Consider the following 144,179-nt stretch of genomic DNA (forward strand, 5'->3'; position numbering starts at 1 on the left):
TGGACTTCCTACTACAGATTGACATTTTTAAAAAGGAACAAACATTAAAACAAATCTACTGATTGCCTAGTGACTGTAAGTACAATAGGGCCGCCTTAGACTTTTTAAAAGCCAATGGTTTCACAATATGCTTAAGATAAAGATAAAAGAAGTTCTTATAAAATTTACAAAATAAAATAAAAAGCATTTGTGACTGTAGTGCCATTCCATCACAGGGACAAGGGGGCAGCTTAGAGTCCCTCACTTTGGCCCTCTCAGGGAAGCACAGAATGCCACCCTGTGCCTGATCTTAAGCGGAAGAGGAACGGCATCTCCCAGCTAGTGAGCTCCAAATTCAAATAAGGGGCAGGAACTCTAAGCGATAGAGTAACTAAAGAATCGGATACAGATTTCTGTTGTAGAGCAGCATCAATTCTATGAGTGAGAGCCAATTCTTCAAAACCGGACTTAACCCGCCTCTTATTAGACTTACAGATAGACTCTGGGGCAAGAATCAGATCTATGAATCAGATGCCAGCAAGGGACTTGTTAATGTAGCTTAACCACGGAAAGGACAAGCCTTTGTCCTATCCAAGACAGTCACATAACCTCTTTATTAAAAGCAGCATTGCTGTTAGACCATACACTCGCCCACAACAAGAGAGGGGCCAGCTTAATAAGGTCAGAAAAATAGTCCAAATGAAGCCTGGAGTGCAAAATAAAATTAGAGCTGTAGGGTGGAAGGTTCAGTAATCTCCTACTGATCCTGTATTCCTCTACCTGTATAGAGGAGGGATTATGATAACCCCACTCCCCTACCCATACGTGGCATAGGGACACATTCCAGGCTATAGATCTTTAAATATGGGGAGATGGTGCTCTTACCACCCTTCCGGGAAAGGTTCAACAGAGAACTTGCCACCATCCCTAGTTTCACATGTGCAGCATTCACATGCAGTTGCCAGGAATTGTTTGCATAAACATAATACGAAGCTAACAAAAATTGTGCACCAAGCCTAAATATTGCTCTTAAATCCCTAGGGAGGGCAAACACTTATGCCCCGGCCTACAGGCCATTATATGGGATTTCCCAAAGTTGATCTTCATATCAAGATTACCCATAAATGTGACAAATGAGTCAACCAAGGAGCGCAAAGCACAGGGTGCCCTGGCCATTAATACAGCATCATCGGCATATAATAATACCGGGACAGTGTAATTTGCAATCATAAGAACATCCTTGGTTGAAACAGATAACTGGGTGGAAAGCTCATTAATGTAAATAATGAATGACAAAGCAGTCAAAATGCATCTTTGGCGCACCCAACTAGCTAAAGAGAAAACATCCAAAAACTCTCCTGGTTGGCTGTACCGCACCCTAGCACTCAGAATTTCATGCTACGAGTGCAAAAAATTGATGATGGAAGTCCATAAACACCAGGTACAGTGGGCAGTGCCTCACAATTGTATACTTGCTCACTATTAGTCATGCATTGCTGCACTGTACCAGGCCCAGGACTAAAGCCATACTGATAGGGGGACACAATGCTATTATCAGTGACCCACTTCTTAAGATGATCGAACATAACCCTTCCTAGGATCTTTACAGAGCTGTCAATAAGAGAGATACGCCTGTAACATGTGGGGGAACCTCTGTCTCTTTTTATAAAAACTGGCACTGTGGTAGAAAGGGTCCACGAATCCAGAATGCCGGTACACAGTGTGTTAATAAAAATGTTTACTAGCAAGGGAGCCCATAATTCAGAGTTGCATTTGAAGAAGCCCATGGAGATACCGTCAGTACTGGAGCTTTCCCATTTGGGCTGGATTTAAGAGAATCCACAATTTCCTGAAGAGAGACCTGAAAAACTCGGGAGTCCGCTAACAGTTCTCATATGCTGTGCTTGCTATATCTCCAGACATATGGTAGATCACAGTAAAATGCTTGACCTAGCCCTGACCAGAGAATGTTGCCAATCAGAAGTGGATTTGGAGAAGTGTCCCACTGTCAAAGGCAGTTGATTATATCCCAGAACACTTTCTGCAATTGCGGGCAGCCTCAGGCTCAAGAGTATCCCAGTCACTTGCAAACAGGGCATACTTCCTTTCCTTTAGAGCTAGCTTGTAAACTATCCTTGCATCTCTTAGAGCCCCAACATCTCTAGTCATTCTGGACAGCGCCTACCTCAACTAAGGTCAGATGTATCAAAGGGATTTACCCATTCTATGTCCATGGGAAAATGTGTTGGTACATATGGCCCCTGGTGATTAGCCGCAGAACAACTTTCATCAAACCACTGTGCCTGCTCAGACACAGGTAGAGCAGGCTTTGAGAAGTGACCCCTGATGTTATCAACAAGAGAAAATATGCTATCACATAATAACTGAAAACAATCTGCAAGAGTTTCCCCTGATGAACAACTTAGGCAACCTATTAAAACTGACTGAAACTTTCGAAGATGTACACTCCTGTACCTGTAGATACTACAGAAGAAGGACACCCTACTGCTCTGCTACTTGAGGCCTGCCCTCTTGTTGAGATGGAAGGCTAAACCTGCGCCCTTCATCCCAGGCTGAAGTGACACCAAGGGTCAGCTGACTGGCCTGCTGTTCTGAGTTACAGGGACATAACAAGCTCCAGAGTCCTCCCTGCATTTGTCCAGCTGCCCTGCTGCCTGGACCTGCGACTGGAACTGCCTAGGCCCTGCTGGCCACTGCTAGAGTGAGTGTCTGATCACCAAGAGGTGCCCCTCAGGTCCTGGACCCCAGGTTTACCATCATCTGAGCTCTCCCTCCAAGAAAAGGAGAAATCCTGAAGTTTGGGCTCTTTGTGACCGTGAAATGACCTGTTCGCACCAAGATCTTGTTGCCTGCGCTGACCACCAATATGAAGTTCCAGAGAAGCTGGCTCTCCACACTACAGTGACCATTGGTGAGAATCAGCAACACAAAATCTGCACTTTTTGCTACAGCATCAACAGCCCACAGTGACCACCTAAGCGAAGCTCCAGCAAAGACCGTTTATGCACCCATCAGAATCTTTGTGTCACAGTGACAACCACTTGTGATGCCTGGCCTGCTTTTTGAGCAATGACCATCCGTAACACTCTCCCTGCTCCTCTCTAACTCATCCACCTTGATCGAAACTCTTTACTTCCTACATGCAGGGAATTACACACAACGATTTCTTGTTAATTTAGTATAACAAACGTATTCATGAAGCACATATATTGGTTTGATAACATTCTGGAAAGAAATGAGGTTAATAGATGTTAAGAAGCAATAGTTTTGTAAGAAAGATGGCTTCCACTAGCAGAAATTCTGCTAAACGTCCATGGAAAATGTATAAATTAATTACACATTTTAGGAAATTACAAAACACAATTCTATCTAGTTTACTGCAAAGACAAAAATGAATAGTAGCTGTCTAATATCCTGTGCTTGTACTTTCCTTTCCCCACTCCACCTGGGTTTCCTGCAAAGCTTTTATTGTGCAGGATCCCATCCATCGTTTCCTCCCAAGGCAAGAGGTTCACAGGCCTGGGAGAACCCCCACCAGTCTGCTGGGCCCTTAAGTGGCCTTTGGAAGTCAGAGATCTTACACAAAGTGCTTCCTGATTGCCTCCTGTGAATGCCTTCTGTTAAACACAGCATTTACTTATCAGACAATTGTATCCCGCATTTACCTTTTCTGGGTACTAGTTGTACTTTGGGCATAGTGACAAAAAAGGCCTACCTGCTGCTGCTTGCTTCTGAGAAACACAAAGGATCATGGTATGGTGTAGGGTCTGTTTTATAATGTGCTCTTCAGGTGTGATTACTTAGAACATTACTATCAGGTGCGCAACTTAAGCGTCTGTCTTTAGGACCCAAGGCTATACCATGGCAAAACTGGTCTATGACCTATTTACTCTTAACAGAACACTCCTGTGAGTCAACCCTGATGACGACATATATAAATTTGGCAGACAGAATACCACCACACCAACACCGTAAGAGTGGTATCTGATGGCAGAAGTTGGATCGCCATCTGCATGGTGGAACCGCCACTATGATGGACCTACCTCTGCCATGAATGACGGCGTTTTTCCCTGTTCAATATATAAATCGAGCAGGAGTTACTATGCCATGCCGATGGACAGATTTAAACCTCAGTAGCTGTGAAAAGATGGCCTGATTGCCAGTATATGAATTGGGATCAGAGTGTCTAACATCGTGTCCTGGCAAGATGTCCAGGCTCAGACCTTCTGGGGTCTTTATCACCTCTACTTAAAAAGTTTACAGTTTTTGCTTTAAGTGTTGGAGTTAATGCAGCTTTATCTGTAATGTTCAGCCTAGAGCACTCTGCCCTTATCTTAACCCTGGTGGCTTGGGCAATAGGATTTCGAATCATGGCTTTCACTTGATCACCTACAAACAGTGGAGGAAACCATTCCACAAAATAAAAAGCATGGTTATTGCATAGAACTGAGAAGACTATTGATTGTAGGTTAGGGAAATGTATATGTGCGTATGCTAAAGAATAAACCATGGGGCATATTTATACTCCGTTTGCGCCGAATTTGCGTCGTTTTTTTCGACGCAAATTCGACGCAAAACTAACTCCATATTTATACTTTGGCATTAGAAGCGTCTAGCGCCAAAGTTCATGGAGTTAGCGTCATTTTTTTGCGTGGACACCTTCCTTGCGTTAATGATATGCAAGGTAGGCGTTCCCGTCTTAAAAAATTACTCCGATGCAGATGCGTGGGATTTATACTCCCGGGCAAAAATCACGCCCGGGAGTGGGCGGGTCTAAAAAACCCGCATTTGCGCCGGATTTTAACGCCTGGGTCAGGGCAGGCGTTAAGGGACCTGTGGGCTCAGAATGAGCCCAGAGGTGCCCCCCATGCCCCCAGGGACAACCCCTGTCACCCATGCCCACCCCAGGAGGACACCCAAGGCAGGAGTGACCCATCCCAGGGACATTAAGGTAAGTTCAGGTAAGTATTTTTTTTTTTTTTTTGTGGCATAGGGGGGCCTGATTTGTGCCCCCCTACATGCCACTATGCCAAATGACAGAAGTCCCCTGGGCATGGCCATTGGGCAAGGGGGCATGACTCCTGTCTTTGCTAAGACAGGAGTCATGTTAATGGCGTCTGGGCGCCCAAAAAAAATGGCGCAAATCGGGTTAAGACAATTTTTTTGCCTTAGCCTGACTTGCCCCATTTTTGGACGCCCAAACGCCATTTTTCCCTACGCCGGCGCTGCCTGGTGTACGTGGTTTTTTTTCACGCACACCAGGCAGCGCCGGTCGGCTAACGCCGGCTAACGCCATTCAATAAATACGGCGCCCGCATGGCGCTTCAGAATGGCGTTAGCCGGCGCTAATTTTTTTGGCGCAAATCTGCGTTAGCGCAGTTTTGCGTCAAAAAGTATAAATATGGCCCCATATTTATACTTTTTTAGCGCTGCATTTGCGCCGCTTTTTGATGCAAAAACGGCGCAAACTTGCAAAATCCAATTGTATTTTGCTAGTTTGCGCCGTTTTTGCGTCAAAAAGCGGCGCTAAAAAAGTATAAATATGGGCCAAAGTGCTTTGAAGTAAGATTCCTGCTGATCATAGCCACACTGTAATGGCATTTGAATGACTGCTTCAAGTGATAACTTTCTGAACAAGGTGATTCAAGTAGGCCTAGAGGGATGCTTCTGTAGTTGGATACATCATTATATTGATGTTTTAATACTGACTTGAAAGAACATCAACTCAACAATACCACTTTGCACTATAGTCTCATGGTAAGTAGATATCGGGTTAGAATAGTAAATCTACACGTTGTGTAGTCAGTTTTGTGACATAAAAGCCTCTGCATCATTTAAGGCTGGATTTTGTTATACCACAGAACAGAAGTTAAACAAACGATGTAGGTTGAAGCGTGTTTTATTAAGATCTAGTCCCTACAACCAGAGCGTGGCTGTCCCTCAGTCAGTCAGCTGCCAACTCACATCCCTGGAATGCTGGCTCTGCTGCTGCAGCTTAGAACACTGTAGTGCTCTAGGTTCCAGGTAGATGCAGCATATAAAGCTAGTAAGCGTATAACAATTTCTAATGGACAGGATTCTGATGTTAATGCAGGGAGGGAGAAGGATTGTGGTTAAAATTGCAGTAAAGTCTTTATCAAGCGATATTTCTGACTGTTCTCTGATGTATGTTAAAATGATGTAGCTGGCCAAGGAGTGGGACACTGATATAGTGTTAAGCATCTCAATTAAACTACTTTACATTTCAGTGTAAGCTTGAATTTATAAATAAATTAAGTGAATTGGGGAAAAATAAGAAAAGAAAAAACAAGATTGACTAGTCTGGTAATCCAGCCAACCACAATGCCACACATTTAGGTGTTTTGAGTCTACCCGTGACGCCATTCCTTGGGTCAGCTATGTTCACTCAGGTTATATTGCATTATAGTATATTTATTTGCAAACACATGCACACGGATTCTTGGCACTATCGCTGAACATAATAGGAATGAAGAATTAAGCTGAGCTTTCAAATTCATGTGTTAAAAAGAAATACCTTAAATTTCTTCTGGAATGTAAGAAGAGGGGTGGGAGCACAGAGATCAAGGTGAAGGCACAAACAACGGAGAATGATGTATCTCCAAATTTAGAGCTTCTGCTGTTGAACAGGAATTTGTACGCTGAACGGGGTATACGATTGGGGGTGTAAAGTTGAAATTTACCTTTCCAAAATAAATGGGAAGTTGAATGAATAATATGATGTTCAACTGCCATAGCTTTAAAAATTCTTCTTTTACTGATTGGAAGTCAATGTAGGATCCTCTATAGTAGGGTGATATGTGTGTGGCACTGAGAGCCCATATTAAGTCTACTGGGTCCAGATGTAGCAAAGTATTTGCACGTCGCAAACAGCGAAAATCGCCGTTTGCGAGGTGCAAATGCCTCTTTGCTATGCAGAAATGCATATTGCGAGTCGGTACCGACTCGCAATATGCATTTCCGACTCGCAAATAGGAAGGGGTGTTCCCTTCCTATTTGCGAGTCTGAGTGGTATGCAATACCATTTGCGACCGCGTACGCGGTCGCAAATGGCATCGCAGTTACCATCCACTTCAAGTGGATGGTAACCCACTCGCAAATTGGAAGGGGTCCCCATGGGACCCCTTCCAGTTTGTGACTGGACCCACAAATATTTTTTCAGGGCAGGGAGTGGTCCAAGGGACCACTCCCTGCCCTGAAAAAATACCGAAACTAAAGGTTTCGTTTTTTTTTTAAGTGCAGCTCGTTTTCCTGTAAGGAAAACGGGCTACACTTAAAAAAAAAAAAATGCTTTATTTAAAAGCAGTCACGAACATGGAGGTCTGCTGACGACAGCAGGCCTCCATGTTTGCGAGTGCCTATACTCGCTATGGGGCCGCAATTTGCGACCCACCTCATGAATATTCATGAGGTGGGTCATTGCGACCCCATAGCGAGTTGCAGTCGGTGTCTGAGACACCGTACTGCATACCAATTTGCGAGGTGCAAAGTGCGAGTCGCATGGACTCGCACTTTGCACCTTGCAAATTTTAAATTTGCTACATCTGGCCCCTAGTCTCGTGATGCAGAAGGTGCAAACGCTGAAGTAGCTTGTTGGGTAGATATATATACAGGGTGTTTCCAGCATCAGAGGTGACAGTGGTGAAGTTTAGTCATTAGATGTGGACAGTACTTCGGGCCTGACTTACGTTTGACGGACAGGGTACTCTGTTGCAAATATAAAGAAGTGCCTTGCCCACCAAACCTTAGGTCTGCCTGCTTCATTTAGAGATGGGAAGACCAGAAGTTTTCCGTCGCCGGAGCACCGTTGGCGCCGTCAACAAAAAGCTCCTGTAATGTTAATGTTTTCCCGTCCATCACTGCTAGGTTTGACCAAAAAAAAAATATATCTGCTCATCCTAGGAGAAATCTCCCAAGGTGTGGCAGTCATTAGTTTTTCATTTTCAAAAACAAACTCCTTCAAACTTTGGGAGTTTTTTTAAAAAAACTATAGAAATGTTAAGTTTGTTGATGACTGTTAAACCAGATAAAGGCCCTCCACCAAACATTTTGTACCCTGAAGGGACCTGCTTAACGGTGGTTCTCTACAAGGTATAGAAATGACCGCTGGGCTGACAGTCATTTTTACATTTGGCAAACGGTAGTCCAACATGATGGTGGACGTAATGTTCTCCACCACTCTGACGGACAGAGCATCATCCTCCAAAGTTAAATCAGGCTCTTAGTAAGATCTCTTACTTTAGCTCATCATTGCAGATCACCTGAAATTAACTGCTTTGTGAATGCAACAACTGACCACACACTGACACTTCAAATGTGTTGGTATTTGATTTGCACAAGGACATTTTTCCGTAGAGGACAGCTTTCCTTTTGGAAATCGTGTTGGACAGCATTGAGGGGCAGTGGACAGCGGTCAAGGGGACCTCTGTCTGTTCTTTCCCAAGTCTACCAAAACGGGTAACGTTTCTTTTAAAGCAATGGATATAAGATGCTTTAAAAAATGTTTCCTTCTTTGCACGCCACCGTCCTTGAGTTTGCAGCCATTCACAAGAGTTCTCAGTTGTGACCTACTTAATTAATATTCATTAGGCAGGTGATTTTGAGTCCCTCTCTGACAAGTCTTTTTAGCACATAAGTTTGCATCGCAAAATGACTGTCAGGGCACGGAAAGTCGGCTACTCACTACTTGCTACCTGCATGCGCATACATTAGGCTCTAAGGGTATGTAGAGAACTTAATTAATGTGTTTTAATGAGGACCACACACGTGTTCAGTTGTAGAAGTCGGGGGTCGTACGAGGTGTCTTTTTAGACACCTAATAACTCAACATCAAAATGTGCCACTTAGACACTTTACCAACGCTCCACAAGGTCTAGATGAGATCCCCAGACCTCTCCGGGAGGCAGTCATTTCTAATAAGCCGCTTCGTGGCGCCAGGAATCCTTTGCTGTGCAGCGACTGACCAAGCGCTTGGTGTCTCTGGCCCTTCCTCCTTTCTCTTTGTCGGCCCAGATGGGGAACATTCTGCCAATTGCAAGATATTTTACTCGAGCCGGGGTCAGGGTCGGCGCTTCATAGGAACTGATGAGGAAGAGGAAGTGTGCATTACAAGGAAGCGTTGCAGCAACCGTGCGGGTCTGTGGCTGAGGAAGTGGAATGGCCCCCGGATACTTCAAATGCTTACCCCAGAACAGCATTCTCTATCTGATGAGTGCCCTAATGAAACAACTATTCCGTGTCTCTGTCTCTGAATATATATATCCATATATCTATCTACATATATATATATCTATAGCTACATATATATATATATATATATATATATATATATATATATATATATATATATATATATATATATATATAAGCTGTGTCTCTAACTACATTAGCATGGTTATTTACAACAGTGTCTCTACATTAATCAAGTAATCCATGCAATCGTATTTAACTATTTAAGACACTTCGGGATACAAACCTTTGGTGTATCAGATGCTTACATAAAATAAAATATTCAATGAGCACATAAATATGAGCAGCGCATATAAAATAATTGATTCCTATATATCATGCAGGAAATCAGCATGGATTTATATACATTGGGTGATATCCGACTTTCTGGGTAAGGGTACTCTAAGTAAAATCTTACTGGGCACAAAAGATAACAAGAATAGGCAAAGCCAATAGGTCTCACCCATGACATATAATGGATGTGCCAGTGTTTTGTTTTGTTCCTGGATGGAATGTTTTTTTCTTTTTTCCATGACAAATGTTTAAAGATAGCCATTGCAGCTGGGCATGCATGAAGGTTAAATAAATAATTTCAAGACATGTTGCATGTGTGCACGCATGTGCCTTGGCCAACTGGTGGAGGTTTTTCTTTTGTTTTAAGTAAAAGCATTTAAAGATGGCCAGTTGCATGCATGTGAGTCATGCACTTGTGGTCATCCTCAAATTTGTTTTGACACTGATGGCATTAAAATGCTGGGGGGTCATGATGGAGCTGTATACATACATGCATACAAATTCTTACCTAGGTAAAGTTGATATATCACAATGTTTTTGTAGTCCATATTCTTGTAACTTACATTGCAAGTATTAAATATTGCTATTTTGTACCTCGAGGACAATCACTGGCATTTGGGGCCACAACTGGCTTCTGGTCTCACACTTGGCATATGCAAGTCATCTCTGGAACTATGATAGCAACCCCTGCCATAATGGTGGTCCTTCTTGATATGTTTCGAGAATCAGGGCCATCCATGATAAAGTGTGAACATCGATGGCCGAACCTTGGTCACTCCTGTCATAATGGTCATCACCTCTGGCATAATGATAGCGATCATTGCTAGTTTGTGGGCATTATCTCCCGTTTACCCAGCCCTGGCATAATGGTGGTCATTCTTTACATTTGGTGGTCATATTCTTATACGTCTTGCAAAAAAGTGCCAGTTCTTTGCATATTGTGGGTGCCATTGTCTTAACTGTGGCCACTTCTGGAATATTGGCAGCAGGTCTTGATTTTTGGTTGTGTGGTCCTGCCTGTGCACAGTGGTGGTCTGGCTAACATTTGGACACATCGAACATTATGGGCATATTCAGCATCATGATGTGCAATCCTGTTATAATAGTGTTCCTGTCATAATTGTGACCATCCTTCGCATTATTTGACCATCCCTGGAATGTGACGACAATATGTGGAGATGCAAGGCAAAATATATTAATATGAGGCTACTGCCATGACTATTGTTTCATTACTCATGTGAAGACATTTCATATTAATACAATAGTTTGCATCCCTACCTAATGGTCTGGTGTAATCACTACAGGTAATCCTACTTTGGGTGGTCATTACTATATACGTCTCTGATGTGCTCATAATAGAAAAGGTAGGAGACCCCTGCTCTAGCCCACTGTTGGGGGCACAGCATCGGAAATGGGACTTGATACCCTGACACAGTGAAGAATTAAGAGGCTCATTGCCCGTGTGTACACTACCGGTCTGAGCCTTAGATCTGAACAGTAAAGTGTGCTGCACCCCAGTTACAGCAGATTTTAACTACCAAACCAGGGGTTAAGGGCCCTTGTCTTGTTTGTACAAGGACCCATGACACTCTTGCTGCGCCAACGGTACTGAGGATGACATTTGATACCGTAATGAAGCCCAAAGCATTTGTGATGCTTTGGTTTTGCGTATGTGTAAGGAAATGCCTCCTGACTTTTTGCCTTTTGTTGATGCCAGTTATGATTGAAAGTGTGCTGGGACCCTTCTAACCGGGCCCCAGCACCAGTGTTCTTTCCCTAAACTGTACCTTTGTTCCCACAATTGTCACAGCCCTGGCACCCAGATAAGTACCCTTGTAAATGGTACCCTTTGTACCATGGGCCCTGATGCCAGGGAAGGTCTCTAAGGGCTGCAGAATGTCTTATGCCACCCTGGGGACCCCTCACTCAGCACATGCACACTTCCTTGCAGCTTCTGTGTGCTGGTGGGGAGAATATGACTAAGTTGACATGGCACTTCCCTCAGAGTGCCATGCCCACCTCACACTGCCTGTGGCATAGGTAAGTCACCCTTCTAGCAGGCTTTACAGCCCTAAGGCAGGGTGCACTATACCACAGATGGGGGCATATGTGCATGAGCACTATGCCCCTGCAGTGTCTAAGCAAAACCTTAGACATTGTAAGTGCAGGGTAGCCATAAAGAGTATATGGTCTGGGAGTTTGTCAAACACAAACTCCACAGTTCCATAATGGCTACACTGAAATCTGGGAAGTTTGATATCAAACTTCTCAGCACAATAAATGCACACTGATGCCAGTGTGAAATTTATTGTAAAATGCACCCAGAGGGCATCTTTGAGATGCCCCCTGAATACCAGTCCGACTCCTAGTGCTAGGCTGACCAGTTCCTGCCAGCCTGGCACAACCAGACGAGTTTCTGGCCACATGGGGAGAGGGCCTTTGTCACTTGGTGGCCAGTAACAAAGCCTGTACTGGGTGGAGGTGCTTCTCACCTCCCCCTCTAGGAACTGTAACACCTGGCAGTGAGCCTCAAAGGCTCATGCCTTTTGTTACAGCACCCCAGGGCATCCCAGCTAGTGGAGATGTCTGCCCCTCCGGCCACTGCCCCCACTTTTGGCGGTGAGGCTGGAGGAGATAATGAGAAAAACAAGGAGGAATCATCCACCAGTCAGGACAGCCCCTAAGGTTTCCGGAGCTAAGGTGACCCCTGCCTTTAGAAATACTCCATCTTGAGTTTGGAGGAGTCCCCCAATAGGAAAAGGGATGTTCCCCCCTCCCCTCAGGGAGGAGGGACAAAGAGGGTGTAGCCACCCTCCAGAACAGTAGCCATTGGCTACTGCCCTCCTGACCTAAACACACCCCTAAATTTAGTAGTTAGGGGTGACCCAGAACCCAGGAAATCAGATTCCTGCAACCTACACAAAGAAGAAGGACTGCTGACCTGAAAGCCCAGCAGAGATGATGGAGGCAACAACTGACTTCGCCCCAGCCCTACCGGCCTGTGTCCAGACTCAAAGAACCTGCACAGCGACACATCCAACAGGGACCAGCGCTCTCTGAAGCTTCAGAGGGCTGCCCTGAACCCGAAGGACCAAGAAACTCCAGAGAACAGCGGCACTGTTCAAAAACAGCAACAACTTTGCAACTTTTTAGCAACTTCCAAACAACTCTCCCTTTCCACCTGAAGCGTCAGACTTCCCACGCTCGAGCTCCAGAGAACCAACACTGCAGAGAGGACTCCCAGGCGACTGCAACCTCGTGAGTAACTTGAGACGACCCCCCTGCACCCCTACAGCGACGCATGCAGAGAGGATCCAGAGGCTCCCCCTGACTGCAACTGCCTGTAACAAAGAACCCGACGCCTGGACCAAGCACTGCACCCGCAGCCCCCAGGACCAAAAGGAACCGAACTCCAGTGCAGGAGTGACCATCAGGAACTGTTGATTTTGTGCGGTGTCCACTTTTAAAACAGCTTATTGCCATTTTATCCTATACTGTGTACGTTACTGCTCTAATTCAAAGTTCCTTACTTACCTATGTGGAGTACCTTGCATTTTCTGTATTTACTTCAAATCTTGAATCTTGTGATTCTAAAATAAACTAAGAAAATATATTTTTCTATATAAAAACTATCGCCCTGGAGTTAAGTCTTTGAATGTGTGTTTCTCATTTATTGCCTGTGTGTGTACAACAAATGCTTAACACTACCCTCTGATAAGCCTACTGCTCGACCAGACTACCACAAAATAGAGCATTAGAATTATCTAATTTTGCCACTATCAACCTCTAAAGGGAACCCTTGGACTCTGTGCACACTATCTCTCACTTTGAGATAGTATATACAGAACCAACTTCCTACAATATGGAATGGGAGATGATACCCCAGACCATGTACATGATTCTAGGGAGAGGATCCAATGATATAGTACTGGCAGTGCCCATCAATTGTTAATATGAAACTGATATACATGCTTAAAGTAGATGATGATGATTGCCAAGGGGATCTACTCTGGTCGTCCAAAAAATACTATAAGGCACAAACAGGATTGAGCATGGTACCGTTTGCGTCTCAAACAAGGACCACATCCATTGAACAATGAGATGTTGTGTGGTTAACCTGGATGAATAGCTTGCGATATTATGTTATCTAGCATTTATAAAATGCACAAGATCCACTTATGTGACATCATAGAAATCTAACTGTCCGCAGTAATTGAAGAAGGGCCTGTATATTTGGTTGGAGAGGTGTGTAGTTGTTGTATGACTTATGGAGGAAGAATTGGGTGTAGTGTGTGAGCTCCTGGCACTGGGTTTGTTTGTGTTGCAGCAAACCTGATGTTGCCGGTATGTTTTCAAATGCATATTGAATAAAATGAAGGTACTAGAACGTGTTCCATGCAGAACATATTCTACATACCTGATTGAAGGATAGTCTGTGATGAGTCATCTCTTTGTTAGCGGTGGCGGTTTGACCCCGGGGGATCAAACAAATGCCACAGTATGTGGGCCTATGGTTCACCAAGATGCATAAAGGTGAAACCCAGTGAATTAAGAGACTTGACATTACGGACTTAGTATGAATCTAGTAGGTGTACCAGGAAGTGGAAAATCACAACCCAGGGAAATCCACAAAAATACCAGCTATTGGGACTTTAAGGTCCACCTAAAAATAGAAAATGGAGCAAGTCAAGGAAGTCCAGAGACAACATCTTGAATGGGTCGATGGGGACCACCCAGAAGGAGAAGGGGGCAACCCAGTGTTGTGGGTGAGATTAAAAAACTAAAGCAAATGGGTGTCCTTAGTGATCCTGTGTGTGAAATGTAGTTAGATTACCAAAGATGAGAAGAAGGCATTTAAGGAAAGAATGAAGGGGGCAGGTTTACTCAAGGTCGGTATACTGGTTCAAGGCCTTGCCTAGTCCAAACAGGTCCAAACACGGAAGACATCCTTAAAATCTTGGCCGTTTACCTGGCTGCTTGGAAAGGGGAGGTTTAATAGAAATAGTGTTGTCCCCAGTAAATGTGATAAATAGGGAGGTACTAGTCGTGTGACTTTCGGTATAAAAGCAAGTCTGCCCAGGTATCTGACTGTGTGTTTTAAATTGTGGTGGGAGCTTGCCTGTTTATACTTCCCTCAGTGGACTGAACATTCTGTGGACCCACTGGAGATAGTTCACATTTTTATGGATCAAATCTGTTTATTGGCTTTTCAGTTATAGAACATCGCATACGCAACACAACAGAATAGTACAATTACATTGATAGGAAGCTTACTCCATGCGCAGCGATAGAAAACCTTAATACAAAATACAACTTTGTTTCCCCGGAGCTGGCATACAATACAAAAATCAAACGGTCCCAGGCCCGTTACAGTACAATCATGGCCCTATATATACATCTCTAATGCAGGTTCACCCCATTCACTCAATTCAAGTTCAGAACCCTCAAATATGTCAATTCTGAGAACTCTCCATACAGAATTTGTAAGAATGGTTGCCAAAGTTCCTTAAAGTCCCCACCCGCTGTCGTGAAGTCAGAGTAAGCTTTTCCATAGCGAGGATAAACCAGAGCTTATGTAGCCATGAAATTACTGTTGGAATCTGGTCGGTCCCCCACCCGGATAGCAACAGCTGTATTGCCGCGTTTAAAGCTAGGGCCATCTGCCGTCCCTTCAATGATCTCAGGGGGAAAGTGAGAGGGTTGGGAAGACCCAGCAAAATAGACGCAGGGAGTCTAGGAATCTGAGTGTCAAATGCTGTGTCGATAATGTCTATTGTGTTCTCCCAGTACCGATGAAGTTTGGGGCAGTGCCATAGTAAATGGACAAGCGACCCCTCTCCCCCATACCCCCTTCAGCAGAGGCTAGATTTAGCGGGATCCCAAGTATGAATCCTTGCTGGGGTGTAGTACCAGGAGGAGGCCACTTTATAGGCTGTCTCTGTACCTGCTGCATTGTGAGCTGTGTGGTGCGCCCTGTAAAAAATACTCTCCCAGTCCTCGTCTGAGAGGTCTCTCCCCAGTTCCCTCTCCCACCTCAGTTGTCCTTTAGTCTTAGGCGAACGGGCCTCCCCCGCAGGAGAGCGTAGAGCTCAGAGATCACGCGCTTGTCGCCCTTTTTCATTAGAATCCATTTTTCAAACGGTGTTAACGGCCTATCTATTAATGTTCTATTGGCAGGCAGCAGGGCCCAGTGTCGTATTTGATAATACATCATCCTGTCAGCCTCGGTCAGGCCATATGTCTCCCTCAGTTGATCAAAGGGAATCACCCCCTGCTCATCGAATAGATATCCCACCCTTTTACAGCCCCCCTCATACCATCGATGCAATGCCTCCGACTGAAGACCCAGACCAAAATCAGGGTTCGCACCCAAGGGAGTCATTGGGGACGGGAAGGTTGTCAAGCCCACCCTGCTGGCCACCCGATCCCACAACCTCATCGAGACCTCCGTGAACGGGAATACATACAACCCCCGCTCTCTATGATGACGCCTAAGCCAGGGTTCCTTCCATATGTGAGAGCCAACCACGGCCTGGTCCATAAAGCACCAATGCTTCTCGGAAGACGGGCGGCTCCATTCCAAGAGGAAACGCAGTTGTGCTGCTTGAAAGTATCGCAGGAGGCAAGGGACCGCCAGCCCGCCCTCCTGCTTAGGGTGGTACAGCACCCGTTGCGGTAGCCGCATTGCTTTCCCTTCCCATATAAATCTTAGAACCGCTGTTTGGAGGGTTGCTATCGTTCGCGGCGGGGGCTCCAGCGGAAGTGCCTGAAACATATAAAGTATACGCGGTAGGATGGTCATCTTCACTGCCTCCACCCTGCCCAGCCAAGACAGTTTAAGTCTCCCCCATGTCTCTAGATCACGCTGCACCTCCCGAGTTAGTTTCGTGTAATTCAACGACGCCGTTCTGGCGACCGTGGAGCCCAACTCGATCCCCAAGTACAGGAGCCCCGAGGAAGACCATATAAAATGAAATCGGGCCTTCAAATCCCTTTCATGCTCAGCACTGATAAACTTGCCCATAGCCTGCGACTTTAACATGTTCATCCGGAATCCCGAGACCCACCCAAATTCCTCTAATACGCCCATTAGAGTTCACATTTTTAGTAGTATTAGTCGTAGTTCTTTATTTCCAAGAAACACATCTTATTGAAATATAAGCATATTAATATAGTTACAAACATGTAAACAATCATACATTGAAACTGTTAAAACTCGTCTTAGGATAAATGAATATTCAAGAGATAAACATGGTTCAACTTCTTTCCACAAAACCGTAAGCCTGAAGTTTTTGACAAAACTAAAAACGTGTCTTCTGGGTTAACTTGATATGATTTTCAAGTGCAATCAAAATGTCGAAAGATTTAATTGAAAATAAAGTGTTTTGTGCACCATTTCTAGTTCTTATACTGTATTTCTTAGAAATCGCTCAGGATTTTTTCCCTCTAATTCAAAAAGTATACCGTTGAAGGAGAAATGAATTACACAATATCTTGCTTACAGATCGCAAATACAGCAACCAGTATTGGAAAAAGTCTACTTCTGAGACCAGGGATTCGCTAACTAGAGTGGCTTCCACAATGAATTTGTAATAACAGATTCAGGACTCTCTTAAGAATTCGATACAGAAAAGGGAAAACCTCTCCTCGTGTAGATACTGGAATGAGCTACATACCTATTTAGGAGCAGATAGGCCCTATCTCTGCTTCGACTAACACCGCTTTACAGAGAAGGCACTTTTCTTTGGGAAAGGGAATAGAATTAACTAACTTGAAAATGTCAGTCAAGCTCAGAATGACTTACAACATTTGAAATTTAGGCGTGACAATGCATTGATTGGAGATACAATGTCCTGTAATTAAAACTGTGAGAAATTGGGTTGCTGGTTGATAGGGAGGGGACTGTGGGCCCTTCTCAAGCAACAGCCACAATCCTTGTCAGATTCTACCACAAAAGTCACTAAATGAACCTGTGCTTAACCCTCTGGTAGCCTGGCAGTCAGGCTTACGTTTAAGACAATGTGTAAAGTACTTTTGCAGTACACCAACAGTAATAAGCTGAAAACACAACACAAGAAAAATCTCACACCACTTTAGAGTACATTTTAATGAGTTATTTGTGAGCAAAACAACAAAAATATAATCAGTAGAGCTGGAAATATGTATTTTTAAAGATTTATTTAAAAGTAGTGCCAAAAGGTACAAAGCACCAACTGAGTGTAATGGATCACACTGGGTGGGGACAAAGTCACAAGTTCAGGCTGACCCCAATGAAGTGTAGGCAAGGCACAGGATCAAGTTTGGCCCACAGAGGATTGTAGCTTGTGTCCTTGGTGTACAATCTGCATGGCATTGGTATGCGGAGCTATGCATCACTTAGCCCTGGATTTGGTTGAACCCTTGGTTAGGCTGGTACAACACCTTTAACCCCACTTCCAATGGTTCAGGACTTGAAGGGAACCACTTGGAGGGGCCAAAACTCACCTAGACTGGGTCCTGGTGCAGGTTCAAGATAGTTGGAGTCTTTTCTGTTGCCAAGGTTCTGATTAGGAAGCCAGCCAACTAGTCATTCGAGTCACTGTGGTAGTCCTGGATGGAAGCAGAAAAGCAGGTCTCAAGCATCAGGGCAGTCCACTGAGGGCACAAGGCAGGCTTCAGGCAGCAGGGCCGTCTGCAATTTCCTTCTTCCCTGCCCTGGTCCTAGCTTGTCTGGGGGAACAATGGCCTAGTGTGAAGTCTTTTGTGTTTATGCTGTGGCAGCCCCTTTGAAGTGCAAATGTGTCAGGGAACAGCTCCTGCTTAGATGGTCCACCCTGTCACCAGCCAGCCTTTCTCTATTGTGTGGCTGCCTGGAAGGAGTACACAAACACCAACTGCCATTCACACCTAGTCATGTGACCCAGGAGCAGGTTGCAGGCAATAAATGGTGAGGACAAGAAAATGCAAACTTTCTAAAAGTGGCATTTTACAAATTGTGACTTAAAATCAGAGTACAATTCTTAAGAGACCAAACTCGAGATTCCTACCGACTCCCAATCAAACATTAACATTAATTAAATGCAATAGGGTATCAATGTAATCCTATGGGAGAGGTAGGCCTTTCAGTAGTGAAAAATTAATTTAAGAGTTAGTCACTACCAGGAATTCTAAAGCTTAAATGTGCATGTCCAGTCTTATAAATACATTGCACCCTGCCCTATGGGCTGTTTAGGGCCTACCCTCAGGGACTTATATGTATTAAAAGGGAAGGTTTGGGCCTGGCATAGGGTTGGTTTTCCCAGGTCGAAATGGCAGTTTATAACTGCATACATAGGCTGGAGTGGGAGACTGAAGAACTGTTTTAAAATGCTACTTAAGTGGGTGGCACAATCCCTGCTTCAGGCCCATTAATAGCATTTAATTTACAGGCCCTGGGTACCTGGAATACCACTTTATTAGGGACTTACAAGTAAATTAAATGTGCTACTTGGGTTCAAAACAATGCCACCATGTTTGAAGGAGTGAGCACAAACACTTAAGCACTGGTTAGCAGTTAAAGTGCACAGGACCCTAAAAGCCAACAAAAATGGGTTCAGAAAATAGGAGAGGTGAAGGCAAATTGTTTGCTAATGACCCTGCAGAAAGGGCCAAGTCCAACATCCATGAACTGATATTTACCCTTGTGAGAAGAAGTTGTCAATGACATTTTGATATAAATCATTCTACTCTTCCTCACCACTGTCATCTTCAAGTTAGTAGGAACTGGGAAGAGATGTTTTAGACACTGGGGGCCTGATTCATGAAAAGTTAGCACCGCCTTTGCATAATTTGTTGACACAAAAGTGGCGCAAACGTACAAAATATAACTATATTTTGTACGTTTGCACTGCTTTTGCGTAAAAAAATGGTGCAAAGGCGCCGCTAACTTTTCATAATTCAGGCCCTGGCTTTCTAAACACTGCCTCCTGGTCAAGAGTCAACAGCTCAACCCCGTATAGAGCTTGAGGTACTAATTTACCTAAGGTCGCTATTTTGAATGGCTCATGCGAATAACCTCCAAGTGCATTGACAGTGGAAAGAAGAGGTGCTTTAATACAGTTAAATGGTGATCCCATTTCAAGGTCTCAGCAAAGTATTTGCAAAACCCCACCTGTTGCATTACAAAATTATTAAGAAACTAAGTACACTTCTTCGCTTGTTTGGAAACAATCAGTGTCTTGGTCTTCTCCACATTGACAACAATACTACAGGAATCACAATATTTACTAAGGGCCTGAAGTTTGCATTGTAAGTCTAGCGGAGTAAAGTTCATTAAAACTAGATCATGTGCATACATGGAACACAGACTATGGACTTCTCCAATTGTCTGGAAAAAGGAGTTTGTCTTTGACAATACAGCAGGAAGACTCTTGCCTCAGACCATTCCTAACTGGAATTTCTTATCAGTCAGACTTTATGACTATTCAAATCCACCTGGAACCAGTTACAAGAATGCAAATTTTGGATTATAAACAGCAAATACTGTTGAATACTATAGTTCAATAATTTATTCCATAGCCTACCACAGTTGACCCGATAGAAAGCAGCATGGAAATCAACAAAACAGCAATGTAGTTTGCTCGTTTTTGCAATGTATCTCCTCACCTGTGTCCAGAGGACCATACAGCGGTCCACAGTGGAATGTTTTCCTAGATAGGCACTGTACACTAGGGATAATGCGGAGCCAGGTTCTCTATATGTTTCAACAATGTTTTAACATAGATCTTAGACACTGTGTTCAGCAGTATGATTAATCTGTTTTTGGGGAACTCCCCTTTGCTCCCTTTTTTATGAATACTTTTGGTAATTGCATCCCGCTATGAATTTGCTATCATCCTTGTGGAGAAAGGACCTTAAACTTCAGCCCACCAGAGAGGGTCTGCCTTAAGAAGGAAAGCTCTGCTGACTAGGGTGTGGCCCTAAAGTGTACTTCATCTATAATTAAGGGTAGCTACTGCCCTATCTTACTAGGCTGTGGCGACTCACAATTGGTGGCAGACTAAACTAGTTCAGGAGCACAAGCAGGTAGTCCCCAATCCGCCCCACCTATAAATTGTTACTAGTTTGCCATTAGGGTTGGTGAAAGACATGGCATATGTGCTGCTGGCTGGGGTTGGGGGGGTATCAAACCATTGACCAGAAAGACAAAGACCAAGGCCCAGTATATGGAAGTCTCTGTGAGTGTTGCATGGCAGAAGTTTTCTGTCCAGGAGCCACAATGATCTTCAACCTCGCTTAACAGACCAGTCCCGAGGACAACTTAATTGCAAAAGGTTCAAAAACTTGCAGGAAACATTCCAGGTTTCTGTGTGATGAGACTATTGCCCCCGACCAATTCTGTAAATTATGGCAGCTCATATTGCCTCCTTTTAGGCCAGAGGGAGACATGAAGGTTGTTCTCCTCACTCTTAGTATTTCAACAGAGACCTGATGACTGAGTTTGGATGTCCTGCTTCTGGAAGCATTTGAACCATGCCTGTACTGCTTACAGTTCCATAGATATTTCAATTTTGCATTCACAGTGGGACGCTCTTCCTAAATCCCAATGGATCTGGTGGTTGCCCAAGTTCATATTGGTATCCAACTGCCCACAAATCTCACCTTTGTTCTTTTTTGAAATACTAGCCAATAATGTTTGGTACCTTAAAGTATATTCATTGTGGTGTTAGCCCAATTCCAGCACCAGTAGTCCCTGTCCAGAATACTGATGCCAGAGACTAGTTGAGACAGTACCTAGCCTGCCCCTAAACTGTGTCCAGAAGGGCAGACACCAGTTAGGTGAACCCCAGTAGCTCTGTTAGCTAGACTTGAAGACTTTGTAAAACAATCCCTTAGCACCCTCAAAGCATTCTTTGTTATTCTGGGAAAGGTCACCTGTTTACTGTTTTTTGGTTTGTGGCTTTTAAGGTAACTTGATTTTTGAGACAGTTTCTAGATTCCAAGCCACCTACATTTATGGCCAATAAGTTGTCTACTGCAGTTTCCTGGACTGCTGAGAAACTAGCAAAGGGCTAACTATTAAACTAAACATTATGGGTGTCATTAAAACCCTGGTGGTAAATCGCGCCTACATATATACAGATATATATCTCCAGCTCGGCGACTGTTACCGCCGTGGTGGTCTGTGGGGTACATTGGCAGTATGGTTTCAGCCAAACCGCCAATGTCATAGTATGGCGGTAAGTACCGCCAGCCTGTTGGCGGTACTACCACCATACTAGCACCGACCGCTGGGGTCATAATGACCCCCTACATGTTGTTTCTTAGCAAACTAGAGGCCTGATTTATGGAAAGTTAGCACCGCCTTTGTGTCATTTTGTGATGCAAAAGCGGGGTAAACTTACAAAATATAATTATATTTTGTACGTTTTTGCCGCTTTTATGTAAAAAAACTACGCAAAGGCGGCGCTAACTTTCCATAAATCAGGCCATAGGTGCCTCTGACCATTTAAATTATAAACAAAGCATGGTCTCAAGCTAAAGATTTCAACGGGTGGAGGAAGTTCGATGGTTCAACCCATGGACTTCTAAAACAGTGTGTATGACATAGAGTAGTTTACACAGTGGTTACTCGTGCCGAGGGTCTGTAATGAGTTTCAGATGGTATGTCTGCCATAGATGATGCTAGGACTTTTTGACTTTCTATAGTGTTTTTTTATTTGGGATTGACAGTTTTTATCAAATGACTCAGGACAGTTGTCCAAATATCATACACATACTATTAACAGAATGCCTATCAGTTCCAGGCGTTATCAGTCCACTTCCCGCACTCTCGCTCTCTCCTTCACTTCAGATGGTGGGAGGATTTCCGTCTTTATCAGTTATTTGCCACCAAATCTTAGGAGTCTCATTTGGACCAGACACGAGCCTGTAAGTCTTTTCTGGAGTAAACATCTGCAATGTCCTGAGAGTGGTGAACCTATCAGTCCATGGTGAGTCTTGGCTATATGCTCCGGGAAGGTATGGCCCCAGAACATTGCCAGAATGTCAACTCATAAATATTGTTCTCCGTTGAAGTTAATAAAAAGAAAATCCACACCCAATGGAATATGTTAGTAAAAGATATTAAGGACACAATCTTCCATTATAGGGTATTCTGAAATACCACGTCCGAGACGAAACCACCACATGTGACTGAATGGCTCCAAGTTTTTCTATAAAGTGCGCCTGATGTTCTCTAGTGGGAGAATATTCTACATTTTCACTGGCCACCTTGTTTTGGCAGGAGGTATCTCTCTCTTCTGCTTCTCCCCCAGGATAATGCAATAGGGCCATAAATAAACCGTAAGTGTGTGATACTAAGGCCCACAATTATATGACGCAAAAGCTGCGCAAACTTGCAAAATACTATTGTATTTTGTCAGTTTGCGCCATTTATGCGTCAAAAAGAGGCACAAATGCACTGCTCAAAAGTATAAATATGTGCCTAAGAGTATTACACTTCTTGCAAAAAAGATTTTATTTTGGGGCACCGCAACCGCAGCCTCTCCACTTCAGGCAGATAAAAGTCGTGTTTACATGTTTGAAATGTTGGCCACACGCCCATCAGCAGCAGGGGGAAAGGCAGACTTCATATGTATCTGAGAAGAGGGTGCTGGGAAGGAGGTAAGTGATGTGAGAAGGGTTAATTTTCTCAGTATTTTTGGAATGTGGTCATTAGCAGATGAATGTAGCGTGGCTAGGTCTGTGTTTAGGCGACAGCCATAGATTCTCCCATAATGGCTGAAAATCTAACTGCCACTTTCCAGAATCACCCCGGGCAGGGACATGCTGCGGTCCCCTACTGAGAGGAGAATTGCTCTGCAGAATGGCTGAAGTTGAAATCTTCATCTCCCATTCCCTTTATTAGCAACCATTTAGTATTATAATGGTAATAATTATCATTATTATTAGTAGTAGCAGTAGTAGCAGCAATAGTAGCAGTAAATATTTATTAATTACATATTATATGACGGATGTCAGGATTTTTTAACCATGAGAACCCAATGAGATTTCAGCGCCCTATATATTCTTCGAAACATCTTTCACCTTGGTCATGGATGTACAACCCACAAAAGACACTTCATGCCATCTTGAGTAATAGTCCACTACCGCAATTCCATACTTCACTCGGCTTGCCATATTTAAAGGTCCTATTATATCAAAATGGCGACTATGCAGGAAGAAATATCCGCTTTACATCGTAGGGTGGAAGATGCGGAAGGACGCTCGCGGCGTAATAACATTCGGTTTATTGGCTTTCCCGAAAGATCAGAACTCCCTTGTGCTGAACTCTTTTTGGAGGAGTGGTTCCTGCACACAGTGCTGAAAGACAAGATACCTCCTTGGTTGTCAGTGAAAAGAGTCCACCACACCCCTGGACATCCGCCTAAGCTGGAGTGCCACAGCACACTCTCATCGCTCGATTATTACATTTCCGAGACCGCAACCTTATTCTTCAGCTGTTCCGCACTAGGGGTCCCTGGCATTTCGACAATACCAAGATCTCAGCCTACCCAGACTATACTATGGAAGTACAGCGTAGGCATAGGTCCTACACAAAAGTTAAACAAGAATTGCAGATTAAATATGCTCTCCTCTTCCCAGCAAAACTTAAAGTTATAGATGATGATAAAATGCACGTTTTCCAAATGCCGGAGGATGTGTGGCCCTGGCTGCACGCCAAGGGTTTTGTATGAAACTTGGAATGGAGGAGGATGCAGACACATGGGTGATGCCTAAACCTAGGTGCCATAGAAGGAAGCCCCCATGGACCGACCTGATCGGGATCAGGCAGCTGCGGAAAAGGCTCAGGCAGTCGATGTGGTGGCGCAGCACCAAACCAATTCATTTACACCCCTCTGCTCCAATATCATGAAGGACTCCGGGTCCGAGACTTGTGAATCGGAGGCTTCTTTGATCTGCAGCACTGGGGTCCCCCAGGTCACCCATGGTTCTGTAGATGACCTTATATAACTTCCCACCTCCCATATGATGCTCACTGATGAACCACTGCTGCTGCCTTGCTCCTGTGCATCCCTGGCGCTGACAGGGACTATTTGTTGATGATGACTATATGGAACTCTTCACACTAAGATCTGGGCCCAGGCAAGATGCCCTGGAACGTACTTGCAAGTCACGTCCCAACGCTATGCTAACTTGGACATGCAATCGTTACTGTGCGAATGTTGATAAATATTGGGCGGCATACCACAAGGTTTCGGTCCCGGGGGGATTGTTACTGCATTTGGGGTGTTTCACAATTTGCATGCTTGTTTTATATCGTTTTGCAATGTCTTGTTGGACACAGAGTTGTTGCTTTACATGTGGGGCACTCACGCTGTGGGAGACTATGGGAGGTTTTTCTTGTGCGGGATGGAGGGGTCGAAGGGGTCAGGAAGCAACTAGTTGCTCAGTAGGTTCCTACCTCATACACTACATTAGACATGATACCTAACACCCTACAATCGGAGTATACTCCACAATACAGAATTATGATATGGAACGTGCAGGGCATGGCATCCCTCATTAAACGCCATAGGGCGTACTTATATCTTAAACGCAGACAGGTGCACATTGCAATGCTTCAGGAGACCCATTTTACGGCCACTGAGCTATATCGTTTACGGGCCAGATGGTGGGGACAAACGTATGGCACTATTACATCCACCTACGCGAGGGGTGTTCTTATTTGGGTGGCTCCTGGAGTCCCCTTTGCACTGATCGCCCAGAAGACAGACATGAAAGGACATTATGTTATACTGGAGGGCCGGATGGATGGGGCCTCTCTTAATTTAGCAGCAATGTAGGAAAATGGCTTCTTGTTGCAGTTACCCCCCACTTTTTGCCTGATATTGATGCTAACTTCACTGAGAGTGTGCTGGGACCCTGCTAACCAGGCCCCAGCAACAGTGTTCTTTCACTAAAAATGTACCATTGTTTCCACAATTGGCACACCCCTGGCACACAGATAAGTCCCTTGTGAAAGGTACCAGTGGTACCAAGGGCCCTGTGACCAGGGAAGGTCCCTAAGGGCTGCAGCATGTGTTGTGCCACCCTAAGGGGCCCCTCACCTAACACATGCACACTGCCATTGCAGATTGTGTGTATTGGTAGGGAGAAAAAGGCAAAGTCGACATGGCATCCCCCTCAGGATTCAATGCACACAAAATACTGCCTGTGGCATAGGTAAGTTACCCCACTAGCAGGCGTTAAATTCCTAAGGCAGGGTGCACTATACGACAAGTGAGGGCATAGCTGCATGAACAATATGCCCCTACAGTGTCTAAGTCTATTCTTAGACATTGTAAGTACAGTGTGGCCATATTAAGTAAATGGTCTGAGAGTTTGTCAAAACAAACTCCACAGCTCCATAATGGCTACACTGAATACTGGGATGTTTGGTATCAAACTTCTCAGAATAATAAACCCACACTGATGCCAGTGCTGGATCTATTACAAAATGCACACAGAGGGCATCTTAGAGATGCCCCCTGTATTTTACTCAATCCTTCAGCACAGGACTGACTGGTCTGTGCCAGCCTGCCACTGAGGGGCGAGTTTCTGACCTCCTGGGATGAGAGCCTTTGTGCTCTTCAAGGCCAGAAACAAAACCTGCACTGGGTGGAGGTGCTTCACACCTTCCCCCTGCAGGAACTGTAACACCTAGCAGTGAGCCTCAAAGGCTCAGGCTTCATGTTACAATGCCCCAGGGCACTCCAGCTAGTAGAGATGCCCACCCCCCGGACACAGTCCTCACTTTTGGCGACAAGTCCGGAGGAGATAATGAGAAAAACAAGGAGGAGTCACCATCCAGCCAGGACAGCCCCTAAGGTGTCCTGAGCTGAGGTAACCCCTTCCTTAGAAAATCCTCCATCTTGCTTTGGAGGATTTCCCCCGATAGGATTAGGGATGTGCCCCCCTTCCCAAAGGGAGGAGGCACAAGGAGGGTGTAGCCACCTACCGCCTGTCTCCAGACTCAAAGAACCTGCAACAGCGACGGATCCAGCGGGACAAGCAACCTCTGCCAACTCAGAGGACTGCCCTGCAACCCAAAGGGCCAAGAAACTCCAGCGGACAGCGGCTCTGTCTAAACAACAAAGAAGAAACCATCTTTAAAGGGACTCCAGCCTCACTCCTGAAGCGTGAGTTCCCAACACTTTGCACCCGATGTCCCCGGCTCATGTCCAGAAGAACCAACATTGTAGCGAGGATCCCCAAGCGACACCCACAACGTGGCCACCCTGAGACGACCTCCCTGCACCCCCACGGAGACGCCTGCAGGAAGAATCCAGAGGCTCCCCCTGACCACGATTGCCCGGTAACAAAGAACCCAACGCCTGGAAGAAGCACTGCACCCGCAGCCCCCAGGCCCAAGAGGAACCAACTACCATTGCAGGAGTGACCAGCAGGCAGCCCTCAACTTTGCCCAGTCAGTGGTTGGCCCGAGAAGCCCCCTGGTGCCCTGCCTGCATCGCCAGAGTGACCCCGGAGTCCTTCCATTGATTTCTATTCAAAACCCGACACCTACTTTGCACACTGCACCCGGCTGCCCCTGTGCCGCTGAGGGTGTTTTTTGGGTGCCTGTTTGGGACCCCCCCCCAGTGCTCTACAAAACCCCCCTTTTCTGCTCCCCGAGGACGCAGGTACTTACCTGCTAGCAGACTGGAACCGGAGCAACCCTAGTCTCCATAGGCGCCTATGTTATTTGGGCCCCTCTTTGACCTCTGCACCTGACCGGCCCTTTGTTACTGGTGCTGGGTGTTTGGGGTTAACTTGAACCCCCAATGGTGGGCTGCCCATGCCCCAGAGAATGAACTTGTAAGTGCTTTACTTACCTGCTAAACTAACTTGCACTTACACCACCCCCCACAGGAACTGTTGAATTTTGCATTGTGTCCACTTTTAAAATGGCTTATTGCCATTTTTGACAAAACTGTGTACATTACTGTTTTCATTCAAAGTTCTATATTTACCTATGCCAAGTACCTTACAATTTATGTACTTAGTAGAATTCAGAATCTTGTGGTTCTAAAATAAATTAAGAAAATAATATTTTTCGATATAAAAACCTATTGGCCTGGAGTCAAGTCTTTGAGTGTGTGTTCACATTTATTGCCTGTGTGTGTACAACAAATGCTTAACACTACCATTTCATAAGCCTACTGCTTGACCACACTAACACAAACAGAGCATTAGTATTATCTAATTTTGCCACTATCAACCTATAAGGGGAACCCTTGGACTCTGTGCACACTATCTCTCACTTTGAGATAGTATATACAGAGCCAGCTTCCTACAAGCAATATATGCACCCAACGCAAATCAAACCAGCTTCCTAGATTCTCTTACACTAGCGCTTTTTCGGGATCCACTAATTCCAGCGATATGGGAGGAAGACTTTAACTGCATCCTGGATTTACACCTGGACCACTCCCATCCCCCTCTGCCCTCTGCCACGAGCAGCCGTACCTTCTGCCATTTCAAACGATGGAGCATACATTTGGGCTTTCATGACGTGTGGCGCCTGAGCCACCCGCAAGAACACAAGTACTTGATCTACTCACCTGTCCACGACCTACACACCAGGATTAATATCCTTTTTGGCACTACCCAGACTGGCCCTCTCTTGAATCAGTTGGAATACTTACCATGAACACATTCAGACCATAATCTGTTGGTGCCAACTCTGTCATTGGGGCATACAACGACCCATCATCGTTAACTGGCGCCTACAACCTGAGGTTCTTTTGGACCCACCATTCTGTGATGCAGTATCACAGTGCATTTGGCACGTCTTTGAAACAAATGTTGGTTGTGCTTCATCTTGTGCCATGGAGTATGAGGCACATAAGGTGGTGATCCGTGGTCACTGTATGGTGACCACCTTGGGGCTTGGGTGGGGGGGTTTGGTGGCAACTGATGCGCGACCACTCTATTACGGAACGGGACTTGCGTCAAACAGAGGTACAGGTCGCTCAGTGAACTGAATCGCCTTCCCGGCTTCGCCAACACTGTATCTGCCGCAACGAGGTGGAAACCACCTTGTGCCACCATGACTTCCATACAGGGATGGCTCTACAACATGCTCAGGGTGATCGCTGGGGTAGGTTGTTTGCCTGACTCCTATGGGGAGAACATCAAAGTGCTCCGGCTATGGCAATTCGCCTAGCTGATGGCACGATAGTTACCTCACAGATGGCTATTAATGAAGCATTACGGGACTACCATCAAAAGCTCTATGAGAGACCTGCAGCCCCACATCTGACTTGTGTGCAGGAGTTCATAAGCAGGGTATCCCTTTCTAGGCTTTCGAGTACCCAACGAGATACTACTGAGGAACCCATTCAAATAAATGAGATCAAGGAGACCATTTCCCACATTGCTCGTAACAAAACACCAGCGACTCCTGGAGGTATTCCAAGAGGCATTTGAACGAGGTCGCCTGCCGGAATCTTTACATGAGGCCTTAATAGTGGTATTGCTTAAGCCAGGGGGAGATCCCTGAGATGTTAAGTCATACCGACCCCTTTCTTTATTAAATCTGGACTGCAAGATATTAGGGAAGATCCTGGCAAACCGCTTACTTCCTGTAATACAGAAATTAGTCCACCCTGATCAGTCAGGCTTCATATCGGGCCGCAGTACTTTCCATAATATACGGCGCCTGTTGCATATCATTCACAATAGCCCAAATGATGCCCTGGACCATTTAGCACTCTCCTCACACATAGAAAAAGCCTTTGACAGCCTGGGTTGGGATTTCCTTTTTGCGAGTCTTGAGACCATGGGATTCGGACCGCGCCTTCTGAGATGGATCAGCGCACTGTATGCAGAACCGCTAGCCAGAGTGAAAATGGGACATCCAATTGCTTCGCTATACAGAGAGGGACGCAGCAGGGATGCCCGCTATCACCGCTTCTGTTTGCCTTGGCGGTGGAACCTCTTGCATGTTACTTTTGTGACTGTGCTGGGATCTGGGGAATCCCAGAATTGGGGCATCACCATATTGAGTCTTTATATGCAGATGATGCTCTCATTTATCTTCAGGATGTACGAGCTACACTTCAGGAGCTCGAGCAACTCCTGGAGACCTTTGGGGAGGCCTCTGGTTTACGGGTTAACTGGCCCAAGTCATGTATATTCCTGCTAGCTCCACACTCCCCCGCCAACAGAGAGATCCTGGTTAACTCACAACTGCAGTGGAACTATGACTCCTTAAAGTGTTTAGGAGTCAATATTTATCATACAGCAAGTGATCTTCTTGATGTAATTGTAGGAAAATGCCTCTCATGGCATGGTTACCCCCTAACTTTTTGCCTTTTGTTGATGCTAGTTATGATTGAAAGTGTGCTGGGATCCTGCTAACCAGGCCACAGCACCAGTGTTCTTTCCCTAAACTGTACCCTTGTTCCCACAATTGGCACAGCCCTGGCACACAGATAAGTCCCTTGTAACTGGTACCCCTGATACCAAGGGCCCTGTGGCCAGGGAAGGTCTCTAAGGGCTGCAGCATGTATTATGCCACCCTGGGGACCCCTCACTCAGCACATGCACACTGCCTCACAGCTTGTGTGTGCTGGTGGGGAGAAAATGACTACGTCGACATGGCACTCCCCTCAGAGTGTCATGCCCTCAACCCACTGCCTGTCGCATAGGTAAGTAGCAGGTCTTACAGCCCTAAGGCAGGGTGCACTATACCACAGGTGAGGGCATAGTTACATGAGCACTATGCCCCTACAGTGTCTAAGCCAAATCTTAGACATTTTTTAAGTGCAGGGTAGCCATAAAGAGTATATGGTCTGGGAGTTTGTCAAACACGAACTCCACAGTTCCATAATGGCTACACTGAAATATCAGAAGTTTGGTATCAAACTTCTAAGCACAATAAATCCACACTAATGCCAGTGTGGGATTTATTGAAAAATGCAAATAAAGGGCATCTTAGAGATGCCACCTGTATACTAGTCCAAACACCAGTGCTAGGCTGACCAGTTCCTGCCAGCCTGCCACAACCAGACGGGTTTCTGGCCACATGGGGTGGGTGCCTTTGACAGTCTGTGGCCAGGAACAAAGCCTGCACTGGGTGGAGGTGCTTCTCACCTCCCCCTGCAGGAACTGTAAGACCTGGCGGTGAGCCTCAAAGGCTCATGCCTGTTGTTCCAGCACCCCAGGGCATCCCAGCTAGTGGAGATGCCCGCCCGTCCAGACACAGCCCCCACTTTTGGCTGCAAGTCCAGAGGAGATAATGAGAAAAACAAGGAGGAGTCACCCACCAGTCAGGACAGCCCCTAACGTGTCCTGAGTTGAGGTGACCCCTGCCTTAAGAAATCCTCCATCTTGCTTTTGGAGGATTCCCCCAATAGGTATAGGGATGTGCCCCACTCCCCTCAGGGAGGAGGCACAAAGAGGGTGTAGCCACCCTCCAGGACCGTAGCCATTGGCTACTGGCCCCCAGACCTAAACACACCCCTAAATTGAGTACTTAGGGGCGACCCTCAACCCAGGAAATCATATTCCTGCAACCCGAAGAAAGAAAAAGGACTGCTGACCTGAAAGCCCCGCAGAGACGACGGAGACAACAACTGACTTGGGCCCAGTTCTGCTGGCCTGTCTCCAGACTCAAAGAACCTGCACAGTGACGCATCCAGCGGGACCAGTGACCTCTGAGGACTCAGAGGACTGTCCTGCACCTAAAGGACCAAGAACCTTCCGAGGACAGCGGCTCTGTCCAGGAACAACAGCGAAGAAAGCAACTTTAAAGAGACTCCAACTTCCCGCCAGAAGTGTGAGTCTTCCCACTCTGGACCCGACGCCCCCGGCTCGAGTTAAGGACAACCAACACCGCAGAGAGGACTCCTAGGCGACTCCAACGACGTGGACACCCTGAGTCGACCTCCCTGCACCCCCACAGCGATGCCTGCAGTGAAGATCCAGAGGCTCCCCCTGACCGCGACTTCCTGGTAACAAAGAAACTCGTCGCCTGGACCAAGCACTGCACCCGCAGCCCCCAGGACCGAGAGGAACCACCTACCAGCACAGGAGTGACCAGCAGGCAGCCCTCATCCTAGCCCAGTCGGTGGCTGGCCCGAGAAGCCCCCTGTGCCCTGTCTGCATCGCCAGAGTGACCCCTGTGTCCCTCCATTATTTTCAATGACAAACCTGGCACCTACTTTGCACACTGCACCCGGCGGCCCCTGTGCCACTGAGGGTGTGCTTTGTGTGCCTGTGTGTCCCCCCATTGCTCTATAAAAAAAACCTGGTCTGCTCCCCGAGGACACAGGTACTTACCTGCTAGCAGACTGGAACCAGAGCACCCCTGTTCTCCATAAGCGCCTATGTTATCTGGGCCCTCCTTTGACCTCTGCACCTGACCGGCCCTGTGTTGCTGGTGCGGTGGCTTTTGTGTTGACTTGAACCCCCAATGGTGGGCTACCTATGCCCAGGAGACTGAGCTTGTAAGTGCTTTACTTACCTGAGAAACTAGCTATTACTTACCTCCCTCAGGAACTGTTGATTTTTGCAGTGTCAGCTTTTAAAATAGCTTATTGCCATTTTTGCCCAAACTGTGTATACTACTGTTTTAATTCAAAGTTCCATACTTACCTGTGTGACGTACCTTACAATTTATGTACTTACCTAAATTCTGAATCTTGTGGTTCTAAAATAAATTAAGAAAAGAATATTTTTGTACATAAAAACTATTTTTCGATATAAAAACCTATTGGCCTGGAGTCAAGTCTTTGAGTGTGTGTTCTCATTTATTGCCTGTGTGTGTACAACAAATGCTTAACACTACCCCCTGATAAGCCTACTGCTCGACCACACTACCACAAAATAGAGCATTAATATTAATCTGATTTTGCCACTATCAACTTCTAAGGGGAACCCTTGGACTCTGTGTACACTAGCTCTCACTTTGAGATAGTAGATACCGAGCCAACTTCCTACAGTAATCTACACAAAGCGGTCGCAAATATCCGTAATTCCCTCCCCTTCTGGCGTTCTCTGCCATTGTCGCCAATTGGCTGTGTGGTGATATCTAAGATGTTAATCCTCCCCAGATTGCTTTATTTATTCTCAGCACTACCTGTAGTGGGGCCATGTGTTTTTTTTAAAACGCTTGATGGTCTGCTTCTTGAATTGATTTGGGGAGATGGATGCCTCAAGGTAGCCCTTTCCAAGCTCCAAAGACCAATGACAGAGGGTGTATTGGGAGCTCCGTACTTTGAACTATACTATGCAGCGGCTCAATTGCAATGGCTGATGGCCTGGTTATTTTCGCAAGGATGTCCGGAGTCGCCCACTGTGCAGGCCCAACTGGGGAATGTTGCGGTGTACACTTGGCTCACACACTCCAGTGGCCCCCATAGACCAATGACGCAACAGATGAGGGTAGCACATGCATGCTGGAAACGCTTCATACATCTTAAGATCCCATACATGCCGTACTCACCAGAGATCCCCATTTGAGATATACCCGGGATATGAAAAAAGACACGTGCTATAGATCGTGACAGATGGATTGAAGCAAGGATCCCCCAGGTGGGAGATTTATACTCAGATGGCACACATACGTCGTTTCCGGACATCACTGTCGGATATAGTACTGTCCCTGGGCAATTTTTCACTTGCTATGTTTTATTGCAAGCCATGCGTGTCTTCTGGGACATGGTGGATACAGAGCCACCCACATGACAGGCATTACACACTATACTGTTGACTAGGGGAGCACACCACGCTCTTACCACTTTATATACAGCGCTCCACACACCCGGTCCAAATCTCATGCAGACGGCATGTGTGAAGTGGAATACAGTGTTGCCACAGCCACGGACTGAAGTGGGACTCTACAGACCGTAAAGGGGATATCCCAAAATGCGAGGTTTAGATTAACGAAATGTAACTATATACATCAAGCCTATCTGGAGCCCCATTGCATTCAATGTATGTTTCCCGCCCTCAACCCGGGCTGCCCACGCTGTACCTTAACCTTAGCAGGGTTACATCACATGGTATGGGACTGTCCAGATTTACAAATCGCTTGGGGCAAAGTTACCGTAATAGTATCAGAATTGACCACACATCCCCTACCCACCACACCTACTTCCTGCCTCTTGGGTCTTTGCACCAGTGAAAAAGGTGATTAATACCTTCATAGATTCATTGATCTGGCTTTTGTGCTATTTAAACGTAGGATAGCCATGGCATGAAAATCCCCGGCCCCTCCGGACATTCCCCAGTGGTTAAAAGACCTGCTAATTTGGGCACGAGCAGAAGCGCATCATATTCGGTGCATGGAATTCTCTGTAAAGGTGGTGATTGCTGGGGTCCTATGGTGTTAAATGTTGAGGCCAAAAATGATTTACATCCCCCTTGAAAGGGAGGACACCCTTGGATGTATGTGTTACTATAATCCTTTATGCATCACGTCTGGTTCCGCAGTAGAGAATCCGCAAGAACCCTGGACCCGGATACTTCCTCCGACAACGCCAATCGCAGAGAATTCTTCCTACTACAGCCACATAGCCCCACAAGTGTTATGTTCTTCACACGCTGGTTTGTTTACTGTTTGTAAAAGATGTTTATAAGCTTGTGTCACGAGACGGCCTTTGAAATGACACTGGCTACACACTGTCCACCGGTGCCGATTGTGATAATGATGGATTGTTCATTGAAGTGATTCAATGTAAGGACTCGAATTTCATTGATAAACCAATAAATAAACATAAAAAACTCCTGTCCACTCATAACATGTCTCTCCATCAGTGAGACCCCAAACCATCCACATCACAATTGCATCCCTTAGCCATGTCACTGACCCTCTCTCGCTTCTGCTCAGCCTCTCAAATTGCCACCCCTTGTGATATTGCTCATCTACCCCTTGCACTCGTTCCCACCCACTGTTCGTACAAGAAACTACCTTCACATCGACACATGACTCTGCACTGACATACCGGAAGTGATATGTGTCAAAGAATGTCTTAAAGTTACTAAGCCTATTTGCTTAATGTTAATGTTTTCTTCCTCATTATATACGAAACACCATCGGTTAAACAATCTGTTTATTACAGATTACCCGAGTACCTGTGGGCCTAGGACACCTCTGGGAAACAACGGTACCGAATATGAATACTGCACAGGCACCAGTGACTGCCTCCCAGAGGCCCAGAGAAAACACCTCAGAGAAACAGACTTCAAATGTATGTTTGGGTGGAGGGAGTTGGAAATTGTGAGTGTTTCGCATTTTCCTTCTTGTGATCCCTTAACTCGATATATTTGCAACATTTCTATAGCATGGTTGAAAGGTGAGAACCTGCCACATAGCACTGACTTCAATGAGACAAATGTGTCATGACCCCTAATGGAAGCAGAGAAAATGCCACTCGTGCCCAAAGTGGCTGGTAAAAGACATTGATATTGGGGTCATTGGATCACTCACACCTCTGGGCCAGGGTGCCACTGCACCTGCTCCACTAAGGATAACGCCGCTCCTGTGAGGTTGACACGCAGTGTGCTGGGTCCACCTCCTCAGCACGTGGGTGCGTGCACGGTCAGCTTCTGCGGTGTGTGTTCACACACGTGGGTCACGATTGCGTCACTCACCGTGGTCAGTGTGTTCCTCTCCCTCTGGCTGTCGTTTCAGGTGGAAGAGAAAGGAGGGCGAGGAGCCTCATCCTTGTGCAAGACCCCCGGAGGCACGGGAAAGGGGGGGGCAGTGTCACTGCGGGGGTCACTTCACTGAGTCACGAGGCACTTGGTCTATAAAAAGGAAGGGACTCGCAACGAGTCTGCACAGCGCCAGTCGGACAGCACAGCAGCTGTGAGGCCACATATTGTATGGTCACCCTTCCAGCAGGTGAGATTGGCAAGGTTGGTACAAGAGAGGGCATAGCCATGTGAGTTGTAGTTAGCGCTGGTAGATCCGCCCACTGTGGTATGTGAAGTTATAGACCTACTTCTCGACAGCAGTGTATGCAACTACAAGACCCGTTCAAGGCACGTGCCCTGTGCCAGGGGTGTACCAGACTGGCACCGCATCTCTATGGGTGGGGGTTGACGCGGGGGCTGCACACGCCCTGTCATTGGCACTAAATCCTGTTCTCTCCGGTGACACTGGGGCACTGCAGCATGTCAGCCCCTGTGCGCACCCCCGGGGGCCAGGGCTCTCCCGGCTGCTGAAGGAGGCTCTGTTCCCCCTCTGTACGGCCCAGCACAAGCCCGACGTTACCAAGTACAAGTGACGGGCTGTTGGGCTGTCACGGGAGGTCACGACCCTTACTTCTTGGAAAGCTGCCCAGGCCCCACTGCGTGGCGAATCTTCCAGGCAGTGGCATCAGAGTAGTGAGATGTTAGGAGATGCGGGGGGTCGGGTGGGGGCGACTGTTCCAGAGCCCTCCCTGCCTGTGCATGTTGATGCTGGGTGCTGCTGGGGTGGCGGGAGGATGCAGGCGATCAGAGTGAGATGTTAGGGGTACATGTTGCTGCTGGGTGCTGCTGGGGTGGCGGGAGGATGCAGGCGATCACAGTGAGATGTTAGGGGTACATGTTGCTGCTGGGTGCTGCCGGGGTGGCGGGAGGATGCAGGCGATCAGAGTGAGATGTTAGGAGTTGAGGGGCCGACTCTCCCAAAGCCTTCCCTGCATGTACATGGTGATGCTGGGTGCTTCTGGGGATGACGGGGGTTGGCGGTAGGATGCAGACGATCAGAGTTAGATGTTAGGGGTTGTGGTGGGGGAGACTCTCCTAGAGCCCTCGCTGCCTGTGCATGTTGATGCTGGATGCTGCTGGGATGGCGGGAGGATGCAGGTGATCAGAGTTAGATGTTAGGGGTTGGGGTGGGGGCGACTCTTCCAGAGCCCTCCCTGCCTGTGCATGTTGATGCTGGGTGCTGCTGGGGTGGCGGGAGGATGCAGGTGATCAGAGTTAGATGTTAGGGGTTGGGGTGGGGGCGACTCTTCCAGAGCCCTCCCTGCCTGTGCATGTTGATGCTGGGTGCTGCTGGGGTGCGGGGAGGATGCAGGCGATCAGAGTGAGATGTTAGGGGTTGGGGTGGGGGCGACTCTCCCAGAGCCCTCCCTACCTGTGCATGTTGATGCTGGATGCTGCTGGGATGGCGGGAGGATGCAGGTGATCAGAGTTAGATGTTAGGGGTTGGGGTGGGGGCGACTCTTCCAGATCCCTCCCTGCCTGTGCATGTTGATGCTGGGTGCTGCTGGGGTGGCGGGATGATGCAGGTGATCAGAGTGAGATGTTAGGGGTTGTGGTGGGGGAGACTCTTCCAGAGCCCTCCCTACCTGTGCATGTTGATGCTGGATGCTGCTGGGATGGCGGGAGGATGCAGGTGATCAGAGTTAGATGTTAGGGGTTGGGTTGGGGGCGACTCTTCCAGAGCCCTCCCTGCCTGTGCATGTTGATGCTGGGTGCTGCTGGGGTGGCGGGAGGATGCAGGTGATCAGAGTGAGATGTTAGGGGTTGTGGTGGGGCAGACTCTTCCAGAGCCCTCCCTGCCTGTACATGTTGATGCTGGATGCTGCTGGGGTGGCGGGAGGATGCAGGTGATCAGAGTGAGATGTTAGGGGTACATGTTGCTGCTGGGTGCTGCTGGGGTGGCGGGAGGATGCAGGCGATCACAGTGAGATGTTAGGGGTACATGTTGATGCTGGGTGCTGCTGGGGTGGCGGGAGGATGCAGGCGATCAGAGTGAGATGTTAAGGATCGGGGTGGGGGCGACTCTCCCAGAGCCCTCCCTGCCTGTGCATGTTGATGCTGGGTGCTGCCGGGGTGGCGGGAGGATGCAGGCGATCAGAGTGAGATGTTAGGGGTACATGTTGCTGCTGGGTGCTGCTGGGGTGGCGGGAGGATGCAGGCGATCAGAGTGAGATGTTAGGGGTACATGTTGCTGCTGGGTGCTGCCGGGGTGGCGGGAGGATGCAGGCGATCAGAGTGAGATGTTAGGGGTGCATGTTGATGCTGGGTGCTGCCGGGGTGGCGGGAGGATGCAGGCGATCAGAGTGAGATGTTAGGGGTACATGTTTCTGCTGGGGTGGCGGGAGGATGCAGGCGATCAGAGTGAGATGTTAGGGGTACATGTTGCTGCTGGGTGCTGCTGGGGTGGCGGGAGGATGCAGGCGATCACAGTGAGATGTTAGGGGTACATGTTGATGCTGGGTGCTGCTGGGGTGGCGGGAGGATGCAGGCGATCAGAGTGAGATGTTAAGGATCGGGGTGGGGGCGACTCTCCCAGAGCCCTCCCTGCCTGTGCATGTTGATGCTGGGTGCTGCCGGGGTGGCGGGAGGATGCAGGCGATCAGAGTGAGATGTTAGGGGTACATGTTGCTGCTGGGTGCTGCTGGGGTGGCGGGAGGATGCAGGCGATCAGAGTGAGATGTTAGGGGTACATGTTGCTGCTGGGTGCTGCCGGGGTGGCGGGGTGGCGGGAGGATGCAGGCGATCAGAGTGAGATGTTAGGGGTACATGTTTCTGCTGGGGTGGCGGGAGGATGCAGGCGATCAGAGTGAGATGTTAGGGGTACATGTTGCTGCTGGGTGCTGCTGGGGTGGCGGGAGGATGCAGGCGATCAGAGTGAGATGTTAGGGGTGCATGTTGCTGCTGGGTGCTGCCGGGGTGGCGGGAGGATGCAGGCGATCAGAGTGAGATGTTAGGGGTGCATGTTGATGCTGGGTGCTGCCGGGGTGGCGGGAGGATGCAGGCGATCAGAGTGAGATGTTAGGGGTGCATGTTGATGCTGGGTGCTGCCGGGGTGGCGGGAGGATGCAGGCGATCAGAGTGAGATGTTAGGGGTACATGTTGCTGCTGGGTGCTGCCGGGGTGGCGGGAGGATGCAGGCGATCAGAGTGAGATGTTAGGGGTGCATGTTGATGCTGGGTGCTGCCGGGGTGGCGGGAGGATGCAGGCGATCAGAGTGAGATGTTAGGGGTACATGTTGCTGCTGGGTGCAGCCGGGGTGGCGGGAGGATGCAGGCGATCAGAGTGAGATGTTAGCGGTACAGGTTGATGCTGGGTGCTGCTGGGGTGGCGGGAGGATGCAGGCCTCCTCTAACTCTGTCCATTGCGTGTCTTTCAGCCATGGGTCCTGTGAGAGCTGCACTTCGGTTGCTGCTGACATGGGGTTTGTTACAAGAAGCAGCATCTTCTTTCTACGGTAAGGCTTCTCCTGCAGCCTCTGTTCCTCTTCCCTACAGCGTCTCCCTTGAATACTCGGTGCTTTTTTCACAAAGGCTTAAAACTGTACAGAATAAACGTGAAATTCATGCCGCTGCCGAGAGGAAATCAGGTTCAGATAATAATCTAACAAATGATTTTTGGTTTGATTGTTTTAAACAAAAGTGTAACTGAAATGTATTTTTTAGAATTTAGAATTATTCTTGCCAGTTTTGCATTTTTAAGTTTAATTAGATTGTCGAGTTTGTGTGTTTAATATGAACGGCGGAGTCGGCCCTGCCATGTTTTTACCTTCTAGTCTACAGGTTTCCCCTGAGTTAGGTACCAGCTTTGGGTGTGCCCAGGCAGTGGGTGAGAGAGCGCTGCCCAGGACACACTGTGTGTTACATCACTGGATGAAGGTGAGATCTGTGCGGTCTGACGGCAGCTGTCACAAAGGGAGTGTTCCAGAGAGTGAAGGGTACCGGCTAGAGACAGCTGTGACTTCGGGCAGGAAGGGACTGGGCGGATAGTGAGGGTGCATCGCAGCGGTCACAGCTGGAGATAGGGGTTCGAGCCTCGGCACAACGTCCTGTGATGCAAGCAAATTACTAATGCCCCCGTGCCCAGGGACAGCGCCTTGAGACCCTCACGGGTGATAAGCCATTTCGTAGTAGTTACAATTAACGTTGTGATGAATGTTACAGTGAGTAGGCCTAATCTCACAAAGTCCCCTTGAGGCTGGCAGTGGCATGGTGAGACATGTGGGCTCTGGTGGTGGGTGACACGTGGGTATTAAAGGGATTGTTAGGCAGCGGCAGGCTGTACTAGGGATACGGTGTGCCTGCTATGAGTATGTGAGATAGGCCTCCTATGAGTATGTGAGATATGTCTGCTATGAGTAAGTGATGTGTGTCGGCGATGAGTTGGTGATACACGCCTGCTATGAGTATGTGAGATATGTCTGCTATGAGTGGGTGAGACGTGCCTGCTATAAGTATGTGAGATAGGCCTGCTGTCATTGTATGTGTTGTTTAATACTAAAGGTACTGCCTCTTGCACATAGCAATGCACACTCAGAGGTACTTCTCATGTTGCACAGTCAGTTGAATGGCACACAACTGTGCAGTGAATGAGGTGTTGCACAAAGAGCACAGTCGGGGGGGCGGCATGTTACACACAACAATGCAAGCTTGGATTCAGTGTACATCAGGACTAGTTGGACACTGCAGTGAACACATCCATTATGTGAGGGAGAGAAAGCTGTCATATGACATGGTGCACAAGTGCTGCCTACAGGCAGTGTTATGATGTAAAGTAGAGAACGTTAGTGTTCTCGAGTGGGGAAATCTAGAATGCGGGAGAGGGAGACGCGAGTTACTAAGGAGAGACAAGGGCGGATGGATGTAGGTCAGAAAGGGGAGAGATGCCAGGTTGTGAATTTGGATTAAACTCAATTTGAACATCTTCTAAATACCCCCTGTGCACTCCTCTCCACATCATCTAAGGACATCTCCTCTACTACCATGACCTGAATGGGTGCTCTTGGATTAAGCACAATGTTAAAATCGTACTGATGTACCCAGCCTAAAATGGCTGGGGCACATCAGTGTTCTCGTGTGGGAAATCTAGAATGCGGTAGAGGGAGATGCGAGTTAGGAAAGAGAGACAGGGGAGGATGGATGTAGGTCGGGAAGGGAAGAGATGCCTGGTAGTGAAATTGGATTAAACTCAATTTGCACATATTTTAAGAATTTTGTATAGAGTTTAATCCAAATTCACCCTGTGACCCCTGCTGACACCCACCAACAAAACCATCAACTGCGTGAGGCAGCTAAACTATCAGTGATTTAGGTGAGCTGACCAGTGAACACACAAGGGACGCCCTTCCCTACCGCTGCCTCATTTCATCGCCCACCCCAGGGCGCTATGTAAAGGCCGGCTCTGCTTGCAGATAAGCGTCGGGCTGCTGTCTGTTCTTGTAAATGACACTGCTCTGTGGTTTAATCTGAGTTTCCTCCTTGCAGATGGGCTTGAAGAGGTGGAGACTCCCTTCATTCTCAGGTGTGCCGAGGAAGCCAAGCACCTGGTGGACGCCGCCTACAAGCACACGCGCCAAACGTGAGTTACCAAGGGTTTTGTATTACTGGGTCATATCTATAGGAAAATTACTCATCCAGTGCGGGAGTAGCACGGGGTTGTAAAATCACCAGGCGCAGAATCTCTCATCTCTTCTACTCGATTCCGATGCCTGCCATGTCCCTTCAGGAATCTTTATTCGACTTCTGATCTGCAACCTTTCACCATCAAAGCAGCCAGAACTTCCTGTCTTCTGGTTTAGGACGTTCTCTGACCGACACATTCAGAGCTGCCATCACTGCCTGGCCTTTGACCTCTGTCCTGCACAATCAGAGCCGCCACCCCTACCCAACATTCCCTCTCAGATCTGCCATTGGCCTCTGCTCTCTCAACTCGTCGCTCCAGAGCTGCCATCCCTGTAGATCACTGCCAGAAATCCTATCTTTGTTCAGACTCTGAGCTCTGGTCTGCCCCCTTAGAGGGGTCTTATGCTTTCTTAGCCAATAGTAGCTTAGCCCTTTGTCAGTGCTTTGGAGAGTAGCCATGAGCTTTTATAAATCCTGGAAACTAGACTAGCTTTCATCATTGCTTAATCTATCATTCCACCTTTGGAATTCCCATCATTCCATGAGATTTGCTCTATGTATGCACCCAATTGAGATCTGCCATCTCTTTTTGAGCTCCACTTCCTCTTAGGCTGCCGTCTACCTGCTGGTAAAGCATTCATCCCTGCTGGTGGTATTATGGGCCTGATCTAGTTGAGGGGACAGGTTACTCTGTGACCAAGATGATGGATATCACGTCAGCCTTATTACAAGCGCATTATATCCTATGGTACTTGTCATAAGGTGGGTGGGATATCTGCCACGTTTGTGATGGACTAACTCGCCTTTAAACTCTGAATGAGGTCCCATGTTAAGTATGTATATGTTGGGTTGCTTAGGCTGCCCTTCTCACATGTATTCTGCCTCATCTTCCTCTTTACTTCAAGTCTTGATACCCTGACAACTAACTTCACTCCTCAGTCCTCACCTTTACAGAAAGTCTGCAGGGACGTCTTTCCCCTGAGGCCAACGTTCCTACTGTGTAGGATTTAGCAGCTGAACACCAATTACCTGACAGGGCCTGATTTGGCTCTTATTATGAGCAGGCTCTTTGTGCCAAACTGGTATTTTGAGTTTTACTGTAATTCACAACACAGTTTTTCCCAAGTAAAATCTGGTGGAATTTGTGTGGGCAAAAACACTGCACATTTACAAACCTCAGTGAAGGAGAAATCATGCAGTATTCCCATGTTACCCCTCATTATGAAGTGTGGAAAACAGAATGGTGCAACAACATCAATCTTGGTAGCATCCAAACTCCACAGCATTGATAATTTCTGGTGAAATATTAGGATAACACAGTAACTCAGTGAGGTTGTCTTCTTTTTCTAGGGGTGCAAATTCGGAGTTTTAATCTATTGCTCCCACCAATTCTACTAAGAGTTTTATCTATAAAAAAAAACGTGCAGGCAAAAATAAGTGGGTGTGGTAATTATTACAAAACTTAGTATTTTGATTCAGACCTAAACTCCTGTGTGTGCACAAATCAGGGTTTGCCGGGCACTCAACATGTACCTTAAGACTTACTATAACAATTTACTAAAGAGATATCGAGATGGATGGTTGTCTGCAGAAATCGAGCAGAAAGGTTGAGTAGTCCTGTAACTAGAATATATAGATAACCTGCTCCTAGTATTAGATTGCAATGGAGGATCACTGGAAAATCGATCAAGGGCTCCCAGTGAAATTATTCTGCAACTAGTTAAGAATGTGTAGACTCTTCGGACATGAGAAATTTAGACTGTCAAAACCAGTCTGGAAAACGTTATTTTTATGATAAGGCTTTATTCTTCTGTTTTGCCTGCAAGAACCTCCCATCCAAGCTTGCAATCTGAAAAGCTATCTTAATGGAGAGCTACAGCATGGAAGGAAAACATTGTTCCAGAGAAGATCATGTTATTACATAAGGGAAAGGGGGTATCCTGGTTAAATTCAGATCTAGCAATTTAAAGAGTAACTGCACTACAAAGCTCACTTTTTTCATAACCATAAAAGTATGCTAGAACTTTAAAGCATGTGAGTCCAGCCATCGGCCGCGAGGCTTGCACTGCTGCTCATAGTATGTGTGTAGATCAATGTCTTCATTTTCAGTAGTGTCAATTGATACACTTAACAAAAACATAAAGACACAACAAAATGACCAGACCTAAATTATTTTTTTCCTCCCCAGTTTAAAGAACAAACTGAAGCAGGAGAGCCTCTCTTCCTCGGACATCATGGCTTTCTTCAAGCAGCCAGTGGCAGGCAGCAGGACCGCCATCCGGGCAGCAGATTACATGGAGACCACCTTCCAGTTGTTGAAGGAGAGGGTGGATCACTCCTACCAGAGACCCTTCAATATCACTGGTAAGAGACTAATGACTAGCCTGGGAAGTGACTGGGCACTGTAAGTAGCAAAGTGCTGCTGAGTCTAACCAACTAGAGAGGGCATGGTGCACACACTGGCAGACTGTTTATTATAACCAGTAAGAGATTGTTCATTATTGCTTATCAGACATTAGTCATTACAGCTGACAAGAGACTGTCCATAGCAAACAATGAAAGACTCTTTACTGGGTATCCAACTGGAGGAGGTCAGATACAAACACTGATGGTCTGCTTATTCTAACCAACCACCAGTGCTTAATTTGAGTCAGTGCTTTTAGGTGCTGGGCACTGATACTTATTTTTGAGGGCCGTCACTTATTTTTCTGTCTCATCCATTTACTGCAAGCAAAACACACAAATGGGAAAGACGGAGGAAGAGAAAAATCAAAAAGCGTCACAAAGGGAGAAAGCAGAAAAATGCAAGAGTGAGCTGAAGGGTCAGGGAGTGGCTGTAAATGGATTAAAGAGGCCTAAGATGGATTCAAGATTACGCTGCCTCTCTATTCCGTACTTGCACATTTAATTGCAGAAGCCTCGTGTTCCAGAGGAGAGCTTTCGGCACTGGCACGTTTTTATTTACAAATAAGCACTGCCAACCACTGACAGACTGCTTAGAGCAACCAGTGAGAGACTGTTTAGTATTGCCTATTTGATAATGTTCAGTAAAGTCACCAAGAGACTGTCTATTACAACCAATGAGAGACAGTTCAGAGATTAACCAACCAGAGGAGGCGCAATACAACCACTGAGTAAATGTTTGGAGTGTACCCAACCAGAGGAGGCCTAGTACCACCAACGATAGACTGCACTGCATATCAAAGAAGTTCAGCAATTTGCAACCTGTTTAGTACAACCAGTAACAGATTAGAATATGTTGAGTATAAATAAGTATGTAGGAAAGCAGAAAGTAATTCCAATTACAAGCTAATGGGGAGTCCCTGGTAGATCATGTAATGCTAATTAAACAATGAGGAAGCAGCAATTCAGCAACACCAGTAAGAGATGCTTGTATGTGAGTATTTGGGCTGCATTGGACTCTTTAGCAGCACTACTAAGTCTGTGATCAGTCCAAAGAGCCTACTCTTATAGCCAACTACTTTAGGATATGCATGGTATAGGAGCATAAGCACTAGCAAACCCTAGCTCCATATACAAACACAAAATATATAGGTGAAGGACTGTTCAGTATGCTAAGAAAGAATTTGTATTCATAATCTCTGACTCTAACAACACAAAATCATCATTTTAATCTTAGCTTTCTTTTCTTTAGTTATTATGTATATGAGTGCTGCATGTTACATGTAACATGCTATGGAATGGCACAATAGAATTTACTTGTTCTGTGGTATGCAAAGCATCTTTAACATATCATGAGGCACTTTAACACCGGCAGCATGCTCTACTGGTTGTCTTGTGGAACTTTCTAAAACTCCACAAGCTCACATTTGTGAACTTTTATTTAGCTGCTCTTCTTCTAGAAAGAACCCTCCGGCAAACAAAAAATCCAAAGCATTGTGATGCTGAGCTCTATATAGAGGCCTTCCCTAAGTAACCCAAATATGTCCACCTGCAACCAAGTGAGTGGGTGCGAGGAGTGCTCAGTTTGGAATGGGTTAGGAGACGCGACACTCGAGTGGCGTGACTGCTGAGGAGTGTGTACGCACCTATAATCACTAAATAGGACTAGGGGAATTTTAAAGACCAAAAGGGGTTACTTCCCCAAACACTTCACTATTTATCACTCTAGAACCCCCAGGTCTATCACAGAACTAGAACAGAAAAGTAAGGAATGGATCGATGCTGAGCCTAGCTACACGAGAGGTATTCTATAAAGGATGAATTCCCTGGGTGATGCATTCCCCTTGGTGATCCGAACCTGACAACGCATGTCTGAGCGGATTGCGGGCAGCGGGTCCTCCTCAAGAGGATGGCTGTCCCCCGCTTCCTATACGTATGCACTACCCTTCTGCAATACAACCCTCTTTCTTTACTGAGCTACAGTCGCACATTACCACCTTTCTCTGGGCTGGGAAAGACGGGGGCGATCCGGCCCACAGGCTGGGTCTCACACTCCTTCAGCCCCACGGTCTGCTCTCCTGGCTGTGCGTTCAGGGACCCCTCGTTCTCTCCCGCCGGTAACTCAGTTCCCTGTCATCTGTTGGCATTCAGTGCCATGGCAGATTTAAAAGAGCCACCCCTTGTGGCAAGGGAGATAGATAGCCGAGACTGCAGGGCTGGAAGGATTCTGGCTGTGGGACCTAATCAGCATCTCCACAGTGGGAGATGTTTGGAGGGATGGCCATATGCACTCATTCCAGGAACTGGCAGGCGACTTCTGCCTTTACACCTCCCAGTTCTACCGCTACCTGCAGCTGAAGTTTGCCTTAGAGCGCTATAAAGACAGGATCACACATTCTCAAATTCAACCCACTTGAATGCAAATTAGACTGATGCTCTTGGGAGTGGTGTGATTTCCAGGCTCTACAGATCCCTGGTCATGAACACACCCAACACTTTGGGAGCACTGAGGTCCAGGTGGGAGGAGGATGTTGGGGCTCTAGACAATGACTGGGTAGAGGCAATGATAGCCCAATGATGTCACCGATGTCAATGTGACTATGCCTAGTCCAATTCAAATACTTTCACAGGATTTATTACTCCCCCAAACGCCTGTGGTACATGGGCCTGGCCTGTGACCCAGTGTGCCCATGCTGTGGGTCCAACCTGGATACTTTTTATCACACTATCTGGAAATACCCAGCGGCGCAGGCATGGTGGGCATTGATCATCAGACACATGGGGTGGATGATAGGTACCCCACTGGAACTCAATCTTAAAATAGTGTTATTGTGGATAATGGACTCTGTGGAGGGCTCCAGGGTAATCCGTTCACTCCTCCTGATACCATATATTATAGTCAAAACAGACCTGGCCACACACTGGAGAGATGAGCAGACTCCATCCATACAAGAGTGGATTAGAGGCATGGATTCCTGTGCCACACGCAAAAAAAATGGTGTAAAAGAGAGTTCCTCAGAAATGCAACCGAATCTGGGGGGTGAATTGATAGGTCTAACTGTTGATGTTATGGTCAAATGTTATAGTAATGCGTACCTTCCTTTTCGGACTCTATGTGTAACTTTAAGTAATCTATTTGCATTGCTCAATGTTTAGATTTTGGTCCATGAGGCTTGAGCTCAACGTTTGTACTGTTGATGTTGCTTAACCATAAGTGCAATACAATGTGTCATAAAAGTTTAAAAATAAAATTAAAAAAGAAGACCTGAGGCCTGACACTCACAGTACCCATTGACTTGTTGTCATGTAGACTCACGTAAACCTGTGCAGCAATCATGAGCAGAGAGGGACCCGAGGTCAATACCGTACGACCAAGGTGCAACTTTTCAGTTTAGAGGATTGGCCACAGAAACAGAGCATGACACCTGAAAGCCAAATCCCCTCAATTCTCCTTTCCCGCAGTTTAGGGTGGGGTACTAGAGAAGGCTTTGGTGGTTGGTGGAAAGACACTGTCTCGGCAAAAGACATTGGGGCATATTTAATGTAAGTGGTGCTGCACCCATTGCAGTGCCACTTTCCTCGTGCCCCTTAGCACCCCCTACCGGCACCATGAGGGCACCGTATTTAAAATATGACACACCATGGCGCAGGGTAGGGGGCAATAGTGTCATTTATTTTTACACTATTGATGTACTCTGCAGGAGTAGCGCCACAATTGTGGCAGTACATCGGGGGCCATTGTAAACAATGGTGTGACCCCTTTACCGCCTGCTCAGAGGGCGTTAAAAGTGCCAAAAAAAATGACACAAGGATATCTCTTAAATTTCCTTGCACCATTTTTTCGCCCCCCCCTAACGGAGGCACACCCCCTTTGCATATATTATGCCTGGCGCAGGCATAATGTAGTGCAAAGGGTTACAAAGTTGCTCCACTTGTAAATATGGCGTAGCGAATTTGGCCTTCTAACACCACATTAGCATAAAAGAATGACGCTATTGTGGCGTTAGAATGGCGTTTTGGGCTCTTAAATATGCCCCTTTGCTTTCGGGAAGAAAGCTGGGCCAGCCTGGCACACAGGCTCCATAGTCTGGGCTGGTGCTCTGAGGTACAACAACACCAGTAAGGACATATATTGTGTTGACATTCAAAAAGCAAGGATTTCAAATAAGCAGGTTCTCATCTTGCGCTTCATTCTTCGAGTGAACCTTTCCAGGTTTGTTATCATCACGTGTTCTTTTTCTTAAGGTATCTATTCTACTGAATATTCATATTTCCCAATCTAGCTAATTAAGGCTTCTTTGGGATTTTTTTTGGGGATAAATGTGTTTGAATTAGGCAACCATGGCTAAAAACTGAAGCAAAGCAGGGACTTGAATGATTTGTCAAATGTATAGGGAGTTGGAAGTTATATATTGACCAAGCAAGTCAACGCCGTGTCCTCCGCCTGCTTCCTCACTCTCCGCATGCTTCCGCTGGATCCCCGCCGACACCAGAAAAACCGTGACCCACGCCCTTGTCACGAGTCGCCTGGACTACGGCAACACCCTCTACGCCGGGACCACCGCCAAACTCCAAAACCGCCTGCAACGCATCCAAAACGCCTCGGCCCGCCTCATCCTCGACGTACCCCGCAACAGCCACATCTCCGCACACCTGAGACACCTGCATTGGCTCCCAGTCAGCAAAAGGATCACCTTCCGTCTTCTCACCCACGCACACAAAGCCCTCCACAACAAGGGACCGGAATACCTCAACAGACGCCTCAGCTTCTACGTCCCCACCCGCCCCCTCCGCTCCGCTGGCCTCGCACTTGCTGCCGTCCCTCGCACCCGCCGCTCCACGGCGGGTGGGAGATCTTTCTCCTTCCTGGCGGCCAAGACCTGGAACTCCCTCCCCACCAGCCTCAGGACCACCCAGGACCACTCCGCTTTCCGGAGACTCCTAAAGACTTGGCTGTTCGAGCAGCGATAACCCCCCCTTTCCCCCCTAGCGCCTTGAGACCCGCACGGGTGAGTAGCGCGCTTTATAAATGTTAATGATTTGATTTGATTTGATATTCAGTAACAGAGGGGTTGGAAGAATTAGCATCGATTTAACTTTCACTTTAATACATTCACTGTAACCTTTTGCAGATTTACTCACTGCTGAACAGCTTCACACCATCTCCAAGGTCACTGGTTGTGCCTACCAGTCAATGCCCAAAGCTTGACGAGCAGTCGATATAGAACCATCACTGGCGAATGCAACAACAGGTAACTGTCCTCACCGTGGCTCCCTTTGAAATATAGTGCTAGTGGGTCTCTCTGAGCTACGACGGGGGCCATTTGAATTCTGTGACTGTGTGTGGCTTTTCAAATAATTGTGGCTCTGCCTCATTTCCTGCATAATCCATCATCTGCTGCATAATATGCAGATTTTAACAAAAAAATTGTTTCTAGCTCAAACGGTTCAAAAGTTACTCAAAATGCTGTGCCACGTGTTGCCGCGCAGTGGAAATCCCTTTGCAAAGGTTTACTGGTCAGCTTTATGTTGGTTATTGCTATGCTTTGGTATTAAACTTGTACTAATGAGGACCAACCTATGCCTAGCCCGTGCTAATAAGTGTAAACATTACAAAATAATTAAGTAATGCTATCAGAAAATATAGCGCATTACGCTGCATAATTTGGCTTTTCTTGCTGCATAGTCCAGTTAACCCTGCTGCATAATTTCACACTCTTCTGCTGCATAATTCCAGAAGCCCTGGCCATGAGCTTCTGGTTCTCATTTGTAGATAGACATAAATTCATTCAAATTGTGTTTAATTTCCTGTGAATGGTTTGCTGCACATCTAACTCTCCCCTCCAGTGTAAATGAATGTGACACGTCATTACGTGGTCACAACAGAGAATGGATAGTCTGACTACTGTACTTTAAAAAGGTGTTCTTAGAGATGGGATGTCTGATGTAATGTTTCAGTGAACTCTTCCTGTTAAGGACAGTACAAGAACCGTTCCCAATTACTCTCACCTTGACTCTGTGATTAAAATTAGTTCAAAGGTTTGTAATTGCTGAAACGGCAAAATCAGCTCAAAGAAAGAAGTGTGCACATCAAACCCTGGCTTGTGTATTTTTAAATCTACCAAAATGACCCCCTCTGGTCTCCCTTCACCCTTAAAATAGCTACTCAATTATGGGCCAAATTCTTACAAAATCTCCCTCCCCCAAATGTATCCTTCCATTCCACAAAAAACTTTAAACACAAGACACTAAGAGAATTTCTGGAAACAATGATTGCAGACTAATACCATTGGGCACAGAGAGGATCACTCAAAACTGACCTACAACTTCTCACCCTTAACATGGCCGTTTGGGCTAGCCCACTACAGAAGGAACTGGACATCTCCTTACCACTAACATTGCCCATGGTAGAAGACTACTGTTCTCCCCCTCATCTCACTTTAAAGGACATTTCTTAACTTCCATCTATAACAATGTCAAGGTTATAATCCAAGTGAATGACAACAATCTGACTTTGATTGGCCCCCTCTTTCAAGCCATCAATCCTATTTCAAATGCTTTTCTTCTTCTGCCACTCATGTACTGGCTTGCTCCATCTCTGTTTCTGCCAAGAAAGAGCCTCAACCTCCACCACCTCCAAAGCTGATAGTGCCACAGCTGATCCACTTCCTCAGTGTTCTTCTCCAATCCATTTCTCTCCTCCTTCCAGCTCAGACACCCCCGATCCGGATCCTATCCCACCCAGTTCTCACATTTTATTCTTCCTCACCCCTTCACACACCTTACCTCTTCTCCTTCAGTCTCCATGCCTCAGCTTCACAATCCTCCTTCTTTGTTCCCCTATCCTCCCCTACACAACACACTAGCCAGTTTCTCTTCCTTTATAGCTATTCTCACCTCCAAACCTTTCCACAGCATTTTCTAGCTCCACCTCCTCTCCTCCTTCTAATTTCCTCCCTCTACGGGCAACCTTACGCTTTCCACTGTCCTCTCTTCTTAGACCCCACTCTGATTACCAAACAAATTCCCCCAATGCATCCCCCATGTTTCATGTTCCTCAAAACCTTTCTCTCCAGCTCATTGCTTCAGTAACCCTCAGCTTATATTCATTTCTAGTGCACCAGTCCAATCCTGTAACCCATTAGGACAATTGAAGCCCCCACCTACCAGACTCAGCCCCCAGCCTAATAGGACAATCAAAGTCTCATCTCAAATACCCACACTTGTCTTCTCCTCTAGATCTACTAACCTCCTTCTTTGTTTCAAGGTACAAGAAAGTTGACCACATCTGTCCTATAATTCTCATTTGTGGGTGGCCCCCCATTGGAAAAAGCGCACATTTCCCCCTACCGGGCTAAGAAACTGAAAAGTTTTAGTGCACTACTGTGATTAAAGATTGTTGAATCCTTCCTACTCAAACTCCCAGCGTTCAAATAAGAGTAATGTATGAGGAAGCCCTTCTTCAGTAGTTCTACAATTCTCTTATCCAACTCATCAGATGGCCCCCATCTCTGGTTACCTTCAAAAAGGAATTTAAGCTTTCCTCTTCCAAACACAATTTAGTCACTGACTGCCCTTAACTCCACCGCCCAATTCCCATTGCCTCTTCTTGAATGTATCGTTTGTCTGCTTATGGTTTCTATTGTTTGTCAACTATAGTTATCATTCTCTTGTGCAGTGCTTTAATTTCCTTAGACCACTTTAGCGCTTCGGGAAACTCCCAAAAACAAATAACATAAAAAACTGCTACAAATTCCATATATTTAATAAAAGAACTAGACAGCTGTGCATCACTCACTTTCAAAAAACGATCTTAGAGCAATGGATCCCTAACCTTATCAGTGGTGGTCATAACTATTTTCTTCTGCAGTTCTACAAGAGACCTACTTTTTGTAGTGTTTGTCCAGTTCCTTCTTCTTCTTTCTATCACCTTAGGCTCCCATCCTTTGGTTAGTAAGCGGTCAGTGATGGAATTGCAGTTGGTGTTCCCCGACAATCTTTTGCATTTTGTTCAATTAATTTCAATAAAACAGTATTTTATTTCTGTGTCTCAAAATTCCCAACCCACAAACTGTTCTTCAAAGCAGCATTTGATAGGTGGGTACCTCAATATGTCTGACCTTGCAGTGTTTAACACCAAGATTATTAGCAGTGCCTAATCCCAGCATTCCTTGCTTTTGTCTTTCATTTTCACTGTAGGAGGAATCCACTTCTCGGTGCTTCAAACAAGGGGTTTGCTCGTTGGCTTCCAGCAGAATATGAAGATGGACGTTCTCTCCCCAAAGGATGGACAGAGAACAGAAGAATAAATGGATTCGCACTCCCTCTGGTAGAGTATGAGGGGCTGGACCCATGGTGAAGTAGGAAGGGCTTCTGTTGTTGTAGCTGGACTCGTGCTCTAGCAAGCTGCTGGCTTAGGGATGACGCACTTTTGTTTGTAGGTGACTAGGCCAATCCTACAACAAGACCCAACTGTCTGCCCAACCCTCCCAGCTTGCAAGCAGTACCTCACCAAAAACCCAAACAGTAAAAGGTGATTTCTGGCAGCCTTTACGCATGGACTCTAGAATGCGACATCTCAGGGGAGTCGTTAAACGGAGAGTACTCTTTTCTCACATGAGCAACAAGTCTTGTCACACACAGGTGATGAAAGAGATGCAGTAAAGTTTTCAATAGGTTTTATCAACAAGACTCAGTCTACTGTAAACTGCATGAGCTGCAATGAGTAGGATAATGCACAGTGCAAGAAACATATTTGTGAAAATGAAAGGAGTGAATACAGGGACCCCCACCATCTTGCAATAAACATGAGATGTAAAATAGGCCATAATGCCCTAGTACGGAGAACCTAATCTCTAACCTAAAGAGAGCTAGGTGTGATAAACCTAATCTTGTAGTACCATGTCCATGAGAAGTGCCCCCAACCCTCGTTACCTTGGAATGAGGTCTCTAGATCAGACTCGGTGGGGACACAAATGCTGGGTCTGCATCAAGGCGACGTGTAACATAGATAGCGTTGATGGCATCTGGTAGGAATCCCTCCGATAACCTTGTCTGCATGAGAGATATTTATACAGATCTTGTAGGACCCCTGACGCACATATGTTCCCAAACAATAGATAAGGAGGCATGCTTGGGACGCAATTGTATAAACAATTCCCTCCAAAAGTACATTATGTCCCTGTTACACGTAAGTGGGAAAGGGACATGATATGAATACCTACATATACCACTTGTCTTTGATGCTGATAGTGACACCTTCACAGAGGGGCACTGATAAAGTGAAATCAAAACATCTTCCTAACTATAAACATAGCAGCCATCTTGGAAAAAACAATTAAATAAATACACTAAAACAGAGCAGGCTAAGTAGGTTAAAAGTCACTAGGTGACGGGGGCACAGGTCTTCAAGCCAGGAAGCTAAGCAAACTCCTGATTCCCAATAAAACTAAATAGGATCCACTACACTCTGTGGCATGACTGATGGGAAGGCCAGAAGTGAAGAGGGAGGTGTCTTGTACCAGACGGTAAAGGGGCTGTACAATACACTTCCTGTAGTTAGCACAAAGCAGGACTCACCAAATCAGTCAGGTTACTTTTTGAATATATCAGGTGCCACATATGCTCCAAGGGAAAGAAGTCAGTAAGATGTAGGTAGGACACCCCACATGGAGCAAATACTTTTTTGTTCAACATTTTGATCCTATATTCCACACTCAACATGCCAAGCACGCATCATCACTTAAGCTGCGTACTTCCACAACATCTCGCATGAAATGCTCAAAGAGTCATTACTTCGCAGGTATTGCTACACTTGCTCTGAGTCATTACGCCAGGTAGGGCTTCACTTCGCAGGTAAGTATTTATAAATAACACAAACATAGGAAAAGGGTTAATGACATAAATAGTATTCCAATTAAATAATTTAAACTAGATTAAATGACAATTTAAGTGACTACCTAAAATAATGTGTTTTAATAAAAAAAGGTTGAAGGATTAAATACAAAATGAGTACAATAATAAAGTAAAACAAAAATTTGGAAAAGTGGATATATTTACAAAAACTACATAATAATGTATAAATATATAGAATATACATTTGCCTATATGTGCCTATTTAATCAGGGGTGACAGCGCCTGTGTGGTTATGGTTAAGTCTCAGACATTCCACTTAAAAAGCAGTTTGTGTTTTGCCTATAACTTTGGTGCTGCACATATTTCTACACAAAACCTTTAATCAAAGAAAAGTTTCATCCTCTGTGGGCTCTTCGTGGCAAGTTTAGGTTTAGAAATTAAGGGTGTAATTTAGATATTGGTGGACGGATTACTCCGTCACAATGGTGACGGACATCCCGTCCGCCGAAATCGAATGCCCACAGGACATAATGGCATTTAGATTTCGGCGGATGGGATATCCATCACTGTTGTGACGGAGTAACCCCTCCGGCAAACTCTAGATAAAGCCCTAAGGGGCATATTTATACCCCATTTGCACTGAATTTGTGTAATTTCTTTAATGCAAATTCAGCACAAACCTAACGCCAAAGTTATACTTTGGCGCTAGGCCCATCTTGCGGCAAAGTTTTTGAGTTAAAGTCATTTTTTGCCTGCGGGAAACTACCTTGCGTCAATGAGATGCAAGGTATGTGTTCCAGGGCAAAAAATTACAATATGGCCTTAGCGCCATATCTATCCCCCCCATGCTATAATCAAGCATGGGGGGAAGGGGACCTTTAATAATGGTGCTAAGCTTGTTTAGCGCCATTATTTAACGGCTGGGTCAGGGCAGGAGTTGGAGGACCTGTGGACCTATTTCCATGGTCACAGACCATGGAATGGGCCCACAGGTGCCCTTCCCTAGCCCCAGGGACACCTCCACCTGCACCAGAGGGACACCAGATGATGGGGGACCCCCTCCTCTGGCGAGTAAGGTAAGTACAGGTAAGTATATATATATTTTTTAAGAAGTGCCATGGGGGGTTAAACTTGGGCCCCCCTACATGGGACTGGACCCATTGGGTTGGTGGGCATGACTCCTGTCTTTAACAAGACAGGAGTCATGTCCATGGGGGTTGTGCGTTAAAGGATGATGCTAGTTTGGTTAGGGGCATTATTTATGCCTCTGCCCATATTAACGTCATCCTTTGACGCACAACCTCCTGTTCCCCCTACGCCTCCCCCATTCGGCTAGCGTCCTTTTTTATGACGCTAGCCGGCCCTTACCGCTGGCTACCGTCATACCATAGATATGACGCCCAGCTGGCATCTTGGGATGGCGCTAGTCGGCGGTATACTTTTTCACGCAAAACTGCGTTAGTGCAGTTTTGCATGAAAAAGTAAAAAATCAGGGCCTCAGTGCTTAATTAATACAATCAGAAAGAGAAAAATTAAAAGAAATATGGGAAGATGAAAATATTTAGAAAAGAGATATATATATTTATATGTGCCTTTCTTTCTAAATGTAGTTATACACACACACACACACACACATATATGTTATATATATAAGTCACAGGTGATGATAGTGCCAGTGTAGTTATGGCCAGGTCAGACTTTCCACTGAAAAGGCATTTTCTGTTTTGTTTATAGCTTTGGCACTGCTCAAGAAATATACACGAAACCTTCTAAAAGCAGGGGCCAAATAACAGAGGGGTCTTAAAAGTGACATTTTACATTTTAACATTCATGGGATTCTTTGCCGCTCACTACAGAAAAAAAGTCTCAACCGAATTAGATCTAACTTGCATGAAAGTAGAACTTTATGGAGGAAATGCGTTTGCTTGTTTTGGCGAAGATCTGTTCAGTAGTTTTTGAGAAATTTGTTTTTAAAAATGGTTAGGGCATGAAGAGGTTACATTTTATAGATATGTGTAGTTTAGCGAACCCGGTTTTTGTCGACCTTTACTGACTAAAAACATTGCAAATCCTCAAACCTTATTGGATGAGTGAACCTTTTCCCCTGTCACCCTGACTGTTTCAATTTCAAATGAGAAAAGGGTGCTCTCTTTTGCAGAACAGAAAGGAGGAATGGCCAGACTTTCAGGTCAGGAGAGGTGGTATGTCGTTTATAAGAAGAGCAATAGTGGTTTTGTTGTCAGACGAAATGTGTTGAGTACATTGTCAGATACAGGAGCGGGGGTGTCACACTTCACGCGAAGCAGGTCAAACTTCTGCAATAAGGAGGCTACCCACACTTTCAGAGGAGGAGAGGGATATTTTTTCAGAGCAGGATGGGGTGATTCTATTTTCAGAACATAATGGGAAGTGGTAACACATTAAATTGAGGAGGTGTGCTCTCTTTTGCCGAGAAGAACAGTTGGAAGAGTAGAGGTAGTGAAGCATTCAAAAGTGAAACAGATAGTCTCGCTTACAGAAAGCAAGGGAATGGTTTCAAAAGGAGAGGATGGGTGCTCATGCCCCCAAAAGAGAAGGCAATGGTCTCACTTTCAGACAGTAGCCGGGGTAGTCATGCTATAAATGTGAAGGCAATCTCATTTCCAGAGAATGAGAAAGTGGTCTTCTTGCCAGCAATGCAATGAGAAGTCTTATTGGTTGTGGAAGAATATAGGTCTCACTTCAAAAAAAGGTGGAAGGGTGGTCTCATTTGTAGAAAAGGTGGGTCACTCTTGCAGAAGAAGAGATGATAATCAATTTTTCAGGAGAGGAGTTTGTGCTTACACTTTCAGAGAAAGTGTTGAGTCTCTCGTCTAAAGGGTTGGAAGGAAAAAGACACCTCTAGAGGAAGTTAAAAAAAAAAAATCTGGATTACGGAGGAGTGCTAATCTAGCTGTAGAAAGAAGGTTGAGCTCTTTTCTATAGGAATAGGGGATGGTCTGAAGAATTAAGAGTGTGTTTCAGCAAGTTGAATTTGTAGGAGTGTCATCACCTTTTTCTGTTCTTTATTGCAGGCACGTGCTGTTTCAAACCAGATTGTCCAGTTTCCAAACAATGAAATCACACTGGATAATGAGCGGTCACTCACCTTCATGCAGTTTGGTCAGTGGACAGACCATGACCTGGACCTTTCTCCAGAGACCCCAGCCAGAACTACCTTTGCTCAGGGCCTGGACTGTGACCACACTTGTGTCAAGGCACCACCTTGCTTCCCACTGAGGGTATTATGCAGACCAATGTTTCCTGTACCATATCTGTTCACATGATAGGATTAGGCTTCCACCAGCCTATTTACCTTCTTTGCTTGCTGCAATCAACTAACCATTGAAATAGTTAAGTAAATGTTTCTAGAAGCTATCCAATAATGCAATAATTAAGTGGAACTTTAAGGCTGTCATCTAGAAAACAGCTGTCATGGAACGTCCCGCAAATATTGTCAGATGCCTGAACCACCCTCCACTTGGTTCCTGCACTTGTTTAGGGGTTGGGAGAACGTGGTTTTCCCATTGCAGAGTGCTGCCTGTTCCGCCATCAGGACAATTATTGGATGCACTTGATGGTAGAGCAAATTACATCTGAGAGGCTCCACTATTTAGAGCAGCTCCTTTGATGCCATTTCCCCCCAATAATCCGTTCTGTCCAGGGCTGCCATAACGGCAATGGCGGTCCAATGTGAGAAAATTATGAGGAATATCCACAATGTGCGGAATTATAACTCTCAGTGGATGGGGAATACTATGTCATTTTAAATAACACCACCACTTTAGGCCGCTGTCTGCAGAGGTTTCATAAGTTCCAGCAGAAGGCCATATGTTTTTCATGAAGGCCATTACTGGCTTCTTTTTATCTCAACGTGGCTCCTGCCATGGACGCACACGCCACTTCGGGGAAAAATTTCCTCTGACATCCTTACATTTGGTGAGCCTTACGCCAGATGCTGCTTCCACCAAACAAGCTCTTTAGCTGCTGGTCCTCCAAACCAGTGCCATTAGTAACACAACGTCCCCCAAAATATTCATAAAACCACCAGATAATTGCTAACTGTTTTTTGTCATCACACTTACATTTCCATTAAATGACCTTTGGAACTTCAACATCTAATATCTAACCCTTCTTACTGAAGTATGTGTACTTGTAAAGCAACACATTCTGGAAGAACCATCTATTTCTCAAAATAGTTCTCAATCTGAAGAGGGACAGGGAACTTGCACTTGTTTGTTTCTCCAGATGACTAAAATAATGCAAAGCATTCTCTCAGGTTTTCTCAGCAACAGCTCTTAAATTCTATAACTATTTCAACGAGCTCTGGTTCTCTTCCGCTCTGATAGTGTTTAGAGTACATGCAAACATTCTCCTTCCTGAAACATCTTTAAACATATGACAAAATAGGATTATATTCAATTGGTCATAAATGATCTGGCTTGTGTCATAAGGTTTTAACATAATCTTCACTGTTTTTTACTATTTTACTAACTCAATTGTTACCTTGTTAAGAACAGTACTCTGATTTCATAGCTGGAGATTGCTTAGCTTTACAAAGTGTGTGAAATAAAAAGACATTGTTTATTAGAGATTCCAGATTTAATTCTGAACTAAGAAAATGAAGACATCAAGATTTCAAATTGTAACCTTAAATAATAAGTCAGAAGTGCCCAACCTATAATGTGGGGATGGGATTTTTGGTAGATATTCACAATATCCACAAACATACATACAGTGACTGTCACAGAAATAATTTATACACTTTATAGGTATCCTGAAAATGTGGCACTGATCCAGCGATTGTGGATTTATGTTGAACAGCCCACCTCTATTTTACCTGTCAGCTACTTACCTCTTGTAATTATAATGGCCGTCTCACCTTTTTTTCTAATACGTAACCGCAGTGAAACCACAGGGTATTCACCTCCAGTAACATTCCAATAGGGTTCCATCAAAGGAACCTAGATATTTTAATTTCTAATTGTCTACCAAAGACCTTCCAGATGTTCAGTGCCAATACACAATCAATATAACACCACTATATTGTAACCCATGAGAACCTAGGCATAGACCCTGAACATTCTCATATGAAAATCTAAATCTGAGAGTCTCTGTATCTCCCATTTAGCAAAACAACATTTAAATGAGGTCTAAGGTGCTAATAAAGAATTGTTTTAAGATTGAATAAATAAATGAATGCTGTCTAGCATATCAGAGTCTTCGCCTTAATTCACTCATCAATAGAGTTAACTCAGAGCTTTCAGTGCTCTACTTTTAAAGCTTCTTACAAACCTGCTCATACGATTTCTACCTCAACTTTCTCTTACTGATGCCCCTATATCTCCAGGTACAGTAGCCTAATCAAAGACCACCACCCTACTGTATCTCTGCCTCTTACAATCCCTCCATGGGGGTTTATGATCACTAACTTCAAATCTGTATCCATAGAACCCATACAAGATCTCCGTCTTTTCTTTCCCATAGAGTCATGTTTACATATTCACCTCCACAAATGCATACAAAGAACTATCAACCTACACCTATACATAACAACTTATTCTCTGAGGTTCAGAGTCTTCTCCTTCATTCCATGAAACCCACATAAGACCTCTACCTTGTAAGAAGGTTCTATATCTCCACTGCCAATAGCCACACCCCTAAACCACCACCCTATCTCTAACTCCAACAACTCAACTGGTAAGCTGTATCCTAGATAGGCCATTCGAGTACCTACTAATTCTTCAGTTCATTCAAAGGGACATTTATACTTAGATTGCAATCCCCCTTGTGCATTTATCATAAGATGTCATCTCATCCTTCGATTAATTGCCATTATATCATATATCAGAATGACAGACCATCTTCTTCTGTGATGTTTTTAATACAGATTCCACCCAATGATCCAAGGATCTCAAACAGAAGTGACTGCATTCCTTTATTCCGCTCGGCTCCAGCATGCAACAAAGGATCAACCGTCCGTGAAGAGATTAACATTCTGACATCATTTATTGATGGCAGCCAGGTGTATGGAAGTGACATGGGACTGGCAACTAGACTTAGGAATTTGACAAACCAGTTTGGGCTGTTGGCTGTTAACCAGAGATTTACTGATGATGGCCGAGAGTATCTTCCCTTTGATACCATGGGAGAAGACTTCTGCGTCCTAACCAACAGGTCTTCGGGCATTCCATGTTTCTTGAGTGGTGAGTAACATAATTTCTGGGTACAGTGGATTCATATACTTAATTTCACGTTCATGATTTCTGAAAACTCTGAAGTGTATCTTTATGTGATTTGAAAATATTCCACTGAATTTGAAAGTGCAACAGGGTACACGAATGCCTGTTCTGCAAATTGAAAATCTATGTTTTGTTATTATTCTTGGGCACCAGAAATGCAAGGTTTCCTTACCAACCCTTATTCCCATTACCCTGAGACATAAGCTGTTCTGCCAGTCGCCATGAGATTACCATTTCATGAGGCCTCCATGGGGTGAATGCTAAACCTGATCCATATAACATTAGTTCTGCATCTACTTATTTCTCTCATTCCTCCAGGCTATTTATCTTTATTTATCTTTACTATTTTTAGATTGTACAAAATTTCAACTGATGTTGGAGTGATGTTGGAGTGAGAGAAAAATAGAAAAAGCTTAAATGAGAAATGAAGAGAAAGAAACAAGAGTGTTGTGTGAGACTGCAAAATAAAAAAATAGCTGTAGGAAATAGCCAACATTTAGGAAAACCTGTAACTATTGTACCATGAACTAACAGTTTCAGGGCTGGCAATTAATGAAGGAAGGCCTTTTTGTTGCAATTCATTACCTATAGATATGAGAACAAATGGATGAATGATTACACTTAAATATCACATGTAAGGGAAAAAAGGAAGAAAAAAAGATCTAGTGGTGCTGATGTTTTGAGTGTGGAGAAAACCATGTTGTTGGCAATAGTAGAATTTCTTGTTGGCCAATTTGGTTTTCCTGGGGCTGTATCACGAATGCAGCTCATTTTCATTGTTTGTGGTATATTAGAATGAATGCACAGCCCCCAGGGCAGCCGTGAACTCACACTTCCCCCAGGGCAGTGCATTCAAGAGAAATAGAGAGCGACTTTGAAACAGTCACCCCGTGTTTCACTGTGCAGTCGGCAGCCCACCTGCACTGTTAAGTGGGGTGAGAGATCCCTTTACAGGTGGGTGCAGTGCGTGACTGCACCTGGCTGAAAGGGGATGTCTGGGAGGGTCCATATGACTCCTTTCTCCCCCTCCAAAGGGCTGCCATCAGGGGGTGCACTAAAAGTGCCCCATCATTTTGTGTCGCACTGCCAGTGCACCCCCTGAGAGTTTCTTTGCCTTTGTACCCGTGTAGACTTTTTGGTCCATAAACGTACTGAGGGTGCCATATTTTTGATAGGCCCAGCCTGTGGTTGGTGGCAACTCCTGGCCACTCCCTAAGCAATGGGGTAGAAGTTCCCAGGGTTGACCCTACCCATTTTACAGCACTTCCTGTGTGGTCTACAGCAAATAATCCCACAGTGTCCCTTTCTCCCCAAATCCAACATGGCAGAACATTTCTTCCCCTAGTCAGAGACCCACGTTCCCATTCAGAGGTGTGGTTATGTAAATGGCCAATCCCTCCCCTGTGGTTCTGAGGCTGCAGGGATTGGTGCCAGGCTGACTATGTGGTCAGTAGAGGGGGTCAAGCCAAGGTGTGAGCTATATCTACTTGAGACAGGGTAGGTTGACTTTTAACTCAAGCGCCTGGGCAAAGCCTCCAGGCCATTCTGTGAAGGAAAGGAGAACACCTCCGCACACCCAAGGCCCTATTTATGGTCTGGGAGCAATTCACACCTTACTACAATGGATCCATGAGCTGCCAGGTGACAGTTGGAATACTTACAGAAAGTCATTAGAAGCTTTAGGCAGGGAAAAAGTAATTTTTTTTAAATCCTTTTCCTTAACAGGTGAAATTTTACTTTTTCATTACATTTGATTTAGTTTAACTATTAAAAAGAGTCTTTAGAATAATTTTCTAGTTGTTACTAAACGACAATTATTATTCTAATATGCAGTAATCTAATCCCTGTGTTTCTCTATGGAAGGAGCCACAATGAAAATAGCTTTTAGGCTTTTTCACGATAAGGACATGTGGAACATTAAGCTTTTACATGTCCTACTTTTAAACACAATGATCTGCATTAATGGGCACTAAGGCCTACCTTAGAGATGACTTATTAGTATTTCAAATGAAGGTTCAGGTCTGTCAAAAGGGTTTATTTTGATAGGTCGAATTGGCAGTTTTCATACTGCTTACCAGGCCACTTTGGTAGGCCTGGTGTCGGATTGCTGTATCACTACAGTGGGGGGGTATAATGAGTGTTGCAGTGCATTGATGATTTTTACCTTACAGGCCCTGGGTACACTGTGGATACCATGTACTAGGGACTTATAGGTAAGTTAAATATGCAAATCAAAGGTATGCCAATTTCATTATGTTGAAAGGGGGAACACTGGTACTTTACCACTTTTTAGCAAAGTGCACAGAGTTCTATAGCCAGCAAAAACAGTCTGAATTCCAATCAGCCGTAGAGGTAGAAGGAATACTTTGATCTGAATTATTGTTGTTAAATTACAGGACTGCTAATCTTGTGTATAATGCATTTTTTTACATCAAGGTGATCCCAGGACAAGTGAGCAACCAGGGCTCACAGCCTTCCACACACTTTTCATACGAGAACACAATCGAGTGGCCAGGCAGTTGAGGCAGATGAACTGTCAATGGACTGGAGAAACGCTCTACCAGGAAGCCAGAAAAATTGTAGGAGGCATTCTCCAGGTATTCCAAAAAGTACATTTATTTGACTAAATTTGAAACCCTGTTCAGTTTGCAATGTCAACAGCAAAAAAACATCTTCTGTGTAAGTGTAGCACATACGAAGAGTCTGAAATTGGCAGAAAACTTCTGGATAATACTATGTCCTGACTAGGGCTAGTAGTAGTGTCAGGCAGTACATGTGCCCACCTTGCATATTGCCACCATAGAAGACATATGGCTAGCAGGGACCGCAAAAGTTGACACTTGCCCAGCATTTTAGGGTGTTTTTTACAGTCCAGACACTGTAACAGATGTTAGGGGCACCAACAAAAGCATGATTTGACTGAATTAACTTCTGCAAGGGGGTGCGATGGAGAAAAATGAAAAGCTTTTTAAGTATTAATTGGTGAATTGTATCCTAGTTGAATGCCATTCACAATTGCACAGAAGCAGGACTGAGCAAGTGGGAAAGCTAACCATTACTACATGGTACATTCATCTTTAATGCTTGTTGAACTACAGCTTTCTTGGTTGGACAATCCTATTTATTTGTGACTGAGTCAGAGAGCTACCTAAGACCTAAATTTAGAAATTTTATTATATGCAGTACCACTTTTCTTGCCCCCCTTAGTGCAGGCATAATGTGGTGCAAGGGGTTACAAAGTGGCCATCTAGTCTTTCTTTCTGGAACACTGTAGACGAAATTCAGTCTCAGCTCAGGTGAAACCTTGTTATCCCTTATTGGCTCTTTGGGAGTTTTCATTTAAAATGTCCTTGTAATGTCTGTTTGCTTCCAGAAAATCACCTACAGAGATTACATCCCCCTTTTGATGGGTCGTGAAGCGGCTGCTCGAATTATTGGTGCCTACCGCGGATACGACGAGTCTGTGGACCCACGAGTAGCCAACGTGTTCTCCCTCGCCTACCGCTTTGCTCATGCCTCCATCCCGCCCACGATCTACCGCCTGGCCGATGGGTACCGCCCGCTGACCGGGGCAGCTTCTGAGGTTCCACTCCACATGACTTTCTTCAACAGCTGGAGGGTCGTGAGGGAAGGTAAGAAAGTACCCCACCGTCCTCGCCAAAGCGTGCGTTACAACTCCAACAACGACTTGCGTTGCCTTACTCCAGATCTACAAGGCCATGAAAAGCCACGCAAAGTGTCTTTGCGTGATCTTGTAGATATGGGCCTGCGCTGCCGTTGTGTCAAAAAAGTGAAGCATCGGTGGCGCAAGCCTTATGTAAATGTGGGACTCAATATTTGTAACTACATATCTGCTCACCTTGTCTAGTGGATAAAAAATTAAATCTAGTAGAAGGACACTGAAATTGTGTGAAAAAGGAAGGCCAAGAATATTCCACTACCGATGTGTTGGAGGATGTAGGTCTGTCACACTGGAGGATGGATATATCCAGCATCACAATAATAAGGAGCAAGAAGGAAAATTCACAACTACATAATGCCCAAATTTGCACTTATGTTCCCTCTTATGATTTTTTTCATTGTGAGGAAACAGAATGAGTAACCTTTTCTGATCAGTTTGTGGAACTTTTAATAGCAGTGAGTGGGTGTTACTGCTTCAGTTGCAGCAGGAGAGAAAGGGTGAGGGAAAAGGTGGAGTCATCAAGATTTCTTAAGTTCTAGCAGCACAAGTGAATATTTATTTTGTTCCTCTAATACATTGTACAATTTCCTACTTTATTTCGGTTTGGATCATTTGTCTGAAAAGGATTTTACAGAGTATGCCTCTTGGCACAGCAGCTGGTTTCTGTACGGGTATGCTGCATCATTTGGATATAAGAAGTGTTTTGACCACCACAAAACTGGTTTATCTAAGCATGCTTGAAGCTTTTTGTGGGCTAAGGTTGATCAAGAATCTACCAGAAGACTTTAATAAACTTTAAATGAATGCTAGACACTGTGACAAAACCTATAGTACTGTTTATATTACTAGATGTCACTTTGTGTCATTAACTTTAAGAAACACATTAACTAGTGGAGAACATAATAAAGTGGCCCAAAAAACTTCCTGTGTTGTGTTCTTTTTCCACAGTAGGAGAATTACAGGAGAGTATAGTAATGAACAATTCTTCACAGAACAGGAGAAGGGTGAAAGAGGGGAAGACTGAATTACTCCTAAAAGAGAAGGAGGGGGGAATAGAGAACATCTGTGTTATTTCCATTGAGAATAGCAGGATCTGTGCTGTGGCCTCACTCTCTACTGACCTAATGTGCAGGGAATGTAAAGACATATCACCTCATAGTGCTGTTACTAAGTTCTTTCACCAGCCATTGCCACTGCTTATATTTAACTAACACATTCTCTGCTACCATTTTACATCCTACTGAAAGATTGTCACCTTTCGTTATTGTTGTACAGTGTTCTCATACCCAAAGGGATCTTGTTTGTGCTATATAAAACTCTATCAATAAAATAAATAAAAATAAAATTGTTGAAACGTAGTCTAAGAGGTCTGAACTGTAAGCATGGCGAGAGAAAGAGAGACACCTCCTAGGCGAGGTGGCTATGTAAGCTTTACATAAGAAAAAGACCCACCTATCCACAGTCCTTGTGCAACTTGATTGCTTGATTTGCAAAGAAAATCAGACATTTGCTTTGGTAGTACTGTTCCGGCCGTTGAAGCAAATGTCTGACCTTTTTCAACTTATGAAGAATTGCAACAGTACTCTTGGAACGCTGTAATTCTTGCATCAACCCAGGAGCACTGAAAATGTCATGTTATGTTAAGTGCATTTAATGCAAACCTCTAGAGCTACAGCGTCTGACTCAAAGATATGACACCATGCAGTTAAAGATGTCCGCAACCTCGCCCCTAGCACTGAACAAGTTCTGTCAAGGGCAGATCGAGTGAAACCAGTTTCTGGCGCCTGACGTTTTTACCACAGTGATTGTGGACAGATTCTAAGCCTCTTTGCTAAGAAGTGGTGGGTCTCTGCAGTAACTGTCGCCATAGGTTCAGGAATATGACCGTTTGTTAGATCTAGGTCTCCAAATGTTCACGTGGCTACACTTCAGATCATCCAGCATCCTGCAGGTCTGCTTTTTTGTAGAACACCATAAATTGACCACACTTGACCACACTTCCTTTCCCTACTGATGCAGTTTCACTGGCTTCAAGTCAGTTTTAAGTTCCAGATTTGCATCAACATCCATGGGTGGATGCATGGGAAGGCCCATGCACCACCCATTGAACTCCTACTTGATGCAAAGTAATGTAAGTCAGCACAACATGCTGCACTTTGTTACTTTTTTGTTACAAAGCTAGGCAGATACCCCTTTTCTTTGCTTTGTAAATGCTAAAAAGGTATTTTGCATTGGGTCTGTAAAAGTGCTGCAAACCTAAAATAAATTCTTTATAAATCTGGGCTTAAATTATCTTATTGGCCATTTCAAACAAAGACCCTCCATGAAGAGGACCTGTGCCCACATTCCTCACTCAATATAAGCTTATATTCACGCATTACAAGTAATGGCATCATTTAAGCTTGTATTCTACTGCATTGGGCACAAAAATCATCATTCTTTTTTCATAGTGACTGTACCCATTTTATGAATTACTATCTTCCCAAGAAGTGGCCCAGCCATAGGTCATGAAAAGAAAAAAACAAAAGGGGTCCCTGATACGATACGGAAAGAATTACAGGGAACAGAGCTCAAATCACAGCAAGTGAAACTCTCCAATCATATTAACGGAAATTAACATCAATAATTATGATACGTTCTTAGAAAAAATAATTTTTATAATCATTTATTTAACGTATACAAAATTTGATGCATTGCCTGGCTTCCGGACACGATTTCCTAAGCATAACTACTAGACAATACGTACAACATAAAACTAATAATACTCACTACAACAAACAAACAACATATAGACTAGTCATGGACAGATAATAAATCACCATACAAATACATAAAGACAAACACAAGCCAATAAATACAGACCAATCATAAATATCAGATATAGACCAAAACAAAACTTAAGAGAGCCTAACAAATAAATTCACTTATATGAGAACAACTGATAGCACAAGCGCATCCTAGTGTCCTCATGTAGAGATAAATATCCTTTCTCAATGGTGTCAATTCCACATTAATTGCACAACAAAGAGTGAGCAAAATTCTATATCTTGCCACTTTCCACAAGTCCGTAGAACTTATATCCAAGTTAGTGCATGTGTCTTATCTTTTGTTGATTTTCTATTGCTTAGAATGTCTGACAATTTTTGGCTTCTGCATTTACTTTGTTTGTCTTATAAATGAAATAGTAGACATCCAGTACTCCTGTGCCACATTCAGTACCCCTTTGCCAATTCCAGCCCTAGGTCATTACATTTATTATTATTTGTAGGCTGTTTATGGCTCTACTTGAGATTTAATTGGGTATGGTTTCTGTCTATCCTATTGTGTAAGTTCCCAAGCCTTTTTGAAGCTCTGCACTATCAGATCTGTTCCTTCTGACTTGCTAATATTTGCCTACGGGCAATTTTTCCTCAAAGCGCTTTCAGATTGAAGCTTTCAATGCAAATAAGAGAATATCTATCCATAGCTTTAAAATGAGCCTTACTTCTCAATTCTTCATCTTCAGATCTAATTTCAAGGCTACGAACACTGTTATTCCTATTTATTTGAGCTGCAATTTCAAACCTATGTTATGTTGGTTTATCTAGTCTATAAACTAGCTAGTCTTTGTCTCATGATTACGATGCCATCTATATATCTTCCACACAGAACGATACTACTTAGGTAGGGGGTAACCGGCTACTCTTCCTCTAAGGAGCAAGGATAGAAGTTTACCAGACTCGGCTCGAAATGTGAGTTAATGAGTCCCCCCTGTTGTCTTGAGAAATGTTTGGTTAGGCTTTTTCTGTTAATTCCATTGCTAAGGACATGAGTATGTGGTACAATCGTATGGTTTGCCCCTGAATTTCCTCTACACTAGTTGAAGTGGCCCTTTAAGGGATATCAGTATGGAGAAAATCTACACTAAGTGTAATCAAGATCTTTTTGGTAGAGTGAAACTCAGTGATGTAAGCATTACCATAAACATAGGACAGAGAAACGATATCACAAAACCTAGTTAAAGGTTCTAAGAAAGACCCTATACTGTAGAATATAGGTATGCCCCTGAGGAAAGCTCAAATGAGTGTGTATGCTAGTTTCAACGTATTATGGTGTTACTCTGTGAAAATACCGTTCCACATACACCCCAAAGCTCAGCTTTAGGTCAATAGCATTAGGTGAGTCACACTTAACATCCGTTCGGTGTCAAAGATTGACCCTGGGAATTGCAGTTTTTACATAGTGAGGAGAAATCAACACCCTGAACTTTCAAATGGCCCATTGGAGTGAAAGAAGTTTGAAATGTAGGTTTGAAGGTGATTTAAAAGTGTTAATTATGCATTGGCTTTCACAATATGTGATTAGATGCACCTAAAGGTTCTAAAATGTGCAGATGTCAGATACTTATATTTTGCAGCCACAACAAAGACCTTTTGCTAAATCACTGACAGGAAGCAAAATCAGCAGTTCACAATCAGAATCTAATAGATCAGTCAGTAATTTAAGGGGAATTCCAATCAGTCATTCAAGAAACCCACATGGTAAAACCATATATTGGTCAATTTACAAATGGACGTGTCCACCAAAGTCTCTAGTCAGAACAGGATAACCATAACCAAAGACAGCTTTCTACACCAATCAACCACTACCATGCAGTTCAATACAAAAAATGCAAGAGATGAAGTTCAACCCAAGCACAAATCATATATGCACTCTTGTGCTTTCCAAAAACAAAACTCTACTTTCTGGGACATACCCCACACTTTACAAGGGTAGATGAATGATCACATATGTCATACAAAATGACTTGCTGTGTCCAAACAGAAGACACCTTTTGACTCCGTTAAGTACTTTGCCAGACCACACATGCTTTGCGTACCACAGAAGGCTGCCCAGAAAGTGTATTTTTCATCTCCCATTGTAAGGGCCCCAGCAGATTTTTTTTAACTTACTTGCTTACTCATTATAGTCACATAGAGACAATCACAGTAAGGATGTAATAATCCCATTGATACTTTAAATTTCGCAGGTGGCATTGACCCTCTCCTCCGTGGCCTCATGGCAAATCGTGCCAAGCTGAACAGACAGAATCAGATACTGGTGGATGAACTGCGGGAGCGTCTCTTCAAACTGTTCAAGAGGATCGGACTGGATCTAGCAGCTATCAACATGCAACGAGGCCGAGATCATGCCCTCCCAGGTATTAGTCCAGTGCAGGACAGAACACACTTCTAGGCTAAAAACTAATGAGCAAAGTGGGGAAACCCTGCTATCCTAGGTAAAAGCCTTACAGACACAGGACTAGAAGAGAGATCACTGTAGAAAAGACAAAGGGGGCAAAGAATAAGGCTTTGCAGGTAAGAAACTAGGGAAGGAGGAGGAGGATGAGAGATGCCTAAATGAGAGCCACCAGTTACTGAACCACAAGGCAGAAAGCTACGCCTTACAGGTAAATAGATGAGGTAGTAACAGCATGGTCCTCAGATACGAAACAGTGAAGGGGTCTCTGTTCTCCTGACTAATGCCACACAATTGTACGTGTGCTATAAACAAACCTTTTCAGCTGAAAACAAAGATTTTCACCTACAAATATGCTTGTCTAGCGTATAAGGTGGCAGAGGCGGCTGCTGAAGTTTGAGATATGTTGGTGTGCAACACTGCTACTTATATAGCCCTCTTATTGCATCAAGCAAGCAAAGTAGACCATCTTCAGGGGGTTGTTTTCTAACCAGTTTAGATACAAATCTATGCAAGTTGTACATTTTTTCAGCAACATTTTTTAAAATCTGCCTATTAGAAAACAACTGTTATATGCCCAGCTGTAACACTGGCTGCCCAGCTCACCATTATTTATACCACGTGTAAAACAGTGCCTTTACGAGAGTGTGTTACCACCCAGCTAAATAATATTCCAGCCACAATTCTTATTAGGAGAAACAACACACACTTTGACTCTTTGGTCAGAGCCCGTCATTTTTCCCATATACCTTAATGGCCAGTTGGTCTGAATGATACATCCTGCCCGCCTTCTTCCCTTTACTGCTGTACTTATTGGCACACTAAACCACTGTACTACACAAGCATGAACCATATGATTGCCCTGATTGCATATGTATGCTGAAAAAGTCAAAAATAAACATGTTCAAACATAAGTGAATGGCCCATCAAAATGTAAGCATCAGAAAAGAATATGCCAGGCTATATATATATATATATGTACATATATATATATATCAACACATTTCTTCTGCGTTTATGAAGAAAGACAGTACTCCACGAACACAGCAAACAAATTTAGTTTCCATGCATTTATTTTTGGGAAAATTCATTGTGTAATAAGTTTTGTTCAACACGCACGATGGTTGGTTGTAAACATCAACATGAAAGTATTTAAACTGAGCCAATATGGCGATCGACAGGTTGAAGAAGGCGGCAACGCCGAAACGCGTCCCTGTTGGCGATTAAATAATTAACTTGCTGTGTTCGTGGAGTGCTGTCTTTCTTCGTAAACGCGGAAGAAATGTGTTGATAAAATACGCGGTGACGCGCGCATTGAGACTAGCACCTTTGACGGTCTGGTGCAGAAAGGAAACGCCGAGCTCGAGTGTTTATATACATACTTGAGTATTACTGTAATGTTGGGCCATCTACCAAAACGATTGGGGTGCTGCTGTAATATTCCAGGGCACTGCTGGTAAACAAAGCTTGACATGGAACTACTCAAACACGCCAGTGTGATGCACAAATACAAAAGAAGTCTGGACAAGCACAGTAAGTTGCTTCTTAAACTTGCAAGTGTTCTGCTAAATGTGTCAACCTAGCATGGGTGGGACTTAAATTAGCGCAGGTGGCTCAGTTCTCCAATAGTGTTTCTTAGATATGCCGTGGCAGCTCAATGTGCTATATAGAGTTCGTATCACATAGGCTGTTCTCCTATTTAAATCTCCCTACAGTGGGCACAACTCACCCCTTTTCTGTAGAGTCCAAACACAGGCTTCCTATATACTTACACATTTGTTTGAGAAAAGACCCACTTACTGTTTTTAACTAATTTTTACCTGCCCAGGTATCTGCTTTCAACCTCTGCTCACGTTACCTTTACATGCCATGCACATTTTGGAAAGGAACTACTTACCTCACTGATTTCATAAAAGGAAACGAGCGGGAAGATTTATAGAGTCGGCTCCAGAAAATGATTCCATAGAACAAAAACATGCCAAAACGTGGTAAAGGTAACAGTTTTAAAAAGCAGGCTGAGGTCCCTGGCCTTTAGTGGTCTCCTATGGTGGTTGTGAAATATGGTTTTAAGAAAGCTAGCACCAAGGTATTTGACAAACAGCCTGAGCTATGCAAAAAGAGAGCCAGTGACTCCAAGGAGAAACTTTGATATTCCAAGAATCAACGAATGAAGTGAGAAAATCGAGAAATATGTAACCGGATATGTATTTGATCATTAAACCATTTCATACTATGTGCTTAAAAAAGGGTAAATTAAGTCATAGGAATGTTATATACTACACCAGTGCTTCTCTAAGAAGCCAAGTCATACTTAAGGCCTCATACATGACATAGGAACAACTGACAGCTGTGTCCGTAACTTTTGTTAAGTGGCACCAATGCCATGGTACATTCATCTTCATTGATGATTTTTGAGGTTGCTTTCAACCACCTCCCAACTTCCCACCACCCAATACAAATTTAGTTGATTGCTGGTTCTGGGTATATATTTGAAAATTACATTAATCTTGCCACTTGACTATCTGTTTCTCACAATAGGTTACGGTGCTTGGCGGCGTTTTTGTGGACTCTCTGAGCCACGAAATCTGGCAGAACTCAGAAGAGTCCTGAATAATAGTGACCTTGCCAGAAAATTGATGGCCCTTTATGGAACTCCCAGAAATATTGATATTTGGCTTGGAGGAGTGGCTGAACCTTTTGTTCCTGGTGGGAAAATAGGGCCTCTTCTAGCCTGCATCATTGGAAACCAGTTCCGAGTGGCTCGGGATGGTGACAGGTAAGTGGCTCACTTTTTAGGAAAATTTTTATATGTCTGTGTGGGGAGATCTTGTATTGAGCATCGGAACTCCCTGTAAACAAACAACCCCTATGCCTTTGTGTAAGTAAGAATATTCCCATTCATGTCTGTGCCTGTCGTGATAGACCTCTTTAAGTAAATACGTGTAAGGAGAGTTCCCTTCAGGCCTGTGTCTGTTGGGAAGGGCCTATTAAGGTAGATATGTGTGAGGAAATTCCCATGCAGGCCTCTGTCTGTTGGGTTAGACATATGAGCTTGGATAGGCACCTTAAATCATATATGTGTGTGTAAGGAGAATCTTCAGTATAAAAGTAGAGTCGTTTCAGGTCTGTGTCTGTTAGGATGTTCATAAGTCTTTATGTTTATATGTGCTTAAGGAGAATCCGCTTCAGGCCTGTGTCTGGTGGGATAGACCTCTTGAGGTACATTTGTGTAAGGAGGGTCCCCTTCACGCCTGTGTCTGTTAGGATAGACCCCAGTCTTTAGGTATATATGTGTGTGTAAGAAGAATCTGATTAAGGTCTGCGTCTGTTGGGATAGACTATCTTAGCTCTGTTTGTGTCCCTTACAGACCTGTGGGAGGCCAATGATTGGTAATGACAAAGGAGAGTGAACTGATATGTTTACAAAAGTGTATAGCAGTCAAACACTGGCATAGCAGATCTCTAATGAAATTTATTAAATTCCCGTTCTCTGTTTGCGTATCGGTGTCGCTGAAACTTCCAATAGCAGACATGTGCTTTGTCCTTCATGCATTTCATGGCTCAATGAGCTGTATTAAAATCATACAGACGGCACAAAGGGTTGATATTTCTGTACATGAACGTGAATGGTAAATGTCCTAATGCTGACCTAATGTTTACAAAACACGTACCAGCCAAGAGGATGGTCCATAGACTTAATCTTTAAAACTTCAGAAAAACAATCAGTGTGCTCATATTTTAAGCGCAGCAATCACTCTGGTAATCAGTTGCTTCAGTTATTGGACACATGTGTAAGTTATGTGGAGAGGTGGCATTGGTCTGTTATCCTATGTGGCCTGCTAGGAATAAATCAGTCACTACTAGTTAGGGTTGCCAGATGACTTCATCAGAGAGACAACGTTCAAATCTTGGACTTTCCATTACTAATCCATTGCATTCTGGGAGCCTTAGTTCTGGTTAACATACAGTAAACTAAATAGACTATAAAACCTGAAAACCACAGGTTCACAAAGGAAAACCCATGCCTCGAACATGGGGTCCATGATGCTAGGGATTCATCTTGTAACCTTATCTCTAGTCCAATATAGGGATGGATTCATCAAGCAAGACTCAGCTGAGACTTTTACAATCTGAGGTGACGTTGCCCAGGTTTAAAATAATGCAAGCTGGAGATAGCAGGAGCATATCACTGATCCTAGTCTTAGAGGTGAAGGCCAACCCCACTCCCAAACCAATGCTTCTTAGACAATGGGGGGTGAATAAGGTACCATTTATACAAAACACTACGTTTGTGGCCAGGCGTGATATCGTAGCACCGTCAGCAAGAGAATGATGCTCTGGCGGGTACAGGAGATGGAAACCTATTTGAGGATAGAGTGGATTATTGTGACCATCTGGAAATCAACAATCAACCAGAGTGTGCAAATTATTACAAAATCGTTAGACACCTTTCATCTTTCAGTAATCATGTTTGAATCGAAACAAGTAAATCAGGTCATGAATGGAGGAAAGTTAGACATGTGTGTTGGATGGACTCTACAGGGTTGGGTGTGGTTCATGAGAATCACACATGGTGATTTTTAGACCTGATTTATAAGACTCAATACAGTTGTGATTCGCAAATGTTAGAATAACGTTACATACTCATTAGACTTCCCCAAATTTGTAAGCAGATGAGATACTTTTGCCCCCTCGTATTTTGATGAGATCTGCAGCGTCGTTAACTCAGTGGGATTTGCTTCACCAATTAAGATCTAAGACCTCAGTTGTTTGCTAACTTACAATTTTACGAAAAAATTACATCGGGAAAATTGCACCATGCATCTATGTACTTAGAGAGGTTTTTCGGAATTCATGACATGGCTATTTTCTTTTTTTTTATTTCAAAGTCGCTTTTATTTTTTATTTTTACAAAATGTGTACACATAGTAAACATAGAGTGGAACAGATGTTTGGTAGGTACATGGGGCACAAATTCACCTGCTAAAATGCCAGCTCCTTTGATGCAATGTATTTAGTCCACTGTGAATACCCATATACTTATGCGTTTGTGTTGGTTCTCAGGCTTTCCAAGCACTCCAGAATGCGCTACCGTCAACCCCTCAAAAGTAATTGACTGAAGTGCACCGTCACACATTTATGGGGTAATGCTGTGCACGAGTAAAGGCGTCACTGCTGCAATGTCACCTTTTGTGAATTCCGAGCAACTATAATTCTGTCTATGCAAACATGCAGGTCAGACTTACATGGGCAGCTTGTTTGTTTATTCGGCACAGTCTATCTTAATGTGCATACTATCATTCAGTAGACATTGTAGGTCTGGAGTTTAATTGGAGTTCGCCTCCCGGACTAGTAGGAACTTGTTGGCTAGTTATAGCCATTAGCACTGATGTGAAATGTTTCCGAAACGTGAGTAAGTGTAACAAGCAGATCTCACGTGTGTGCTTCTTTCGTTCCTACACAGGTTTTATTATGAGAATCGTGGTGTTTTCAGCAGTGCCCAGCGACGCTCTCTGGAAAGGGTCACGCTGGCGCGGGTCATCTGTGACAACACGGGCATCACGGAAGTGCCGAGAAATGTCTTCATGGCAAACAGCTACCCGTGTGATTTTGTGCGCTGCAACCAGATTCCTGCCCTCGATTTATCTCCCTGGAGGAGCCGAGGCCCTGAGCCTGGTAAGTTCGGGGCAACACATCAAGTTTGGGGGTGCAAGAACTGTGCTTACAAGAAAGGATTCTTCTGCATTACCCAATTGCCTGTCCTCCTTATCCCAGTCAGTCCTCAGTACTAAAGGAGAGTCACTGCCCAAGACAGTTTCCCCACACTCTGAATAAACATTCTGTGCACAGCATAGTCATTTTTAGGTTGAGCGTAAGCGTACGACCTCTTGTATACTTTTTAGGTCGAGCGTAAGCGTACAACCACATGTATACTTTTAAGTATACTTCTTCTGTGGGCTTCCAGCTGTTTCATTTGTTAGTGTCAGTGTCCTTTTAAAATCCTTGCTTGCTAGTGGTCAGTCATGCCTCTTAGTCCCGCCTTCTTCTGTGTGGGAGCAGGGACCAACTACTGTATAATTATGCTTTGTCCTTTTTATCTGGTCTGCAGGGGACTTTTTTTTTACTTTGTTTCCTGCTCCTGTCCAGGGAAAGCTTCCTTTTTCATTTGCAAGCATTCTTGCTCAGTGCTTAGCTGTAAACAAGGATATAAATCAGGCCGTTACCTGGACACATTTGGTCTTGGTGGTCTCTCTGCACCCTCTCTCAGCTGCCTGGTTCCCGCCCTTCCTTTACCAAGGGTGCCTGCCTGTGGCCGCCAAGACCGAGGATTGCTTGTAATCGCGTATAGCCTAGGCACCCAGCTCTACCAGGGCTCCGCAGTCCTTAGAGACAGTGCCCATTTCTGCTCCATACTGGGATCCCACTCCCTGCTCCATCAGTGCACCTCAGTTCACACTCTGCAAGCCCCTCAGCCGTGCCAGAACCCTACACATGCTGTTTGCCAGACCACCTCAGGTCTTACAGTCAGTACACCCTGTTGTTCCAGTGCTGGGACCTCGGGTGCAGCGCCATCATGCACCTCAGTTCACACACTCCAAGTCCCATAGCCGTGCCAGAACCCCACACATGCTGTCTGCCAGAGCACCTCAGTTCTTACAGTCAGTACACACCGCAGCTCCATCAGTGCACCTCATTTCTACCCGGCAAGGTCACCTCCTTTCTTATACTGGGACCCCACTCATATACAGTTCTGTTACAGCAGCTCAATTCTAATATTCAGCCCCACTGCCAAGCCAATACTGGACCCAAAAGAGCAAAACACAGCTCAGCAGTGCATCTCATGTCTAACATCCAATGCCACTGTTGATGGGAACCACCACAGCTCAGCCAGAATCCAACAGTTCTAACATTCAGTGCACGTTTCTTCTCAGTACAAAGGCTCACGCACGCCCCTCAATGCTTCTGTGGTTCAGAGGCAAATCCCCTCCCATGCTGGGTCCCACTCGCAGCTTCACCAGGGCACCTCCAGGCTAACAGTCTGCAACACTGGCACGCCAGTACTAGGTTCCACACATAGCTACATTAACATACCTCACTTCTTACCTTGTGTGCCTGTTACTGTTCCAGTACTGCAGCCCACACACAACTCTGTCAATGCACCTCAACCCTAACCTGCAGCACCCCATTATTACAATACCAGGAATGACACGGTGCTCTGTTTCTTATTCCTCACCCACTGCCTTTCTGTTATCCCAGCACTGGACAGGGACATAGCTCTGTCTATACCCCCAATCCTGATCTGAAGCACCCCAATATTGCTGTATTAGGGTTCACATTCAACTCTACTGACACACCTCCTGCTGTTCTGCAGTCCCCCCTGCCTCCACACTCTGACTTCTGTTTCAGGACATGGGGGAGCCAATTAAATCTTATCTTAGTTGCCATCTTTATTTGGGAGGGTCTGTTCCACATATCTCACTCCATTCTTTCCTTTACTTGGTTTACTCTTAAATGTTTTCTTTCCCCCCCCCTTTTCTCTTTCCAGCTCTTAAGATCCATACGTAAACAGTTTCACTCTTTCTTTCAACTGTTTATTTCTACTCCTCTCCCTTTTTTTATATCCCTCTTTCTCTTCCTACCGCCTCTCTCAAACTGTCAAAAGCTTGGTTATTTCTTTCCTTGTTTCGTTCTTCTCTTTTTTCTTCATCAAGCGTTCCTTCTTTCACTATTTTTTCTCTTCCCTTCATTCTTTTTTTGTCTTTTTTATTTGCTCTTTCCTTTTTCTCAATATGTGTCCTTTCACCTTTTTGAAGATCTTTTTTCCTTCTTTTCTCTGGTGTTTTTCTTATCTTTATGTGTCAATTCACGTTTTACTATAAATCTTTGTTTTTCCCATCTGTATGTGGAAGCCACAAGTTACTTGTTTGGGCCTCGAAGTGTCAAAGTGGTTTTCCCATTCTGTGTCTGTGGGAAATGTCAGTACATACATGCCTTGGTTCTTTCGCTGCTTGTTTTTCTCACCATCTCTCCTTTTTTCTCTAATGTTAATTTTTCTCTTTCTTTTCACACTAATTTCATTATTTTTACCTCATTATCTTTCGTTCGATAGCTTCCCTCCCATTTTTCTTTTGTCTCACATATTTGCTCCATTTCTTCTCTTAGTTCTGTTTTCATTTTCTCATTCTTTCTTTCCCCTCTTTCTTTTATTTCTTTGTGACCCCTTCTCTTTTTTCTTTTTGTCTGTTGTATTCCTTTCGCTTCTCTTTTTCTTTTTCCATCCACTTTCTCTCCTGAGGCCCAGTTATCAATGGAGCAACAGGTGCAGTGGCACTGGGACCCATAGACCTACAGACCTCACTCAATTTTAATTACTGCTCTACTTTCCCACAGAAATTCCAGTCAACCATTTTCCATTCTTACTCCATGGCCCAAGACACCATTACTACGCCACTTGTCCTCTACATCTTTACTCCCAGCTCCTTTTTTCCTTTCACCCTCCAACCCCCCCAAAATGATATTTTTGGTATGTTGTTTTGAGCATTATACTCTAATGCCAAAAGTTTATTTCTGATGAAGGTTTATATGATAATTGTATATGTTTCAAGATAGAGAAAGAAGGTAAATGGAAGTGCTTTAGTTAAATTCTGGGCCACTGGAATTATATGGCAGGAAAAGACAACATTACGAGGCAGGATTGACGAATTTATGTGGCAAGAAAAGTCCAGTTATGAATATACAGTACCAGTAGCTCTAACTCAAGACAGTGCGAGACCTATTGCATTGCAAATGCTTGTTCTAATTTACATTGCTATGATGTATAAAAATACTCCTTCCTTCCAAGACTCCAGCTCAATTTCAGGCGCTATTTCTCTTTTACTGTATGTACTTACATTACATCTCACATGGCTGACAAGTATTCAGCACAGCACTCCAAGACAGTTCCCAGGGCCAGTAGCTAGTTGTTGTCTCAGAATATTCAGTGTGGAAGCCACTAGGGTCAGCTTTCCCATCCCTTAGTAGTGTTGGGAAAGGCTGGCACAAGGTCTATTTGTTCAGTTTTTCCATCTCACGAAATGAGTAGCGGCAGCTGCCACAAATCTCAAGGGGAAGGCGGGAGAGGGATGGGGGGGAGAAAAAGAATAAATAGAGCAATTTTTAAAAAAGTACCTTTTTCCCATCGTCGCCACCACCTGCCATGTTACTCCTCTGGTCTTCCTGTGGTGTCCCAGCATTTGCTGAGACACCAGCACAGGCTTCCCACCAATCCTAGTGCTGCATACATGCTAAACATAGCATGTAAGCAGCGTCAGGATTGGTCTAAGCAGCTCAGAGTGCCACTCAGACACAAGCCAGGGGTCTGTGCTGTTTCTCCAGCCCAGCTATATACACAGCTGGGTTGGAAAAACCTAAGTGCGCATGTATGTTTGGCCGGCCTGAGATGGGTGGCCAAACACACATGCACACTTAGTGCACTCTCCTCTCCTACCCCCTCCCAACTCCCACCTCCCACAGCCCAGCCCCGCTCCTCCTTGCACCTGCTGATGGATGAACCAGCAGATGAAAGATAAAATGATAATTAAACATTGTTTTATCTTTCATCTCCTGGCTCAGCCTGGGAGGCGATGCTACTTTGCCATTGTGAAGGAACCGCACCTGGAGATAAGACTCGGTACCTGATAGCCCTTGTAAACACAGAGGTGTGGTCATTCTTCTATTTGCAGCTATGAAGGTCAGAAAGGTAAGTTTCTATACATTTTCTACACCTAATTTCACATATAAGTACTTTGGTGATATATATCTAGGGCCACTGGAATTGTGCGGCATGAGAAAGCCAAATTAGGCTGCAAGGTTTAGTAAATTATGTGGCAAGAAAAGGCAAATTATGTTATGTGGCTTAACGTGGCACATTTTGTAAATAATATTACTTCATTATTCCAACATTTCTTAAATTTCACAACACTGTTTGGGCATTGGTTGCACCTCGTTAGTACCATTTTAATACCCAAAAGTAGCAATAAGCAACAAAAAGATGACCAGTACAGTTTTGCAGAGGGCCATTCACTGCGCGGCAACACGTATTCCTGCACTTTTATTAACTTTTGAACCATTTGAGCTAGAAACAATTTTTTTGTTACAGTCGTATTTTGTACTGCCAATAAGGAATCATTCTACATGTTATTGTTTTCTACAACTCACATTTCTTTTCTGCTCACACACAATCCCTCATCTGCATTCAGTATCACACATGCTATCTTCCTCGCACATAGCTACTTTTTAATTCCCTAATTTTGCTTGCCTTCGTTCCGACACCGGACTTCTGTCCTCCCCCACCTAGAGTCTACTGTATAACTCACGCTCACCTTCCATTTATATACACACCTCATTACTTAACCCTTCTACTACAACCTCTCTTATTAATTTGACACTGGTTGCTTACTCCCTCGTTTTGTTTTTCTTAAATAACACATGTTTTTGTTTCACAGAGGATGAAGATCCCACTTTGTAGGAGCCCACAATATCCAGACAGAAGTTGGCAAGACATTGAGCTTTTCCTCTGGACAAGGAAGTTTTACCTGTGATTCTTCATGGTCCTGTAATTGGTGCTCTACCTCTGTTCAGTGACAGTGCTCTTAACTACATCTGGGGAAACATTAATCTTGCAATCTTACTACCAGTCATAACATTCCTGGGAGAGAGCTCCATCCTGAGATCTTCAACTTAACTCTTGAGAGTCACACTCAGTTTAATGTATGACAAGGCCTTCACCAAGATCCCACAAATCTATAGAGATGTTTTAATACTGTACTTCTACCCTCAGTCTAAGTGTGTACATTGCCCTTTATCATGTGATCCTGCACTCCCTCATAGTGTATGGAGAAACATTCTGCTTGAGAGTTTACACCTAATCCTAGTGCATATAGAGACCTTAGTCTGGAGATCCTTTACTGAGTCCTAGTACACGGAGAGGCCTTCTTCCTTAAACCCCACACCTAATCCTAGTGCTTGGAGGGACCTTCACCCTAAGAGCCTTCACCTAATCCAAGCACATGGAGAGCCTTTCATCCTCAAATCGCACACCTTGTCCTAGTGCTTGGAGGGACCTTCATCCGTAGCTCCTACACTGAATCCTAGTACATGGAGAGGCCTTCTTTCTCAAATCCCACACCTAGCCCTAGTGCTTAGAGGAACCTTCATCCTGAAATCCTACATTGAATCCTAGTACATGGAGAGGCCTTCCTCAAATCCCACACATTGTCCTGGTGCTTGGAGGGACCTACATCCTTAGCTCCTACACTAAATCCTAGTACATGGAGAGGCCTTCTTCCTCAAATCCCACACCTAGCCCTAGTGCTTGGAGGAACCTTCACCCTGAAATCCTCCACTGAATCCTAGTACATGGAGGGGCCTTCCTCAAATCCCACATCTAGCCCTGCTGCTTGGAGAGCCCTTCATCCTGAGATCCTCCACCTAATCCAAATGCTTTGACAGATCCTAAACCTGATTGAAATCCTAAACCTAATCCTGGAGGGTGGTGAGACTTTAATTCTGAGACCGTACACCTAATGTTAGTGCATGGGGAATCCTTCATCCTGAAATCCTACAGCCAAGCCTAATGCTCTGAAAGACCTTCATCCTGGGATCCTATACCAAATCCTAGGGAGTGGCGAGGCCATTGTCGTGAAATCCTACACTCAATCCTAGTGTATGGGTGACATTCATCCTTAAATCCTGCAACCTACAGAAGTGTGCAGAGAGAATTTCATGTAGTCCTACATGGAGTCACAGCTACTGGTACCTGCTACTCTACACCAAAGCCTAATATAGTTGGAAATGTTGAACGTAAGATCTTAGGATCCGTAGTAGTCACTACAGAGGCCCCAGTCATGAGATACTCCATTAGACCATAATGTTCAATTGATAGACATTTGTTATGGGGGCCTATGCTCAGTCTTTTCATTTTTCAGGACTGCCATGTATCAGCCCTAGGCCTAAATCCACAATCCATTAAAAAACAAAACTCCTATCTTCAATTCCAATCGAGGACCTCTGCATCACATGTGTGAGTGGTCGATCACAGTGTTTGGTCACTTACAGAATCTCAAATGATATGAATCATGTAGTTTGTCTAATCTGAATCCTAATTCTAGGACAAAATGACACCTAGAAGACCCAAAGATAGGCTATAGGAAAAGTCTCTATCAGGTAGTTTTTCACATATATTGAAGTCAAAATATCCTAAAAGCCTGTCTCTACTACTGTGATCATGAAAGTCAGACGTTTTCCCGACAGCATATATTGTTCCCTTTTGTAGCAGTTGTTTATTATTATTTATTTCACAACTTAAAGCTGGGAGCACTGATACCTGTACTTCTAGTATGTCTGCTCAGCTAATTGTTGTCAAATACTGCCATTGTTCCCAAACTCTCAACATCGTATATTGTTTTTTAAAATTAATAAATATGTTTATTGAGTCTGATTCTTTTCTATTGCTGTTTTTAACACTGTCTACTCCATGCCACTAATGCTCAGGAGTAAAAACTTTCTATGAGACATGGGAAAATGAAAGGACCATTGCTTGCTTGGTGGCATGCTTGCCAATAGATTGGCTGGGAGATCTCTTTGATTATTGGTTGTTGGGCTTCAAAAAGGTCACTGAAGCATGGGCCTCTCTGGGGAAATCTTACCAGTTGTACTTCTGCTGTGTTGTTTTGGAGAGAGCTCATGACCACTTGCCAGTCGCTGGGTGACTTTGCCAGTCCTGGCACAAGCCTGCACCTGTGCCTGAAACATCCAGAAGATAGGTGCTGATGAGTAGGTTTTTCACTAGGTCTGTAAGCACGATTAGTCTGCCCTTAAGTAGATGCTTCTGTGCTGTTGTTCACTAAAGCAAGATGGCATGGATCCATGTCACAAGTTATCACCCCTTGAGGCCCTCTCCTTTCCAACCTCATAGCTCTACCCTCCAGCCCCAGTGGCACAAGTGTACTTAGGACTGAAGCCAGTAGTTCCATTCCTACTCCTGAAGCCCACTTCAGGCAGCAACAAAGTTGGAGAGGGTGATGTGTGGGACTGCCACTCCTCACCCAGAGGCACTGCACCTAAAGCTTCTTAGAGGTCATGCAAGACTGCCCCTCCACCCATTCAACAGAGTCACAATGGCTTCACTGTTGTCTGTACGGATCAACTCGCAAGGCTGCTTCCTCTGTAGGACTGCATCCTTTGTGCAGAGTTCATGGCCATGTAGCACTAATAGGCCCGCCACCTTTTCGTGCCTACTCTTGGGTTGAGCATTTGTCCCTGTTTGTAGGTTCCCTGGTGACTGCTGGTCAAAATATTTTAACCTTCCTTTCTCTGCTCCAGATGAGCAGGGTGCCCATACCCTACCTGTAGTGTGTGCAAAGAGAGGTTTGTGCTGCTAGTGTTGTGCTGTACCAGATTGATGGGCCATGAAGAAAACTTGCACTGATGTTTGATCTGTATGTGTTAGGCTCAGGCAGGCAAGCCCTCTGCTGCTCCTGTGACCCACCATGGACTACAAAATGAGTGCAACATACATGGTTGTGACTCGTGCTCTGCATCACAGTTTTCCACTCCACACCCATCACAGCTAGGCTTGTCAGATCCTGACTGAAATCCTTTCAAAGGGCTAAGTGGAGAGGCGTCACAGCCAGGCTTCTTTCACAGACCACAGAAACAGTGAAATGTGGACCATCACTGTGAGAATGCCACATTCATAAATTCTTACAGCACTCGAGTGCTTTGTCATGTTCAATTACCGATCTTGAAAAAGGTAACTTTGTTTAATATATTATAAATATATAAACATTTATGGAATATGTACTGCACCCAATACAAATTTAGTCATACGTCCTCCTAGTCGGCAGTCCACGCACTCATTCACCCATTCGTCTATCCTTGGATGCAATCTTTCTTTTACCCATTGACTCGTGTTTGCATTCATCCATCCATGCTATCACTCACATACATTTTACAAACAATGAAGAACCACTTTTAACTCAAAAAGCCAGACCTATTGGTTTTGCCAGTTATGATTTATCTTATCTGAGTGAGATGGCACAAGCTTCCAGTGTCCTATGTTACATATATAGTAGAGTAAACATGAGTTCTATAGAAGTGCCTGAGGGTGGCCAACAGGTCTCTACCATGGAAGCTGGGAGGGAGATGCTACAGCACAGACATGTAACTTAAACCATGCTTATCATTAGTGATGCCAGTAAGGTTAACATGTGACATGCAGTGAAGCACTCACAGACCAGCAGGTGACCAGGTTAAAACTCTTGGCTCTTGCCATTGCAGCAGCGATTTGTATACCAAAAGCTCAACAATGCGCTGTCTTCCTGCAAATAGCTTGCAACTTTTGCCCCATCATCAAGTGGGATACCTTCAACCAGTGCTAGGTTTTTAGATTTCCCCTGAGACAGTTCATACGCTGTCGCTGGAGATATCTTTTGTTAATTTAAGAAAACTTAAAAATAGCATACAGCCCACCCATTACTTACCATTGGTTAGCTTCATCATCACTCTCATTTCCTTGCTTTTTATTGGACAGCAGGTCCCAGTTTCACTTCCTTTTCGTGTTTTTGTCCCTTCGATGCAGCATAGACCAAGTACATATTAACCCCTTCGCTGCCAGCCCTTTTCCCCCTCCTGTGACAAGCCTTTTTTTGGCTATTTGGAGCAGTTCGCGATTAGGCCCTCATAACTTTTTGTTCACATAAGCTAGCCACGCCAAATTTGCGTCCTTTTTTTCCAACATCCTAGGGATTCTAGAGGTACCCAGACTTTGTGGGTTCCCAAGAAGGAGGCCAAGAAATTAGCCAAAATACAGTGAAAATTTTGTTTTTTTCAAAAAAATGGGAAAAAGGGGCTGCAGAAGAAGGCTTTTGTTTTTTTCCCTGAAAAGGGCATCAACAAAGGGTTTGCGGTGCTAAAATCACCAGCTTCCCAGCTTTCAGGAACAGGCAGACTTGAATCAGAAAACCCAATTTTTCAACACAATTTTGGCATTTTATTGGGACATACCCCATTTTTACGATTTTTTGTGCTTTCAGCCTCCTTCCAATCAGTGATAGAAATGGGCATGAAACCAATGCTGGATCCCAGAAACCGCAAAAGTAGACAAAATTCTGAATTCAGCAAGGGGTAATTTGTGTAGATCCTACAAGGGTTTCCTACAGAAAATAACAACTGAAAAAGAAAAATATTGAAATTGAGGTGAAAAAACATCAATTTTTCTCTACGTTTTACTCTGTAACTTTTTCCTGCAATGGCAGATTTTCGAAAGCAATATACCGTTACGTCTGCTGGACTCTTAAGGTTGCGGGATATATAGGGCTTGTAGAAGAACTCTAGGTACCCAGAGCCAATAAATGACCTGCACCCTGCAGTGGGTTTTCATTCTATGCCGGGTGTACAGCAATTCATTTGCTGAAATATAAAGAGTAAAAAATAGCTATCAAGAAAACCTTTGTATTTCCAAAATGGGCACAAGATAAGGTGTTGAGAAGCAGTGGTTATTTGCACATCTCTGAATTCCGGGGTGCCCATACTAGCATGTGAATTACAGGGCATTTCTCAAATAGACGTCTTTTTTACACACTTTCTTACATTTGGAAGGGAAAAATGTAGAGAAAGACAAGGGACAATAACACTTGTTTTGCTATTCTATGTTCCCCCAAGTCTCCCGATAAAAATGATACCTCACTTGTGTGGGTAGGCCTAGCGCCCGTGACAGGATATGCCCCAAAACATAACGTGGACACATCACAGAAAACAGAGCTGTTTATTGCAAAGTGCCTACCTGTAGATTTTGGCCTCTAGCTCAGCCGTCACCTAGGGAAACCTACCAAACCTGTGCATTTCTGAAAACTAGAGACCTAGGGGAATCCAAGATGGGGTGACTTGTGTGGCTCGGACCAGGTTCTGTTACCCAGAATCCTTTGCAAACCTCAAAATTTGGCTAAAAAAACACATGTTTCTCACATTTCTGTGGCAGAAAGTTCTGGAATCGGAGAGGAGCCACAAATTTCCTTCCACCCAGCGTTCCCCCAAGTCTCCCAATAAAAATGATACCTCACTTGTGTGGGTAGGCCTAGCGCCCGTGACAGGAAACGCCCCAAAGCGCAACGTGGACACATCCAATTTTTGGAAAGAAAACAGAGGTGTTTTTTGCAAAGTGCCTACCTGTAGATTTTGGCCTCTAGCTCAGCCGGCACCTAGGGAAACCTACCAAACCTGTGCATTTCTGAAAACTACAGACCTAGGGGAATCCAAGATGGGGTGACTTGTGTGGCTCGGACCAGGTTCTGTTACCCAGAATCCTTTGCAAACCTCAAAATTTGGCTAAAAAACCACATGTTTCTCACATTTCTGTGGCAGAAAGTTCTGGAATCTGAGAGGAGCCACAAATTTCCTTCCACCCAGCGTTCCCCCAAGTCTCCCGATAAAAATGATACCTCACTTGTGTGGGTAGGCCTAGTGCCTGCAACAGGAAACGCCCCAAAGCGCAACGTGGACACATCCAAATTTTTGAAAGAAAACAGAGGTGTTTTTTGCAAAGTGCCTACCTGTAGATTTTGGCCTCTAGCTCAGCCGGCACCTAGGGAAACATACCAAACCTGTGCATTTCTGAAAACTAGAGACCTAGGGGAATCCAAGATGGGGTGACTTGTGTGGCTCGGACCAGGTTCAGTTACCCAGAATCCTTTGCAAACCTCAAAATTTGGCTAAAAAAACACATGTTCCTCACATTTCTGTGGCAGAAAGTTCTGGAATCTGAGAGGAGCCACAAATTTCCTTCCACCCAGCGTTCCCCTAAGTCTCCCGATAAAAATGATACCTCACTTGTGTTGGTAGGCCTAGCGCCCGCAACAGGAAATGCCCCAAAGCGCAGCGTGGACACATCCAAATTTTTTAAAGAAAACTGAGGTGTTTTTGCAAAGTGCCTACCTGTAGATTTTGGCCTCTAGCTCAGCCGGCACCTAGGGAAACCTACCAAACCTGTGCATTTCTGAAAACTAGAGACCTAGGGGAATCCAAGATGGGGTGACTTGTGTGGTTCGGACCAGGTTCTATTACCCAGAATCCTTTGCAAACCCCAAAATATGGCTAAAAAAACACATGTTCCTGATATTTCTGTGGCAGAAAGTTCTGGAATCTGAGAGTAGCCACAAATTTCCTTCCACCCAGCGTTCCCCCAAGTCTCCCGATAAAAATGATACCTCACTTGTGTGGGTAGGCCTAGTGCCCGCGACAGGAAATGGCCCAAAACACAACGTGGACACATCACATTTTTTCATAGAAAACAGTGCCTACCTGTGGATTTTGGCCTCTAGCTCAGCCGGCACCTAGGGAAACCTAGCAAACCAGCGCATTTTTTAAAACTAGAGACCCAGGGGAATCCAAGATGGGGTGAATTGCGGGGCTCTGACCAGGTTCTGTTACCCAGAATCCTTTGCAAACCTCACAATTTGGCTAACAAAACACGTTTTCCTCACATTTCGGTGACAGAAAGTTCTGGAATCTGAGAGGAGCCACAAATTTCCTTCCACCTAGCGTTCCCCCAAGTCTCCCAATAAAAATCATACCTCACTTGTGTGGGTAGGCCTAGCGCCCCCGACAGGAAATGGCCCAAAACACAACGTGGACACGTCACATTTTTTCATAGAAAACAGTGCCTACCTGTGGATTTTTGCCTCTAGCTCAGCCGGCCCCAGGGTGGGCAGAAATGGCCTAAAATAAATTTATCCCCCAACCCCCCCCGGGAGCGACCCTTGCCTACAAGGTCGTTCCCCTTGCGTGACGGCGCAAAAAAAAGATCCCTGGTGCCTAGTGGTTTCTGCCCCCCTTGGGGGCAGATTGACCTACAATCGGCCAATCTGCCCCCAAGGGGGGCAGAAATGGTCTAAATACAATTTGCCCCCCAGGGGAGCGACCCTTGCCTGATGGGTCACTCCCCATCTCTAAAAAAACAAACAAAAAAAAACACAAAAAAATCTATTTGCCCTGGCGCCTAGAGGTTTCTGCCCCCCCTGGGGGCAGATCGGCCTAATACCAATAGGCCGATCTGCCCCCGGGGGGCAGAAATGGCCTAAAATAAATTTGCCCCCCACCCCGGGGAGAGACCCTTGCCTACAAAGTCGCTCCCCTTGCGTGACGGCGCAAAAAAAAGATACCTGGTGCCTAGTGGTTTCTGCCCCCCTTGGGGGCAGATTGACCTACAATCGGCCAATCTGCCCCCAAGGGGGGCAGAAATGGTCTAAATACAATTTGCCCCCCAGGGGAGCGACCCTTGCCTGATGGGTCGCTCCCCATCTCTAAAAAAACAAACAAACAAAAAAAAAAACCACAAAAAAACTATTTTCCCTGGCGTCTAGAGGTTTCTGCCCCCCACCCTGGGGACAGATATGACCTAAAATAAATTTGCCCCCCCCCCCCGGGGAGCGACCCTTGCGTGACTGTAGGAGGCTGGACTGGCTTGTAGTGAGTACCAAGGGGTACTTGCACCTTGCACCAGGCCCAGTTATCCCTTATTAGTGTATAGGGTGTCTAGCAGCTTAGGCTGATAGATAATGGTAGCTTAGCAGAGCAGCTTAGGCTGAACTAGGAGACGTGTGAAGCTACCACAGTACCACTTAGTGTCATATGCACAATATCATAAGAAAACACAATACACAGTTATACTAAAAATAAAGGTACTTTATTTTTATGACAATATGCCAAAGTATCTTAGAGTGTACCCTCAGTGAGAGGATAGGAAATATACACAAGATATATATACACAATAGCAAAAATATGCAGTATAGTCTTAGAAAACAGTGCAAACAATGTATAGCTATAATAGGATGCAATGGGGAAACATAGGGATAGGGGCAACACAAACCATGTACTCCAAAAGTGGAATGCGAACCACGAATGGACCCCAAACCTATGTGACCTTGTAGAGGGTCGCTGGGACTATTAGAAAATAGTGAGAGTTAGAAAAATAACCCTCCCCAAGACCCTGAAAAGTGAGTGCAAATTGCACTAAAGTTCCCCTAAGGACAAAGAAGTCGTGTTAGAGGAATAATGCAGGAAAGACACAAACCAACAATGCAACAACTGTGGATTTCCAATCTAGGGTACCTGTGGAACAAGGGGACCAAGTCCAAAAGTCACAAGCAAGTCGGAGATGGGCAGATGCCCAGGAAATGCCAGCTGCGGGTGCAAAGAAGCTTCTACTGGACAGAAGAAGCTGAGGTTTCTGCAGGAACGAAAACGGCTAGAGACTTCCCCTTTGGTGGACAGATCCCTCTCGCCGTGGAGAGTTGTGCAGAAGTGTTTTCCCGCCGAAAGAACGCCAACAAGCCTTGCTAGCTGCAAATCGTGCGGTTAGCGTTTTTGGACGCTGCTGTAGCCCTGGAGGGACCAGGAGGTCGCAAATTGGACCAGGTGAGAGAGGGGACGTCGAGCAAGACAAGGAGCCCTCTCAGCAGCAGGTATCACCCAGAGAAGTGCCAGAAACAGGCACTACGAGGATGCGTTAAATGGTGCTCACCCGAAGTCGCACAAAGGAGTCCCACGTCGCCGGAGACCAACTTAGAAAGTCGTGCAATGCAGGTTAGAGTGCCGTGGACCCAGGCTTGGCTGTGCACAAAGGATTTCCGCCGGAAGTGCACAGGGGCCGGAGTAGCTGCAAAAGTCGCGGTTCCCAGCAATGCAGCCCAGCGAGGTGAGGCAAGGACTTACCTCCACCAAACTTGGACTGAAGAGTCACTGGACTGTGGGGGTCACTTGGACAGAGTCGCTGGATTCGAGGGACCTCGCTCGTCGTGCTGAGAGGAGACCCAAGGGACCGGTAATGCAGCTTTTTGGTGCCTGCGGTTTGCAGGGGGAAGATTCCGTCGACCCACAGGAGATTTCTTCGGAGCTTCTGGTGCAGAGAGGAGGCAGACTACCCCCACAGCATGCACAAGCAGGAAAACAGTCGAGAAGGCGGCAGGATCAGCGTTACAGAGTTGCAGTAGTCGTCTTTGCTACTATGTTGCAGGTTTGCAGGCTTCCAGCGCGGTCAGCAGTCGATTCCTTGGCAGAAGGTGAAGAGAGAGATGCAGAGGAACTCGGATGAGCTCTTGCATTCGTTATCTAAAGTTTCCCCAGAGACAGAGACCCTAAATAGCCAGAAAAGAGAGTTTGGCTACCTAGGAGAGAGGATAGGCTAGCAACACCTGAAGGAGCCTATCACAAGGAGTCTCTGACGTCACCTGGTGGCACTGGCCACTCAGAGCAGTCCAGTGTGCCAGCAGCACCTCTGTTTCCAAGATGGCAGAGGTCTGGAGCACACTGGAGGAGCTCTGGACACCTCCCAGGGGAGGTGCAGGTCAGGGGAGTGGTCACTCCCCTTTCCTTTGTCCAGTTTCGCGCCAGAGCAGGGCTAAGGGGTCCCCTGAAACGGTGTAGACTGGCTTATGCAGAATTGGGCACATCTGTGCCCAAGAAAGCATTTCCAGAGGCTGGGGGAGGCTACTCCTCCCCTGCCTTCACACCATTTTCCAAAGGGAGAGGGTGTAACACCCTCTCTCAGAGGAAGTCCTTTGTTCTGCCATCCTGGGCCAGGCCTGGCTGGACCCCAGGAAGTCAGATGCCTGTCTGAGGGGTTGGCAGCAGCAGCAGCTGCAGTGAAACCCCAGGAAGGGCAGTTTGGCAGTACCAGGGTCTGTGCTACAGACCACTGGGATCATGGAATTGTGCCAACAATGCCAGGATGGCATAGAGGGGGCAATTCCATGATCTTAGACATGTTACATGGCCATATTCGGAGTTACCATTGTGAAGCTACATATAGGTAGTGACCTATATGTAGTGCACGCGTGTAATGGTGTCCCCGCACTCACAAAGTTCAGGGAATTGGCTCTGAACAATGTGGGGGCACCTTGGCTAGTGCCAGGGTGCCCTCACACTAAGTAACTTTGCACCTAACCTTTACCAGGTAAAGGTTAGACATATAGGTGACTTATAAGTTACTTAAGTGCAGTGTAAAATGGCTGTGAAATAACGTGGACGTTATTTCACTCAGGCTGCAGTGGCAGGCCTGTGTAAGAATTGTCAGAGCTCCCTATGGGTGGCAAAAAAAATGCTGCAGCCCATAGGGATCTCCTGGAACCCCAATACCCTGGGTACCTCAGTACCATATACTAGGGAATTATAAGGGTGTTCCAGTAAGCCAATGTAAATTGGTAACAATGGTCACTAGCCTGTTAGTGACAATTTGGAAAGAAATGAGAGAGCATAACCACTGAGGTTCTGATTAGCAGAGCCTCAGTGAGACAGTTAGTCACTACACAGGTAACACATTCAGGCACACTTATGAGCACTGGGGCCCTGGGTTACCAGGGTCCCAGTGACACATACAACTAAAACAACATATATACAGTGAAAAATGGGGGTAACATGCCAGGCAAGATGGTACTTTCCTACACAACCCCCCCCCCCCAAACGAAGGACAATAAGACTAGCCATGACCTGATGAGTCTTCATTGTCTAAGTGGAAATATCTGGAGAGTCCATCTGCATTGGAGTGGCTACTCCCAGGTCTATGTTCCACTGTATAGTCCATTCCCTGTAGGGATATGGACCACCTCAACAATTTAGGATTTTCACCTTTCATTTGTTTTAGCCAAAGTAGAGGTTTGTGGTCTGTCTGAACAATGAAGTGAGTGCCAAACAGGTATGGCCTCAACTTCTTCAGAGCCCAGACCACAGCAAAGGCCTCCCTCTTTATGGCAGACCAACGCTTTTCTCTAGGGGTCAACCTCCTACTAATAAAAGCAACAGGTTGATCCTGGCCCTCAGAATTAAGTTGTGATAGGACTGCCCCTGCTCCTAATTCAGATGCATCAGTTTGGACATAGAATTTTTTAGAGTAACAAGGGCTTTTCAGGACAGGTGCAGAGCACATGGCCTGCTTCAGCTCCTCAAAAGCTTTCTGACAGTTTGCTGTCCATAATACCTTTTTAGGCATTTTCTTGGATGTGAGGTCATTAAGAGGGGCTGCAATGGAGCCATAGTTCTTAATGAACCTCCTGTAATACCCAGTGAGGCCTAGGAAGGCTCTCACCTGAGTCTTAGTGGTAGGAGGAACCCAATCAATAATTGTTTGGATTTTCCCCTGAAGTGGTGCAATCTGTTCCCCACCAACAAGGTGTCCCAGATAAACCACCTTAACCTGCCCTATCTGGCACTTTGAAGCCTTGATAGTGAGGCCCGCCTTTTGCAGGGCCTCCAAAACTTTCCATAGGTGGACCAGGTGATCATCCCAGCTGGAGCTAAAGACAGCTATATCGTCCAAATATGCTGCACTGAAAGCTTCCAGCCCTTGCAGGACTGTGTTCACCAACCTCTGAAAAGTGGCAGGTGCATTTTTCAAACCAAAAGGCATTACAGTAAACTGGTAATGTCCTCCAATGGTTGAAAATGCAGTCTTAGGTTTAGCATCTTCTGACAATTTGATCTGCCAATACCCTGCAGACAAGTCAAAAGTGCTTAGATACTTGGCAGATGCCAGTGTATCTATGAGCTCATCTGCCCTGGGTATAGGGTGAGCATCAGTTTTGGTTACCAAGTTGAGACCTCTATAGTCTACACAAAACCGCATTTCCTTCTTTCCATCTTTGGAATGGGGTTTTGGTACCAGTACCACAGGAGAAGCCCTTGGACTGTCAGAGTGCTCAACTACTCCTAGTTCTATCATTTTCTGGACCTCTTGCTTTATGCAGTCCCTGACATGGTCAGGCTGCCTATAGATCTTACTTTTGACAGGTAAACTGTCTCCAGTATCTATAGTGTGCTCACACCAAGAAGTGGTACCTGGCACAGTAGAGAAGAGTTCAGAGAATTGATCTAGGAGGTTTATGCAATTGTCTTTCTGCTCAGCAGTAAGACAATCAGCCAAAACTACACCTTCCACCAGAGCATCTTGTTCTGTGGAAGAGAAGAGATCAGGTAGAGGATCACTGTCTTCTTCCTGTCCCTCATCAGTTGCCATGAGCAGGGTGAGATCAGCCCTGTCATAGTAGGGTTTCAGGCGGTTGACATGGAGCACCCTAAGGGGACTCCTGGCAGTGCCTAAGTCAACTAAATAGGTGACTTCTCCCTTCTTTTCAACAATTGTGTGGGGTCCACTCCATTTATCTTGGAGTGCTCTTGGGGCCACAGGCTCCAAGACCCACACTTTCTGCCCTGGTTGGTACTGAACCAAAACAGCCTTCTGATCATGCCATTGCTTCTGGAGCTCTTGGCTGGCCTGAAGGTTTTTACTGGCCTTTTTCATGTACTCAGCCATCCTTGATCTGAGGCCAAGTACATAATCCACAATATCCTGCTTAGGAGCTTTTAAAGGTTGTTCCCAACCCTCCTTTACAAGTGTGAGTGGACCCCTAACAGGGTGTCCAAAAAGAAGTTCAAAGGGGCTGAAGCCCACTCCTTTCTGGGGTACCTCCCTGTAGGCAAAAAGGAGGCATGGTAGAAGGATATCCCATCTCCTGCGGAGTTTTTCAGGGAGACCCATAATCATGCCTTTGAGAGTTTTATTAAATCTCTCCACCAGTCCATTTGTTTGTGGATGATAGGGTGTTGTGAACTTGTACGTTACACCACACTACTTCCACATGGCCTTTAAGTATGCAGACATGAAATTGCTTCCCCTGTCTGATACTACTTCCTTTGGGAAGCCCACCCTGGAAAATATTCCCAGGAGGGCCTTTGCCACTGCAGGTGCTGTAGTGGTCCTTAAAGGAATAGCTTCAGGATATCTTGTGGCATGGTCCACTACCACCAAGATAAATCTATTGCCTGAAGCAGTAGGAGGGTCAAGGGGGCCAACTATGTCAACCCCTACCCTTTCAAAGGGAACCCCAACCACAGGCAGTAGAATAAGGGGTGCCTTTGGGGTGCCACCTGTCTTGCCACTGGCTTGACAGGTTTCACAGGACTTACAAAATTCCTTTGTGTCCTCAGACATCCTAGGCCAATGAAACAATGGAACCAATCTGTCCCAAGTTTTCATTTGACCCAGGTGTCCAGCTAGGGGAATGTCATGTGCCAGGGTTAGGAGGAACTTTCTGTACTCCTGAGGAATCACTAATCTCCTGGCAGCTCCAGGTTTAGGATCCCTATGCTCAGTGTACAAGAGGTTGTCCTCCCAGTAAACTCTGTGAGAGTCACTGACATCCCCATTAGCCTGTTTGACAGCTTGCTGTCTGAGACCCTCTAATGTGGGACAGGTTTGCTGTGCCACACTCAGCTCCTCTCTGGCAGGCCCCCCTTCACCCAAAAGCTCAGCAGTGTCTGCTTCCTGCTCCTCTGGTGTAGGTTCTGCACAGGGAGGGAATTCTTCTTCCTCAGAAGTAGAATCCACTGTAGAGGGAGGGATAGTAGGAAGTGGTTTGCTTCTACTAGCCCTAGCTTTAGGGAGCACTTGGTCCATTGTTCCAGGATCCAAGCTTCCCTGTCCTTTTTGCTTTTTGGCCTGAGCCCTTGTCAAAGCAAAAATATGCCCTGGGATGCCCAGCATTGCTGCATGGGCCTCCAACTCCACATCTGACCAAGCTGATGTCTCCAAATCATTCCCTAATAGACAGTCTACAGGTAAATCTGAAGCTACCACAACTTTCTTTGGACCAGTAACCCCCCCCCAGTTGAGATTTACAACAGCCATGGGGTGGCTAAGTGTGTTGTTGTGAGCATCGGTTACTTGGTACTGGTGACCAAGTAGGTGTTGTTCAGGGTGGACCAGTTTCTCTATGACCATAGTCACACTGGCACCAGTGTCCCTGTAGGCCTGAACCTCAACACCATTTATTAGGGGTAGCTGCTTGTACTTATCCATATTAAGGGGACAAGCAACTAAGGTGGCTAAATCAATAGCCCCCTCAGAGACTAACACAGCCTCCCTAACAAGGCCATCCCCAACTAAGTTACCAATAGTGAGCCCAGCTACTCCCTTGGATTGGCTATTAGTAGGTTTGCTCCCACCACCACTGCTATTAGTAGGGACACTAGGTGTAGCAGTAGGGGTTGTAGTGGTAGGAGGCTTGGTGCCTTTCTTTGGACAACTGGGATCTGTTGTCCAATGGCCTTTTATTTTACATAAATAGCACCATGGTTTCTTTTCCTTGTTCTGATTAAAAGAGGATTTGGGCCCACCCCCCCCCCCCACCAGAGTGTTTTTGTGGGCCTGATGAAGACTCATTTTTAGATTTGTCCCCACCCTTGTCAGAAGACTTACCATCCTTCTTTTTGTTGCCATCTTTGTCACCCCCTGTATGAACTTTTCTGTTCACCATTGTTCTGACCCATTTGTCTGCCTTCTTTCCCAATTCTTGGGGAGAGGTCAGATCAGAGTCCACCAAGTACTGGTGCAACAAATCAGACACACAATTATTAAGAATATGCTCTCTCAGGATCAAGTTATACAGGCTGTCATAATCAGTAACTTTACTGCCATGTAACCACCCCTCCAAGGCCTTCACTGAATGGTCAATGAAATCAACCCAGTCTTGTGAAGACTCCTTTTTGGTCTCTCTGAACTTTATCCTGTACTGTTCAGTGGTTAAGCCATAACCATCCAGGAGTGCATTCTTAAGAACTTGGAAATTATTAGCATCATTTTCTTTCACAATAAGGAGCCTATCCCTACCTTTTCCACTAAATGATAGCCATAGGATAGCAGCCCACTGCCTTTGAGGGACATCCTGTACAACACAGGCCCTCTCAAGTGCAGCAAACCACTTGTTAATGTCATCCCCCTCCTTATAAGGGGGAACTATCTTGTGCAGATTCCTGGAATCATGCTCTTTTGCAGGATGACTATGGGGAATACTGCTGCTGCCACCATGGGTTTCTAAACCCAGTTTCTGTCTCTCCTTCTCTACTTCTAAAGTCTGTCTATCCAAATCCAGCTGTTGCTTCTTGAGCTTCAGTCTGGTTTGTTCCACTCTCAATCTATTGAGCTCCCTTTCTAACAATCTGTCATCAGGGTGGGTGGGAGGTTCATGCCTTGAAACAGAACTATGGTGAGAATGGACAGAAGGAGACTTGTCCCTTACAGAAGCCACCCTAACAGCTTGGCTAACAGAAACATCACTACCAGTATGGTGAGAATAAATGCTTTTGCTATGATGTGAGACAACACTATTTATATGGTGTGGCTCATCATCATTACCAACTATGCTAGACTGTCTAGTAATGGGCAGGCTAGGAAGTTTCTTTCCTGAATCTTTTCCTGGGGGAGTCCCTGGATCAGATTGAGAACCATTAGCTACTTTTTCAACAGATGGGGCACTTCTAGCCTTATCCTGTTCTCTAAGCATGTTAAGTAACAGTTCCAAGGAAGGATTCTTCCCTACACTCAAACCTCTCTCTATGCAGAGACTCCTTGCTCCTTTCCAGCTAAGGTGGTCATATGCAAGTTTGGACAGATCAACATTTTGGCCTGTGCCAGACATTTTTAGAGAGAGTTAAAGTGATAGTAAAAGATAAAAAGTTTGTCAGAGCTTTTAGAAAGACAGAGAAAAAAAACTTTTAAAACTTTTTAGAACTTTTTAGAAAGTTAGGAGTACTTTTCAGCACTTAGAAAAGAGTGAAAAGAGGAAATGCAAAACTTTTTGGCTATGTGTATATACACTGACCTTGTTTTGTATATTTTTCTCTTATGAAAAGTACAATGACAAGAGTGGTAAGTAGTCTCAAAGCACTTATCCCGTCGCTGCACAACCAATGTAGGAGGCTGGACTGGCTTGTAGTGAGTACCAAGGGGTACTTGCACCTTGCACCAGGCCCAGTTATCCCTTATTAGTGTATAGGGTGTCTAGCAGCTTAGGCTGATAGATAATGGTAGCTTAGCAGAGCAGCTTAGGCTGAACTAGGAGACGTGTGAAGCTACCACAGTACCACTTAGTGTCATATGCACAATATCATAAGAAAACACAATACACAGTTATACTAAAAATAAAGGTACTTTATTTTTATGACAATATGCCAAAGTATCTTAGAGTGTACCCTCAGTGAGAGGATAGGAAATATACACAAGATATATATACACAATAGCAAAAATATGCAGTATAGTCTTAGAAAACAGTGCAAACAATGTATAGCTATAATAGGATGCAATGGGGAAACATAGGGATAGGGGCAACACAAACCATATACTCCAAAAGTGGAATGCGAACCACGAATGGACCCCAAACCTATGTGACCTTGTAGAGGGTCGCTGGGACTATTAGAAAATAGTGAGAGTTAGAAAAATAACCCTCCCCAAGACCCTGAAAAGTGAGTGCAAAGTGCACTAAAGTTCCCCTAAGGACAAAGAAGTCGTGTTAGAGGAATAATGCAGGAAAGACACAAACCAACAATGCAACAACTGTGGATTTCCAATCTAGGGTACCTGTGGAACAAGGGGACCAAGTCCAAAAGTCACAAGCAAGTCGGAGATGGGCAGATGCCCAGGAAATGCCAGCTGCGGGTGCAAAGAAGCTTCTACTGGACAGAAGAAGCTGAGGTTTCTGCAGGAACGAAAAGGGCTAGAGACATCCCCTTTGGTGGACGGATCCCTCTTGCCATGGAGAGTCGTGCAGAAGTGTTTTCCCGCCGAAAGAATGCCAACAAGCCTTGCTAGCTGCAAATCGTGCGGTTAGCGTTTTTGGACGCTGCTGTGGCCCTGGAGGGACCAGGAGGTCTCAAATTGGACCAGGAGAGAGAGGAGACGTGGAGCAAGACAAGGAGCCCTCTCGGCAGCAGGTAGCACCCGGAGAAGTGCCAGAAACCAGCACTATGATGATGCGTGAAATGGTGCTCACCCGAAGTCGCACAAAGGAGTCCCACGTCGCCGGAGACCAACTTAGAAAGTCGTGCAATGCAGGTTAGAGTGCCGTGGACCCAGGCTTGGCTGTGCACAAAGGATTTCCGCCAGAAGTGCACAGGGGCCGGAGTAGCTGCAAAAGTCACGGTTCCCAGCAATGCAGCCCAGCGAGGTGAGGCAAGGACTTACCTCCACCAAACTTGGACTGAAGAGTCACTGGATGATGGGGGTCACTTCGACAGAGTCGCTGGATTCGAGGGACCTCGCTCGTCATGCTGAGGGGAGACCCAAGGGACCGGTAATGTAGCTTTTTGGTGCCTGCGGTTTGCAGGGGGAAGATTCCGTCGAACCACGGGAGATTTCTTCGGAGCTTCTGGTGCAGAGAGGAGGCAGACTACCCCCACAGCATGCACAAGCAGGAAAACAGTCGAGAAGGCGGCAGGATCAGCGTTACAGAGTTGCAGTAGTCGTCTTTGCTACTATGTTGCAGGTTTGCAGGCTTCCAGCGCGGTCAGCAGTCGATTCCTTGGCAGAAGGTGAAGAGAGAGATGCAGAGGAACTCGGATGAGCTCTTGCATTCGTTATCTAAAGTTTCCCCAGAGACAGAGACCCTAAATAGCCAGAAAAGAGGGTTTGGCTACCTAGGAGAGAGGATAGGCTAGCAACACCTGAAGGAGCCTATCACAAGGAGTCTCTGACGTCACCTGGTGGCACTGGCCACTCAGAGCAGTCCAGTGTACCAGCAGCACCTCTGTTTCCAAGATGGCAGAGGTCTGGAGCACACTGGAGGAGCTCTGGACACCTCCCAGGGGAGGTGCAGGTCAGGGGAGTGGTCACTCCCCTTTCCTTTGTCCAGTTTCGCGCCAGAGCAGGGCTAAGGGGTCCCCTGAACCGGTGTAGACTGGCTTATGCAGAATTGGGCACATCTGTGCCCAAGAAAGCATTTCCAGAGGCTGGGGGAGGCTACTCCTCCCCTGCCTTCACACCATTTTCCAAAGGGAGAGGGTGTACCACCCTCTCTCAGGGGAAGTCCTTTGTTCTGCCATCCTGGGCCAGGCCTGGCTGGACCCCAGGAGGGCAGATGCCTGTCTGAGGGGTTGGCAGCAGCAGCAGCTGCAGTGAAACCCCAGGAAGGGCAGTTTGGCAGTACCAGGGTCTGTGCTACAGACCACTGGGATCATGGAATTGTGCCACCAATGCCAGGATGGCATAGAGGGGGCAATTCCATGATCTTAGACATGTTACATGGCCATATTCGGAGTTACCATTGTGAAGCTACATATAGGTAGTGACCTATATGTAGTGCACGCGTGTAATGGTGTCCCCGCACTCACAAAGTTCAGGGAATTGGCTCTGAACAATGTGGGGGCACCTTGGCTAGTGCCAGGGTGCCCTCACACTAAGTAACTTTGCACCTAACCTTTACCAGGTAAAGGTTAGACATATAGGTGACTTATAAGTTACTTAAGTGCAGTGTAAAATGGCTGTGAAATAACGTGGACGTTATTTCACTCAGGCTGCAGTGGCAGGCCTGTGTAAGAATTGTCAGAGCTCCCTATGGGTGGCAAAAGAAATGCTGCAGCCCATAGGGATCTCCTGGAACCCCAATACCCTGGGTACCTCAGTACCATATACTAGGGAATTATAAGGGTGTTCCAGTAAGCCAATGTAAATTGGTAAAAATGGTCACTAGCCTGTTAGTGACAATTTGGAAAGAAATGAGAGAGCATAACCACTGAGGTTCTGATTAGCAGAGCCTCAGTGAGACAGTTAGTCACTACACAGGTAACACATTCAGGCACACTTATGAGCACTGGGGCCCTGGGTTACCAGGGTCCCAGTGACACATACAACTAAAACAACATATATACAGTGAAAAATGGGGGTAACATGCCAGGCAAGATGGTACTTTCCTACACAACCCCCCCCAAACGAAGGACAATAAGACTAGCCATGACCTGATGAGTCTTCATTGTCTAAGTGGAAATATCTGGAGAGTCCATCTGCATTGGAGTGGCTACTCCCAGGTCTATGTTCCACTGTATAGTCCATTCCCTGAAGGGATATGGACCACCTCAACAATTTAGGATTTTCACCTTTCATTTGTTTTAGCCAAAGTAGAGGTTTGTGGTCTGTCTGAACAATGAAGTGAGTGCCAAACAGGTATGGCCTCAACTTCTTCAGAGCCCAGACCACAGCAAAGGCCTCCCTCTCTATGGCAGACCAACGCTTTTCTCTAGGGGTCAATCTCCTACTAATAAAAGCAACAGGTTGATCCTGGCCCTCAGAATTAAGTTGTGATAGGACTGCCCCTACTCCTAATTCAGATGCATCAGTTTGGACATAGAATTTTTTAGAGTAACAAGGGCTTTTCAGGACAGGTGCAGAGCACATGGCCTGCTTCAGCTCCTCAAAAGCTTTCTGACAGTTTGCTGTCCATAATACCTTTTTAGGCATTTTCTTGGATGTGAGGTCATTAAGAGGGGCTGCAATGGAGCCATAGTTCTTAATGAACCTCCTGTAATACCCAGTGAGGCCTAGGAAGGCTCTCACCTGAGTCTGAGTGGTAGGGGGAACCCAATCAATAATTGTTTGGATTTTCCCCTGAAGTGGTGCAATCTGTTCCCCACCAACAAGGTGTCCCAGATAAACCACCTTACCCTGCCCTATCTGGCACTTTGAAGCCTTGATAGTGAGGCCTGCCTTTTGCAGGGCCTCCAAAACTTTCCATAGGTGGACCAGGTGATCATCCCAGCTGGAGCTAAAGACAGCTATATCGTCCAAATATGCTGCACTGAAAGCTTCCAGCCCTTGCAGGACTGTGTTCACCAACCTCTGAAAAGTGGCAGGTGCATTTTTCAAACCAAAAGGCATTACAGTAAACTGGTAATGTCCTCCAATGGTTGAAAATGCAGTCTTAGGTTTAGCATCTTCTGACAATTTGATCTGCCAATACCCTGCAGTCAAGTCAAAAGTGCTTAGATACTTGGCAGATGCCAGTGTATCTATGAGCTCATCTGCCCTGGGTATAGGGTGAGCATCAGTTTTGGTTACCAAGTTGAGACCTCTATAGTCTACACAAAACCGCATTTCCTTCTTTCCATCTTTGGAATGGGGTTTTGGTACCAGTACCACAGGAGAAGCCCTTGGACTGTCAGAGTGCTCAACTACTCCTAGTTCTAACATTTTCTGGACCTCTTGCTTTATGCAGTCCCTGACATGGTCAGGCTGCCTATAGATCTTACTTTTGACAGGTAAACTGTCTCCAGTATCTATAGTGTGCTCACACCAAGAAGTGGTACCTGGCACAGTAGAGAAGAGTTCAGAGAATTGATCTAGGAGGTTTATGCAATTGTCTTTCTGCTCAGCAGTAAGACAATCAGCCAAAACTACACCTTCCACCAGAGCATCTTGTTCTGTGGAAGAGAAGAGATCAGGTAGAGGATCACTGCCTTCTTCCTGTCCCTCATCAGTTGCCATGAGCAGGGTGAGATCAGCCCTGTCATAGTAGGGTTTCAGGCGGTTGACATGGAGCACCCTAAGGGGACTCCTGGCAGTGCCTAAGTCAACTAAATAGGTGACTTCTCCCTTCTTTTCAACAATTGTGTGGGGTCCACTCCATTTATCTTGGAGTGCTCTTGGGGCCACAGGCTCCAAGACCCACACTTTCTGCCCTGGTTGGTACTAAACCAAAACAGCCTTCTGATCATGCCATTGCTTCTGGAGCTCTTGGCTGGCCTGAAGGTTTTTACTGGCCTTTTTCATGTACTCAGCCATCCTTGATCTGAGGCCAAGTACATAATCCACAATATCCTGCTTAGGAGCTTTTAAAGGTTGTTCCCAACCCTCCTTTACAAGTGTGAGTGGACCCCTAACAGGGTGTCCAAAAAGAAGTTCAAAGGGGCTGAAGCCCACTCCTTTCTGGGGTACCTCCCTGTAGGCAAAAAGGAGGCATGGTAGAAGGATATCCCATCTCCTGCGGAGTTTTTCAGGGAGACCCATAATCATGCCTTTGAGAGTTTTATTAAATCTCTCCACCAGTCCATTTGTTTGTGGATGATAGGGTGTTGTGAACTTGTACGTTACACCACACTCCTTCCACATGGCCTTTAAGTATGCAGACATGAAATTGCTTCCCCTGTCTGATACTACTTCCTTTGGGAAGCCCACCCTTGAAAATATTCCCAGGAGGGCCTTTGCCACTGCAGGTGCTGTAGTGGTCCTTAAAGGAATAGCTTCAGGATATCTTGTGGCATGGTCCACTACCACCAAGATAAATCTATTGCCTGAAGCAGTAGGAGGGTCAAGGGGGCCAACTATGTCAACCCCTACCCTTTCAAAGGGAACCCCAACCACAGGCAGTGGAATAAGGGGTGCCTTTGGGGTGCCACCTGTCTTGCCACTGGCTTGACAGGTTTCACAGGACTTACAAAATTCCTTTGTGTCCTCAGACATCCTAGGCCAATGAAACAATGGAACCAATCTGTCCCAAGTTTTCATTTGACCCAGGTGTCCAGCTAGGGGAATGTCATGTGCCAGGGTTAGGAGGAACTTTCTGTACTCCTGAGGAATCACTAATCTCCTGGCAGCTCCAGGTTTAGGATCCCTATGCTCAGTGTACAAGAGGTTGTCCTCCCAGTAAACTCTGTGAGAGTCACTGACATCCCCATTAGCCTGTTTGACAGCTTGCTGTCTGAGACCCTCTAATGTGGGACAGGTTTGCTGTGCCACACTCAGCTCCTCTCTGGCAGGCCCCCCTTCACCCAAAAGCTCAGCAGTGTCTGCTTCCTGCTCCTCTGGTGTAGGTTCTGCACAGGGAGGGAATTCTTCTTCCTCAGAAGTAGAATCCACTGTAGAGGGAAGGATAGTAGGAAGTGGTTTGCTTCTACTAGCCCTAGCTTTAGGGAGCACTTGGTCCATTGTTCCAGGATCCAAGCTTCCCTGTCCTTTTTGCTTTTTGGCCTGAGCCCTTGTCAAAGCAAAAATATGCCCTGGGATGCCCAGCATTGCTGCATGGGCCTCCAACTCCACATCTGACCAAGCTGATGTCTCCAAATCATTCCCTAATAGACAGTCTACAAGTAAATCTGAAGCTACCACAACTTTCTTTGGACCAGTAACCCCCCCCCAGTTGAGATTTACAACAGCCATGGGGTGGCTAAGTGTGTTGTTGTGAGCATCGGTTACTTGGTACTGGTGACCAAGTAGGTGTTGTTCAGGGTGGACCAGTTTCTCTATGACCATAGTCACACTGGCACCAGTGTCCCTGTAGGCCTGAACCTCAACACCATTTATTAGGGGTAGCTGCTTGTACTTATCCATATTAAGGGGACAAGCAACTAAGGTGGCTAAATCAATAGCCCCCTCAGAGACTAACACAGCCTCTGTGGCCTCCCTAACAAGGCCAACCCCAACTAAGTTACCAATAGTGAGCCCAGCTACTCCCTTGGATTGGCTATTAGTAGGTTTGCTCCCACCACCACTGCTATTAGTAGGGACACTAGGTGTAGCAGTAGGGGTTGTAGTGGTAGGAGGCTTGGTGCCTTTCTTTGGACAACTGGGATCTGTTGTCCAATGGCCTTTTATTTTACATAAATAGCACCATGGTTTCTTTTCCTTGTTCTGATTAAAAGAGGATTTGGGCCCACCCCCCCCCCCCCCACCAGAGTGTTTTTGTGGGCCTGATGAAGACTCATTTTTAGATTTGTCCCCACCCTTGTCAGAAGACTTACCATCCTTCTTTTTGTTGCCATCTTTGTCACCCCCTGTATGAACTTTTCTGTTCACCCTTGTTCTGACCCATTTGTCTGCCTTCTTTCCCAATTCTTGGGGAGAGGTCAGATCAGAGTCCACCAAGTACTGGTGCAACAAATCAGACACACAATTATTAAGAATATGCTCTCTCAGGATCAAGTTATACAGGCTGTCATAATCAGTAACTTTACTGCCATGTAACCACCCCTCCAAGGCCTTCACTGAATGGTCAATGAAATCAACCCAGTCTTGTGAAGACTCCTTTTTGGTCTCTCTGAACTTTATCCTGTACTGTTCAGTGGTTAAGCCATAACCATCCAGGAGTGCATTCTTAAGAACTTGGAAATTATTAGCATCATTTTCTTTCACAGTAAGGAGCCTATCCCTACCTTTTCCACTAAATGATAGCCATAGGATAGCAGCCCACTGCCTTTGAGGGACATCCTGTACAACACAGGCCCTCTCAAGTGCAGCAAACCACTTGTTAATGTCATCCCCCTCCTTATAAGGGGGAACTATCTTGTGCAGATTCCTGGAATCATGCTCTTTTGCAGGATGACTATGGGGAATACTGCTGCTGCCACCATGGGTTTCTAAACCCAGTTTCTGTCTCTCCTTCTCTACTTCTAAAGTCTGTCTATCCAAATCCAGCTGTTGCTTCTTGAGCTTCAGTCTGGTTTGTTCCACTCTCAATCTATTGAGCTCCCTTTCTAACAATCTGTCATCATGGTGGGTGGGAGGTTCATGCCTTGAAACAGAAGTATGGTGAGAATGGACAGAAGGAGACCTGTCCCTTACAGAAGCCACCCTAACAGCTTGGCTAACAGAAACATCACTACCAGTATGGTGAGAATAAATGCTTTTGCTATGATGTGAGACAACACTATTTATATGGTGTGGCTCATCATCATTACCAACTATGCTAGACTGTCTAGTAATGGGCAGGCTAGGAAGTTTCTTTCCTGAATCTTTTCCTGGGGGAGTCCCTGGATCAGATTGAGAACCATTAGCTACTTTTTCAACAGATGGGGCACTTCTAGCCTTATCCTGTTCTCTAAGCATGTTAAGTAACAGTTCCAAGGAAGGATTCTTCCCTACACTCAAACCTCTCTCTATGCAGAGACTCCTTGCTCCTTTCCAGCTAAGGTGGTCATATGCAAGTTTGGACAGATCAACATTTTGGCCTGTGCCAGACATTTTTAGAGAGAGTTAAAGTGATAGTAAAAGATAAAAAGTTTGTCAGAGCTTTTAGAAAGACAGAGAAAAAAAACTTTTTAAACTTTTTAGAACTTTTTAGAAAGTTAGGAGTACTTTTCAGCACTTAGAAAAGAGTGAAAAGAGGAAATGCAAAACTTTTTGGCTATGTGTATATACACTGACCTTGTTTTGGATATTTTTCTCTTATGAAAAGTACAATGACAAGAGTGGTAAGTAGTCTCAAAGCACTTATCCCGTCGCTGCACAACCAATGTAGGAGGCTGGACTGGCTTGTAGTGAGTACCAAGGGGTACTTGCACCTTGCACCAGGCCCAGTTATCCCTTATTAGTGTATAGGGTGTCTAGCAGCTTAGGCTGATAGATAATGGTAGCTTAGCAGAGCAGCTTAGGCTGAACTAGGAGACGTGTGAAGCTACCACAGTACCACTTAGGGCCGTATTTATACTCCGTTTGCGCCGAATTTGCGTCGTTTTTTTCGACGCAAATTCGACGCTAAACTAACGCAAACTAACGCCATATTTATACTATGGCGTTAGAGGCGAATAGCGCCAAAGTTCCCGGAATGTGCGTCATTTTTTAGCGTGAACCCCTTCCTTGCGTTAATGATATGCAAGGGAGGCGTTCCCGTCTACAAAATGACTCCCAGGCCTTTACGTGGTATTTATACTCCCGGGCAAAAGAGACGCCCGGGAGTGGGCGTGGCTAAAAACGGCGCATTTGCGCCGCTTTTTAACGCCTGGGTCAGGCATGGCGTTAAGGGACAAGTGGGCTCAAAATGAGCCCACAGTGCCCTCCCCTGCCCCCAGGGACCCCCCCTGCCACCCTTGCCCACCCCAGGAGGACACCCAAGGCTGGAGGGACCCACCCCAGGGACATTCAGGTAAGTTCAGGTAAGTATTTTTTTTATTTTTTTTAATAATTTTTTTTGGCATAGGGGGGCCTGATTTGTGCCCCCCTACATGCCACTATGCCCAATGACCATGCCCAGGGGACAGAAGTCCCCTGGGCATGGCCATTGGGCAAGGGGGCATGACTCCTATCTTTACAATGATAGGAGTCATGTTGATGGGGGATGGGCGTCGAAAATAAATGGCGCAAGTCGGGTTAAGACGATTTTTTCGACGTAACCTGACTTGCCCCATTTTAAGACGCCCATACGCCATTTTCCCCCTACGCCGGCGCTGTCTGGTCTACGTGGTTTTTTCACACGCAAACCAGGCAGCGCCGGTCTGATTGCGCCGTCTAACGCCATTCCATAAATACGGCGCCCGCATGGCGCTTCAGAATGGCGTTAGCCGGCGCAAAACTTTTTGACGCTAAACTGCGTTAGCGCAGTTTAGCGTCAAAAAGTATAAATATGGGCCTTAGTGTCATATGCACAATATCATAAGAAAACACAATACACAGTTATACTAAAAATAAAGGTACTTTATTTTTATGACAATATGCCAAAGTATCTTAGAGTGTACCCTCAGTGAGAGGATAGGAAATATACACAAGATATATATACACAATAGCAAAAATATGCAGTATAGTCTTAGAAAACAGTGCAAACAATGTATAGCTATAATAGGATGCAATGGGGAAACATAGGGATAGGGGCAACACAAACCATATACTCCAAAAGTGGAATGCGAACCACGAATGGACCCCAAACCTATGTGACCTTGTAGAGGGTCGCTGGGACTATTAGAAAATAGTGAGAGTTAGAAAAATAACCCTCCCCAAGACCCTTAAAAGTGAGTGCAAATTGCACTAAAGTTCCCCTAAGGACAAAGAAGTCGTGTTAGAGGAATAATGCAGGAAAGACACAAACCAACAATGCAACAACTGTGGATTTCCAATCTAGGGTACCTGTGGAACAAGGGGACCAAGTCCAAAAGTCACAAGCAAGTCGGAGATGGGCAGATGCCCAGGAAATGCCAGCTGCGGGTGCAAAGAAGCTTCTACTGGACAGAAGAAGCTGAGGTTTCTGCAGGAACGAAAAGGGCTAGAGACTTCCCCTTTGGTGGACGGATCCCACTCGCCGTGGAGAGTTGTGCAGACGTGTTTTCCCGCCGAAAGAACGCCAACAAGCCTTGCTAGCTGCAAATCGTGCGGTTAGCGTTTTTGGACGCTGCTGTGGCCCTGGAGGGACCAGGAGGTCGCAAATTGGACCAGGAGAGAGAGGGGACGTCGAGCAACACAAGGAGCCCTCTCAGCAGCAGGTAGCACCCGGAGAACTGCCAGAAACAGGCACTACAAGGATGCGTGAAACGGTGCTCACCCGAAGTCGCACAAAGGAGTCCCACGTCGCCGGAGACCAACTTAGAAAGTCGTGCAATGCAGGTTAGAGTGCCGTGGACCCAGGCTTGGCTGTGCACAAAGGATTTCCGCCGGAAGTGCACAGGGGCTGGAGTAGCTGCAAAAGTCACGGTTCCCAGCAATGCAGCCCAGCGAGGTGAGGCAAGGACTTACCTCCACCAAACTTGGACTGAAGAGTCACTGGACTGTGGGGGTCACTTGGACAGAGTCGCTGGATTCGAGGGACCTCGCTCGTCATGCTGAGAGGAGACCGGTAATGCAGCTTTTTGGTGCCTGCGGTTTGCAGGGGGAAGATTCCGTCGACCCACGGGAGATTTCTTCGGAGCTTCTGGTGCAGAGAGGAGGCAGACTACCCCCACAGCATGCACAAGCAGGAAAACAGTTGAGAAGGCGGCAGGATCAGCGTTACAGAGTTGCAGTAGTCGTCTTTGCTACTATGTTGCAGGTTTGCAGGCTTCCAGCGCGGTCAGCAGTCGATTCCTTGGCAGAAGGTGAAGAGAGAGATGCAGAGGAACTCGGATGAGCTCTTGCATTCGTTATCTAAAGTTTCCCCAGAGACAGAGACCCTAAATAGCCAGAAAAGAGGGTTTGACTACCTAGGAGAGAGGATAGGCTAGCAACACCTGAAGGAGCCTATCACAAGGAGTCTCTGACGTCACCTGGTGGCACTGGCCACTCAGAGCAGTCCAGTGTGCCAGCAGCACCTCCGTTTCCAAGATGGCAGAGGTCTGGAGCACACTGGAGGAGCTCTGGACACCTCACAGGGGAGGTGCAGGTCAGGGGAGTGGTCACTCCCCTTTCCTTTGTCCAGTTTCGCGCCAGAGCAGGGCTAAGGGGTCCCCTGAACCGGTGTAGACTGGCTTATGCAGAATTGGGCACATCTGTGCCCAAGAAAGCATTTCCAGAGGCTGGGGGAGGCTACTCCTCCCCTGCCTTCACACCATTTTCCAAAGGGAGAGGGTGTAACACCCTCTCTCAGAGGAAGTCCTTTGTTCTGCCATCCTGGGCCAGGCCTGGCTGGACCCCAGGAGGGCAGATGCCTGTCTGAGGGGTTGGCAGCAGCAGCAGCTGCAGTGAAACCCCAGGAAGGGCAGTTTGGCAGTACCAGGGTCTGTGCTACAGACCACTGGGATCATGGAATTGTGCCACCAATGCCAGGATGGCATAGAGGGGGCAATTCCATGATCTTAGACATGTTACATGGCCATATTCGGAGTTACTATTGTGAAGCTACATATAGGTAGTGACCTATATGTAGTGCACGCGTGTAATGGTGTCCCCGCACTCACAAAGTTCAGGGAATTGGCTCTGAACAATGTGGGGGCACCTTGGCTAGTGCCAGGGTGCCCTCACACTAAGTAACTTTGCACCTAACCTTTACCAGGTAAAGGTTAGACATATAGGTGACTTATAAGTTACTTAAGTGCAGTGTAAAATGGCTGTGAAATAACGTGGACGTTATTTCACTCAGGCTGCAGTGGCAGGCGTGTGTAAGAATTGTCAGAGCTCCCTATGGGTGGCAAAAGAAATGCTTCAGCCCATAGGGATCTCCTGGAACCCCAATACCCTGGGTACCTCAGTACCATATACTAGGGAATTATAAGGGTGTTCCAGTAAGCCAATGTAAATTGGTAAAAATGGTCACTAGCCTGTTAGTGACAATTTGGAAAGAAATGAGAGAGCATAACCACTGAGGTTCTGATTAGCAGAGCCTCAGTGAGACAGTTAGTCACTACACAGGTAACACATTCAGGCACACTTATGAGCACTGGGGCCCTGGGTTACCAGGGTCCCAGTGACACATACAACTAAAACAACATATATACAGTGAAAAATGGGGGTAACATGCCAGGCAAGATGGTACTTTCCTACACAACCCCCCCCCCAAACGAAGGACAATAAGACTAGCCATGACCTGATGAGTCTTCATTGTCTAAGTGGAAATATCTGGAGAGTCCATCTGCATTGGAGTGGCTACTCCCAGGTCTATGTTCCACTGTATAGTCCATTCCCTGTAGGGATATGGACCACCTCAACAATTTAGGATTTTCACCTTTCATTTGTTTTAGCCAAAGTAGAGGTTTGTGGTCTGTCTGAACAATGAAGTGAGTGCCAAACAGGTATGGCCTCAACTTCTTCAGAGCCCAGACCACAGCAAAGGCCTCCCTCTCTATGGCAGACCAACGCTTTTCTCTAGGGGTCAACCTCCTACTAATAAAAGCAACAGGTTGATCCTGGCCCTCAGAATTAAGTTGTGATAGGACTGCCCCTACTCCTAATTCAGATGCATCAGTTTGGACATAGAATTTTTTAGAGTAACAAGGGCTTTTCAGGACAGGTGCAGAGCACATGGCCTGCTTCAGCTCCTCAAAAGCTTTCTGACAGTTTGCTGTCCATAATACCTTTTTAGGCATTTTCTTGGATGTGAGGTCATTAAGAGGGGCTGCAATGGAGCCATAGTTCTTAATGAACCTCCTGTAATACCCAGTGAGGCCTAGGAAGGCTCTCACCTGAGTCTGAGTGGTAGGGGGAACCCAATCAATAATTGTTTGGATTTTCCCCTGAAGTGGTGCAATCTGTTCCCCACCAACAAGGTGTCCCAGATAAACCACCTTACCCTGCCCTATCTGGCACTTTGAAGCCTTGATAGTGAGGCCTGCCTTTTGCAGGGCCTCCAAAACTTTCCATAGGTGGACCAGGTGATCATCCCAGCTGGAGCTAAAGACAGCTATATCGTCCAAATATGCTGCACTGAAAGCTTCCAGCCCTTGCAGGACTGTGTTCACCAACCTCTGAAAAGTGGCAGGTGCATTTTTCAAACCAAAAGGCATTACAGTAAACTGGTAATGTCCTCCAATGGTTGAAAATGCAGTCTTAGGTTTAGCATCTTCTGACAATTTGATCTGCCAATACCCTGCAGTCAAGTCAAAAGTGCTTAGATACTTGGCAGATGCCAGTGTATCTATGAGCTCATCTGCCCTGGGTATAGGGTGAGCATCAGTTTTGGTTACCAAGTTGAGACCTCTATAGTCTACACAAAACCGCATTTCCTTCTTTCCATCTTTGGAATGGGGTTTTGGTACCAGTACCACAGGAGAAGCCCTTGGACTGTCAGAGTGCTCAACTACTCCTAGTTCTAACATTTTCTGGACCTCTTGCTTTATGCAGTCCCTGACATGGTCAGGCTGCCTATAGATCTTACTTTTGACAGGTAAACTGTCTCCAGTATCTATAGTGTGCTCACACCAAGAAGTGGTACCTGGCACAGTAGAGAAGAGTTCAGAGAATTGATCTAGGAGGTTTATGCAATTGTCTTTCTGCTCAGCAGTAAGACAATCAGCCAAAACTACACCTTCCACCAGAGCATCTTGTTCTGTGGAAGAGAAGAGATCAGGTAGAGGATCACTGTCTTCTTCCTGTCCCTCATCAGTTGCCATGAGCAGGGTGAGATCAGCCCTGTCATAGTAGGGTTTCAGGCGGTTGACATGGAGCACCCTAAGGGGACTCCTGGCAGTGCCTAAGTCAACTAAATAGGTGACTTCTCCCTTCTTTTCAACAATTGTGTGGGGTCCACTCCATTTATCTTGGAGTGCTCTTGGGGCCACAGGCTCCAAGACCCACACTTTCTGCCCTGGTTGGTACTGAACCAAAACAGCCTTCTGATCATGCCATTGCTTCTGGAGCTCTTGGCTGGCCTGAAGGTTTTTACTGGCCTTTTTCATGTACTCAGCCATCCTTGATCTGAGGCCAAGTACATAATCCACAATATCCTGCTTAGGAGCTTTTAAAGGTTGTTCCCAACCCTCCTTTACAAGTGTGAGTGGACCCCTAACAGGGTGTCCAAAAAGAAGTTCAAAGGGGCTGAAGCCCACTCCTTTCTGGGGTACCTCCCTGTAGGCAAAAAGGAGGCATGGTAGAAGGATATCCCATCTCCTGCTGAGTTTTTCAGGGAGACCCATAATCATGCCTTTGAGAGTTTTATTAAATCTCTCCACCAGTCCATTTGTTTGTGGATGATAGGGTGTTGTGAACTTGTACGTTACACCACACTCCTTCCACATGGCCTTTAAGTATGCAGACATGAAATTGCTTCCCCTGTCTGATACTACTTCCTTTGGGAAGCCCACCCTGGAAAATATTCCCAGGAGGGCCTTTGCCACTGCAGGTGCTGTAGTGGTCCTTAAAGGAATAGCTTCAGGATATCTTGTGGCATGGTCCACTACCACCAAGATAAATCTATTGCCTGAAGCAGTAGGAGGGTCAAGGGGGCCAACTATGTCAACCCCTACCCTTTCAAAGGGAACCCCAACCACAGGCAGTGTAATAAGGGGTGCCTTTGGGGTGCCACCTGTCTTGCCACTGGCTTGACAGGTTTCACAGGACTTACAAAATACCTTTGTGTCCTCAGACATCCTAGGCCAATGAAACAATGGAACCAATCTGTCCCAACTTTCATTTGACCCAGGTGTCCAGCTAGGGGAATGTCATGTGCCAGGGTTAGGAGGAACTTTCTGTACTCCTGAGGAATCACTAATCTCCTGGCAGCTCCAGGTTTAGGATCCCTATGCTCAGTGTACAAGAGGTTGTCCTCCCAGTAAACTCTGTGAGAGTCACTGACATCCCCATTAGCCTGTTTGACAGCTTGCTGTCTGAGACCCTCTAATGTGGGACAGGTTTGCTGTGCCACACTCAGCTCCTCTCTGGCAGGCCCCCCTTCACCCAAAAGCTCAGCAGTGTCTGCTTCCAGCTCCTCTGGTGTAGGTTTTGCACAGGGAGGGAATTCTTCTTCCTCAGAAGTAGAATCCACTGTAGAGGGAGGGATAGTAGGAAGTGGTTTGCTTCTACTAGCCCTAGCTTTAGGGAGCACTTGGTCCATTGTTCCAGGATCCAAGCTTCCCTGTCCTTTTTGCTTTTTGGCCTGAGCCCTTGTCAAAGCAAAAATATGCCCTGGGATGCCCAGCATTGCTGCATGGGCCTCCAACTCCACATCTGACCAAGCTGATGTCTCCAAATCATTCCCCAATAGACAGTCTACAGGTAAATCTGAAGCTACCACAACTTTCTTTGGACCAGTAACCCCCCCCCAGTTGAGATTTACAACAGCCATGGGGTGGCTAAGTGTGTTGTTGTGAGCATCGGTTACTTGGTACTGGTGACCAAGTAGGTATTGTTCAGGGTGGACCAGTTTCTCTATGACCATAGTCACACTGGCACCAGTGTCCCTGTAGGACTGAACCTCAACACCATTTATTAGGGGTAGCTGCTTGTACTTATCCATATTAAGGGGACAAGCAACTAAGGTGGCTAAATCAATAGCCCCCTCAGAGACTAACACAGCCTCTGTGGCCTCCCTAACAAGGCCAACCCCAACTAAGTTACCAATAGTGAGCCCAGCTACTCCCTTGGATTGGCTATTAGTAGGTTTGCTCCCACCACCACTGCTATTAGTAGGGACACTAGGTGTAGCAGTAGGGGTTGTAGTGGTAGGAGGCTTGGTGCCTTTCTTTGGACAACTGGGATCTGTTGTCCAATGGCCTTTTATTTTACATAAATAGCACCATGGTTTCTTTTCCTTGTTCTGATTAAAAGAGGATTTGGGCCCACCCCCCGCCCCACCAGAGTGTTTTTGTGGGCCTCATTTTTAGATTTGTTCCCACCCTTGTCAGAAGACTTACCATCCTTCTTTTTGTTGCCATCTTTGTCACCCCCTGTATGAACTTTTCTGTTCACCCTTGTTCTGACCCATTTGTCTGCCTTCTTTCCCAATTCTTGGGGAGAGGTCAGATCAGAGTCCACCAAGTACTGGTGCAACAAATCAGACACACAATTATTAAGAATATGCTCTCTCAGGATCAAGTTATACAGGCTGTCATAATCAGTAACTTTACTGCCATGTAACCACCCCTCCAAGGCCTTCACTGAATGGTCAATGAAATCAACCCAGTCTTGTGAAGACTCCTTTTTGGTCTCTCTGAACTTCATCCTGTACTGTTCAGTGGTTAAGCCATAACCATCCAGGAGTGCATTCTTAAGAACTTGGAAATTATTAGCATCATTTTCTTTCACAGTAAGGAGCCTATCCCTACCTTTTCCACTAAATGATAGCCATAGGATAGCAGCCCACTGCCTTTGAGGGACATCCTGTACAACACAGGCCCTCTCAAGTGCAGCAAACCACTTGTTAATGTCATCCCCCTCCTTATAAGGGGGAACTATCTTGTGCAGATTCCTGGAATCATGCTCTTTTGCAGGATGACTATGGGGAATACTGCTGCTGCCACCATGGGTTTCTAAACCCAGTTTCTGTCTCTCCTTCTCTACTTCTAAAGTCTGTCTATCCAAATCCAGCTGTTGCTTCTTGAGCTTCAGTCTGGTTTGTTCCACTCTCAATCTATTGAGCTCCCTTTCTAACAATCTGTCATCAGGGTGGGTGGGAGGTTCATGCCTTGAAACAGAAGTATGGTGAGAATGGACAGAAGGAGACCTGTCCCTTACAGAAGCCACCCTAACAGCTTGGCTAACAGAAACATCACTACCAGTATGGTGAGAATAAATGCTTTTGCTATGATGTGAGACAACACTATTTATATGGTGTGGCTCATCATCATTACCAACTATGCTAGACTGTCTAGTAATGGGCAGGCTAGGAAGTTTCTTTCCTGAATCTTTTCCTGGGGGAGTCCCTGGATCAGATTGAGAACCATTAGCTACTTTTTCAACAGATGGGGCACTTCTAGCCTTATCCTGTTCTCTAAGGATGTTAAGTAACAGTTCCAAGGAAGGATTCTTCCCTACACTCAAACCTCTCTCTATGCAGAGACTCCTTGCTCCTTTCCAGCTAAGGTGGTCATATGCAAGTTTGGACAGATCAACATTTTGGCCTGTGCCAGTCATTTTTAGAGAGAGTTAAAGTGATAGTAAAAGATAAAAAGTTTGTCAGAGCTTTTAGAAAGACAGAGAAAAAAAACTTTAAAAACTTTTTAGAACTTTTTAGAAAGTTAGGAGTACTTTTCAGCACTTAGAAAAGAGTGAAAAGAGGAAATGCAAAACTTTTTGGCTATGTGTATATACACTGACCTTGTTTTGAATATTTTTCTCTTATGAAAAGTACAATGACAAGAGTGGTAAGTAGTCTCAAAGCACTTATCCCGTCGCTGCACAACCAATGTAGGAGGCTGGACTGGCTTGTAGTGAGTACCAAGGGGTACTTGCACCTTGCACCAGGCCCAGTTATCCCTTATTAGTGTATAGGGTGTCTAGTAGTTTAGGCTGATAGATAATGGTAGCTTAGCAGAGCAGCTTAGGCTGAACTAGGAGACGTGTGAAGCTACCACAGTACCACTTAGTGTCATATGTACAATATCATAAGAAAACACAATACACAGTTATACTAAAAATAAAGGTACTTTATTTTTATGACAATATGCCAAAGTATCTTAGAGTGTACCCTCAGTGAGAGGATAGGAAATATACACAAGATATATATACACAATAGCAAAAATATGCAGTATAGTCTTAGAAAACAGTGCAAACAATGTATAGCTATAATAGGATGCAATGGGGAAACATAGGGATAGGGGCAACACAAACCATATACTCCAAAAGTGGAATGCGAACCACGAATGGACCCCAAACCTATATGACCTTGTAGAGGGTCGCTGGGACTATTAGAAAATAGTGAGAGTTAGAAAAATAACCCTCCCCAAGACCCTGAAAAGTGAGTGCAAAGTGCACTAAAGTTCCCCTAAGGACAAAGAAGTCGTGTTCGAGGAATAATGCAGGAAAGACACAAACCAACAATGCAACAACTGTGGATTTCCAATCTAGGGTACCTGTGGAACAAGGGGACCAAGTCCAAAAGTCACAAGCAAGTCGGAGATGGGCAGATGCCCAGGAAATGCCAGCTGCGGGTGCAAAGAAGCTTCTACTGGACAGAAGAAGCTGGGGTTTCTGCAGGAACGAAAAGGGCTAGAGAATTCCCCTTTGGTGGACGGATCCCTCTCGCCGTGGAGAGTCGTGCAGAAGTGTTTTCCCGCCGAAAGAATGCCAACAAGCCTTGCTAGCTGCAAATCGTGCGGTTAGCGTTTTTGGACGCTGCTGTGGCCCTGGAGGGACCAGGAGGTCGCAAATTGGATCAGGAGAGAGAGGGGACATCAAGCAAGACAAAAAGCCCTCTCAGCAGCAGGTAGCACCCGGAGAAGTGCCAGAAACAGGCACTACGAGGATGCGTGAAACAGTGCTCACCCAAAGTCGCACAAAGGAGTCCCACGTCGCCGGAGACCAACTTAGAAAGTCGTGCAATGCAGGTTAGAGTGCCGTGGACCCAGGCTTGGCTGTGCACAAAGGATTTCCGCCGGAAGTGCACAGGGGCCGGAGTAGCTGCAAAAGTCGCGGTTCCCAGCAATGCAGCCCAGCGAGGTGAGGCAAGGACTTACCTCCACCAAACTTGGACTGAAGAGTCACTGGACTGTGGGGGTCACTTGGACAGAGTCGCTGGATTCGAGGGACCTCGCTCGTCGTGCTGAGAGGAGACCCAAGGGACCGGTAATGCAGCTTTTTGGTGCCTGCGGTTTGCAGGGGGAAGATTCCGTCGACCCACGGGAGATTTCTTCGGAGCTTCTGGTGCAGAGAGGAGGCAGACTACCCCCACAGCATGCACAAGCAGGAAAATAGTCGAGAAGGCGGCAGGATCAGCGTTACAGAGTTGCAGTAGTCGTCTTTGCTACTATGTTGCAGGTTTGCAGGCTTCCAGCGCGGTCAGCAGTCGATTCCTTGGCAGAAGGTGAAGAGAGAGATGCAGAGGAACTCGGATGAGCTCTTGCATTCGTTATCTAAAGTTTCCCCAGAGACAGAGACCCTAAATAGCCAGAAAAGAGGGTTTGGCTACCTAGGAGAGAGGATAGGCTAGCAACACCTGAAGGAGCCTATCACAAGGAGTCTCTGACGTCACCTGGTGGCACTGGCCACTCAGAGCAGTCCAGTGTGCCAGCAGCACCTCTGTTTCCAAGATGGCAGAGGTCTGGAGCACACTGGAGGAGCTCTGGACACCTCCCAGGGGAGGTGCAGGTCAGGGGAGTGGTCACTCCCCTTTCCTTTGTCCAGTTTCGCGCCAGAGCAGGGCTAAGCGGTCCCCTGAACCGGTGTAGACTGGCTTATGCAGAATTGGGCACATCTGTGCCCAAGAAAGCATTTCCAGAGGCTGGGGGAGGCTACTCCTCCCCTGCCTTCACACCATTTTCCAAAGGGAGAGGGTGTAACACCCTCTCTCAGAGGAAGTCCTTTGTTCTGCCATCCTGGGCCAGGCCTGGCTGGACCCCAGGAGGGCAGATGCCTGTCTGAGGGGTTGGCTGCAGCAGCAGCTGCAGTGAAACCCCAGGAAGGGCAGTTTGGCAGTACCAGGGTCTGTGCTACAGACCACTGGGATCATGGAATTGTGCCAACAATGCCAGGATGGCATAGAGGGGGCAATTCCATGATCTTAGACATGTTACATGGCCATATTCGGAGTTACCATTGTGAAGCTACATATAGGTAGTGACCTATATGTAGTGCACGCGTGTAATGGTGTCCCCGCACTCACAAAGTTCAGGGAATTGGCTCTGAACAATGTGGGGGCACCTTGGCTAGTGCCAGGGTGCCCTCACACTAAGTAACTTTGCACCTAACCTTTACCAGGTAAAGGTTAGACATATAGGTGACTTATAAGTTACTTAAGTGCAGTGTAAAATGGCTGTGAAATAACGTGGACGTTATTTCACTCAGGCTGCAGTGGCAGGCCTGTGTAAGAATTGTCAGAGCTCCCTATGGGTGGCAAAAGAAATGCTGCAGCCCATAGGGATCTCCTGGAACCCCAATACCCTGGGTACCTCAGTACCATATACTAGGGAATTATAAGGGTGTTCCAGTAAGCCAATGTAAATTGGTAAAAATGGTCACTAGCCTGTTAGTGACAATTTGGAAAGAAATGAGAGAGCATAACCACTGAGGTTCTGATTAGCAGAGCCTCAGTGAGACAGTTAGTCACTACACAGGTAACACATTCAGGCACACTTATGAGCACTGGGGCCCTGGGTTACCAGGGTCCCAGTGACACATACAACTAAAACAACATATATACAGTGAAAAATGGGGGTAACATGCCAGGCAAGATGGTACTTTCCTACAGTGACGCCCCCGTGGAGCGACCCTTGCCTATAAGGTCGTTCCCCTTGCGTGACGGTGCAAAAAAAAGATCCCTGGTGCCTAGTGGTTTCGACCTAAAATCGGCCGATCTGCCCCCAAAGTGGGCATAAATGGCATAAATACAATTTGCCCCTCCAGGGGAGCGACCCTTGTCGAAGGGGTCGCTCCCCATCTGTAAAACAAAAAAAAACTAAAAATCCCTGGTGCCTAGTGGTTTCTGCCCCCCTTGGGGGCAGATCAGCCTAATCAAAATAGGCTGATCTACCCCCCACGGGGGCAGAAATGGCCTAAAATAATTCCCCCCCCCCCCAGGGAGCGACCCTTGCCTAAGGGGTCGCTCCCCTTGCGTGAAATTCACGCAAAAAAAACCTCCCTGGTGTCTAATGGTTTCTGACCCCCTTGGGGGCAGATTGGCCTCATCAAAATAGGCCAATCTGCCCCCAAGGGGGGCAGAAATGGCCTAAATATAATTTGCCCCCTAGGGGAGCGACCCTTGCCTAAGAGGTCGCTCCCCACCTAAATAAAAAAAGGAAACATTACAAAAATAAAAAAATAAAAAATCCCTGGTGCCTAGAGGTTTCTGCCCCCAGGGGGGGGCAGAAAATGCCTTCCCAAAAAAATTCCTCCCCTGGGAGCGACCCTTGCCCAAGGGGTCGCTCCCTTTTGACAATTTCAGTAAAAGAAAAAAAAAATCCCTGGTGTCTAGTGGGGTTTCAAAAGCCGGATTGCAAGCAATCCGGCTTTTGAAACCCTGTGAGAGACTTCAAAGGGAAGGAAATACATTTCCTTCCCTTTGAAGCCCCTCCGGGCCTCCCCCATGGGATTGAAAGAGAAATGCTTTGCATTTCTCTTTCAACTGCTTCCAGCGCGATGGGGGAGACCCTGTGACTAATCAGCTCGTGCTCGCGCGCTGATGTCACAGGAGGGTTTGGGGGGGTCGGGGTGGAAGGGGAAGGGTTTCCCCTTCCATCCCTGACTTGGGGGGGGTGGGGAGGAACCCCACAGAGGGAGCGAGAGCGCTCCCTCTGGGCTGTGTGCCGAGGACGTAGTGGTTACGTCCTCGGCACAGCAGCACTGTGCCGAAGGACGTAACCACTACATCCTCGGCACAGAAGGGGTTAATTGCTCTATTAGGCCCAGATTTATACCCTGTTTGCACTAAATTAGCGTAATTTTTTAACGCTAATTCAGCGCAAACTTAACTCCAATTTCTATTTTGGCGCTAGACAAGTCGAGCGACAAAATATTGGAGTTAAAGTCATTTTTTGGAATGCATGAACTACCTTCCGTCAATGAGATGCAAGGTAGGCGTTCCCATCCAAAAAATGACTCTAAGGCCCTGGCGCCTTTTTATCCTCCTGTGCAAAACTGGGGCACGGGAGGGAGGCAGGCCTAAATAATGGCGCTAAGCCTACTTAGTGCCATTATTTAATGCCTGGGTCAAGGCAGGCGTTGGGGAACCTATGGACCCATTTCCATGGTCAAACACCATGGAAAGAGCCCACAGGTGCCCTCCCCAAGTCCCAGAAACACCCCCACCCACACGAGGGACACCACCGGATGGGGGACCCCATCCCAGGTAAGTAGAGGTAAGTATTTTAGATTTGTTTTTAAAGTGCCATTGGGGGCCCTGAAATGGGCCCCCATACATGGCACTGGGTGCAGTGGCCTTGCCCAGGGGACCCTTGTTCCCTGTGCTGGCCATTGGGGTGGTGGGCATGATTCCTGTCTTTTCTAAGACAGGAGTCATGTGGTATGGATTGTTTCACGTCAGGAAATGATACTAGGCTGGTTAGAGTCATCTTTGTTTACTCTAACCAGCCTAATGTCATTTTTTGGTGCAAAACACCCTTCTGCCATACCGCCGCCCCCCCCCGGCTAACATCATTTAGCATGACGTAGCCCACCCTTTGCGCTGGGTTGCGCCATTCCATAAATTTGACACCGGCTGGCATCCTGGAAAGGCGCAAGCCAGCACTATACTTTTTGACGTAAAACTGCACAAAGGCAGATTTGCATCAAAAAGTATAAGCCTGGGCCTAAGTGTCCTTCTGATGCGCAGGTTGAGGTACTTTTTTGTTGCTTCCCTGTCGTATTTACACAATATATCATTGTCCACAAAAACCTCTTCAGATACTGAAAAGCGTTTGCCCAGGTTCCTGTATAAACACCAATGACACCTGCTTCACTGGAGCCCAATTACATACATAAAATAACACTGTATTAAGAATAGGTAATGTGGTGGGTCACTGAAGGACGTGAGTTTTTGCATTTGTTTATTGCAATTGCTTTACACCCTCATGGATAAGCCTTAGCTGCTCTCCACAGTTACCCTATGAGAGCTCTGGTTATGTAGAGCCACTTACACTATCACTAAGGGTTGCCTGGACTCAGTATAGGGTGCCTCACCTATAGCTGTACTTCACACATGCTATGAATGAGCATTGTAACATATGGGTCATTTTGGCAAAAACAGCTCATGTAAGCAGGAGGGGCACACTATGAATGAAACTTAAGGCCAACCAAGGCATGCTGGCACCTGACAACGTTGTCAGCTCACGCTGAGACAAAATAAACAGAAAGGTTTCACAATCTCACATCACATAGAAAGCAGAGATGTGGCAACAATGAGCAGTAAATAGGTAGAACTTGCACTTTTGTAACAAATGGGTTGTCTCCGTGTGCTGCCGAGAGTGAGAAAAACTTTTCCACAAGGTTGGTCGTGCACAACGACAATGACGACTAGGGCCCTTCTATTTAGACCACACACGTTGGCCCGAACACTGTAAAAGCTAGAAGGTGACTGTGAGGTCCCCTAGTTTAAATTACTGCTTGTGCATGATGACATGTGCTGCAACCGGGACATAAAATTGAATTTGCATATGTGCCTAAGCAACAATGTATAAGTCTTCAGTATATTTGAAAGATGCCTTGTAGTGTCTAGTAGTTCACATCTACAGCAGAGTCCTTCATAAGGAACCTGTGACCTGTGAATGGATCATAGAAAGGGGACATTTATACCAATAAAAGTGGGAATACGAGCAACTAGAACCTTCTGGAACGGGCATACAAAGCATTTCAACAGGAAGCCTCACCGAACTAAATTGTTAAAGGTGAATGGAAAAAAAATGTCATATATAATATACATGGTTAAGGAACATTCAGATAAAAATATCATCATAAAGCTGCAATGGTCTACCTAGTTATGTTATAAAGGAATGTCATGTAATTATGTGAATATATTCCATAACGCAAAAGCCATTGCGAGAAATAGTCCCATTGTGACCCAACTGTCTCACAATATGTGGCCACATGCGTAACAAAACATCATAAATCAATAGTAAACGACATCAATGTATGAAAATTCCATAAATGACTGAGAAGGTATCATGAACAAAATCATGTGAGATGGATTTAACCATTCACTCCGAGTTGGGGGACCAGATTAAGTTATTAATGTGTCAAACCAGAACCACCCTGAAACAGGCTTCATAAATGAAAAAAATCAATCATCCTAAAATCTTTAAATCAATCATCTTAGTCAGAGAGTCCTGTGCATAGGAGGCCCATATCCAGTCAAGCCAGAGCCCTCCAAAAGGAGTCCTTGAGTTCAGAGGCCGTTTGTAGGAGGCCCTGGTCACCCAGACCCAGTCCTCAAATACAGAGTCCTCCAGGAGTGTAAATGTCAAAGGAACGCTGCTTTCCTCCAACCCTATACAGTACTGAGGCCCTTGGTGATTGACTCCAGCCTGTCCATCCAGAACAATTCCTTCCTCGACAAAGTGGTCACCTTGTCCCCACTGTGGGGGTCCCAGTGAAATTTGCTCCACCACCTGCCATTTCAAATCCTCGCAGGTATGGTTCTGTTGCTGGTAATGTCCTATGAGTGGTGCTCCAGGTGTTTCGCATTTAATTCGACTTCTATGCTGTGGAATTCTACATTTCACTTTCTGTGGAGTTTGTCCCACATAGATGTGATCACACGGGCAGCAGATCACATAAATTACATATTGTGTGTTGCAATTTGGCAAACTAGTGAGCGAAATTGTTGCATTTCTGTGTGTAAACGTATTGGCGTTCATGCTGTATTTACAAGCCACACAATGGCTGCATTTGAAATCCCTCCATTATTGCTGGGCATCCCCACGGTGTATTGAGAGTGTTTCTAGGTGGCTGCGGAAGAGAGGCCTTCACTAGGGCATCTTTCAAGTTCCTTCCCATTTAAAAGAAAGCAGTGGTTCTTCTTTGCTGCTCAAGTGGTCCTTTACCAACCCCCAGGGCCGTCTTATGATTTTCTTAAGCTCACTACTGGCTAGGTTGAGGTGGTTACACATACAATACGATCCTGACTGTCCTCCCTGGTTTGTTGTTCCAGAAGATGTTCCCAATCTGCCTCTTTTGAATGTCAAACTTGTTCTTCCCATCAAAGCCGAGCAAAGCTAAAGAAGCCATGCAACATTAAAATATTAAAAGGGCGAATCTTCCTATAGTAGGCCAGCTATTGATTGTTCCCTGGAACAAAAGGAGAAACATTAAAACTCCAGATAGTGCAATATTAAATAACAAGAAATTAGAAAGCTAATGAATTAACCAAACACTTGCAATTATAACAGAGAAACTGCATCTATAACAATAATAGTATTCTACAGTTTCTCACCCTCTCTTCTTTTTTTTAACATATATCCCAAAATACAGGGCTGGTGGGTGGGATAATGTTAGCGTCCATGTCTTTAAAGAAATTGAGATTTTTTTGGGCATTTAATTTAGAGAATTGTTATTTCATTACAAGACTGGAGGCTACCATTATGGATGTTGGTAGCTCCTCAGCAGCACATCAGACGTGCTCATTTGGTTTACAATAATGCTTTGCAAAGGTAGAGGAATTAAACCAATTGGCTGCTCTCAAAATATCCTCCAGTCTGACGCCTTTAAAAAGGACTGGCCAACCATTGCACCCTTCATAGAATGAGCTTGAAATTTCTGTTAATCATTGCCAGCTGATTGCATAGTCCGTTTCACATATCTAACAATCGTATCCGTAGTAACCACTTTGAAGGGTTCAACAAAGGAAATAAAACATTCTGGAGTCATACTCTTTAATTCAATTCACAACACAAAGCTTTCTACAAGAATCAAAGGCTGGATAAAATATGGTATTCCTTCTTCTAGTAATCTCAAAGGTAACAGTTTTCATTCTTCTAGTAACCTCAAAGGTAACGCCAAAGGCATCATAAACTCTGTTGCTTACCTCCAAAGCCTTAACATCCGACACTCGTCAACAAGATATTAAGCAAAGAGGCCAACTTCATAAAAACTCTTTTCAGATCCAAGTACCTATTACCAGGCCAAGGGGCAAACAGAGAGGACTAAATTATCGTCCCATAGGGATCAAACTGATGCTTTTAAGCACTCTGCAAACAAAAACTTTCTTTCCTACATTCCTGCCATTGATTAGACTATGTCCCGAAGAAATCGCAGACCTACAGCAGTTTATTGCTCTATAGCTAAGGCCTCTATCGAACTGTTCTACGAGAAAATTAACTCCCACTATACGTGCCTCCGCGGGATCCAAATCCCTTTTCAAGCACCAACGTACTCATATCTTCCAAATTCCCCTACATCTGCAGTGGGTACCTGGAGCTCGGGACTCCTCTAGGACTTCCTCAGCTCTTCCTGAAGGGCCTAACATTTCTCTAGCTCTCCTGATACTCTCCATGCTAGAATGTTCAAAGTCACAGCAAGAACTAGAGGATGCTTCTGTCCATCTCCGTTTTGCAATAGGCCTTGCACAGCAGGAATAAAAACGGGAATGTTGCAAGCTAGCTCCAAAGTCATTAGAAACAATGCTTGAGAGATCCAAAACGAAGTTACTAGAACAAGTTAGCACTTTCTCCTGTCTCCTTCCTCACCTTCTGAAGAACTCTCAGAATCATAGCGAAAGGAGGGAAGGTCCCAAATCTGAGATAGCTTCTTGAAACAATCTTTGTTCAATTTCCAGTCACTGAAATCTCGTAAAAACCCTGAATATCTGACAGGACTAGAGATCTTGTTCAACCTAAGTGATTTACTTATGCTACTGCAGAAACATTGTCCATTTTTAACAGAACCCCTCTGCCTTGTAAATAGTTTTTGAACCTCATAAGGGCATAAAGGCCTGCCATCAATTCTAAATAGTTTATATGATGCAGCCTCTCTGCGTGTGACCACAAGCCACCACTATTCTGAGAACCCAAGCGTGCACCCCAACTGGCTAAGCTTGCATATGACTCCAGGTCGAAATCTGGAGAACATCCGAAGTTTACTCTGCCATTCCAGGCGTCAAAGTTATCCAACACCAAGATAACTCTGACCTTGCTTCCCCATATAGAATCACCTTGTTTCCATACCACAATCCTCCCCAAAGTGCCTTTGCTTTTATCCTCTGCATGGCCCAATAATGTAAAGGGCCAGGAATGATCGCCTGAATAGAGGACCACAAAAGAACTAATAGCCTAGCTAGTTCCCTCAGAGTTTAAGACTCTTGCTTGTCAACCTATCTTAATCTCTTTTTGAATTTTGGCAATCTTCTAGAAGGGTAATATTAGGACCAAATTCACAGTATCTATCGTGAATCCCGAGAACTCTAGAGACTTGGAGGGAGTAGGAACAGATTTCTCCTTGTAACTCACTAAGAGGGATATAACTATATCCAGATCTCCCAAAATCTGCATCCTGCATTGAGACATGATAAGGATGTCATCCAAATAAATGATCATCTGAATACCTCGCTCCGTGAGGTAGGAAGCTACTGCTCTCATTACTTTGGTAAAACAGGATGGTGCTGATGATAGGCCAACAGGGAGTGCTCGAAATTGATAAAGTCGATCCTGCTGTGTGAATTGAAGGTAAGGTTGATACTCCCTGGCCATGGGAATGGTAAACTAGGCATCTTTTAGGTCTAACTTCACTAGTCAATCCTTCTTTAGTAACATATCCCTTAAGAGATGGATCCCCTCCAGCTTGCAGTGCCTGTATACTATGTACTTGTTCAGGTCTCTTAGGTTTATTACGGGTCTTTTGTCCTTTTGTTTCCACAAGGAACAGTGAACTTACAAAAATCCTGTGTTCTAAAGAAACCTGTACAATGGCTCCCTTTTGTAACAAGGGGCCAGATGTATCATCACGGCCCTTTGCGATTCGGAAATAGCGATTTTTAAGAAATCACTATTTCCGACTCGCAAAGTGCCATGTATCACATTTGCGATTCAGTAATAGCAATTTCTTAAAAATCGCAAATGCTATTACCGAATCGCAAATTGCGATACCGGCCCCATTTGCAGCTATGGGCCTGTTGGCCCATATCTGCGATTTTTTTGCATTTCCAAAATTACGATTTCTGAACCAGAAATCGCAATTTTGGAAATGCAAAACCCCAGGGTGCTGGGGGCCTAAGGCCCCCTCTGCTGCACCCCAAAATATTTTGGGGGGACATGTAAGGTGCACACATGCCAAAAGGGCATGTGTGCTTTACATGTACAATTTAAAAATGCATTTTAAATGCATTTTTAAATTTTGCACCAGGTTACCACCTGGTTTCTTTTCATGGTATTTTGCATGTGCAAAATGCCATTCTGCGAAAAATCGCAATTTGCGATTTTTTGCTGCATCTCCTTGCGATGTGGATGTTGCGAATTGCAAATTGTGACTCGCAAAACCATGTCGCAACGCAAAAAATCTAAATTTTTACGATTTCTTAATTTTGGTCTGCGAATGCCTTTCACGCATCGCAGACCACTTTTTTGCACTTGCAAACGGCCGAATTTTGCGATTCGCACCGTTTGCGAGTGTAAAAAAGTTTCATACATCTGGCCCAAGATCTTTACCTTTTCTTCTACAATCTGCTGTCGAACAATGGATAAACTCAAAAATCTATTTTGAACCCTCTGACAGTTTCTAAGACCCAAGTATCTTGCATAATTGTTTCCCAGACTTATGGAAAATGTGTGAGGAGTCCTTCAACTCTTCCCAGGGATGAAGAGAAAGTTGAAATTGTACTCACTCTGATATCCAGCTGAGCCTTGTCCACGTGATTTATAGCTTCTTCCACGATGGGCATGTCCTCTTTCGGGATAAAAGGAAGCCTGGTAACCTCTGCCGGAAGCTCTTGAGTGTCAGTAATTTGTGAAATGGGACCTCTGGGAGACTTTCTGATGGCCTGTCCAAAAACACCGGCTCTAAAGATTTTACGCATATTAAATTGTACCTTGTCAAGTACAGTAAATGTCATAACATATTTGCTCAGAGTTTTAATCATGTCTTCACCAATGCGAAGACCTTTAGGATACTTGGAAGGCTCCCTTTCCACAAGGTCCTCAAGCTTCAAATTTATCTTCATTAACACAAGTCTACATCTCTCTACATTAAGGCCGGTGTTAGTGTTTCCGAGGAGAACCATAGCTCTTTGGCCCCATCCCTAAGTAGGTCTGTGTCCATCGAGAGATCATTGACATGTGCCTCCTCCACCATATCAATAATTCTCACCAGGGGTCTGACCATGTCAAAGGGACGATTTTGACATGATTTAAGGGACCTCTCAAGTCCCTTCCTAGGGTCTCTACCCAGTTTGAAAAGAAAGGTGATGAGCTCTGAGTCTAAATAAGGGTTAGGGCACACCTTGTCCTGTATAACCGGGCGTGGACATTCGGCTCTTAAAATATTCCTTGATCCTTTTATAAGTGAATTCCAAATCCACTGCTTTATGAACTTGGCTACGTGGTCAAGAGCCCACCACTCGGCACTCCTAAGGTATTTGATGTTGTCCGGAGAAAACATTTCCTCCTCTATGGGGTCTCTAGATACATCTTTGGAAGAGTTTATTCCATAAAGCATCATCTTCCATAAAGAGTTTATTCCCATCAATGTCTTCTTGATTTAGGTCCAAAACATATTCGTCTAAGGGGGATTCGTCATGTGGATCTTCCTCACCCATATCAGGAACTTGGATGTCGCATAGAGCATCTGAATCTGTTGTGTTGCATCGGACACCCTTCATTTTTGTGCCAAATGGGACACCCATTCTGTGGAAGGTGCTTAGATCTCCTATTCTCTTTGAGGTGCTGAGACCTCCCACCTTTCTTGAGGTGCTTAGACCTCCAGTCTTTTAAAAGGTATAGTTCCCTTCTCAACATGCTTCAATTTTCTCTTTCTTTTACTCCCTTTGTCATCTTAAACAGAGCTTTTTTGTGAGGTGGACCCATTGACCCTTTCATTCTCTGATTCTGTTTTATACATCACCTGATCAAGGGTTTCCTGCACAAAAATGTGCATTTCATGCTGGATTAGTTTTTTGACCAGCTCCTCATTAGTTCTTTCTTGTGAGAGCTCAGTGTTCTCTCCTTCCTGGTCGGACATTTTAGGTTATGGTGAAGGACAGAGAATATAAGGTAAGAACATTATTTTCTAATAGGAACTATTGCTATTAGCACCTTAAATTTTATAGTGGGAACTTAAATTTTATATTAAGACCTTAAATCTTATTGAAGGAAATATTAGGAGTTCACACTGGAACTGTCAACCATTGTGGGAATATTGGAACTGTCAAGTATCAATTTGACACATCACAGCGTCCCAGTCGTATGCCCAGAGGAGCTTTGAAAATATTTGGCAAAGGCCCAAACAAAGATGACAGCGCATTATTTTCTGGGCCATTGCCCAGAGAATTCATTTAACTCTGACTGGCATGTCACAGCCTGAAAGGATGCATTGGTCAGATGCGGTCTAGAAATGTATTGGAGGACCTGTAGGGGTCGCGCCCTGGGCGGAAACTTTACTGATTGCTGTGGGTGCCACCAGTATTAAGCTGCAGGCACAGCTGCGACAGCAGCTAGAGTCGCGCAAAAGCGCAATTGTTGATCCAGACCCTGCAGGTACAGGTGACACTTGCGAAGGCCTGCAGGTCGGAATAGCAAGTAACAAGGGCCTCGCTCAGGTCGCAGGGCAACTGGAATAGTGTCGCTGGATTCCACACAGTAAACCAGCTCAGATAGCCAGCGCACAAGGGCAGTACAACGTATTCAGCAAGGGCAGTTCAACATATTTAAAGAAACTTGTTGGCAAGTAAGTAAATATTACTTTTAGTCAAAAATAATGTTAAAGTAACAGAAAACAAAGACAAGAAAGATAATGCTGGTTACCATAAACTGGAAGCCGTGTGAGCTAAACTAGTCAAAACAAAACATCAAATTTAACAGATATAGGGGGTCATTCTGACAACGACCGCGGAAGCACCGCCAAAGGGCTGGCGGTGCTTCCTGGCCAATTCTGACCGTGGTGGTAAAGCCGCGGTCAGAAAAGGGAAACCGGCGGTTTACCGCCGGTTTTCCCCTGGCCATAGGAATCCTCCATAGCGGCGCTGCAAGCAGCGCCGCCATGGGGATTCCGACCCCCTTCCCGCCATCCTGTTCCTGGCGGTTCTTACCGCCAGGAACAGGATGGCGGGGACGGGTGTCGTGGGGCCCCTGGGGGCCCCTGCACTGCCCATGCCACTGGCATGGGCAGTGCAGGGGCCCCCTAACAGGGCCCCATAAAGATTTTCAGTGTCTGCTTTGCAGACACTGAAAATCGCGACGGGTGCCACTGCACCCGTCGCACCCCTTCAACTCCGCCGGCTCCATTCGGTGCCGGCTTCATTGTTGAAGGGGCTTTCCCGCTGGGCCGGAGGTCGCCCGCCGGCCCAGCGGGAAAGTCAGAATGACCGCCGCGGTCATTTGACCGCGGTACGGTCTTCTGGCGGTTTCCGCCAGGCGGGCGGCTTCCGCCGCCCGCGGGGGTCAGAATGACCCCCATAATCTATATAGCATAAAAATATACTTATCTGAGAGGAGCAGCATTTAAAAGAGGCAGATTGTTGGCTGAATGGATTTATTATACGTATTGAATGTTCTGTTCTGCAGTGTTTTCTTTTATGATGTTAACTCATTTCAAGTGCTGTGTGGAATGGCAGTAAAGGAATAATGCATAATGGTAGCCTCCAGTCTTGTAATGAAATTCCTTGTATATCCAGCAGCTTTCAGGCAACAACAAAAGTGCTAAGATAACTATGTTGATTAATGTACCTTGCTGGAGAGAGATCGGAATTTTGTCTAGTGGCAGTTTTGACTCATCTAAGGTAGAGTAGAGGGTTAATATGCCTACTGGAAAGAACGTGTCCAACGTAGATCACAAAACAGTATTTTACGTGCAATGTTCGGTGGCATAACGCTTTTGTCACAGAGATCCTTTTGCTACAGTGGAGTTCTTAACCCCTTCGCTGCCAGGCCTTTTCCCCCTCCTGTGCCGAGCCTTTTTTTGGCTATTTGGAGCAGTTCGCGCTTAGGCCCTCATAACTTTTTGTTCACATAAGCTACCCATGCCAAATTTGCGTCCTTTTTTTCCAACATCCTAGGGATTCTAGAGGTACCCAGACTTTGTGGGTTCCCCAGAAGGAGGCCAAGAAATTAGCCAAAAAACAGTGAAAATTTCATTTTTTTTAAAAAAATTGGAAAAATGGGCTGCAGAAGAAGGCTTGTGGTTTTTTCCCTGAAAAGGGCATCAACAAAGGGTTTGCGGTGATAAAATCACCAGCTTCCCAGCTTTCAGGAACAGGCAGACTTGAATCAGAAAACCCAATTTTTCAACCCAATTTTGGCATTTTACTGGGACATACCCCATTTTTACGATTTTTTGTGCTTTCAGCCTCCTTCCAGTCAGTGACAGAAATGGGCATGAAACCAATGCTGGATCCCATAAACCGCAACATTTCTGAAAAGTAGACAAAATTCTGAATTCAGCAAGGGGTAATTTGTGTAGATCCTACAAGGGTTTCCTACAGAAAATAGCAACTGAAAAAGAAAAATATTGAAATTGAGGTGAAAAAAACATCAATTTTTCTCTAAGTTTTACTCTGTAACTTTTTCCTGCAATGTCAGATTTTCGAAAGCAATATACCGTTACGTCTGCTGGACTCTTCTGGTTGCGGGGATATATAGGGCTTGTAGGTTCATCAAGAACTCTAGGTACCCAGAGCCAATAAATGACCTGCACCCTGCAGTGGGTTTTCATTCTATGCCGGGTATACAGCAATTCATTTGCTGAAATATAAAGAGTAAAAAATAACTATCAAGAAAACCTTTGTATTTCCAAAATGGGCACAAGATAAGGTGTTGAGAAGCAGTGGTTATTTGCACATCTCTGAATTCCGGGGTGCCCATACTAGCATGTGAATTACAGGGCATTTCTCAAATAGACGTCTTTTTTACACACTGTCTTACATTTGGAAGGGAAAAATGTAGAGAAAGACAAGGGGCAATAACACTTGTTTTGCTATTCTATGTTCCCCCAAGTCTCCCGATAAAAATGATACCTCACTTGTGTGGGTAGGCCTAGCGCCCGCGACAGGAAACGCACCAAAGCGCAACGTGGACACATCACAGAAAACAGACCTGTTTTTAGCAAAGTGCCTACCTGTAGATTTTGGCCTCTAGCTCAGCCGCCACCTAGGGAAACCTACCAAACCTGTGCATTTCTGAAAACTAGAGACCTAGGGGAATCCAAGATGGGGTGATTTGTGTGGCTCGGACCAGGTTCTGTTACCCAGAATCCTTTGCAAACCTCAAAATTTGGCTAAAAAAACACATGTTCCTCACATTTCTGTGGCAGAAAGTTCTGGAATCTGAGAGGAGCCACAAATTTCCTTCCACCCAGCGTTCCCCCACGTCTCCCGATAAAAATGATACCTCACTTGTGTGGGTAGGCCTAGCGCTCGAGACAGGAAACACCCCAAAGCGCAATGTGGACACATCACAGAAAACAGACCTGTTTTTAGCAAAGTGCCTACCTGTAGATTTTGGCCTCTAGCTCAGCCGCCACCTAGGGAAACCTACCAAACCTGTGCATTTCTGAAAACTAGAGACCTAGGGGAATCCAAGATGGGGTGATTTGGGTGGCTCGGACCAGGTTCTGTTACCCAGAATCCTTTGCAAAGCTCAAAAATTGGCTAAAAAAACACATGTTCCTCACATTTCTGTGGCAGAAAGTGCTGGAATCTGAGAGGAGCCACAAATGTCCTTTCACCCAGCGTTCCCCCACGTCTCCCGATAAAAATGATACCTCACTTGTGTGGGTAGGCCTAGCGCCCGCGACAGGAAACGCCCCAAAGCGCAACGTGGACACATCACAGAAAACAGACCTGTTTTTAGCAAAGTGCCTACCTGTAGATTTTGGCCTCTAGCTCAGCCGCCACCTAGGGAAACCTACCAAACCTGTGCATTTCTGAAAACTAGAGACCTAGGGGAATCCAAGATGGGGTGATTTGTGTGGCTCGGACCAGGTTCTGTTACCCAGAATCCTTTGCAAACCTCAAAATTTGGCTAAAAAAACACATGTTCCTCACATTTCTGTGGCAGAAAGTTCTGGAATCTGAGAGGAGCCACAAATTTCCTTCCACCCAGCGTTCCCCCACGTCTCCCGATAAAAATGATACCTCACTTGTGTGGGTAGGCCTAGCGCCCGCGACAGGAAACACCCCAAAGCGCAATGTGGACACATCACAGAAAACAGACCTGTTTTTAGCAAAGTGCCTACCTGTAGATTTTGGCCTCTAGCTCAGCCGCCACCTAGGGAAACCTACCAAACCTGTGCATTTCTGAAAACTAGAGACCTAGGGGAATCCAAGATGGGGTGATTTGTGTGGCTCGGACCAGGTTCTGTTACCCAGAATCCTTTGCAAACCTCAAAATTTGGCTAAAAAAACACATGTTCCTCACATTTCTGTGGCAGAAAGTTCTGGAATCTGAGAGGAGCCACAAATTTCCTTCCACCCAGCGTTCCCCCACGTCTCCCGATAAAAATGATACCTCACTTGTGTGGGTAGGCCTAGCGCCCGCGACAGGAAACACCCCAAAGCGCAATGTGGACACATCACAGAAAACAGACCTGTTTTTAGCAAAGTGCCTACCTGTAGATTTTGGCCTCTAGCTCAGCCGCCACCTAGGGAAACCTACCAAACCTGTGCATTTCTGAAAACTAGAGACCTAGGGGAATCCAAGATGGGGTGATTTGTGTGGCTCGGACCAGGTTCTGTTACCCAGAATCCTTTGCAAAGCTCAAAAATTGGCTAAAAAAACACATGTTCGTCACATTTCTGTGGCAGAAAGTTCTGGAATCTGAGAGGAGCCACAAATTTCCTTCCACCCAGCGTTCCCCCACGTCTCCCGATAAAAATGATACCTCACTTGTGTGGGTAGGCCTAGCGCCCGCGACAGGAAACGCCCCAAAGCGCAACGTGGACACCACCAAAATTTTGGAAGAAAACAGAGGTGTTTTTTGCGAAGTGACTACCTGTAGATTTTGGCCTCTAGCCCAGCCGCCACCTAGGGAAACCTACCAAACCTGTACATTTCTGAAAACTAGATACCTAGGGGAATCCAAGGAGGGGTGACTGGCGGGGCTCGGACCAGGTTCTGTTACCCAGAATCCTTTGCAAAGCTCAAAAATTGGCTAAAAAAACACATGTTCCTCACATTTCTGTGGCAGAAAGTTCTGGAATCTGGGAGGAGCCACAAATTTCCTTCCACCCAGCGTTCCCCCAAGTCTCCCGATAAAAATGATACCTCACTTGCGTGGGTAGGCCTAGCGCCCGCGACAGGAAACGCCCCAAAGCGCAACGTGGACACCACCAAAATTTTGGAAGAAAACAGAGGTGTTTTTTGCGAAGTGACTACCTGTAGATTTTGGCCTCTAGCTCAGCCGGCACCTAGGGAAACCTACCAAACCTGTACATTTCTGAAAACTAGTGACCTAGGGGAATCCAAGGAGGGGTGACTGGCGGGGCTCGGACCAGGTTCTGTTACCCAGAATCCTTTGCAAAGCTCAAAAATTGGCTAAAAAAACACATGTTCCTCACATTTCTGTGGCAGAAAGTTCTGGAATCCGAGAGGAGCCACAAATTTCCTTCCACCCAGCGTTCCCCCACGTCTCCCGATAAAAATGATACCTCACTTGTGTGGGTAGGCCTAGCGCCCGCGACAGGAAACGCCCCAAAGCGCAACGTGGACACATCACAGAAAACAGACCTGTTTTTAGCAAAGTGCCTACCTGTAGATTTTGGCCTCTAGCTCAGCCGCCACCTAGGGAAACCTACCAAACCTGTGCATTTCTGAAAACTAGAGACCTAGGGGAATCCAAGGAGGGGTGACTGGCGGGGCTCGGACCAGGTTCTGTTACCCAGAATCCTTTGCAAAGCTCAAAAATTGGCTAAAAAAACACATGTTCCTCACATTTCTGTGGCAGAAAGTTCTGGAATCCGAGAGGAGCCACAAATTTCCTTCCACCCAGCGTTCCCCCACGTCTCCCGATAAAAATGATACCTCACTTGTGTGGGTAGGCCTAGCGCCCGCGACAGGAAACGCCCCAAAGCGCAACGTGGACACATCACAGAAAACAGACCTGTTTTTAGCAAAGTGCCTACCTGTAGATTTTGGCCTCTAGCTCAGCCGCCACCTAGGGAAACCTACCAAACCTGTGCATTTCTGAAAACTAGAGACCTAGGGGAATCCAAGGAGGGGTGACTGGCGGGGCTCGGACCAGGTTCTGTTACCCAGAATCCTTTGCAAACCTCATATTTTGGCTAAACAAAAACGCATTTTCCTCACATTTGAGTGACAGAAAGTTCTGGAATCTGAGAGGAGCCACAAATTTCCTTCCACCCAGCGTTCCCCCAAGTCTCCCGATAAAAATGATACCTCACTTGCGTGGGTAGGCCTAGCGCCCGCGACAGGAAACGCCCCAAAGCGCAACGTGGACACCACCAAAATTTTGGAAGAAAACAGAGGTGTTTTTTGCGAAGTGACTACCTGTAGATTTTGGCCTCTAGCTCAGCCGGCACCTAGGGAAACCTACCAAACCTGTACATTTCTGAAAACTAGAGACCTAGGGGAATCCAAGGAGGGGTGACTGGCGGGGCTCGGACCAGGTTCTGTTACCCAGAATCCTTTGCAAAACTCAAAAATTGGCTAAAAAAACACATGTTCCTCACATTTCTGTGGCAGAAAGTTCTGGAATCTGAGAGGAGCCACAAATTTCCTTCCACCCAGCGTTCCCCCAAGTCTCCCGATAAAAATGATACCTCACTTGCGTGGGTAGGCCTAGCGCCCGCGACAGGAAACGCCCCAAAGCGCAACGTGGACACCACCAAAATTTTGGAAGAAAACAGAGGTGTTTTTTGCGAAGTGACTACCTGTAGATTTTGGCCTCTAGCTCAGCCGGCACCTAGGGAAACCTACCAAACCTGTACATTTCTGAAAAGTAGAGACCTAGGGGAATCCAAGGAGGGGTGACTGGCGGGGCTCGGACCAGGTTCTGTTACCCAGAATCCTTTGCAAAGCTCAAAAATTGGCTAAAAAAACACATGTTCCTCACATTTCTGTGGCAGAAAGTTCTGGAATCTGAGAGGAGCCACAAATTTCCTTCCACCCAGCGTTCCCCCACGTCTCCCGATAAAAATGATACCTCACTTGTGTGGGTAGGCCTAGCGCCCGCGACAGGAAACGCCCCAAAGCGCAACGTGGACACATCACAGAAAACAGACCTGTTTTTAGCAAAGTGCCTACCTGTAGATTTTGGCCTGTAGCTCAGCCGCCACCTAGGGAAACCTACCAAACCTGTGCATTTCTGAAAACTAGAGACCTAGGGGAATCCAAGGAGGGGTGACTGGCGGGGCTCGGACCAGGTTCTGTTACCCAGAATCCTTTGCAAAACTCAAAAATTGGCTAAAAAAACACATGTTCCTCACATTTCTGTGGCAGAAAGTTCTGGAATCTGGGAGGAGCCACAAATTTCCTTCCACCCAGCGTTCCCCCAAGTCTCCCGATAAAAATGATACCTCACTTGCGTGGGTAGGCCTAGCGCCCGCGACAGGAAACGCCCCAAAGCGCAACGTGGACACCACCAAAATTTTGGAAGAAAACAGAGGTGTTTTTTGCGAAGTGACTACCTGTAGATTTTGGCCTCTAGCTCAGCCGGCACCTAGGGAAACCTACCAAACCTGTACATTTCTGAAAACTAGAGACCTAGGGGAATCCAAGGAGGGGTGACTGGCGGGGTTCGGACCAGGTTCTGTTACCCAGAATCCTTTGCAAAGCTCAAAAATTGGCTAAAAAAACACATGTTCCTCACATTTCTGTGGCAGAAAGTTCTGGAATCTGAGAGGAGCCACAAATTTCCTTCCACCCAGCGTTCCCCCACGTCTCCCGATAAAAATGATACCTCACTTGTGTGGGTAGGCCTAGCGCCCGCGACAGGAAACACCCCAAAGCGCAGCGTGGACGCATCACATTTTTTCATTGAAAACAGTGCCTACCTGTAGTTTTTGGCCTGTAGCTCAGCCAGCACCTAGGGAAACCTACCAAACCTGTGCATTTCTGAAAACTAGAGACCTAGGGGAATCCAAGATGGGGTGACTTGAGGGGCTCTGACCAGGTTCTGTTACCCAGAATCCTTTCCAAACCTCAAATATTGGCTAAAAAAACGCATTTTTCACACATTTCGGTGACAGAAAGTTCTGGAATCTGAGTGGAGCCACAAATTTCCTTCCCCCAAGTCTCCCAATAAAAATGATACCTCAGTTGTGTGGGTGGGCCAGGTGCCTCCAACAGAATAAGGCCCAAAACTTGTAGAGATACAGGGGATAGTACTGCGAGTTTATAAGGACATATTCTTTTATACATCTTTAGACTGACTCTGCTTTGGGGACCCACATACGTGAGGTGTCATTTTATTTGGGAGACTGAGGGGAACACTGGGGAGTAGGAATTTTGTGCTGGAGTGGTGATCGTACGAAGAAAAGTCAGGAAAATATGCTTTTTTTAAGCACATTTTGAGGTTTACAGAGGAGTCTGGGTAAGAAAATGTTGGGGGATCCACGCAAGCCACTCCTCCCTAGACTCCTTGGGGTGTCTAGTTTAAAAAAATGTCTGGGTTTGGTAGGTTTCCCTAGATGAAGGCCGCACACAGGACCAAAAACATAGGTGCCCTCTCCCCCCCCAAACACAGGTAGTTTTGTAATATATCGTTTTGATGTGCCCACATACGTCCGTGATGTGCCAAACACTAAAATTTTGAAAAGAAACACACTTAGGTTATGTGAAAAAGACCCCTCACCCACCAACCAAGTTGGTGGCATGCTTCATCATCGGGGTCCCACCTGAGGCACCTAGCGTGTCATAGGTGTGCTGCGACGCCTGATTACAGCGGAGCAGGTTTGGTCATTTTTACCACACATACTGGTTGGATTTGGCACGAGGGTGAGTGATGGTTCAGTGGATCAAATTTTACTAACAAGAGCTTTCACAAAAATGAAAAGCACTGTTAGTAACTGAAAGGCAAAAAACTGAACCAATGACTCACAGCTCGTGAGCTGTAAAGCCGCGACAAGGCACCAACCGCTTTACAGTCCATTCACACAACTTTCATACATGACACACACAAGGCCATTCACACCGCCAGCCACGGGCCCAGCACATTACAACACTCACATCGACAGACAGCGCCACTCTAGGGCCCATCACTTACATACGCCCACATGCCTGATACAACAATCACACCAGCTGATGGGAGTGTGTGGACTGGTGTTTGGCTTGCAGTGTGTTGCAGTAGCCAACATCAAGTCAATATGTACAGTCTCAGCCAAGCCCCACTCCACACACAATGGCATCATATATATTTTTTTTTTAACAGAGGAACCCCTAACTAAGTAGAAAGAATTACAAAACAACAAACACAAAAGCTCTAACTAACAACATGACAGAAATGCTAACCATGAAACTAAACACATGAAAATACAAAACAGACATGAGTTTACACTCATGGTTGTTCCCAGAAATTCTTCTGGGTGTGGTAATTCTTAAAACAAGCACCGACACACAGCCCAGGCTTTGAAGGACAATCTGGGCAGTACATTCGAGTCTCCCTCCGGATACCTCTTCGAAAACACACTCTACATTTCTTAGCTGGAAAGTCTTTTTTGGGTGTGGGAGGAATGTGCTCAGCAAAGTGGCGATCTTTCAATCTAGCCACATCCTCCACCACTGCTTCTCTAGGAACTCTGGCCTGTTCCACCACAATAAGGCTCTCTATCACTGACTCCTGAAATTTCACAAATGTCATCTTTGAGTCTGGAGACCTATCCCTAAACACAATAAAAGCATTGAAGGTTGCTAAGTGGAAGAGGTGAAGTGCTAACTTCTTATACCAAACATAAGACTTACGAATAGCAGTATAAGGTTCCAACCTCTGGTCAACTCTATCTACACCTCCCATGTGCTTATTATAATCTAAAATGCACACAGGTTTGCGCACTTCAGCAACCTGGCCCCAAACAGTCACAGGGGAAGTACTCTCATCATGGATGGTACTTAGCATGTAGACATCCCTCTTGTCTGAAAATTTCAAAGCTAGCAGCTCCTCGTTCCGCAAGGCACAGCACTGTCCCCTCTCAAGTTTTTTACAGACAAGCTCCCTTGGATAGCCTTTCCGGTTAGAACGGATTGTGCCACAAGCAACTGTGTCCACTCTAAACAATTCCTTGAACAACTGCACACCAGTGTAGAAGTTATCTACATACAAATGGTGACCTTTGTTGAACAGTCGTCTACCAAGATCCCACACTATTTTCTCAGTAACTCCAAAAGTGGGAGGACAACCAGGGGGGTCAATATTGGAATCCCTACCAGTGTACACATGGAAACTATACACATATCCTGTCCTACTTTCAGACAGCATATACAATTTAATTCCATATCGTGCCCTTTTGCTAGGAATGTACTGCCTAAAAACCAAACGACCCTTGAAGAGGACCAAAGACTCGTCCACACTTATCTCTTTGCCTGGAACATAGACCTCCGAAAACCGATCTACAAAATTATCAAGGACAGGCCTAATCTTAAAAAGACGGTCAGAATCTGGGTGATCTTGTGGCAAGGCTAATGCATTGTCAACAAAATGCAGCATCCTAAGAAGAAGCAAATACCGATTACGACTCATGGTAGCTGGAAATATAGCTGTTGCCATCAAGGGACTAGTAGACCAATAAGAAGCCAGTGACGGCTTCCTTATCAACCCCATCAAAAAAGTCAAACCCAAAAACTTTTTTAGCTCCTCCAAATTTGTGGGAATCCACTGGGCAGCTCTAGAGTGTGGCCTAAGTCTAGCAGCGTTGTCCCTCAAATGCTGCTCCGCATACAAATTAGTCTGCTCAACAATCTCTTCCAAAAACACATCATCCATGAATAACTCAAAGAAATTGATAGGCATAAAGTTCTCTGTATTGGCGTTACACCCCGGGAGACCAGTAAAGGCAGGCAACTCTGGCTGCTCCATGTTTGGGGCAACCCAGACATCAGGTCTTCTAACGGGAAACCTTTCAGCCCCAGGTTGCTGCACTATTGGCACATCAATGTCCTCCTCTAAAACAGAACCTTCATCTGCACTGAGTGTGGCTTCATCATCAGAAGATTCCCCTCCAACAGAAACATCACTGCCAGAATCTCTGACTTCCTCCTCTGCCTCAGATGCAGAGTCCGTCTCATAGTCATGATCAGACTGTGACTCAAAAAGCATACCAACCACCTGCTGAGCGGTCATCCTGCGGCTAGCCATGATCTCTCCTGCTAAAATTAACTGGACAAATTCACCACCAACAACCAGCACTGTGTAAGACAAGTAACAAAGTGTAGCTTTGTTAGTAAGAGTTACAAACTCAAAAACTATACCGCTCACTTGCCTGAAAAAGCTTGATTCACCAGCAACTACACAGCAATCACCAATGATATCCCACTAAAAAGAAAGAAAGAAAGGCAAATTAGAAATAAGACAAAACAAATATCATTGTGCACAAACCTAAGGACAATTTCACACACAATCCTGCATTTAGTACACCCCCTACAAACATGTCATTCATGCATGGCAACAATACTCCTTTGGAGTAAATTGTTTTTACTTACCTAAAACATGCAACTGTGCAAACTGCAGGTCAACCACCGCCAAAACCGCAAGGAGCCACAGCAAATAAAGCAAAAGCTTTGAACTAGAACAAAAAGGAGGACATTTTTTTTTATCACAAATGCAAAGACTTCTTCAGTTGACAAACACCCCACCATCAAACATTTTAGAAATTGGTGCCTAAGTGGATTCTGTCATAGGGGCAGATGGGCCTACTAAAAAAATAGGCCTGTCTGCCCCAAGGAAGCCAGAAAATACCTTTAGTACTGTGTCCCCATGGAGAGCGACCCTTGCCAAAGGGGACAGCCCTCAAACAAAAAAAAACAAAAAAAACACACACAACACTATCCCTGGTGCCTAAGTGGCTTCTGCCCCCTTGGGGGCAGGTGGGCCTAAGAAAATAGGCCCATCTGCCCCCAGGGGGTGTAGAAATGGCCAACAGGTCAATGCCCCCCTTGGGGGGGCGCCCCGTGACCAAGGGGACGCCCCCCCACAAAAATAAACAAATAAAAAAAAATCCCTGGCGTTCTAGTGGTTTCTGCCCCCCTTGGGGGCAGTTCAGCCTAAAAATAATAGGCTGATCTGTCTCCAAGGGGTGCAGAAATGGCCTGGGTACATGTGCCCCCAAAGTGGGGGGCGACCCTTGCCCAAGCCCCCCCCCATCCACTAACACACACACACACACACACACTATCCCTGGTGTCTACGTGGCTTCTGCCCCCCTTGGGGGCAGGTGGGTCTAGAAAAATAGGCCCATCTGCCCCCAGGGGGGGCAGAAATGGCCAACAGGTCAATGCCCCCCTTGGGGGGGCGCCCCGTGCCCAAGGGGACACCCCCCCACAAAAATAAACACATAAAAAAAAATCCCTGGCGTTCTAGTGGTTTCTGCCCCCCTTGGGGGCAGATCAGCCTAAAAATAATAGGCTGATCTGTCTCCAAGGGGTGCAGAAATGGCCTGGGTACATGTGCCCCCAAAGTGGGGGACGACCCTTGCCCAAGCCCCCCCCCATCCACTAACACACACACACACACACTATCCCTGGTGTCTACGTGGCTTCTGCCCCCCTTGGGGGCAGGTGGGTCTAGAAAAATAGGCCCATCTGCCCCCAGGGGGGGCAGAAATGGCCAACAGGTCAATGCCCCCCTTGGGGGGGCGCCCCGTGCCCGAGGGGACGCCCCCCACATAAATAAACACATAAAAAAAAATCCCTGGCGTTCTAGTGGTTTCTGCCCCCCTTGGGGGCAGATCAGCCTAAAAATAATAGGCTGATCTGTCTCCAAGGGGTGCAGAAATGGCCTGGGTACATGTGCCCCCAAAGTGGGGGGCGACCCTTGCCCAAGCCCCCCCCCCATCCACTAACACACACACAGACACACACTATCCCTGGTGTCTACGTGGCTTCTGCCCCCTTGGGGGCAGGTGGGTCTAGAAAAATAGGCCCATCTGCCCCCAGGGGGGGCAGAAATGGCCAACAGGTCAATGCCCCCCTTGGGGGGGCGCCCCGTGCCCAAGGGGACGCCCCCCCCACAAAAAAAAACACATAAAAAAAAAACCCTGGCGTTCTAGTGGTTTCTGCCCCCCTTGGGGGCAGATCAGCCTAAAAATAATAGGCTGATCTGTCTCCAAGGAGTGCAGAAATGGCCTGGGTACATGTGCCCCCAAAGTGGGGGGCGACCCTTGCCCAAGCCCCCCCCATCCACTAACACACACACACACACACACTATCCCTGGTGTCTACGTGGCTTCTGCCCCCCTTGGGGGCAGGTGGGTCTAGAAAAATAGGCCCATCTGCCCCCAGGGGGGGCAGAAATGGCCAACAGGTCAATGCCCCCCTTGGGGGGGCGCCCCGTGCCCAAGGGGACGCCCCCCCACAAAAATAAACACATAAAAAAACATCCCTGGCGTTCTAGTGGTTTCTGCCCCCCTTGGGGCAGATCAACCTAAAAATAATAGGCTGATCTGCCCTCAAGGGGGGCAGAAATGGCCCTAAAAGACATGCCCCCCAAAGGGGAGCGACCCTTGCCCAAGGGGGCGCCCCCCCATCCACTACACACACAATCCCTGGTGCCTAAGTGGCTTCTGCCCCCCTTGGGAGCAGATGGACCTAAAAAAAATAGGCCGATCTGCCCCCAAGGGGGGCAGAAATGGCCAACAGTTCTCTGCCCCCTTGGGGGGGCGCCCCTTGCCCAAGGGGGCACCCCCTCCCAACATACCTGCACAGAAAATATAAATCCCTGGTGATCCAGTGGTTTCTGCCCCCCTTGGGGGCAGATCCGCCTAAAAAGTAGGCCAATCTGCCCCCAAGGGGGGCAGAAATGGCCGTAACTAATTGCCCCCACAAGGGGAGCGACCCTTGCCCAAGGGGCCGCTCCCCGCCAGCAAGAAACACGAGCAAACAACAAAAAAAACAAATCCCTGGTGTCTAGTGGGCATTCCTGCTGCCCGATCGCAATGCGATCGGGCAGCAGGAATGCTCAAAGAGACACCGGGGGAAAGGAAAAGCCTTTCCTTTCCCCCGGTGCCTCTTTAGCCCAAACCCCCCACCCACCGGGAAGAGGAACTCACCTCTTTCCTCGTCGCCGCACAGGAAGCAAATGGCTTCCTGTGCGGCGAAATCCCCATAATGAAGTCAGCGCGCGATCGCGCGCTGACGTCATTATGGGGGGGTGGGGGGGTCGGGGGTGGAAGGGGAAGGGCTTCCCCTTCCATCCCTGACTTTGGGGGGGTGGGGGGAAGCACACAGAGGGAGCGAGAGCGCTCCCTCTGGGCTGTGTGCCGAGGACGTAGTGGTTACGTCCTCGGCACAGCAGCACTGTGCCGCGGGACGTAACCACTACGTCCGCGGCACAGAAGGGGTTAAACTACAATCATAATCTAGCACAGTGAGTTATTAACTGCCATCAAAGAGCTGAATGAAAACCGCATGGTACAGGTTATATTTTTACCAGTCTTTGATTATCCTAATTTTGCTAAAAAGGGTTTGTTTCGGTAGAAATAAATTATTAAAAAATGTCACCCCTTACCACTGTATTACATTCTGAATCCTGAGTTTATGCTTCTCCAAACCAAGCACTCTTACAAATGCCTCCTAGTATGGAAAACATGTGAATTCTATACCTTGTAATTCCCTCTGTCCTTATGTAACATTTTCTATACAGTGATTTACACACATATGATTCATTGTCTCTGTATGTGTGTGTGATGTAAAGTGCTCCGATACCCTACTCTGGTAAGAGAGGCACTATGCAATACATATGAGAGAGAGGGGATATGGAGAGACGAGAGACACTTTTAAAGGGTGATGGTATCATTGAAGAGCCCCAAAATAGATTACCATATCCTGGGGCACTGTAAGGTCATCACTTACTATGCTTTAAAAATTAATACAATTGACTAAATAATGAAAAATGTGTTGTAGAATGCACAGTTTCTGCCATTTTACCCATATTCTCTTGGGGTAAGAACCCCCCAATCCCTATTGTAGTGGTCATGCTCATCCGTTATGCACCCTATGGGACCTAGCCTGACAAAATGTGCTTGTGCTGCTAGTCCGGCCCTGCTGCAGCACGTAACATGAGAATATGCTGCAAGTCTTTCAAATGCTTCTGTGTACACCATCAAGATCCAGCTTTTGAAGAGCTTTCTACTATGTGCGTACAGCAGCCCCCTCCTGGCTCACATTCCACCACTTATGCTTACACCTGCACCACCCACCGCATGGCCATCTCCTGCCTTGCAGGGCAAAATATCCACTAAACTAGCAGATTACTAAACCAGGGCTGATGTAGTAGAGGTAATGTAAATTTATACTTTGACGCACGGCGGTGCAATCAACAGGTGGGAGTCATTTTTTTTTACGCACATCGCGGCGTCAAGTCGTAAAGGAAAATGACGTTAACGCGACGTAAATGACTCTGGGTCGATTTACGACACCGCAACCCGGATATGCGCCGTTTTTTTTTGACGCAGTAGCGTCAAAAATACCCGCAAACACTGCCCTTTCAGCAGAGGAGAGCCAAAATGGATCCCAGATGCCACTACAGACCCCAGGAAGATGACAGCAGACCAGGAACCAGCCAGGATGATCCATACAAGAACCAGGACATATATAGAAAAAAAAGAAAGTGTCGCTTCAGTGCAGAGGAGCAGGAAATTCTGGTTAAAGAGGTGACAGAACACCAGCACCAACTGTTCATCACCTCTAAGTTGCCAATCAGTAGGAGAGAGGCCATATGGCAACAAATTGTTGACAAGATCAACAGTGTGGCTGAAGTACGCAGGACAGTCACTGAGTGTAAGAAACGCTGGCATGACTGCAAACGTAGGACAAAGGAAAAAATGGCCAGGAACAGGAAGGCAGCACTGCAGACTGGAGGTGGGAGTCCAGCACACCAGGAGGCCCTGGACCACATGGAGGAGATGGTCGCAGCCGTCATCCCTGAGGAGATCGTCACAGGGATTCAAGGACAGGACAGCGCAGACTACCAGGAGACAACGCACAGGCAGGGTAAGTCGCATGGGGATTTAAAATACAATAATGTTGACTGTAAACAGGGGGGAAATACCTACTACACATTGCATGTAAGTCAGCATATACATGGAGTGGCATGGGTAAAGGGGTATGGCAGGGGGGCATGCCCTGCACATACAGAAGCTGGGGCATAACATAACACAACACCAACAACAGTCCCATGGGGGCATCCTGTCATGACAACAATGGAGCTAAGGGAAAGCCTCGACAGGAGGGAAGGCCACTATGTCAAACTTACATCCTGGCACTTGTCAGACAAAATATCTCCTACATTAACCAGGGCCCTATCAGCAATCCACTAGCCAAAACAACAACTGCAATGTAACTGCAACAACAGTTGACACTAACACCTCTGATCTCTGTGCAGCTATAGTAGCCAATGGCAGTAACCTCCCCATGGAACATACATACCTAAATTAGGGGGTGAGGATGACATCTGCAACAATCTCCTGAAACATGACAAAGGCCCCAGTACACTCATATGTCAATGCCCATAGTTGTCACATACATCAGCCAAAGTAAACAGCAATAGGAGCGACACAGCACTAAGGACACACACATGCTGCATATGTCAGGGTCCTTCCCGTGCCTGGCTAACAAGGCAACATCACAAATGTCATACTGCTCAGACAACAGCATTGAGGAGGGGACACATGCAACTGGTCACTGAAATACACCTGCACAGTCAGAGGACCAAATAGGACATTGATACGATAAACAGGGCAATCCAGTGTAACACACATTACCCAACATCAGCAAGACACATTAACAATGTCTACATCCATATCACATCATAACATTGCCATGCATAGGATATGCCACATGTCAATTACAACTAAGTCAATGTGAACAATCAGGGATTGGGGCAGGTCCTGAGAGGCAAGTGTGCTGCCAGGGCAATCAGAAAAACCACAGCCAGTGAAAGGTCTCACCATAAGAATAGATATACACGGAGGGTCGAGTAGGACAAAAAGATGGCTATTCCCTATTTGGTACAAAGCAACACCTAGAGGCGATTAGGCAGACAAGTCTGATAACTCAATATCATACATGTGACACACAGATGGGCCATAGGCCTATAACAATGCCCATATGAATGACAGCAGATACCAATACCAAACAAGATCACAAAGTAAATTCATCAAAAGGCTGGCATGTTACGTAAAAATTGTCACAACACAGACACACTAATTGTACCCTGTTTCATTGCAGAGGAACATGGATCTCCTGCCGATATGCCTGTCCCTGATTTCCCTGATGACATGGATGACGAGCCCATAAACATTCCCCAGGAGACCATCCAAAAGGTCCTTGAAACCCTCCAGACCCCACCTTCAGTCACAAGGAGGAGCACAGAACAAGCAGCCATCACAGAAGAACCACCCACCACCCCAATTGCAAGACCTGCCAGCTCCTACACAGCTTAGGACTCTGAGGACACTGGCACCAGCTTTGAAAGAACTGTAGTTGGAGTACAGAGGGAGTTGGCCAAGGAGGTGCGGGTGGGAATGCAAAATATGGCAGCCAGCCTTGAGGGGGTGCGCTCGTGCATGATGTCATCTGCAGATCAGGCAGCAGCTATGCAAGCCCTAACATCCATACTGCAAGGACTACAAGAAACTATAAAGGAATTCACCACTGCAGTAAGGGAGTTGCCACAACACCTCGCACCCCAAACTTTCCACTGCATGCACGAATGCAATCATGACTCCCTCAGGGCCGACCTGGCTGCCTACCATCGTGATGTAGCTGCTATTCTCAAAAACCAGCAGGCCCTCCTTGCTGCAGTACTGCCCTTAAGACCTTCACAGGGAGCAGCCACCGGGATGTCTGACTCCACGTCTTCTAACACTGAGGTGTGTGTTGCCCCTTCACAACCAACAACAAGGACAAAGCAGGCAACACACACATCAGAAGAAGAAGACATGGAACAGATCACATTCACACGGAAGAGTACCCGGAAGCACTAGTCCCTGCACCATTGCCTACTTTGACCAAGGTCCTACGTTTTGTCAATTGCCAGTCTCACTACAACTATACTCAATGACTGTTCTGCTAACCACTGTATGACTTTGCCAGTGAATGTCTCTCTCCTACTAATCGGCAAATCCTGTCCCTCTGCACTGTCTGTAACATCACCCCAGCATGTCAGGAGCATCATCCACACCCCTTCTGTAGGATCACCATGTAAGAATGCACTAGAACGGACTCAGCAAACATGGACAATGTACATTTTGCACTACAGCACCTATCAATAAATAGCACTTGCACACCTAAAATGTCTCTGTGTAATTTGACACATCAACTGTGCAGTAGATAACTCAAAAGTGCCTGTGTGACAACCATGTAGCTTGTCAATACAACTGTCCTGACATCATGTAGTCTGATACATCTGTGCAGTGGCCAGGATTGCATCATAGCCTGACCATCCTGAGTAGAATAACTGATGAAGGGAGAAACCACACACAATCATGCTGTGTTGGACAGAATAATGCTCCATCAATAGCAATCAAAGTCAACTAATGGTGGCTGATAAATGTGGGCACCATGCAATACTAAAACATTACATTATGCAGTCTACTCTAAGCAAACACAACTAAACACAGCATCAACCACCCTTTCTGAGTATACTTCCAAGAAGGGAAGTCATGCTGAATGGTTGCACACATGATCTATGTCAGTAATGAAGACAAGAAGACAAGAGCGTTAACAACACCTCATCTACAAAGATGTCCCTGAACATCACACTGCAGTCCGACCTAATAAATTACCCACAATACCAATACCATATGTAGAAAACATACTCATCAACACAAATCCTTTGTGATCCATGTAATCCTTTGTGATCCATGTAAACTCCAAATGGTGGTTCTATCAAATGGTGGATACTTACTAAGTTAGCACAGGGGTAGCTGCCATTTTAAACCTCTTTTTCTTCGGTGTGTAGCATAGGGCACAAATGTCATAGAACAACAATCACCTACACTGATGGCAAGGCCATGATCAAGTAGCAGTTAACACATAATGCAAAGGGTTAAC

The 144,179-nt window shown here is 45.8% G+C and overlaps 1 protein-coding gene across 1 annotated transcript; it reads left to right on the forward strand.

The window, feature by feature from the left end:
* Positions 1-35,341: 35,341 nt before the first annotated feature.
* EPX (eosinophil peroxidase) lies at positions 35,342-78,898 on the forward strand. Its single transcript, XM_069226868.1, is given in 15 exon segments — positions 35,342-35,395; positions 38,624-38,701; positions 40,728-40,821; positions 43,054-43,229; positions 48,401-48,472; positions 48,475-48,520; positions 51,468-51,597; positions 56,177-56,383; positions 59,032-59,347; positions 61,820-61,980; positions 62,757-63,015; positions 68,074-68,244; positions 70,821-71,058; positions 73,747-73,958; positions 78,767-78,898. Coding segments are annotated over 15 exon segments (2,202 nt in total). The 5' UTR covers positions 35,342-35,376; the 3' UTR covers positions 78,790-78,898.
* The last annotated feature ends 65,281 nt before the right edge of the window (positions 78,899-144,179 follow it).

This window comes from Pleurodeles waltl, chromosome 3_2, assembly GCF_031143425.1.
Source record: "Pleurodeles waltl isolate 20211129_DDA chromosome 3_2, aPleWal1.hap1.20221129, whole genome shotgun sequence".
In the NCBI taxonomy this organism is placed as follows: domain Eukaryota; kingdom Metazoa; phylum Chordata; class Amphibia; order Caudata; family Salamandridae; genus Pleurodeles; species Pleurodeles waltl.